Source organism: Trichomycterus rosablanca, chromosome 19 (genome assembly GCF_030014385.1).
Source record: "Trichomycterus rosablanca isolate fTriRos1 chromosome 19, fTriRos1.hap1, whole genome shotgun sequence".
Taxonomy (NCBI): Eukaryota; Metazoa; Chordata; class Actinopteri; order Siluriformes; family Trichomycteridae; genus Trichomycterus; species Trichomycterus rosablanca.
The window spans coordinates 14,525,905-14,647,800 of NC_086006.1; the positions used below are offsets into that span (position 1 = coordinate 14,525,905).

Sequence of the window (121,896 nt, forward strand, 5' to 3'; positions counted from 1 at the left end):
CCAGCTAGTTATTTTGGAAACGGCTCCAAACGCTGTTTATTTGTCCAGGTCCACGGGAAGTGGTACATAATAGAGCTGATTGCACGTCACTTACTGATTTGCAGCTAAACACAACTTCAGACCTCATAAACACCAGCGAGGGTCTCAAGTCTAACTCAGGAAACCACATGATCTTATTTTGTCAGAGGACATTACTAGTGGAAGGAGGAAGGGAGGGAAAAGGTGAAGGACAGCAAAGTGGAGCAAGGACAAGAAAAACCTAGAATAAGCAGGTAGGAGGAGCGAGTAATAACGTTCACCTGCAGTGTACCTGTAGGTGAGCTCCTGCCCCCTGCTGTTTTACACTGTATATATCTTTCATATTTAAGGTGGCTTATTCATTCAAAACATTCATTCATTGATGTTTTAATATAATTTTATCCTTAAATAAATGCAATATTTAGATTTCTACCCAGTTCCATTCAGTTATAGGTTATCTGAACCTAATATATTCTTTCATTTAACCTATTCAGATTCGCAGTGTGTCCGATTCACTTGGCAAAGCGTCGAAAATTCCCTGGACATCACAGTACATTCATTTAAATAAAAGTGAAAAAGGTTTTTGAGCCATTGTTAGCATTTTCTTGTGCATTAAATGATGTAATAAATGTATTTTAACATTCCATGCTTAAATATGTTTAAGGCGACAAGGTGGCTCAGTGGGTAGCACTGTCACCTCACAGCAAGAAGGTCCTGGGTTCGATCCCTAGGTGGGACAGTCTGGGTCCTTTCTGTGTGGAGTTTGCATGTTCTCCTCGTGTCTGTGTGGGTTTTCTCCGGGAGCTCTGGTTTCCTCCCACAGTTCAAAAACATGCAAGTGAGGTGAATTGGAGATACAAAAATGTCCATGACAATGTTTGACATTAAACTTGTGAACTGATGAATCTTGTGTAATGAGTAACTACAGTTTCTGTAATGAATGTAACCTGACGTTAAAATCCTAATAAATAAATAAAATAAATATGTTTAATATATAGGTGAAACCAAATGGCATCCCATTAGCATCATAGAAGATTATACAGAAGGCATCTGTTGTTTTCTATGATAGAAGTATGTGCTACGTAGCCACAATAGCAGTGGTGATCCTTTGTTCCAAAAAGACTGGTGACCTTCACTATTTAAAGCTGTAATCTTCTAGTCATCACCTGCTCATTACAACCAAAAGCATTGTATATAGAACCTGAATGAACCAAACCTCTTATGTACATATTAGAAGACATGGCGCAACCGGTGTCTCATTAGATTACTGATGTGAGTGCACAAACAGAATCAGATTAAATCAATACTTACTGTATACTGTACAGAAGCATAAAATGTAGCAGTTTTCCTTTATAAGTGCATTTATTTTAGATAATTAAACAAAACGGGGCTGTCTGAAAACCTAGTGAGATCTCTACATAGACAGCAATTCTAAGCATTTTTCTGACTGAATAATGAGGGAGCATCCAATGCTTCCTTAGCGGTGAAGGCTTAACTTTTCACACAAAAAATTACAAACAGGTAGACGAATGCAGAGCAGCGAACATACTTTATTTAAACTGTAAATAAACTCTCAGTGATTTTTAATTTGTATATTAGACAGTATATTGTACAGTGACAATTTAACCATTTTTGGTAATGCTAGCTGACATGCTAGCGGATTGTGTCACCTCAGCCCACAGGTTTGAATGGTCAGAGGCTAACTGCTAACTTAGTGAGCAAAAACTGTGATGACATCTAAATATGATCTGCCTTATGAGTTTGACGTTTTATTAGAATCTTCTCTACTTAGGCAGCTGCCTAGGTAGGCAGCTCACTAGGTTTTTAGGCAGACCCAATGAAGAGTTACATTAGTTACAGTTAACTTACAACTGTAACGATTTTCTACTTATCAACAACATAGTCACAAAAGACAGTGTATGCTGAATGAACAGTAGTCTTTGTGTCCTGAATTGTAATAATCTCTACAGATAGCAGATGTCAAACAGCAAACATGCTTATCATTTCACTCAATTTCATTCCTTACTTCAAGAAGCCTATCCCTCTGGGGCACTGTTTAGATTGGATTAGTTTTACATACAAAGGTAGGGTAATGTAATTAGTTGATGTAGTGTCTATATGCCTTTAATTCAGGTCTGATTACATCATGTCAGTAGAACAATGCATTCCGGTATATGAAAATATTTTTCCATATGTAATACCTGCCAAGCCCACATTTGCCTGCGAGTAGGAGGGTGGAGACAATCTATTCTGAGTCCTTCTTAATGCTGTGGCTTATAATTTGGTTTTGTTGTATTAATTGCTTGAGTTTTATTATTTTATTTATTAAGTCATTAGTTTCCAGTCCTTTGGTTAATAGTCAAGTCTTAGGCATTTGTGTTCATTACTTATTATGTCAGGTGCAGGGTTACATCTGGCACCTTCGTGCTGAGGGGGTCACAACATGTTTTACTGTTTTTACCAGTAAAATGAGTTATATAATTAAGTCTAGGTTATCTATGTTATATGCAAATTGGCATGGTGGTGAATGTAAAACATTCTCCCATTCAAACTGACCATAAAGTTTAAAATGAAATCATTTACAACTGTTTTATCCCAGTCAGGGTCACAGTGGGTCCAGCAGCACCCAGAATGCACCAACACATTCTCAATTAAAAGCAGATAATTGTCCTTCTGCATGTTTTTTAGAGTTGGGAGAAATACAGAAGTTTCTGAGACAGTATTGTAAGAAAATGATCGAACCCAGGTCCTCAGGACCCACTTTCTTGAGTGACATCCTCTCTTAAAGTAGCACCTATATGCTGCCTGATAACGCTGGGATGTAAGGTGTCACTTTTGTCTAACAGTATGATGTAATGACACTAACATTACTCATGAGACCTCTTGGTGTAACTTCGCCTACATGTTGCATTTCTGTAATTAAATGCATTGAAAGGTTGAGGGTTTGGATCCTAACTCCACCCTGCAGCCACTGTTGTAACTGTGAGCAAGGCCTCTAACACTCTCGGCACCAACAACTAACAAGAAAGGAATGTGTTTTATTAACTTTTCACAGGTGATGCTATCATGACTGGTTATAGAGATGAGATGGACCGACACAAAGTAGAAATGCTGCATGAGAACAGCTTTCAGATTGATTTTGGAGATAATGGACATTGTGTTCTCCAGGCCAAAGAGGAAAAGAATCATCCTGATTATCACAGACAGAAAGTGCAAAAGTCAGCAATTCTCATGGTATGAAGGTGTGTTAGTGCCAGTGACCTAGGTAACCTGCATATTTGTAACAAGACAATGGCAAGTAAAATTTTGTACAACCCCAAACAGGAGGTGATGTTAACAGGTGATTGTAATCATGGTTTGGTACAAAAGCAGCATCCAGGAAAGGCTTTGATGGAGGATCTCCAGTTTGTCAACAAATGTGTGAGAAAATGATTGAAATGTTTAAATAATGTACCTTAAAGAAAGATTGGAAAGGATTTGCATATTTCTCCCTCTACAGTGCATAATATGGGCACAAACTTAAGCTGAATGCCCGTGATCTTCGATCCCTCAGACGGCACTGCATCAAGAACCACCACTCAACAATAACTGATATAACCACATGGGCAAGGGATTACTTTGGCAAACCTTTGTCAAGCACTACAATACAGAGTTACATGCACAAATGCCACTTCACACTTTACTGTGCAAAAAAGAAGCCTTATGTCGACTTCTCTGGGCTCGGAGGCATCTAGGATAGACCATCACACAGTGGAAACGTGGTCAGATGAATCAGCATTGCAGGTCTTTTTTGGAAAAAATGGACGCCGTGTGCTTCGAACCAAAGACGAAAAGGACCATCCAGACTGTTATCAGCAACAAGTCCGAAATCCAGGGGCTGTCATGGTATGGTGCTGTGTCAGTGCCCTTGGTAAAGGTACTTTAAGCTTCTGTGATGGCAACATTAATGCAGAAAAGTACATCATCTTTTCCAGGGACGTCCATGCATTTTTCAATAAGACAATGCAAAACCACATGCTGCACACATTACAAAAGGCATGGCTGTGGAAGAAGAGGGTACGGGTACTAGCCTTCCTGCAGTCCTGACCTGTCCCCAATAGAGAATGTGTGGAGAATTTTGAAACGGAAAATGTGACAACGACGACCCCGTACTGTAACGGGACAAAATAAAAGCTGAAACACTAAATCACTTGGTATCCTCGGTGCCAAAACGTCTTTCAAGTGTGGTAAAAAGGAATGGCAACATTACAAAGTGGTAAATGCTTTACTGTCCCTTTTTTTGGGATGTGTTGCATGCCTGAAATGCAGGAATGGATGTTTATTAATAAATGAAATGAAGTTGAGCAGATAAAACATGAAATATCTCAGGTTCATCCTGTCTGCAATCAAATAAAAGTCAAAGTAAACTTTAAGTAAGAAACTTTGTGTTTTTATTTTACTTGCATTTTCCATACTGTCCCATTTTTTTCTGATTTGGGGTTGTAGATGTGTCCTCTAAGGTAAAGTAGGAAATTGTTACCTGCATGAAGTTTAAATGCCAGGGTCTGTCAAGGAATCGGGGTGTATTATTGCCCATAACATGATAAACCATGAGAGCCCCAATAATTGTAAATATATAAAATATATTAAATATGATCTAGATTATCGTACTTATAACCATATGTGCTTATTTAATAAATGAAGACACATTCATGTGTTTAAGATAAAAGATTAGAAATTAATAATGTGGTCCGTTATAAAGCACAAAATGTGAGAGTGAAGACAAAACATAAGACAAAACATTTGTATCATTTTTAACCTGTAGCCCCACACCTGCAAAAATTGAAAATAAACATACAGGATGCTTAACCAAGATAGAACAATACTGTGGTTAAAAACCCACCATCAAAGAAGGTGAAGGGAAAATAAAAGCAGCTTGACAACAGGGGAGCTGGCAAATCTGAGAAGAAGAAACCATGATAAATAGAAACACTCATACCTGGTGTGAATTAACCCTTAATGAGGTGCAGGTCACTCTCAGTTAACAGGACACGTCAATCATCTGTGCTTCCATGCAATATGCATCTGTCTGCCATATTTAGCAAGGCAGAAGGACATAATTCTGTAATCAAACCACAATGCCAATCATCATGGTAGGGTTAACTGTATTTATTGTTTCTTTTCTCTTCAGAATTGAGATTTTTTTAAATAACAGAAACAAACATGGTTACATTTAATACTTTATTACTTGAATACAGCCTTATTTAAGTTTTAGTTATCCATATATGCTGTTTACACTTAAGTAAATAAATAACAGCCTAAATGCAACAATTATCAGATTATTTGTGCACATGTATAAACATTCAGTAAGCATTAAATATAATTGCACTCTAAGCCCAAAGGTTAAAGTGATACAGAAAAACCTCCAATACAGAACTGCTGAACCTTAAAAGAATGTGGTCAATTACTTTATTGGGTAATTTTGTTAAATTATGGCCCTGAAGTGCATTTAGAATCAACAGAGGTTAACCAGATAGATAACTGACATCTCAGCCAAATGCTGTGATTATAAAACTTAACCTTAAACCAAGTAGTCACAAGACACTAAAAGCTAGGAAACAAAAGGGAAGCTAAATCATATTGACATATAGCACATATATTAATAAGAACTCCACTTTTCTTATAAACAAATTATTAGCTGGAACAATATTCTGCTTAGATTTGTACCTACATGCTGCATGTTGAATAATTTCAGCTTATAGTTTGAAAAAGTATATAGTTTAAAAAAAAAATTATATGGGCGTCTATTTTCTCATTAGACTGACGCAGTAACATGGGCATTAAAAAATCTTATAGAAGATGTGGACACTGAAGAAAAAGTGTGTTTTTGTGTGCAACTGGGTGTGCTGTCTCCAAAACAGCTTCCAACACCCCCGTCTGTGCGTGCATTCCACATTCCAAGCCAGCCCCAGAACAATAAAAGACAAGGCACTGAGAAAAGGGGCTTGTGGTAGGGGATTTTGGTAGGGGGTAGTGGGTGTTGTACTTTCATCTGGAACACAAACCAGTTCAGGTCAGGAGATACTATGTCTAGGTCAGCAGCCACTACTGCAGAGACCAACACAGCAGGAAGGGCAGTTTCATATCATTATAATTATAATCATTACCACCACACCCTTAACATACACAATCACACACACACACACACATATATATAAATTAAATTATGATCTGTTAAAAAGAGTAAATCATTCCAAATCAAACCCATGACCAGCATATTGAAATACTTCTGTGTGTTAAAAACTGTTTAATTTAAAGATAAACATGTCCTCAGTCCTTTAATTTAATCATATAATTAAACTGTGTTAACACACACATATGCCAGGTTTTTATGATGTAAACAGTGAGACCAATATGAATCTTTTCAGAACATTTTCCATTCTTATCTGTACAATTCAACTGAAAAATAAAAGACTTACAACAATATGGTTGCATAAATATGCACAATCTTAAACTAATATTTTGTTAAAGCACATTTATGACAGCATTCAGTGTTTTTGTGTAGGCATCTATCAGCATGGTACATCTTGATTTGTACATAGCCCTCCTCAGATCACCCCACCGATTTTTACTTGGATTCAGGTCTGGGCTTTGGCTGGGCCATTCCAAAACTTTGATCTTCTTCTGGTAAAGCCATTCTTTTGTTGATGTTTGGGTATTCTTTGGGCTGTTGTCATGCTGGAAGTTGAAATTCTTCTTTAGGTTTTTACCAGAGACCTAAAGGTTTTGTTCCAAGACTGATATTTGGAACTGTTCAAAATTCCCTCCACTTGGACTAAAGCCAGCTAAGCACTTTGACATTTCCAGCTAACAGCCCCAAAGTACAATGTTAACAGCACCTTGTTTCTCTGTCGGTGATGTTCTTTGAACCAAACATAACTTTTAGAATAATGGCCAAAAGCTCAACCTTGTTCTCATCAGACCATGACACATTTTCCCCACATGCTTTTGGTAGCATTAATGTAGGTTTCTTGCTAAATGTAGCCAAGCTTGGATGTTGTTCTTTGTTTGACAAGGTTACCTTTTGCCACCCTAATGCACATTTTATGAGAAGTGAAAAAAAAAAAAACATGATATTGTTGTCTTGTAGTACACAAGCAGTCCTTGTCTAAAATTCCTGCAGCATCTTTAATGTAACTATACACGTCTTGGTAGCCTTTTCTTTTTCTCTTCATGTATAGGCAATATAAACAAGAAGAACATTGGGAAAAGTAAAAGTGTCCCAGTGTAAGTGATTAAATGAGGAAGGAGTTAAAGTGCCTGAATAAACTGTGTAAAGTGATTAAGTCAGGTGACTTTAGTGGAATCCTTTACAACATAAACAAGACATAAGGGAAAGTTAATGTAATCAAGTGTACTGTGTTAAGTGAATAAGTTAGTGTCCAAACGGTTAAGTGATTAACTTTAGTGTAGTCCTATGCATATGCTAGCTATGTAAGTCTGTGTATTTGTGTGCACTCACAGAAGGTTTACTATAAGCATTTTTGTACGCTTCTCCTGACTGAGACTTTCAACAATCAGGGGCCTTTGATAAGTTGCATAATCATAAATTTGATAATTAGTTAATATATGATGCATCCACATGCATCCACATTTATTAAGTATAAAATCATAATGTCCCATGTGTTTAATTAGTAAAAATCGACTAAAAAAGGTAAAAACTCTTTTTTAGACCATTTTTACTTCTTTAGACCATTTTTACTAATTCAACACATGGGACATTATGATTTTATACTTATATATTATATTTATACCCTGAGCTCAACTTGTTCAAGATGAATTAGAACATCAGTTCAACATCAGCGACTGGGCTCAAATTCTTACAGACACACTTTAAAATCTTATTAAATGCCTTTGCAAAAGAGAAAACACTACTGTACAAGGAATCTTCAAAAAGTTTCCACACAAAACAGAATTTTGTTGGGAACGATGAGGGTGGGAGGATAAGTAATTGGCCGTGTCTGAGAGATTAAGAAAGAGCTTATAGTCCGTATTTAGCGCCATCTGATTTCCACCTTTTTGGACCGCTCAAAGATGCTTTAAGGGGAAGAAAATTTTCATGTGATGATGATGTGAAAGCAGCGGTGCATCAGTGGCTACACGCTCAACCAAAAAAATTTTTTGCTGATGGCATTAAAAAGTTGGTACGACGCTGGAAAAATGCATCGGAAGGTGACTATGTAGAAAAGTGATGTCATTTGTTTTAGAAATTCTTAATAAATAGAGTTTAAAAAGTTCAAAAACTGTTTGAAGAACACTCAGAGCTACAAGAGCTGAGCCAATTCCATTTTAATATCCATCATTTTAAATGGGTTGACTAACAAGCTCATGGTTTGGCGTCCACATACTTTTGCCACATACTTTATCTATAGTGTGAGTGTGTAAACAACCATTGCTTAGTCAGACTTTAGCTATAACTCTCTAAAGTGAAAGATAGATGATACATTGCTCTCACACTTTCCATTTACTTTCATACACCTGTGCCACCCTCCACAAACACATGAGATATTTCTCTGACCAGGGCCACATCAAGGAAAAACAGAGGTGGGAGAGGTCAGGAGGGTTGCCAGATCAAAGCCTTTGCTTCCAGTTGGAAAAATCTGTATGCAAAGCATGTCGCTGGACTCTGACTAAGCTATTGTCACCCAAGTTTTTTCAGTTTTCTCACATGACTCACACTTTTTGAAACCATGTTGTGGGAATAAAGTTCTTGATCAGTTTACCAGAAAAAGTTTGATTAAAAACACTTTTGTAAATTAGCAGTAGTTGGGAAACTTAGTAGGGAATTCTTTTAAAGGAATTCATGCAGAAGTGTTAGTCATGCCATGTGGTGCCCACTGTAAAGCATTGCTGCTCTGTTGCGCTCTTCCAAAGCACACCACCAGTATAGCTTTTAGCGCTTATGGAGTGAAAAGAAGACGTTCAAGACTGGAATGCTATAGTCCCAGTAAATGTCACAGACATTACTCTGCCACAAAGGCAGCCAAATAAAGGATGGTCAAACTCTCACTCACACAAACTGCCTTCTACAGACACGCAAACACCAAAACACATACAGTATTCTTCCTTCACTTTAGCACCCAGCGTGGGAGGCTTAGTGAGGGTCTCTGGCATGAAAACAGAGACTCTTTTCTTCTAGCAACCTTTTTTCACTAATCTGTCTTTCCTCTCCTCCCCTCACCCAATTGTGAGGGGCTTTAACTCGGGGCACTAAACATCATAAATTAGCCAATGTGTCTCTGCCCAGCTGGATAAGTGGCTATGTTGTGAAATGTGGTGTGTAATGTTCATGGGGGTCAATGGAAGAAAAGGGAGAATGCAATAAAGAAGGCCTCTTGACCAGGAAGGAGAATGCGCTCTGGGGAATATATAGGCAAGCCCAGATCACAATAGACATGTCAGCTTCACACCAACGAATAGTGAACGTGCATTCATCTATTTATTTATTAATTCATTTATCTATACTCAAAAGCTGCTTTATCCTGATAAAGGTCATGATGGGCGGAGGTGGATAGGCTCTCAAAAATCAAAGTGCCTTCTTGTCACTGGGGTGGTTCCCTCAAGGGTACATGTTTTGTACTTAGTTTTATATGTTCACATGGGAAAGTGCATAAAAGTAATTTAATATAGCACAGTGTATTATTTACATTAAAGGTGAATAAGGTACAAAACGTATTGAGTCAGTGGTTTCCAAAGTCAGGGCCATATTTAGTTGTTGGTTTTAAGAAATGTTACTCAGTTTAAAGAAATACAAAGTGCATGCACCCTCCATCAATACAATCTCAAAACAAAACTCTATTTAAAACAGGTTAACCCAAACACAGTTATTTTTTAGCCATTAGCTTTCTCATATATTGCTTCACATGGAGTTAGAATTCTACATGCCTCACACTGGTGTGTTGGATCTGCAGGAAAATGTCAGCAAACATAGCATTTCATGTCTTTTCACTCCACAAAACTCTTTTAATGCTCTGCAGGTTGCGTTGTATAAGCACAAACTAGTTTTAAATGCAAAGAAAACTAAGTTCATGCTGTTTTCCAGATCTTCTAATACTCATTGTTACACTGTAAATATTACTACCCTGGCAGGATCCAACATTGAAAGAGTCTCAGAATATAAATACCTTGGTATTTGGCTGGACGATAAACTCACTTTTAAAACGCACATAAACAAATTGATCAATAAATGTAGACAGAAGCTTGGTTATTTATATAGAAATAAATCCTGTTTCCCTATGTACGCTAGGAAAAGAATTGTTGAAGCAACCTTACTTTCAGTGCTGGACTACGGTGACGTTATTTATAAATATGCCTCTTCCAGTTCCCTCAAATTATTGGACCCAGTGTACCATTCTGCACTGAGGTTCATCACTGGCGACCCTTATAAAACTCATCACTGTGAGCTATATTAAAAAGTTGGCTGGCCATCATTAGCAGCAAGAAGGGAAACACACTGGCTCATCTCCGGCCATATGCCACAATATATCACTTCTCTGATGAACATAATTAGTAGTAATTATCAGACACGCTCTAGTGGTTGGATCAGCTGCCAGGTACCTAGAGTTTTTACAGAATTGGGAAAATCTGCTTTTAGTTACAGTGCAGCGGCGAGCTGGAATTCACTACAGGAAACTCTAAAACTCAGCTCGCTGGTATCACTAAATCATTTTAAACTTTTAATTTCTAACCACCTTCAGACAGCCTGTAACTGTTTTACTAGATCTTAATTACTTTACTTTTTAGTTTTTGGCTGACTTAAGATTACTAAATTTTGACTTGGTTTTTATTTTTATTTCTTCATTTTTTGTATATTGTAAATTCTCGGCTGCATTGAAAATGAGGGTCACCCTCAATGTATTTCCGAGTTAAAATAAAGGTTAATAAATAAATAAATAAATGTAGTGCTTAGGTGGCACAGCAGTCTATTATGCTGGCCCACCACCACTGAGATCCGAAATCAAATCTTAGAGGTGCTATTAACCGACCAGCGTCTACACAGACATGACTAGACATGTCTGACCCGCTTGTTGCCTTGTCTATTTCTGCCTTTCATAAATGAATTATTTCCCAAAAAATGTTGGGTCGTTTTCGTGCCAAACTTCAGGAGATAATTGCCAGTCAGTTTAAAAAGAACACAAGATTCCAAATAATTTAGTCTTTCACCATCTACAGTTCATAATATTGTTAAAAGATTAAGGGAATCTGGAGAGATTTCAGTCCTTGTGGTGCACAGCTGGAAACCACTATATAATGTGCATGACCTTTGAGCTTTCAGACCGCAATGCTACTGTGATAAATATAGTCACATGGGCTCAAGAGTACTTCAGAAAACTGTTGTTACTATAACACAGTCCGCCGCTGCATCAAGAAATGCAAACTGAAACTCTATTACACATAGAAATGCATTCATCAATTTTATGTAAACATGCTGGGTCAGAAAGATAGTGGAAATGTGTGCCGTAGTCTGATGAGTCCATGGTTCAGCTTGTTCTTAGGAAAAATGGACATCATGTTCTCTGTGACAAAGATGAAAAGGACCATCTAGACTGTAATCGGACAAATGCGCAAAAGCCAAAATCTGTCATGGAATGGGGGTAAATCAGAGCCCATGGCATGGGTGACTTACATATGTCAATTTTTTGTATAGTCAAATATGTGAAGGGACCATTGATATGGAGGCATTTATTGCCATTTTTGAGAGACACATGCTGCCATCAAGGCAACGTCTTTTTCTAGGAACTCCATAGCTATTTCAGCAAGACAAAGAAAGGCATCTGTATGTGCTACAACAGTGTAGCTTTATAGACATAGAATGCATGTTCTTGACTGGCCTGCCTGCAGTCCAGATCTGTTCTCTATTGAAAATGTATGTTGCAGCATGAAGAAGAGAATCAGACGATGGCAACCACAGACTGTTGTGCAGGTGAGGTCTCATATCAAGCAAAAATGGACTAAAAATTCACTTGCAAAATTGCAACAAATAGTGTCCTCATTTCCCAAACCATTAAAAAAGTTTAATTAATAGGGAAAGTCATGAAACACAAAGGTAAACACACCTGTCCCAACTTTTTGGAGTGTGTTGCAGGCATTAAATTCTAAATTTGTTTATATTTACAAAAATACAATAAAGTTGATCAGTAAACAGATTACAGATTCTTCTTTTTATTGCATTTTATAAAACATCCCAACTTGAATGGTTTTTCAAAGGGGCTGAGAACTACAGCGCACCCTGACCATGACAACTTGTGAAACCCCACCTTACCCTGGTGTCTTGTGACAAACACACCCTCATATTTCATCCTGTCTTTAACTACTAGGAAGTGGAATGTTGTATGTAGGATTCAGACCCATAGCTCACGTCAGTGGCACTGTAATGAGAATCAGCCCACCCCTATATCCTCACTTAACAATCGTTTTTGGTCACTATTCTCACGCTCATATGTGTGATGTAAGTAATGACTGGATACTGCATGTCTGTTTTGGCTCTATCCTCTCAGCTTAGAGGAATGTAGTACACACCTGCTGTTTGTTTTACCAGGTGGCAAGACATCTGCCTACCTCTGACTGCTATCACCCACATCATCTGTATCGGCACGTACTGTTTTTGTATCTGGTCAGATGTCCAATTCTAGGAACACAAACAACTGGTTGCACAAGATTGTCATCACAATTAAAGGAAAAGTGGAACAGTAGTGGGTATGTGATTATGATCTTGTGATAGTGAAGTAAGAAAACTAGAAGTGAAAGAAGTAAGAAATTAAGCTCCCTAACAATCAACCTCTTACCTCATATCAAGATTTAATTTTAAAATGTAAGTGTGAGAAATGGGTCTGAAGTATTTACATATTAAATCTTTTCACTCTGGTATATAGGGTAGGTATTCCAATAGGGTGAACTTAATTCTGCTCAACATTTATTGTTTATCTTTATAAAAAAAGCAGTAAATTGTACAGTTCTGATAAGCTGTTACTGTTAAGGGTAGATGTTACAATCAGGCGATGAAAATTAGAAGCAGAAAGAGTAAAAACATTAACATTATAACACTATTTATGGCCCGGATGTGGCCTGCAGGCCAGAAATACCCAGGTGTGCTCAATAACCTTTGGTTTGGATCTTTGTGGAGAAGCATTCACACTGCAACAGGATAATGACCCAAATCACACATCAAAGCTTTACGACAACTATCTAAACCCCAATCAAGACCTAAACTCCATCAAGCATTCATGGGCCACTTAAACACTTTTCACTTAAATTGTTATGATAATTATATGATTTGTAAAACATGTAGACCATACAGATAACTTTACTGTTATACAATTACTGACTGTAACCCATATGTTACTCTGTACATTTTATCACCCCTGTGTACCCCATTCATAAAGTCAAAAACACCCCCAACTGACCAGTTGATGCAAATACCCAATTCTCAGTCCTGCAATGACAGTACAGTTAGAGACTAGATTTATCTATTTTATTTTAATTTTGGTGAAAGAAAAGACAAAGAACCCAGAAACAAAGTCACACTGAAACAAAAGAACATAAAAAACTCTTAACAGGCAGTAACCAGTGGCAGTACCGAACACAGGTCCACAGTTACAATGTTTCCAAGTTTGTATTTATTTTAAATAAAAAAAGAACTAAAGGACTTAATCATAATTATTTTTGCTGCTTTTGGAAGGAAGAAGAAAGGACATTTCATTTAGTAGACAATTTTATTCAAAGCAACTACCAATTGTGAACATGATCCAAGAAATTAATGGCCCAACAGTAGAAACCTGGTTGCAGTAAGGTTTAAACTACCAAGCCCAGTACCTTAACAACTAAGCTACCATAACAGTCTGCATTACCCTAATTTGCTTAATTAACGGGTTTGGCTTTTTACCAATAACAACGTTATGGCTCTTTTTACTGAAGGGCTGGAAAACATGCCACACAGACAGTAACAGTGGGGGAGCATCGAGTGACCAGAACCCTGGAGCTGTGCTGCACTAACACTAATAGTGCTGTGCCACCAAGTCATGTTTACACTTACTCCATCTCATTTTAATAAATGCCTGGCTCTGCTTCTAATGTTGAGTTTGTCAGGCCTTGGCAGACCCAGATTTTAGACAAAACTTAGTGTGCAAAATTACTTTAATATCAACAGAATTTTGCAATGATAGATGATTTTGCATCGCCACATTCTAGTGCACATAAAATATCAGCATAAAACCTTATTAAAAATATTATTGCAATGTACTGCAAATTTTGAAAAATGAAAATTTGCAGTACATTGCAATAATATTTTTAATAAGGTTTTATGCTGATATTTTATGTGCACTAGAATGTGGCAATGCAAAATCATCTATCATTGCAAAATTCTGTTGATATTAAAGTAATTAAACTTTTAAAGTATTAAAGTATTAAACTTTTCTACTTCACATTAGTAAACAGTTGATCCAAAATGGTGGAAGTGCTTTTATTGCAGTGTACTGGCTGACATTTAATAAAATATGTAGTAAAAATGGTTCAAAGTCAGTGAGAAGGCAGATGGATTACACTGCATGAATGTGTTTTATGGTTGTTTTTACATGTTTTATAGGGGTTAAGTTAGCTTAACTTTCCCACAGCAACCTAGACAGGCAAGCCATCGACAAAGACACTCAACTTTGTGTGCATTTAGGACCTGATTTTGTCAAATGAATTTACAGGATGTTTAAGTTACTTTAATTTACGAGGCTTGAAAAACCAGAATGAAGTTGAATGAATGCTGGATTTTTATCCTAAATCTATCAGTTTCTGCCTGACTGCTTCCAATTTACAAAGCCCAAGTTTCTTATGTAAGATACTACAGTGCCCAACCCCTTTCGACTCAATTTGCTTTTTTTAATAGGAAAAAAGGAAAAAGGACACAAAAGGAACTGTATTCTGTATTTCCCGTAGTACAAAATGAACAACCCGGTTTTAATCAAGGGTCAACTGTAAACACTTTAAATTGGCAGCTCACAATGAGTTCAGTATTAAACAGTAACAGCTGCCTTACAGAAGTCAAATTTACTTCAGTGGAAGCTGAACCTGACAGGTCATCCTTCTCTCTCACACAAAGGACACAGTCTTTAGCATTGTTGAAACTGCTGAAAGAGCATCCAAGGCCAAATGATCCCTGCCAGCTAATAAAAGTCTAAAGCTTGTAGTAAAAAAAAGTAAAAGTGTTACTGTCTTCTGGCTCCATACTGTATGCCACTCCCAGGTCTATACCAGCCAGGTGGTTCGGTAATGTGCTGTGACACTTTATTTCTGTGTCAACTTTGCGGGTAGCTACCTTATCTGTGAGGCATGATTCGATAAGCGAGTGGAAAGCAAACAGACTTCATCCCACACTGATGTGGGTTTATGGTGTTATGATGTGTTTAGCTTATCCTGTTTCTCAACTGATGACATTAGTCACGTCAGCTTGATGCAAACAGGTTGGCAGAAGTGCTGTTGCTCATAGGTAGTCATGTCTAAAACTGTCTGGCAAATTAGACAGTACAGGCGTTGAGACTTTTGCCACTGAGACAGGGAAGAGAAATCTAGAAATGACTTCATTCCTGATCTCGAGTTAATTTTTAAAATAAGTGTACTAGTGTGACTAAGAAAAGCAGTAATGACATGAGGTTGGGTGAACAGGGCTGTACAGAAACACATTACTCAGGTAACAGCATTTAAACTGAATTATATAATTTTAGACAATGTAGAAGAAATGTAACTGCAGATAAGTTGAGAGAGAACAATGGTTGCCATTGGTTACACTGGTTATGTTTAAAATGCTAGCAAAAAGTTAATCTTTTATTTAACTGATAAAAAAACCTAATTGTATTTTCTAAATATTAAAAAATAGAATATGACGCCTCCAACCAAAAAGGTTATACAAGTAACAGTGTTCTGGAAGGTTCCAAAATTAGTAGTATACCTGGTAACAGGTGAGGTAATCAAAACTGAGTATAAAAAAGCATCCACTAAAAACAATGTTTGTCAGAGCAATATTGCAAGATTTTAGTTTTTACCATCTACAGTTTATAATATGAAAAGAATTAGAGAATCAGTGGAAATCTTGGTGCGTGAAGGCCAAGGGCAGAAACTGCTACTGAATGTGTGTGACCATCGAGCCCTCAGGTGGTACTGTTTGAGAAAATGTTAAGATACCGTAATGGATAGCCACAATGGCTTGTCCGCCACTGCCACCTGAAACTGTATTGTGAATACTGTGTTGTGTATTATGGAAACGTGTTCTGTGGGCTAGCTTGAGCCAAAGATGAAAAAGACTATCCAAATTGCTACCAAAAGCATCTGTGATGGCATGGGGGTGCATAAGTCCCCACGGCAAGGGTGATCTGCATATATGTGAAAGTACATTATTGGATGGATGGATGGATGTAGGATTTTAAGGATTTTAAGGAGTAAACTCATGTTAACCATAAAGCTGTATAATATCACAGCTTAAATGGTAATTTAAACTGCAAAACAACACCTAGATCCATGCCTTAATATTTTATATATTATTTATAATATTAAGGAATAAAAATGTTTAAGTTGAGTGCAATGTCAGTTTGGTAAATGAAGTCACAAAGTCTAATTGTTAAAATGAGTGTTTTAGCATAATGTCAGGGTAAATATTCTAATATAAATAATAAGAATACAGTGTTTTATAGTAAATACACAAAGACTATTATTCTAATTAATAGGAGAAAAGGTATTAATAAAAAAAACATTAATAAAAACATATAAAAACAGTTGTACATATGTGTGAAGAAAAACTTGTGAATTGTCATGTGAAAATGGTTTCCAGGTGAAGCCCCAAATCCTTTAATCTACAGGTACATGAAAGCTACTTAGGTTTGCTTTCATCATTGAGATGAAACTGAAGTAAAGGAATGGACAATAAAGGACACACCCATATCTGAACTACTCAAAACTAACAATGATATCATTCAGTACTTAAAACAAACAACCTCAGCATCAATCCAACATCAATTTCCAACAACACAAATGACTTTTATTTAGTATTTATACAGCCATTTTACTGTTTCATTATTTATTTTCCAAAAATGTCAATCAGTATTCCTGTAATTAAGTAACTGAATTCTGTCAGTACTTAACATTAAATAACTTTAATAATAGCAGTTTCTCTTTCTTGTGTTACTTTTAAAAAATAATATAATGCAACATTATCATTTCATATACACCTTATTAAAGCTACATTGTGTAAATTCTTGTAATTTGGTGATTTGGAGCTCCTTATGGCAAAATTATATTACTGCTAGCAACTTTCAGTAGAGAAAGGTAAATGTTGTACTCAGCTAATCAAATAAAATCTGTTTTGTAGTATTTTTCTTCTTTTTTTCATAGTATTTTATAAGTCTAAGTTTAAAATATACACAGCACTGACCTGAATGTTAACTAGCAGACTTCTTATAGAATGTCTTAAAAGAGCATTGGAAATAACTCAACATGCATGTTGTATGTGCTACTGGTTTTACTTCTACTTCCACCATCATATAAATTCAGAAAAGTTCATGTTAAGCTTTAAATATAGCATTACATAAAATGTAAAGCTAATAATGTTATTTCCAATTAATACCATAACATGGTTTTGGTAAATACTTAACTAAATTAATTGTCTTAACTATTATTCAAAGTTGAGAGACTATTTTCTTGATATTTCTAAATAAAGATAGACAAACCAATAGAAAGCTCTTCAATGAGGAGCAAGCACTTTTGCATGAAACTCTTTTTGTTCACCCTTCCAGCTCCCAAATTCCTCTCTCGGCCCTTCCTGTCTCACAGAACAAACACATTCCACCAGACAGGATGACCGAAAACATCCCCCCTACCTCCTGACCCCCACCCATCACCCACATTCATTGTTCCCACTTAATGCAGTTTCATTGCTATTTACACGACTTATACTGAGGCCAAGTTTTTAAAGTCAACCCACTACTGATAAGGTGGTAGTAAGGTTCCTTAATACTGTCTGAGTTTCTGTTTTCAACCTAATACATTCTGACCAATTGTTGCAGTGGAACCCTGCTAATGCAGGATATTAACTCACCCCCTAAGTACCCAGCAGAGGGAAAACAGCTACTGGAATGCATGAATGATCAACTAAGCATATGTGTGTGTGTGTTGCTGTTGAAGCATTGTGAGACCACCAGGCATTCTGTCCCTTCATGTTTTGTACCGTTTATCCACACTAATCGTTCATTTGTTTAATGGTACAAGCATCTATAATTCCTTACAGGTACGCCAGACCCCCATTCTATTCAACTCCCAACATCTGGATTGCTTTCTTTTATTCTAATGGTTACCAGAGAGCCATTGCCACACCAGGGGCAGGTCTCAACCTGAATAAGAACATAGATCTTAATCAAGGTGTGTTATACTTGGGAAATTTCGACCAACCACGAATTTCATGCTATTTCTCAATCTACAAACCCCATCTCCGAAAACATTGGGACATCTTTCAAAACAATAAAAACAAACATCTCTGATTTACTGGTTCTCTGGAATCTTTATTTAACTGACATTTCCAAAAGGTTTTTAAGGTTTATTTTTACAAAATGAACTGTAATATGGAAAAAAAAAAAAAAGAATATATCTGCAACACACTCAAAACAAGTTGGGACAGAGGCATGTTTACCACTGTATTACTTCACTGTACTAATAAACTTTTTCATTGTTTGGGAACTGAAAATACTTATTGTTCCAATTTTATAAATAAAATTTTTGCCCATTCTTGGTGTATACAAGACTTCAGCTGCTTAAAAGTCTGTGAGCACCCCCTACCATGAAAAACGTTGGCTTTTGACCTTTTCGCTGATAATAGTCTGCATGGTCCTATTTGTTTTTGACACGGCAAACTCAATGTCTGTTTTTCCCAAAAACAAGCTAAAACAGAACACATTTCCACAGTCTTTTGGTCCACCAGAGATGAATTTGTGCTCAGGAAACTTGGCACTGTTCCTGCATAAACTTTTCACTGTTTTTATGTCCCTGTCCCAGCTTTGTTTAAGGGAACTGCATGCCTAAAATAAAATATGTGTGTTGTTCTTTTGTCAAATAAAGGTTTAAGATCATTTACAAATACAAATTATTGGGTTTTTTTTTATGTATTTAAAAAAATACCCCAACTACTCTGGAAATAGGGTTTTTGGAATACTAAGAAGTAAGTGGGTAAACAAATGAAGAAAGAAGTTTAATTTTAATTTATTAATAGAAATAATCTCTTAACAAAACAAAATTATATGAAATAAATATTTCACAATTAGTTCTTTTTGTACTTTATTGTAAAATAAAACTAAAATAATTAGAAGGGATTACAAATTGATTTTTTAATACATTGATGGGCTGGGATTATTTATATTTGTTATAAATATTTGCTTTTTAAAAGATCTAAGAAACTGTATATTAAGTTTCTCTTTTTTCTGAAACATAAACTTTAAAGTTTTATGTGTGTTTTGACTGTTTTTTGACTAGCTCTTTTTAGTTTCTTTTTCTTTTTAGTTTCTTTTTGATTAAAATACATTAACAAAGTATTTGGAAAAGTTCATTCTTTTTTCAAAGTCTATTTTAGATTACTAAATTTAAATGTATGGACACAGATGTATTTAAAATAATGATTAAAGGATGGGAAAAAATTAGCCCAGTGAAACTGCACTTCATTCACCAAAACCACAACCCGACCTGGAGCAATCAGATTGGTCCGAGGGAGGAGAATGTGGGCGGGACTGGAGACTAGAGCTCTTTATAAGCTGGAGGTCTCCCTCCCTACTGGACTGTGCACTCATCTGGCTGCCTCGCTTCTCTCTGTCTATTCATCGTTCTCACTCACACTACAACCACCATGAGCGTCAATATGAGCTACTCTGTTCGTTCCTCCCAGGGGCCCATCCAGCGTAGCTCAGTAATGCCTGCTTACCGTGCTGCCAGCATCTATGGTGGGGCCGGTGGCCAGGGCACCCGCATCTCATCAGCCTCCTATTCCAGCCTGCAGAGTGGTCTGGGAGGCCCAGCCTCATCCCTGTCCAGCTCCTTCCAGGTGACAGGGGCCACTGGAGAGATCATGGGTAACGAGAAGATGGCCATGCAGAACCTCAACGACCGCCTGGCCTCTTACCTGGACAAGGTGAGGTCCCTGGAGAAGGCCAACAGCAAGTTGGAGATTCAGATCCGTGAGGCTCTGGAGAAACGAGGCCCTGATGTACGTGACTACAGCCGCTACCAGGCTATCCTTGATGACCTGCGCAAGAAGGTAAGTGATGTTGTAATTCTTGAACTGTCTGTTCTTCTGTTATGGCTACATTAGACCAAACAAGACTCATGGGGGACAGGTCAGTTATAGCTATAACACAGCAAAGTCTTTGTTTTTTTTTTTATCTATGTTTATTTTAACAACACCAAACTCTTTAACATTTCGACCTCTATTTCTTCTAGCCTGTTTTTTATCTTTATAAATAAAAAAAAGGCTAATAAAATGATATTATGATTAAGTTTTTAATGAATTAAATAATTAATGAAAATATTTTTTATGAATACATAAGAAGGACATGCAGAGAACATTTCAGTTAGTTGGGGTGGGCAGAATGCAAGGAAAGCTGATTATTCACCCTGAGGACATCCTGGTTGCTTTCCAACTGGATTAAAACTATAAAGACTGGGTCTAATTGTTAGAGAACTAAAATAGAAACCAAGAATTGAGGGGTAGCTTGGAAATGACTGTTGTTGGCCTGAGTGGGACCCATAATTTTCCATCAAGGTCTGCATACCACTGAATAAGTATTTCCATCCTGTGTTTACTTAGTGTCACGCATGGGTGCATTTCTGTAATTTCCGGCAGATATAAAGTGCAGGACTTGGGGATAATATTAGACAGACATGAGACTGGAAAAGTTGAGACAGTCTACAGGTTCAACTGGTGCAGATTTTATAACTGACATGTGAATGTTTAATCATAGGCCTCAGATTCACAGAAAGTATTTTATATGGTGGTAAATAAAAACCTTTAGTAGTAAATTTAGTATCACTTTAGGTGTTGATTCAAAGAAACCGTCACATGGTTTGGAAAGTTGCCAAATTAAAAAGGACTTTGTCTTTTCATTCTTCTTAAAGGCACAAATACATACATACATACATACATACATACATACTTCATCTAATTTTAATGTTACTAGGATATGGAGGATATGGTTTGCGTTCTACCATACAAACCTTTTGCAAAACAGCCTTCCAGGCTAGGAAAAGCAGAAAACCTGAACTAGTCTCCACCCTGCCACCTTTACAAGCATACTGTGTGCTTCAAATGCTTGGTTGTTTGTTAATGATTATCTTATGATCTTTGGTACATGCCATTTCCAGCTCTTATCCTAGCAAACTAAACCCACTGAGCAGAAAGAACAGGGCATGAGAAACATGATTATAGATGGCAATTCAACTTTGGACAGTTGTTTTTTATTGACATACTGGGCATTATTCATAAATATTTACCATGGTTACAATTTAGTTAAGCAAATACTGTTCATTAAAAAAAAAAAAAACTACTGTGCTTATGAGTTTCCAAAGTAGCCTAATTATTAAGACACAAAAGAAGCAGTTCACTAACCTCTGATTTTGTGGTTGTAGGTGTTTGATGCTACTGTGAATAACGCCCGCCTCGTGCTCCAGATTGACAATGCCCGTCTGGCAGCTGATGACTTCAGAGTAAAGTAAGTACAAGTTTTACCCTAGCAACTAATATTTTAAAATACCCTTTAGGATCCTCCATGACACTGAAAGCAACAAAGGTCTCACAGAAAAACCTTCCTTTTCTTAAAGGTATGAGTCTGAGCTGTCAATCCGCCAGTCAGTGGAGGCTGATATTGTTGGTTTGAGGAAGGTCATTGATGATACCAATATCAGTCGATTGAACCTGGAGAGTGAGATCGAGGCCCTCAAGGAAGAGCTCATCTACCTCAAGAAGAACCATGACAACGTAAGTGCAAGTCCAGGATCATCTGATATTTATTATCCTGATTATCCAGGATAATAAAGATAGCCTTGATCATTGACATCCAATGAAAATCTGATTTTGACCTTTTTGTTACTTTTCGTCTTATCAGGATGTAATGGACCTGCACAACCAGATTGCACAGTCAGGAGTGCAGGTGGATGTGGACGCTCCTAAGGGACAGGACCTGGCTCAGATCATGGCAGAGATTAGAGCCAAGTATGAGAAAATTGCACAGAAGAACGCAGAGGATCTCAAAGCCTGGCATGAAACACAGGTAAAATTTAATAAGATCTGTGAATACACCAGTGTTCAAATGCTCTAGCTCAGTAGTGTTCATTCTTACATGTGTCATACTATAGTGTATATGTAGTTATATATATTTTATTTATATTTACTTTACAGATCCAGGAAGTTCAGGTACAAGTCACACAGAACACAGAAGCCCTTCAGGGTGCCAGAACAGAAGTCAACGACCTCCGCAGACAGCTCCAAACTCTAGAGATTGAGCTTGAGTCACAGAAGAGTCTGGTAAATATCTTTCCTGGTCTTCATTTATAGTCTAATTTCTGCATCATATACATAATCCAGTACTAGAACATCACTTTATTCTTGTTTTTTATTGTGTTTTGCAGAAAGCTTCACTGGAAGGCACACTGCGTGACACAGAGATGCACTACAACATGGAGATCGAGAACCTCAATGGCATCATTGTGCAGCTGGAGGCTGAGCTGATGCAGCTCCGCAACAACATCCAGCAGCAGAGCCAGGAGTACGAAGCTCTCCTTAACATTAAGATGAAGTTGGAGGCCGAGATCGCCACCTACAGAAGACTCCTGGATGGCGAAGACTTCAAGTGAGTTCTATTTCAAATCTTTTAATCTTTGTAAAATGTCTTATTGTTTAAAATGTCTTGTCTTGAGGGTTCTTGGCTAATAAGCAGTGTTTTTTTTTAGGCTCGAGGATGCTGTTGATGAGCAGAAAAAGGTGAAAGTAATGACCGTCACGCAGACACTGGTGGATGGAAAGGTAGTCTCCTCAACTACAGAGACCAAGGAAAGGAAGGTTTAATCTACCATGCAGCATTACCAGCACAACACAAACTACCCACAGTCTAATACTGTAAACCATCTACTCAGTGGTTGGTGCAAAAATGTATTTATTGCCCCCAGAGTGCCTTACTTCATAAAATTCATTTGTGTTAACAGGCATTTTACATTTGAATTATGCAATTAATTTAATTGTCAGCATTGCTTAAACAACGATAACTTAAGCCAATCTTTGTTAAGTAACAGCTATTTATTGAAATGTTTGTGGTTGTGTTGTTTCCATCCTGTCTGGTCAACTGGTTTCAATAAACTCAATGTACCAAATATCTCTGTTGTGAAATCTGCTTTTATTTTTTGTTTTTCATACCTTAAAGTTTCTGTGCATGTTTTCTATAAGAGAGAGCACTTTAGTCTGTTATTCTCTGTAAGCAAGAGGGACCCTTTTTACATCAATAAGACCTTATGTCTGTGTTTCATTACTAACTGAACATGTCTAAAAGTACCATTAAATCAACCAAACTTTAAGAAGTAGGAATAGTGGCATATAGTAAATTATTGTTTATTCTCTTCTTTATTAAGAAAGATCACTAGCATAAACATTAGCACAACAAAAGCTTTTATTGTGATTTTTTAAATTAGAGGCTATTGTTTGTATTATCCCCAGCAGTAATTTCCAATCATACATCTATAAGGTACTATTGTCCCGCTTACAATTATTGGCACCTCTGGTAAAGATGAGTAAAATGGTCATAGAAAAATTAGGTAAATCAAACCTTTAATTAAAGTACAAGGGAACATCAAAAAGTTTCTGCACTTTTATATTTTGGTTGGAAACAGTGAGGGTGGGAGGAGTAGTAATTGGTCATGTCTGAGAGACTGAGAAAAAGATTATAGTCTGGATTTAGCGCCATCTGATTTCCACCTTTTTGGACCGCTCAAAGAGGCTTTAAGGGGAAGAAGATTTTCATGTGATGATGATGTGAAAGCAGTGGTGCATCAGTGGCTACACGCTCAACCAAAAACATTTTTTGCTGATGGCATTAAAAAGTTGATATGACGCTGGAAAAAATGCATCGGAAGGTATCTATGTAGAAAAGTGATGTCATTTGTTTTTGAAATTCTGAAATTTACTCATAGAAAAAAATTCTCAATATATATTTTTTACATTTTTAATAAAATCATATGTGCTACGATGAATGAAACCACATGTACAACCCCCTTTTGTCAAACAAAGCTGTACAACGGCATTTCTTTTCCTGTAAGTATTTTTCTACAACATTATATAGGGTTGGATAATACAGAGCAGGGAATTTGAGATCAAGACTATTTATAGAATCTCTTCTGTTCGCCCAGGGTGCCAGGTCCTCATCCTGGCAAGTTTGTCACAATTCCAGCTGACAAGCTTTTTAATTATTGTCAATATGGGCATTTTTATGCAGGTACAGTATCTATCTTTATAGCTATTTCCTGACTTATAAAGGTCAACACACTTTTCTTTGTTTAATTTATGTATTCTCTTGTCTTTCCCATGTTGAAGAATGATAAAGAAAATATGACATCTGTGTCAGCTCATATATATACACCCCCAAGAAGTCATAAACTACTGCTTAAAATCTGAAGGCTGCATGCGCAACATAGAGCACAAAACAATAGCCTCCATATTCTATATAGTTTACTATATAGTAAACCAATGTAATCAATAAGAAATTATTTTTATTTATTTATGTTGACCCTGTCTGCTAGTTTCTAGCTGTAGCAATCACTAGTTACCCTGAAATTTAGCTACTCTTGCTTTAAAAAATTTTTTTTTTAGATTCAATAAACTTAGAAAGTAAAGTAAACTTTAAAAAATCAGTACAGAGTTTTTACTGCACAGTCACAATATTATGACCACCAGCTAATATCCAGAGTAACCACCATGTGCAGCACAGACAGCAGCTAGACGGGCTGGGAGTGACTCAGTAAGGGCTTGGTAGGTTGTCGCTGGTATCTGGAGCCATGCTGACTGCAGTGCATCCCACAACTGCTGGAGGGTGCATGGAAGACAATCAAGGTGGTCCCACAGATGCTCAATTGAGTTCAAGTCTGGGAAATTAGGGGGCAGGGTAGTACTTGGAATGCTCTTCTAATCAATGTCGGACATTTTTAGCCATGTGATATGTCGCATTGTCTTGCTGGAAGATCCCATTTGCCATCTGACAATTTTACCCATGGTACTTTTACCCATGACAGCAACAAGGGATATATGTGCAGACAGCCTATCGCACACCTTATATACCTACCAGGTCAGCTCACGAACGTGACTTTCTTCATGAGCTACGCGCTGCCGCCATCGAATGTGGGAAGTGGTCATAATAATGTGTCGAATGTCATCGACTGTGTAGTAAGAAGTGATTAGCTCTCCATATTAAAAGTTGGGACTTTCTGGAATAGCTTACTGGGGATAGCTGTCACTCTGTTAATGGTGGGATGAGTAGTAAAAAAGTCTGTGCCCACTGTGTGCCCACAAGGCTTGTACAATTGCAGAATTGCTGCCCTCTGGATGTTTTTTGCCATATGTTGTACATATTGTATAATCCCAGAATATGTCTTAAACAGTTAAGGTGACTCAGATCACATTTTCCCATTTTGATGATTGTAAACATTAACTAATGGTCTTTACTTTTGGCTTTAGCAGAAAACACTGTCAGACACAAGAGCTGTCAGATTCAAATTTTACTCAAAAGAAGCTCTGGTATTAGAATGGCAGTTTGGACAACACTGCTACCACAAAGTGAAATTGTGAAATTGTTTGTGTCAGTGAATACACAAACACATGTTGAAACAGCTTTCTGTTAATTACACATGCACCTACACCATTATGGTGTAACATAATGGTTTGAATACCATGTGCACTTTATGTCAAATTAAATCATTTTAGGATTTAGCCCCAAAACATTTAACTGAAAGAACAAAGCTGAGGAAAGAGTTATTTATTTACATATTTACTTAAAAATACCTCAAGTTAAAATGACACTTCTAAGTACAATTAGTCTAAAAGGTTATGTAAATGTGTTGTAAAAGGAGTTGTGTAAATGTGGTGTAAAACTACCCACTTCTAATAACAGTGATCTAAGTTTTGATTAGAGCTTCAGAATGTTTCTTGTGGTCTGTGTTTTTATAACAATAGAAAAATACTATCAAACATTCACAAATTTGTTACAAACAGCAATGCATAATTCAAGATGTTTTGTTTCATAATGTTAATTAAGTGCTATTGTTTGATCTTATTGTACAACCAAAGTTCCATCCAAACTGTTATCAGCCAAAAGCCAGGGTCTGTCATGTTATGGGGTTGTGTCAGTGCCCTTGGCAAAGGTCATTAAACTTCTGTGATGGCAGCATCAATGGAGAAAAGTACACTGAGATCTTGGAGCAACATATGCTGCCTTCAAGATGTCATCTTTTCCAGGGACGTCCATGCATTTTTCAACAAGACACACATTACAAAGACATGGCTGCGGAAGAAGAGGGTACGGGTACTGGACTGGCCTGCCTGCAGTCCTGACCTGTCCCGAATAAAGAATGTGTGGAGAATTTTAAAACAAAAAATGCAACAACGACCCCGTACTGCTGCACATCTTAAGACGTGTTTGCAGGAAGAATGGGACAAAATAAAACCTGAAACACTAAGTCACTTGGTATCCTCTGTGCCAAAATGTCTTTTAAATTTTGGCCTGTCCCAACTTTTTCTGATTTGGGGTTGTAATAAATGAAGTTTTTTTAATTTCTTAGCTAAGCAAGTGTCATCTTGATATTTCTTAAATTTTAAAACAATCAACATCATTCTCTAATTCTCAGATAATCATAGGGCGGTTCCAGCCTAGTGGTTAAGGAATTGGACAAGTAATCAAAAGACCGCTGGTTCAAGCCCCACTACTACCAGGTTGCTGCTGTTGGGCCCTTAAGCAAGGCCCTTAACCCTCAATTGCTCAAACTGTATACTGTCACAATACTGTAATTCGCTTAAAGGCTAAATGCCGAAAATGTAAATGTAAGAGGAGCAGTCTAGACTTTTTTCATATACAAGCTAACCACTTTGAGCCTCCACTAAATATTAAAAAAGCCCTCTGCAGCAGTGTATCTCAATTTCTATCTCACAACAGGTCAAACAGTGGCCAAAACCAGTCATGCAGGCTACACACGTTTTAAAATATTGACATATTAGATGTATAAACAAATTGCAAGCAGCCTGTAGATTGAAAATCCATGACCCACAGTCACAGCAAAGTAAGTCTTCTGGGTCACTTACTATCCAGAGCTGCTAAAGCTATTTGCATGAAAATTTACAAAGCAAAATTTGTTCTAACACGTAGTTCAATCACACATGGATTCATTTCATTCCTATAAACTTTGCATTTGATCAACTGTCACTTTTCCACTGCTATAAATAAAACAATGAAGGAGATCTTTTGTTTTAAAATGTTAAATATAATGCTACTGTATACAGAAAAACAAATGCATATTACCAACCATTATCCTTGGAAGAATGTTAGCTTCTTTCTTTAAGCATCTTTTTTACTGTGCATGAGACAAATTGCACTTTGGCCATTGGGTTCTTATATTTAGAATATAGAATGCCTTTATTTGTCATACATACAGGGGTTGGACAATGAAACTGAAACACCTGTCATTTTAGTGTGGGAGGTTTCATGGCTAAATTGGACCAGTCTGGTGGCCAATCTTCATTAATTGCACATTGCACCAGTAAGAGCAGAGTGTGAAGGTTCAATTAGCAGGGTAAGACCACAGTTTTGCTCAAAATATTGCAATGCACACAACATTATGGGTGACATACCAGAGTTCAAAAGAGGACAAATTGTTGGTGCACGTCTTGCTGGCGCATCTGTGACCAAGACAGCAAGTCTTTGTGATGTATCAAGAGCCACGGTATCCAGGGTAATGTCAGCATACCACCAAGAAGGACAAACCACATCCAACAGGATTAACTGTGGACGCAAGAGGAAGCTGTCTGAAAGGGATGTTCGGGTGCTAACCCGGATTGTATCCAAAAAACATAAAACCACGGCTGCCCAAATCACGGCAGAATTAAATGTGCACCTCAACTCTCCTGTTTCCACCAGAACTGTCCGTCGGGAGCTCCACAGGGTCAATATACACGGCCGGGCTGCTATAGCCAAACCTTTGGTCACTCGTGCCAATGCCAAACGTCGGTTTCAATGGTGCAAGGAGCGCAAATCTTGGGCTGTGGACAATGTGAAACATGTATTGTTCTCTGATGAGTCCACCTTTACTGTTTTCCCCACATCCGGGAGAGTTACGGTGTGGAGAAGCCCCAAAGAAGCGTACCACCCAGACTGTTGCATGCCCAGAGTGAAGCATGGGGGTGGATCAGTAATGGTTTGGGCTGCCATATCATGGCATTCCCTTGGCCCAATACTTGTGCTAGATGGGAGCGTCACTGCCAAGGACTACCGAACCATTCTGGAGGACCATGTGCATCCAATGGCGGTGCCGTGTATCAGGATGACAATGCACCGATACACACAGCAAGACTGGTGAAAGATTGGTTTGATGAACATGAAAGTGAAGTTGAACATCTCCCATGGCCTGCACAGTCACCAGATCTAAATATTATTGAGCCACTTTGGGGTGTTTTGGAGAAGCGAGTCAGGAAACGTTTTCCTCCACCAGCATCACGTAGTGACCTGGCCACTATCCTGCAAGAAGAATGGCTTAAAATCCCTCTGACCACTGTGCAGGACTTGTATATGTCATTTCCAAGACGAATTGACGCTGTATTGGCCGCAAAAGGAGGCCCTACACCATACTAATAAATTATTGTGGTCTAAAACCAGGTGTTTCAGTTATTTTGTCCAACCCCTGTACATACATCTTTGGAAGCTGGGGTCAGTGCGCAGGGTCAGCCATTGTATGGCGCCCCTGGAGCGGGTGGAGAGGGTTAAGGGCCTTGCTCAAGGGCCCAGCAGTGGCTTCATGGCAGAGCTGGAATTCGAACTTCAACTTTTTAGTTGATAGTTCAAAGCCCTACCCATTAGGCTACCACTGTCCCTATTACATATTATTTATACCCCAGTAAAGTTTATATATGGTAAGAGACCCTAATTTTGTTTAAGAACAACTTGAATTGTTTGAGATTTTGCCCATGTATATTTATGTTTATATACATACATACATGGATATAAGTGTGTGTAAAATTTGGGTTAGTGTCGGTCAGGGACAGTGGTAGGTAACTTAGTGGGTAAAGCTTTGAGCTATTAACTAAAAGGTTGAGAGTTCGAATCCTAGCTCTGTCATTCAGCCACTGTTGGGCCCTTGAGTGAGGCCCTTAACCCTCTCCGCCCCAATGGCTGACCCTGCGCTCTGACCCCAGCTTCCAAACGAGCTGGGATATGCTAAAAAAAAGAATTTTATGGTACTGTACACCTGTATATGTATATATGACAACTAAAGACATTCTGTTCTTGCCATGTTGCCATGAAGATTGAAATGCTTGCTGGTATTTCTTTGCAATGAACACTAACAAAGTTGAAAGTTAATGGTGCATAATGGATAAACATTAACCCAGAATAAAACTGCTGACAGCAGTTTGGAAACAGTTTAACAACACTGTGCCAATATAGGACTTGTCTTTCAAGTCTTATCCCAAAAAAGTCGTCTTTAAAAATTTTTGTTTTAATTATATTTAACTGTATTACAATCACGCTGTATACATATTTGGCACTTTAACCATAAGGTGGGTTCTTAGTCACTACAAAATGAATAAACTTGAAGAGAAAATGTATGAAAGTCTCACATCATGTGGTTACATTGTGTCTACTAAGTTACAAAAAGGACAGTTTTTTACTAAGTTAATGTTTGTCCATTACAGCCCTTCGTATTTTCCAATCATTTTTAACTATGTTAGACTTATAGTAATTAATGTGATACACTGAGTTACAAGTAAAAGATTTTCCACTAATTGTAGTGGGATACAAGTAATATAATGCCCTTCACACTTAACAAAAATTGAATATTTAATGCACTATATTAGCTCTGAGCAATATTAATATGCATAATATAAAAATTAACTGTTTTTGAAAAAACTAAATTAAGGAAAGGGAGAAGTGCAGAGAAAGAACCCAGTAACAACTCATATACAAAACTGACAAATCCTTTTTATGCAATTTATATTTAACCCCATGCTGAAAAATCACTGTATGTTTTGAAATATTCATGAATTTAACATTATTCTTCAGATTTAACACACATTTACAAAAAAGTTGGGGCAGTGTGGATAATGCAAATAAAATACAAATGCAGTGTTCTTTACATTTACTTTGACTTTTATTTGATTGCAGACAGTTTAAATCCAAGATATTACATGTGTTGTCTGCTCAACTTCATTTCATTTATTAATATAGCTTCATTCCTGCATTTCAGGACTGCAACACATTCCAAAAAAACTTTACTGTGCAAAAAAGAAGCCTTATGTTAATCATGTCCAGAAGCGGCGTCGATTTCTCTGGGCTCGGAGGCATCTAGGATGGGCCATCACACAGTGGAAACGTATTGTGCTCAGGTGAATCAGAATTCCAAGTTGTTGTTTTTTTTTAAATAGACACTGTGTGCTCCGAACCAAAGAAGAAAAGGACTGTCTGCAATGAAATAAAAGTCAATGTAAGTAAATATAAGAAACTCTTTTTTTTATTATTCGCATTTTCCGTGCTGTCCTAGCTTTTTTTGATTTGGGGTTGTAATTGCATTAATAAATTTTGTTGAATGTATGGGTTTATAGATGGATAGATGGACGAACGGACGGACGGACGAACAGACAGACAGACAGACAGACAAATAGATAGATACTTTATTGATCCCAGTGGAAATTAATGAGTTTATTTAGTACACATAAATACATGTATGTGTTAATAATGTAATTTTTTCACTTTTAAAAATCACTTCATTCTGATCAGTTATGAGTTACGGTGGGTTTTATGTTTTTAATAAATCAATAGATGCAAGCTGTTAACATACTGTCGAGGAAGCAAAGTTAATCCAGGACCTTCTTCATTATACATTTTAACAAAATATCAAAATTGCATTTTAAAATCCATCAGTGATCTTAAACCACGTGGTAATGATCTAGCACCACACTTGTAGCGGAAAGTATATAAATAGTATAGAAATAAATCAACCTAAATCAGAGTTAACTGCATAGCTTTTTGTCAATAGGTAATTGTCTGGTCCTTTTCCTTACTGGTGTTAGTTGTTTCCCAACAGCCAGTACCACAAATTCCAGCTTTAGAAACTCAGGACAGCTTGTTTGTTAAGACTGAACCATGAAGGCATTCAGTTCTTTGCCATTTTTGCAGCTGTAGTTGTCAGTGTTTAGCAACTATGTCCATTAAATGTGTGTAATGGTGAGTCTAAACTTCTGACCCCAGTGTTTCCCTAACAGTGTAAAAGATGTGTGTTTTGTACATGTTTGGCTTATTAACTTTCAGACAGTTAGCATGTATTTGTTTCTTGTATTTTGTTTCTGAATAAGACACTAAGCATCAAACGCTTTTTTCCTATATAAATATTGAGCACATGGCTTCTTTATAACCATGGTAGTTTTGTCATTTTACGACATAACTTGTATAGCTTTGTGTAATAACTGTTATAACTCTTTTGATAGTTGTCACGCACTAGTAAATGACATTCAGTCATTGTGGTTTTTGTAATGGTTCTTTTGTTACTTCAAAAGTACACTTTCATGTGGTCTCCCGCATATACGCATTAACAGTGAAGTGAAAAAGTATTTTTCATTCCTGACTTTTTTGCATTGCATATGTATCACTTCCTAATTGTTTCAAGTAGGTTAAATGGTCTTAACAAGCAGAACACTACATCATAATCAACAGAGGTTTAGAAAAAAACAAGAACATTAGTAAAATATATAATGCTTGAAATGCAGTATTAAAGAAACAAACAGATAAGCGCAGATAATCCTCCTATCGTTTCCGGGGCACGTTGTGCGCTTGTTTGGCTGCCACTCCCGACATGGACTGTTTGTTTTGTTTTCGTTTTTCTCTGTTTCATCCGTTTCATCCCGAGGATTTTTATGGACTTAAGAACTAATGTGTGCTTGGTGACGACAATTATATTTTTCACTTCTTGAATCCTCGAACTGCTATGAACTATAACTGCCTTAGCGACTGTGTTTACTGTGGTCTGCTTTGCTTTGGGAGCCATGCGCTGCCGGTGTGTCTGCCTAAGCTAGCCTCGAGCCTTCTTCACTGTTCTAGACGCTGTGCCTTCAGCCCGATGGGTGAGTAAACGCTCTTTCATTTTGCTGTCTGCTATCAGGCCAGTTTTAGTCTCAACTAATACTGACTCTTGGTTCCGTGGCATCTGGTTTTAGTGTCGGCTAACGTAGCATTTTAGCGTTTGGCTTCTGGGTGCTGTGTCGCCACCTGTTGCATACCAGCCATGGTCCTAAAGCTGGCTTTTCACCACTTTTTACCACTTTCGCTTTGCTGGGCTTATCTAATTGTTCGTTTTTTTGGAATAATGGCTGCTACTGGTGTCTATTCTGCCTTCGCAAACTTTTCCTGTATTGCCTATTCTACTGCTGAGTTGCGTCTCCTCCGCTTATCCTACCCTTTGGACACTTCTGTCTCCACCCTGTGCTACAACTATGGCATTCTACGACGTCATTATTTACATCGTGGTCGCAAAAAGGTTGCATCTTCTTCTCCAGCTTTGAACATTTCTATACCTACAATCTGGACACCTGTTCGCCGACCCAGACAATTCTTGAAGGCTCGCCGTGGTATAGACTCTTCTGTGCTTCGTGAAATTCCTCGTTCCAATTCATTACCCACTTCAAATCCTGCTCATCGTCATGCATCTACACTGGCCCTGTTTAACTGTCGTTCATTATCTGACAAGGCAGTCCTGATCAATGACTTAATTTTTCAACATCAGATTGACATACTCTGCTTGACTGAAACATGGCAACCCCCGGGCGATCATTTTTATTTAAATGCTGCCACCCCAACTGGCTTTAATTACCTTTCTCGCCCCAGGCTTACTGGTCGTGGGGGGAAGTCTGGCTGTTTTCTTCAGTAATAACTTAAAAGTGTCTGAACTTGGTTTTAGTAATGCTGCTACTTTTGAATATATGGTGCTAAAAGTTCACTCAGACTGTCTGTTTATCATCCTGTTAGTTTATCGACCACCAAAGCATTCCATTCCAGATTTTCTTACTGAGTTCTCTGAAATACTCACATCTGTCAGTTCAATTTCATCTTTATTAATTGTTCTTGGTGATTTCAATATTCACATTGACACTCCATCTACCTCAACTGCTGATTTTCTCGCACTATTAAACTGTTTTGACTTGCTTCAGCATGTCACTTTTCCCACCCATAATCGTGGTCACACTTTGGATTTAATCTGTTCTACTCCCAATCTCATTAGTAATACCTTCACACCTTCTCTCACACCTATCTCTGATCATAAGCTCATTATCTCATCTCTTTCTCTTCCGGTCCCTAAGCCTATGTCTAAAACTTGCTTAACTTATCGCCGAACCTCATCTATTGATCCATCGTCTTTCTCTGCTTCCCTAGAAACATCTCTGCCTAGTCTGCTTGAGCTCCGTTCCCTTGATGAAATAGTTACTTCTTACCATAAAACTGTGTCTGTTACTCTTGACTCCTTTGCACCTATTATAAATGTAGTAGTCCCCTCTACCCATTCCTCTCCTTGGTTTACCCCTGAACTTCGTTCTTTAAAGACTGTTGGGAGGCGTCTTGAACGCCTCTATAGAAAAACGAGATTACATGTTCATTTTCTAGCTTATTCTGACCACATTTCTAAATACAAAGCCGCTCTTAACACTGCTCGTACTTATTACTTTTCCTCTCGCATTCAAGCCTCTGGTCAAAATCATCGTCAGCTTTTTAACACTGTAAACAAGCTCTTGCGTCCCCCCTCTAAACAGACCTCTGACTCTTCTGAACTCTGTGATTCTTTTCTTCAATTTTTCATGGACAAAGTGTCCACAATCTATCATGAACTTTCTCATTCTTCTACTTCCTCCACCACACTGCCATCTCCATCCATCCCTAAGACTCTCCCCACCTGTTGCTTCTCTACTTTTTCTGCTGTCAATGTCAAATACATTGCTAAAATTATTTCTGGTCTTTCATCATCTACCTCTTCTCTCGATCCTGCACCTTCCTCCCTCGTTAAGTCATGTGCTCCGGTCCTCTCTCCTGTTATTTGCCATGTTGTTAATATTTCTCTGTCTTCTGGTTATGTACCCCCTGCCCTAAAGCTTGCCTCTGTGACGCCTGTCCTCAAAAAACATGATCTTGACAATACTATTCTTAGTCATTTCCGCCCCATCTCCAATCTGCCATTTTTTTTCCAAGATTCTTGAACGTGTCGTGGCCTCTCAGCTACTTGACTATCTTAATTTAAACAAGCTCTTAGAATCTTTCCAATCTGGTTTTCGCTCACAGCATAGCACTGAAACTGCACTTCTCTATGTTCTAAATGATCTTCTCACTGCTTCTGACCAGGGTCTTGCCTCTGCGCTTATTCTTCTTGATCTTTCTTCTGCTTTTGATACCATCAATCACAACGTTTTAATAACTCGTCTCTCTGAAATAGGTCTTTCTGGTTTAGTCTTAGCCTGGTTTAAATCATACTTAACTGATAGATTGCACTTTGTACGTATTGGTAAATCAACATCTGCCACTGCTAAAATTGAACATGGTGTCCCTCAGGGCTCTGTTCTTGGTCCACTCCTCTTTATCCTGTATATCTTACCACTTGGTTCTATCATACAACACTATGGACTCAGTTTTCATTTCTATGCTGATGACACTCAACTCTACCTAAATTACAAACCTTCCTCTTCTTTCCCCCCTGCTTCTCTTACTAGCTGTCTTCACCATATCAATTCTTGGCTGCATTCTAACTTTCTAAAGCTAAATCCCCACAAAACGGAATTCCTGCTCCTTGGCACTAAATCTGTGGTTTCCTCTCTTTCTCCCTCCTCTCTCTCTATTGCTGGTGTTTCTATTTCCCCATCCCTCACTGTGCGTAACCTTGGTGTGCTGTTTGATCCTTTATTGTCCTTTCTTCCCCAAATAAGATCAATCTCTAAGTCTGCCTTCTTTCACCTACGAAACATTGCTCGTCTGCGTCCCTTTCTTTCCTCTGTGGCTGCTGAAACCCTTGTTCATGCTTTTATTTCCTCCAGACTTGATTACTGTAACTCTCTGCTCTTTGGTCTTCCTGCTAAATCTATCCACCTTCTTCAATGTGTTCAAAATTCTGCTGCTAGGATGCTCACTCGCTCCAAAAAAACGGATCACATTACACCTGTCCTTGCCCAACTTCACTGGTTACCCATCTCCAAACGTATTCAATACAAAGTCCTTATACTTACTTTCAAAGCACTTTATGGTCTTGGTCCAATATACTTACAAAACCTGATACATCGGTACACCCCCTCACGCTCTTTACGGTCTACTGATGCTGGTCTCCTGATTGTCCCCAGCTTCAGGCTCTCTACCATGGGTGGAAGATCCTTTTCTGTCTCTGCTCCCCTACTTTGGAATTCTCTCCCTCTTTCCCTGCGTTCTACTTCTTCTTTTACAGAATTCAAATCCCTACTCAAAACTCATCTATTTACCAAACATTTCTCTACTGTTTCATAAGCTTCATTAACTTATGTAAATCTACATTTATTATATTATTATTGTGTCCTATCATTTATGTATTCATGCGTCTCTCATGTGTCTGTCTCTAATATTGTATCTTGATGTATTTTTCTATTTTGTAAAGCGTCCTTGGGTATTGTGAAAGGCGCTATATAAGTCCAACTTATTATTATTATTATTATTATTATTAAAGAAGCCCCATATTTAACGGCATTAACAAACTGATCAAACACAAATGTCAGTGTCCAGGTTTATAGATCATTTGTACCATAACTCAGACTACAACCTAAATACATTGTTTTTAGAAACCCAGTAAGCTTGAAGTTCAGCAAGAAGAACACAGTGAAGTGAAATAAACTGCACAGTGGTAATGTACAATACTTAAGTATAAAAATTCCACTGTGGTTTGTTCTGAAAGGAGCGTTTGTGGCAGCATGATGCAGAGTTTCCAGTCAAATCCTGCCTTCTCTTTCACGGCTGCCTGAAAAACCGCATAGTCATATAAGATCTGGGGTCATTTGGTGCATGGCTAGAATACACCCTACAAAGGACATATTCCCTACAGCCAGACAGGAATTGACAGGCACAAGATAGACGTTAAATGGCTAAAAAGTAAAGAAACGTAAATAATGACAGCATTAAATGATCATATGCTACTCTCCGACAAAAAAGAAAAAGCATATAATAATGGCAGGGCTGCTATTTAGAAATATTTTGTAGTTTGGGCTATCTCAGAAATAATTTAGTTCAGTCGTTGTTTTGCATGGTTATAAAACAGCCAATAAATATAATGCAATTTAAAAGCTCATATTATTGGTGGTTATGCCCCAAAGCATGCTGCCAACAATATTTAAGGATGGTCCAATGAATACTAGTAAAAAGTATTTTAATGCTTTCTGAATCACCACAGTATCAAGTAGATGTTTACGTTTTCATCCTCAAGAACACACACACACACACACACACACACACACACATATATATATATATATATATATATATATATATATATATATATATATATATATATATATATATATATACACTGATCAGCCATAACATTAAAACCACCTCTTTGTTTCTACACTCACTGTACATTTTATCAGCTCCACCTACTATATAGAAGCACTTTAAAGTTCTACAATTACTGACTGGTTCTACAATGCTAATGGAGTTTTTAAACACCTCACTGTCACTGCTGGACTGAGAATAGTCCACCAACCAAAAATATCCAGCCAACATGGCCCCATGGGCAGCATTCTATGACCACTGATGAAGGTCTAGAAGATGACCAACTCAAACAGCAGCAATAGTTGAGCGATCATCACTGACCTTACATCTACAAGGTGGACCAACTAGGTAGGAGTGTCTAATAGAGTGAACAGTATTAGAGTGGATACAGTATTTAAAACCTCCAGCAGTGCTGCTGTGTCTGATCCACTCATACCAGCACAACACACACTAACACACCACCACCATGTCATTGTCACTGCAATGTTGAGAATGATCCACCTGAATAACACCTGCTGTGTGGTGGTCCTGTGGGGGTCCTGACCATTAAAGAACATGGTGAAAGCAGTTTAAAAAAGTATGTAGAGAAATAGATGGACTACAGTCCGTAATTGTAGAACTACAAAGTGCTCCTATATGGTAAGTGGAGCTGATAAAATGGACAGCGAGTGTAGAAACAAGGAGGTGGTTTTAATGTTATGGCTGATCAGTGTATATATAAATCCAATTGCCCAAGGAGGGATCCATTACAATGCTGTAAAGTGTTAAGGAGCCAAGTAGGTGAGGAAGTGAACTCAATTTGGAAAAGCACAGAGAACTAAATTGGCTTGCTGAATTTAAAGAACAACAGTTTTACATGTGGAAAGTTTTACATGTCAAAATTGGTCTGGTAAATCAGTTTTTACATGATGTAACTCTCTTTGAGACTTAACCGAGGTAAGATTGGTGGGGGCGCATAATAGTCTAATACTAGTCTAACTTGAGCAGCTGGAAAATAAAGAATGTTAAAATTATTATAATTATTTTTCAAATTCATTTTTTCTTTTTTTTAATGTGTGTTATTTCAGTGCAAACAAAAAATGTAAATACCAAAACAAACTAACTAAAGCTTTGAATTGAGTGCACTAGGAGGAGCTGTGACTGAGGTCGACACATAAGCTACTCTGTCCACCAATGTGCCAATATATGATCAGAGGCAGATGCCTCTCCCTCGAGTCCTGGCTATAAAGAGTTATAAAAGACGGGAAGCTCACTGGCATAGATAAATAGCACTAATAATTATGTTAGCCCCTGGGGCATTTATTGTATTTAGAACTACTGCGTTTTGATCTGCACTTCCTACCAATGGTGGAAGTGGTGGTAACAGTCCAACCTATTACAGGTAGATTTTCTTCTTAAAGAATACTGAAACCTCTCATTCATTCAGGACTCCATGAAGAATTACAGATGTTCTGGAAGCTGGAATGGTTGTCCAGCTCTTTTTAGATCATAGAATTGTTACAGATGAGTTTTAAATATTTGGTCCACTGTATATATAACTGTATGGATACACTCTATGTACTCTGTATGTATTATACAATGTATTATTTAGTCCTAGTTTTGGTTGGGATTGTGTTTGTACATGTTTTCTTTTCTATCCTCTGTATAGAATCTCCACTACCACAACTCTAAATAATCAGACATAGTCACATACTATTTCCATGCTCTTGGCTATGTTTTATTAGTCTGGCACATAATGGTCTAGTTTGTCATTTTGTACTTCCTTCATTCCTTTCCTCCCACACATTTTATTTAAGTCACATGCCATAAACACTATCCCTAGTGCTCGCTGTAGCCATGGCTTTTTGGCGGTTGTGAGAAATAGCACATGGTATGTCATATCAGCATTCTACTACAGCGTATAATTTGTTGTTCATCTTAATTTTAATCTATTTTTAGCAGCCAGATAGCAGCAAATAAACAGTTACTAAAACAGCATAATGTTTTAGTCAACTTAAAAACTTTTTAGTCAATGGATAGTGTTGCATGTTAAAATTGGACCTGTACATTACAGTTTTTAGAGATAGATATTTTGTGGGGCGGCATGGTGGCTCGGTGGGTAGCACTGTCGCTTCACAGCAAAAAGGTCCTGGGTTTAATCCCCAGGTGAGGCGGTCTAGATCTTTTCTGTGCAGAGTTTGCATGTTCTCCCCGTGTCTGTGTGGGTTTCCTCCAGGAGCTCCAGTTTCCTCCCACAGTCTAAAATCATGCAGTCAGGTTTATTAGTGACACTGAATTGCCCTATAGGTGAATGGGTGTGTATGTGTGTGGCTGGCGCCCCGTCCAGGGTGTTACTGTGTGCCTTGCACCCACTGAAAAGCTTCAGTGCACATACACACAACCCTAATTGGATAAGCGGTTAAGAAAATGAGTGAGTGAGATATTTTCTGACCCATAATCTCACTCAGCAACCCACTCAAATGCAGATTGCTTCAGACCTGTTTTTAACTCACCAAACATGAGTCTCTTTAAGACTCAGTTGAGGTCAGGTTGGTGCGGGCACATGATGGTCTAATACTAATCTGAAAGAACTTGAGCATTTGGCAAAGAAAGAGTGTTCCAAAATGATTTGTATTAGTTTTTTTTAAGTGTGTTATTCTAGTGCAAACAAATATGTGACTACAATAGCCCTTGTTATTGAAATAATTTCCGTGCATTTTCTGAAAGCAGAGCAGGGGTGCCAGTATTTTTGGCCTTGACTGTACCAAATACTAAACAATTCTAAACTCTACATTTTTCACGTTTTGTCACGAATCAAGCCTCTTTGTGCTCCTGGAGCCATGTTTATGTGCCACACCCCTCTCTGCAGGAGCACATATTACAGATGGTTTGTTTAGGCGGTCAAGTCAACGCCCCCCTAACATGATTGGTCCACAGCCAATTATCCACAGCTACACCTTGTTTTAGGTATATTGCTCATAGGATTTAAGGAAGCAGCTGTGGATTAGTCATTGGAGGCTATTTTGACTTTATTTTGTCATGCTCTTGTTAGTCCATGCTCTTGATCATGCTTAGTGTTAGTCTTGTTTAGTGTTGTTCATGTCGTGTGTTAATCTAAGATCATGTTTAGCCTTAGCTCTGGGTCTAGTATAGTTTAGTCAGATTTCTTGTGTGTTTAGATTAGCGTTATCTGTTAGTGTAGCATAGTTTAGCTTTAGCATTGTTCATGTGTTTTGATTAGTGTTAGCATTAGCATTTAGCTTAAGTCATGTTTGTCTCTGGTTTTGTCTTGTGTACCCTTGTCTAGTCTTTTGTGATTATTAAATATCTTGAAAAAATCTGTGTGTCTCTTGTCATGTCTTGGCCTATTTGTTACAGTTTTTATTTTTATCAACCACTTCATCATGGTCATGGTAGCGGCAATTCTGGTTTCACCAGGAAACACTGGGCACAAAAAGCAAAATAGAAGCCTTTTGTGGAGGGCAGAAAAGAGGAGAAATTTAATTTATAAAAGAAAATGCAATTTGGAAGAGTAATGTAAACAAAACTTATGTTTTTCTTTTTTTGTACATCATTTTGTATAAGGATCTACTAATTTACAAAGAATTTTGTCATTTGTCAACAAATGTCATGGTTACTCCTGCCACAAATACATGGGTAAACAAAACATTAGTCAAAACAAAAGTCTAGTCTTGTAATAAATGCAATGAAAGTGAAGTATTTCTAGAATATAATTTTATTTCTTTATTCATGCAGTAATATTAATAAATTACACACGAGAATTGTTAAACATAAGAATCAGGTGCTTGGGGATGCTTGGGTGGGGCAACAGTAAAACACACTAGCACACCAATGCTGACATTTCAAGAACGGTGGAGAGGCAATAAGCTTATATGGCTGTTTTTGAGCTGGGCGTTTTAGTTCCAGGAAAGAGAAAACCTAATTCTACATCATAAAGTGAGGTTTCTACAAACTTGTCTGAGCACAACAATGACCCCATTTACAAACTTTGATCCTTAAATACATTATTTGAAGAGTTTGGTGTGGATGAACTTGACTGATATGCACAGAAACTTCTAAACTCAACCCCATACAGCACCAGAAACTGCAGTGGCAATTGTTACTCCACTAATGCTCTTGTAGCCTAATGAAAGCAGTGCTTCAAAATCTCGTAGAGGCTCATCCTCCACTCAGAGCAGGTGTTTGGGCCAGGTAGAGGTCAGACATCAGAGAGTCCTTTCCAAATCCTGGTTAACCCTCTCAATCTTCCCAATGGATTGAGGGTGAAAACTGGAAGACCGTCCATAAACTTCCTTCCAGTGCTTCCAGGAGTATATCACTGGAAGACGGTGGGGGTATATTTTATTAATATTTTATTCTATTTTATATTTTTGCACATGTAACTGTTTTGTATATATTTGTTCTTTCTTATTGTTATTTTTATTATTTCTCTATAACTTGCTTTGGCAATACGAATGTCCTTATTTGTCATGCCAATAAAGCTTCTTTTGAGTTTGAGTATTCATTATCTAGTACTATTGGTGGCCTGATAGGGTCTTCAATTCATGCCACTGCCTAATTCTGACCAGGTTGCAGGCACTCTGCAGGCCCAGCTTTGTAAACATGGAGGCTTGCTGCAGCGATTCAAACACTGAGTTCATCAGAGGCAAGGAATAGTGGTCCTTGATGGTGATTCAGTTCAGCCTCTGTAGTCAATCCAGGAACGTAGGGACCCATCATTTTTTGCCATGAAGAAAAATCCCATTTAATCTTGTGACGCTGACAGACAAATAAACCCTTGGGCAAGAGTCTCTTGAATATACTCATCCAGCTTGGGCCCTACATTGGCTAAGGACTTATTGGAGGTCATGGTACTCTGGGGGAACCATCTTCATAACAATCATTTCTTTGGGTGCCTCAGACAGCTGAGTGATGTTCGATTCTCCTTTGAAGCAGGTCTTTCGACACAGTAGAGAGCGATCTAAGACACCAATCAATCTTGGAGTTGTGCTGTTGCAATCAGCTTTTTAATTGAAACCAGAATGAGACCACTCTACGTTTGTATGTGAGTGGTCCTGGCCAGACAGAAAAGGCAAGGCTAGGGCAGGTGATCTTGAGGGATTCTTTTCCAAACCTGATTGCCAAGAGGCAAATGGAAGAGGGTGGATCTCTGGTAGCCAATTTTTCCTTAAACTTCTCTGACAGCCCCTCCTGTAAAGCCACGATTAGTGTCTCAGAGTTCCACCCACTTTCTGCAGCAAGGATATGGAACTCAATGGTATAATCAACAACAGAGCTGGCTTCCTGACGAATATGGAGGAGGCGTGAGGACTCCTTTCCTCCTACTAAGCAGCCAAAGGTCTGCTGAAGCTTGGTGATGAAGCAATGAACAGTTGCACACAGGTCTGGCCTTGTCCGCCAAATGGTGGTTACCCATGTAAGAGCTTGACATGATAAGAAGGCTGTAATGTGGGTGACCTTTGACCGTTCGGTGGGAAAAAGCAATGGCTGAAGCTTAAACATCAGTGAACACTGCAGCAGAAACCTCTTACAGTGACCTGGTTCCTCATCATAGCAATTAGTATGGCAGACGTGGCTCGCGATAGTTAAAATTAGCTGTGCACACTGATGGGGGGTGGTCAGGTGCTGGAGCTGGTTGGGGCTGGTTTATAACCTCCAGCTGGTTCATAACCTGTTTGAGGACCTGAGCATGTTGGAGCAAAATAGTCCCTTGCTGCTCAAAAGCATTCTCGACCCTCTTCATATCTCCTGGGTCCATGGGTGGCTGAGTCTTTCTGTAAGGACTAAGGTGGTGGAAACTTAGTAAGACTATTTCATGACAGCAGGATTAGGACTCAAGTCCAAAAGTAAGACCCCCTAAGTGGGTATCTAAGGAGCATAGTAGCCCAATGTAAGGGAATTTAGTCTATTTAAAACTACAGTGCGTCATCTAGCGTTTCCTGTTTCCCACAGAAGCGGTAGAAATTACCCAATTACACTCCTTAAATTGTAATTGTCAAACATTTTATTTACTGGATAAGATAAATACATATCAAATGAAATGGAGACAGTGATTCACTGAAAGGAAATGCTTAAATCTATGTTTTCGTATCAATTTAACCACAGAGCAACTGTTCAAAGACTACAAAAGAAGTTTTTGCTTCCTGATGTTTATTCCCTTTGGGTCTCTGACTAATTTTGTAAAACAAATGAGTCACTTCCATTTTACAATTCATCTGAGCAAATTAATTACCACGGACAGAACTTTTTAAAATAAAAAAGCGGGAAAAGGAAGGATGAAAAAAGACAGAATGGAGCAGAGGAGTAGAAGACGGGAACGCCAGAGGCTGACCGTTATATATTTACTCTAGCATCTGTTAGTCATCGTTGTGTGGTGTGTGGCACACAGCCTTACTGTTATGGCTTCTTCCATTTTCAGTTTGGGAAAACCCATGGAACGTTAAGAGGAGTTGCCATGGAAGCCTGCAATAAAAGTTCCTAAATCTGGCTTTTTCCATGGAAACCAGACATTTAGTTCAACCTTTGGGGATAAGCAATACCATATGCTAAAGCTGGAACAGCTTAGTCATTTTTCATACCAGTACACGGTCTATGCCATGTTCCTAAGAAAGTACTTTTAACTAAATGTAAGGCTGTCATGATAGCTTCAATTACAAGTAATAAATGTGTCCCCTACAGAAATAAAAGCATAAAAATATTAGATTGGGTTTAATCCTTGCCTAGTAGAAGATTACTGTGGAGTTTCACTGTGTCCATGTGGGTTTCCAATGTTTAATCTGGGTTCGCTCCCAGTTTCCAAAAAGCTGCCAGTAAGCTCTTTGGCTAATTTAATTTGAGTTCGAGTGAATATGTAAAACAGTGATTCCCTTTGACGATTTATACCTAGTTTTTCAGCTTTAGACTCCAGGCTCACGCGACTCTAATCAAGATAAAGCCATACAAAAATAAATGACTTAACATGTGACATGAATGAAAAAACAAGAATCATGTGCCAAACCAATGCTGAAGTGACTCATAGGCTTTCAACATCACTTTTTGTAAGTCACTATAATTTTCTCTTATAATTTACTTATAATATGAATGTTTAACTTTCTGTTATTAGAGTTTTTCCCAGTTTCTTTAATAAATGTAAATAACCAGAGTATGTCAAGCTTCTGTTTGTGCTATGACATCTGTGTGGTTATGACCAAATATTTAGACAAGGAGTAATCAGAGCACCCACTGTCCAGGATGTATTACCATCCTGCACCCAGAAGTTCTAGTAGGATCTAGACGCATCTCTAATTAAGGTGTGGTTACTGTAAATGTTAATGATTCATACTTCCATGATATGATTAATCAGCTTTGAACTTTCTACAGTACTCATGGCTGGAAATGACCTCTCAGGGCTGAAAAACTCACTCTGGTCAATTACCAGTGCTCAATTTTTTTCAAACCACCCCTGATCCAACCAAAACCACCAGTACCATTTATAGAAGAACACACATGCCACACACTTATATAAAGTAGGCTTATATTTGTACTTAGAATTTTAGTGAATTATGTAATACTTTTTTTGTTTTTATACGTTTTGCACATGGTTCTAATTATTTATGTGTCAGTAAAAGAAAATCTTAAAACATAAAAAAATGTGTTATACTATTATGAAGCTGTTGACAGTAAATTCTAATGTTGCACGACCAGACATTCCTTTCATTTTCAACATACAGTAGATGACTGATTTATTAGAGGTCATTCTCTAATTAGTAAAGGAAACCCACATTATTACTGGGCACAACCATCCAACATGATCTTAAGTGGGACATGCATGGTACTGCAATTATAAGGAAGGCCCAGCAGCGCTTGTATTTCCTGAGACAGCTCAATAAATTTAGGCTGCCTCAAGCACTGCTGGTTCAATTCTACACTGTTATAATCGAGTCCGTAATCACATCTTCTATTACCGTCTGGTTCGGCTTGGCATCTCTGCACACCAAGCGTAAGCTACAGCGTACAGTGCAATGTGCAGAGAAAATCATCGGCTGTCGTCTTTCCACCCTTGAAGACCTATACTCCTCTAGGATGAGAAAGAGGGCAGGGAAGATTATGACAGACTCTTCACACCCTGGTCACTCAGTTTTTCCAGAGGTTCTCATCACAGCAGAGACCTAGAGTGAGAGCATTAAAGACTCGAACCAACTGCCACTTCCACAGCTTCTTTCCTCAGGCCATCAGCATGCTAAACAAGGACTACTCCCACATCCCTCTGTTTGGTTTTTCACACGTGCTTCTTTTTGCAATGCACATATGCACATATACACCTTACCTACTTGTAAATAATCTCTATTGCACAATAAAAAATAAAAAAAAACTTTAAGTCTGTCAGTGTAGTGTACTGTACACATTCATTGCACACTTTGATGCTGTACTGTTCATGTGGCTGCTATATTGTTTATTTTATTCTATGTTTATATATAATATACCTTTTTCTATTTTTTACTTAGTCTGTCAGTGTACTGTACTGAACACCCTCATTGCACACTTTGCCTGATGCTGTACTGTTCATGTCGCTGCTATATTGTTTGTTCTATGTTTAAATATAGTGTTCCTTTTCTATTATTTAACTTAATGTATGCATGTTGACACCTGCACCAGGAGATATTCATTGTATATGTGGTACTTGGCGAATAATAAAGATTCTGATTCTGAGATTCTGATTCTGATTAATAATTAGTATTTTAGTCCCTACTGCACCACATGGGGGGCTTCAATTAAATATATGTAATATTTATATATTTATATTATAACACTAACATATTATGACAGCTGCACACATGAATGCTGCCAAAAGTACAAGAAAGCTGCCATGCCTACCTCTGAGGTCCCGGAAACCAGAACAAAAAACACTAGTGAAAGGACTACCTGACTATTTTTACCTATAATGTAAAAAACCTAATGTAAAAATACTCTTCCAGTACACAGAAACCAGAATAGCATGGTTTTAGTTCTTGAGAACAGTCCAAAGACCACTGTTCCCAGATCTTGGTCTTGTGTTTGTGTTAACCAAAATGATACCTTTCTTAGAATATACCAAGGTAAAGATAATGTACGAATTGGCATCTATCCAATGAGGAAAAGTTGCAAAGTAATCGATCTACAATTACTGATTCTAGTTAATCTAATGTTCTGTTTGACACCCCCACTAACCATATGTTATTTAAGTGGATCATTCTCAGGCAGCAATGACACTAACATGAGAATAGCATGGTTACTTTTTAAGTGTACCAATGCAGCAGTGTTTTGGGGATTTTTAAACACCTTAGTGTCAAAGCTGGGAGGAGAATAGTGCTCCAACCAAAAACAGTGGTGTATAAAGTACCGGAAGGCCATACGTACAAGTATCTTACCAGAAATTTACTTTGATAGAAGTAAAAGTCACCTTTTAGAATATTACTTGAGTAAAAGTCTAAAAGTATCTGATGTTTAATGTACTTCATTATCAGTATCAAAAGTAATTTGATATTAAATGTACTTAAGTATTAAAAGTAGAAGTAAAAGTAAATGCTGTTAGTATAAATGGAAGCGGTAATTTTAAATATAAAGATTGTTCTTTTAAGCCTGTAAACCACCTTAACAATTAACCTGTTTTCTTCCTTTCATCTGAACATGATTTGTGCCAATTCATGATCATAATCAACTGTTGACATCACCTGTTTGAAATCATGACATTATTTAGTTGTTTTTTTAACTTATTACTAGCCCTAAATGTTCCTGTTCCAACGTTTTTAGAATGTGAGTCGATGTAAATGTAAGAAACACTGCATCTGTTTTATTTGCATTTCCTATACTGTCCCATTTTTTTATTTGGGTAATATATTTCAATAACAAAAAATAATTTTGGCATAATTAATTTTAAGCAAAACTCAGGAGAGTTTAACAAAACGTGTGGCACTTTTATCCCTTTAATGATCTGTTCAACCATTAATTTAAATCAGAATATGTGAGTAAACTAAGCTGTATTTAAATAATCTTTTTGGGCTGTATCTACTCACTGAATGGCATGTGTTAAACTAAAAAAATATTGGTATTCTTATTTTAAGAAAACACCATTTCTAACTTGAAGCCAACAGCTGAAAAATCATTAATAATAAGTTGGATAAGTTGAGTTCTTGTTGAGAGCATTAAAGGGTTAAAGACGTGCTGCATGTTCCTCAGCACCATGAATCTCTCCTCTGCCGGTCTAATACAGAAGTTATCTGAGGAAATATCTGTCTGTAGGTGAGTTTTAAAAAATAATGGACGCGTCTTCATGAGTTTTGCAGTCAATGAATTCCAAACAAATTCAATGATTTATGAAACGTTTTATTTGTGGTTCAAATGTAATCGGTAAAAATGGTAGGTAGATATCTGAACAATGTTAATGCTAATAATATTTAAAAAAACGCTGATGCTGCAGCTTTATTTTGTTAATCATTGTTAACTTACATCAGAGTGTTGGAGCTTCTGAAATGTCCATATTTGCGTGTCTTTGGGTGAACGACGCACTTTTAGAAAACTCCGATAGCTTTTAGAGAACGTTTGCACATGCGCATTAATGTGTTTAACCACCGTCTAACTCACAAGCGCAGATTCACCAAACCAGCGTGCAGTACGTCACACATCTCACATTATTTACCTTTCATTCTGTAGTAACGAGTAACGAATTTACATACAGCGAATGTAACGGAGTAAAAGTACACAATTTCTTTAGAAAATGTAGTGGAGTAAAAGTGAAAGTTGCCGAAAATTTTTATACTCCAGTAAAGTACAAATACTTCAAAAAACTACTTAAGTACTGTAACGAAGTATTATTACTTCGTTACTATACACCACTGACCAAAAATATACTCAACTCCTCCTGTGGTAAGAGTCAACTGTTCAAAAACTAGAGAAAGATTACCAGACGTAGCTACAGTCTATAATTACAGACCTGCAAAAAGTGTGAAAAGGTTATTTAAAAATACCAGCAACACTGATGTACCTGATACACTCATACCAGAACAACACATACTGCTATGTCATTACCTTGTCATTGCAGTTCAGAGACCAATATCTGGTCAGTATGGGCCATATGGGGGTCCCTTCTGGTTAAAATGTGAAGGAATGTACAGAAGAGTAATAAAGTGTACAGAGCAACAAACGGGCTAGTCAGTAATTGTACAACCACAAAGTTCATCTGTATGGAATGGACTTAAGCAAGGGCTTGGGGAGTGTACACTGTTTCTTTACACTGTGAAATATTGTATAGTGCAGAGATCTGCAAGATTGTTTTTGCATTATTTTATCATAATAAAATGTGGTCTTATCTTCATCCAGGTGATAATGGATAAATACATGATGTCTATACTAATAACACAAAAACACACAATGGTGCTTCACCACATTATTCATTGAATAATCAATGTATCTAAAAGGTATCAAAATTCTTCCATATCACTGCTAGTGGAATCTCTTTGGGCAGCAAAAACATTTCCTGTAGCTACCGTTTAGACCAGTCAATTGCAGGATTTCCTGCATCTCCTTTTGGTTTAAGCTTTGGGTGAACATATTGTTGACTTATCCAAATTAAGCCTCAGGTGAGGAACATTTTTCTGACATTTTTTATAAAAATTCCTTGATACAATTTTAAATTAACTGTTTCCTCAGTGATTGCTGTCCAGACCTTAAGACGTCAATACAACTTCACCATGCTTCACAGTTGAGATAAACTTTGAATGTGCAGCAGTGCTTTTCTTTGTGTTATAATTTCATTCAAACCATCTTAACACCTGAACAATTAAAACCTACTCTGTGAGTATGTGTGCTTTGTTTGTGTGGTTGTTTGGTATGCACCTTGAAACAGCACTTTTTCAGGGTCTTTTCTACTAACAATAGCACTTAGAGCTTCCTGAGTGCTGACTAAAGCTGACTAATTAGTATCCTGTTTACAGTCCGTCATGCTAAAGTGTATTAAAAGGCCACAGCTAAAAATGTCTCACACACATTTAACACAGCTATATCTAAGTTTTGAATTTGAATCAGACTAGCAGCAGGTTAATGCTAATGAGTTTAGAAGGGTTTTTTTGAATCACATATTAACAGTAAGACTTAAAACTTTAGATGTCTCCCTTCAACAACATTATTTGTGGGTTTAAGCCAAAAGAAGTGTAATTAGCTTTTATAGAGCTTTTAAGGTTTTTTTTATTTGATTAAATAATTAAAACAAACTACATACCTTCCTTTTCAAAACGCACGTTAAGAAATTTTGCAAACACATTATTGTATTAGCGCAAAGCCCACAAGCAGAGAATGCTAAATCTGAGGAACAAAGAAAATGTCATTCAAGAAGAGAGGATGAGTGAATCTAGGCAATTTTAACCTAGAATTAGTGATGACAGACTGTTGCTCTGTTTGGACAGGATTAAGGGAAATCAATCATTTTGTCAGTCATTTTGACAAGCTGCATGTTCTAATGTCTGAAAACACGCTTTGCGTTCAAATAAGTTAGTACAGTGTATAACATGCAAATAAAACAGAAAGCAACTGACCTGTAAACTGTTATTATAGGCACTGAACTGAAAACAGGACAAAGAACATGTATGTAATGTAGACATTAAGTGCTTTTTTGACTCCTGCAGCACATTCCAAAAATGTTGTGATGAGGAATTGTAAGACTGAAGTTTGTGGAATTGCCAAAAAAACATCTGTTTTATTTTCCTTTGGAACATTCCATAGGTAAATGAGTAAATAGCTAAAATGTGATGGTATGATTATTGGTTAAGAAGCACATATCAAAGGCATACACATTTACAAGCAAGTAGAGATTGAGATTTGCTACTTTGCCAAAATAAGAACAGCATGAGTAAATACTCCAACGTTTCTCAAGCCATAAAAGATTTTTTAGGGAATTTACCACTTACAGTCTATGACATTATTGAAAGATATATAGAATTATCAGAAATCTTTGTGCACAAATGGCAGGGCCAAAATACTACAACCTCAAATCAGAAAAAGTTGGGACAACATGGAAAATGCAAATACTTAAAAAAACAGAGAGTTTCTTACATTTACTTTGACTTTTATTTGATTGCGGACAGGATGAACCTGAGATATTTCATGTTTTATCTGGTCAACTTCATTTCATTTATTAATAAACATCCATTCCTGCATTTCAGGCCTGCAACACATTCCAAAAAAAGTTGGGACAGTAAAACATTTACCACTTTGTAATGTTGCTATTTCTTTTCACCACATTTAAAAGATCTTTTGGCACCGGGTATACCAAGCGATTTAGTGTTTCAGCTTTTATTTTGTCCCATTCTTCCTGCAAACACGTCTTAAGATGTGCAACAGTACGGGGTCGTCGTTGTTGCATTTATTTGTTTCAAAATTCTCCACACATTCTCTATTCGGGACAGGTCATGGCTGCAGGAAGGCCAGTCTAGTACCTGTACCCTCTTCTTCCGCAGCCATGGCTTTGTAATGTGTGCAGCATGTGGTTTTGCATTGTCTTGTTGGAAAATGCATGGACGTCCCTGAAAAAGTTGACGTCTTGAAGGCAGCATGTGTTGCATCAGAACCAGCATCAGAACCTAAAGAACTAGATCAGGCAACTCAAAACCTAGAAACCGTACTGCGCACGACCTTAGATAACGTAGCCCCACTCAAAACTAAACTGATTAGGGAGAAAAAACTTGCTCCTTGGTACAATGACCACACTTGCGCACTTAAACAAGCAGCACGGAAATTAGAACTCAAGTGGCGTCACACTACACTGGAGGTGTATAAGATTGCTTGGAAAGATGCTCTAACTGAGTATAAACATGCACTTATAAAAGCTAAATCTTTATATTATTCGTCCCTAATAGAGAAAAATAAAAACAATCCCAGATTCCTTTTCCAGACTGTCCAAATTAACTAAAAACGTCAATGAAACTGAATCTAATATACCGCCTGACTGTACCAGCGATGATTTTTTTAAATTCTTTAATGACAAGATAGAAAAAATACGACTTCAGAGTCAAAGTGTGTCACTTGCCAATGTTAAGTATGGACTCACTCCGAGCAGCATTGGTGATAATAGTAACGAGTTAATCCAACTAAATTCCTTTAATCCAATCTCCCAAAATGAACTAACTATGTTGATTAAATCATCGAAGTCATCATCGTGTATACTCGATCCTGTTCCAACTCGTTTACTTAAAGATTTACTCCCAGCTATTGTAGAGCCCCTGCTCACATTAATCAATGCATCCCTTAGCCTTGGGTATTTACCTAAATTGTTTAAAAGTGCCGTTATTAAACCCCTGATTAAAAAACCTAATCTTGATCCACATGTACTAGCTAATTATAGGCCAATTTCAAACCTTCCTTTTGTCTCTAAAATATTAGAAAAAGTCGTTTCCAAACAGTTATGCTCTTATTTGAATGAAAATTGTATTCATGAAAAATTTCAATCAGGATTTAGACCCAATCATAGTACCGAAACCGCATTAATTAGAGTAGTTAACGAGTTGTTAATGTCTTCTGATAATGGATGTGTCTCTTTTCTTGTTCTATTAGATCTTAGTGCACCGTTTGATACGGTCGATCATAACATTTTACTGGAGAGGCTAGAAAATACAGTAGGTGTTAAAAGACTCGCACTCTCTTGGTTTCAATCACATCTGACTGACCGCTCGCAATTTGTTTATGTAAATAACTACAAAAGTAAAGTGTGGTGTTCCACAGGGGTCGGTACTTGGACCGCTATTATTTACACTCTATATGCTTCCACTAGGTGAAATTATTCATAAACATGGCATAAAATTTCACTGCTATGCAGATGACACACAGCTGTGTATATCAGCCAAACCAAATGATACTGACACAATCAGTAAGATAGAAGATTGTGTAATTTTCTTTTACTTAATTCAGATAAAACTGAGGTTTTACTTGTTGGCTCTAAAGCTGCAAGAGACAAGTTGTCTAACCTGGTGCTAAACCTAAACACTTTCTCTGTTACTCCCAGCCCAGATGTAAAAAACTTGGGTGTCACAATAGATTCAGATCTTTCCTTTGATACACACATTAATAATATTACTAGAGTTGCTTTCTATCATTTGCGTAATATCTCTAAAATAAGAAATATACTATCTGTTAATGACGCTGAAAAACTGATCCATGCGTTCTTCTAACTGGATGCTCTGGTAGATCCATAAACAAACTCCAGTTAGTTCAAAATGCAGCAGCTCGAGTGCTAACTAGAACTAAAAAATTTGATCATATCAGTCCTGTTCTATCATCTCTACACTGGCTGCCAGTTAAATTCCGCATTGATTACAAAATACTTTTACTAACCTATAAAGCGCTACATGGTCTGGCTCCACAGTATCTGAGTGAACTTATTAATCACTACAATCCAGCGCGTCCACTTCGTTCACAAGATGCAGGGTTACTTATAGTTCCTAAAAACTGAAAGCCTTCATGACCTTGTTACCTGCTCGCTCTCCCTTTTAGTTATGCTGTAATAATTAGGGCTGCCGGAGTCTAAAACTCTCTGTAAAACTGTTTTACTCAACTAGCATTGTACATTATTAACTACATTCTTTGTTGTTTTACTCCAAAGGCGTTCTGATGGAAACCTGTTTACCTGCCGAGGTTAAGGATTAAAGTCGAGACTGCCTTGACAACTATGCTGCTCCTGCCGGATGTGACTGGTCTGGAGTAATTGCACCAAGAATGACAAGAAATCACTACAGACATTATTGAAGACTACAGCGAAGAACAACTCTATTATTATTTATCTATTTATTACCAGTTATAACTTTTAGATCATTTAATTCTGTGTTCGTATGCTCTGTGTAAATCGTGTATTTATTTAAAGTATCCTCCTGGCCACCCAAGAAGGATGGGCCCTGCTGAGTCTGGTTCCTCTCAAGGTTTCTTCCTGTAATTTTCAGGGAGTTTTTCCTTGCCACAGTCGCCCTCAGCTTGCTCAACAGGGGTTTTTTGTATCTGTTGGTCCTGGATTTTGTAAAGTTGCTTTGAGACAATGTCTATTGTAAAAAGCGCTATATAAATAAAGTTGACTTGACTTCACTTGACTTGTTGCTCTAAGATCTGAATGTACTTTTCTGCATTAATGCTGCCATCACAGAAGTGTAAATCATTTTTGCCAAGGGCACTGACACAACCTCAGACCATGACAGACCCTGGCTTTTAGATTTGTTGCTGATAACAGTCTGGATGGTCCTTTTTGTCTTTGGTCCAAAGCACACAGCATCCATTTTTTCCACAAAAAATCTGGAATGCTGATTCATTCGACCACAATACACGTTTCCACTGTGTGATGGTCCATCCTAGATGCCTCCAAGCCCAGAGAAGTCAACGTCGCTTCTAGACTTGGTTATTTGGTGGTTTATTTTTTTATTTTTTTTATTTTCCATACTGTCCCAACTTTTCTGATTTAGGGTTGTATAATAGTGCTGCTGTGCTGCAGTTCACCAGCCAAGGTGTTATATCGAGAAAGTAAAAATATACCCCTGTCCCAAATTTTTTGAAAGTGTTCAATATAAGAATTTAAAAAGTATATAGGTACAAAATTAATATAGCTAACTAGATTTAATGTCTTTGTTATGTTTTCTATTAAAACAGGTAAAACATTATTTGAACATCATTGATGTCTGTTTACTACTTTCCCAACATTTTTGAATGAGGATGGTAAAAATGGAGTATAAAGGCCACCATATACTGCTACAAATACTGTGAATAATTAGGCATAAGTAGACGTAAGCCATACAATCAGTAGTCATAATACAGCATTTGGGATTTCAGCAACTGGATGACTGTGGTCATTTTTTTTAATAAGTGCTTTTGTCTAAAATGTTAGTATTAGGTGGTGCAATAATACATGTTGTGCAGACATTTTTGTCTTTGTTATTTACATATTTCAGAATCTCTCATCCCGTTTATATAATAATTACATGCCTTTAGTTATGAATTACCAGGAATATCTCTGAGAAACTGTCTAAATAAATGGCTGGAAAATCTCAGGTTAATAGGACTGCTAAACTTATCAGCAAAAAGTCAACTCCTTGCACTCACTAAAATAAAAGAGCCTTCATCTTAATATTCTGCTTGGCCCAAAGGTCAGTTTTATCAGCAAAAAATGCCTTGCAAGGTCTTTTAGAATTCCTTAGATAATCACTCACTGATATCCACAACTATCTATTTTCACACAATGGCCTGTTTCTAGCATCAAAGAAGACAGCATCAAAAGGAAGACACCTGGATGTTTAATAAAAAAAACTGTTTTAATACAAACCATATTTCCAAAAAAGGTTTGGACATTTTGTAAAATGCAATAAATAGAATAATCTGTTATTTGTTCATTCTCAATTACTTTTATTTAACTGACAAACTACAAGGAAAATATTTCCAATGTTTTCACTGAACAACTTAATGCTAATTTGTTAATATACACTGACTAGGCATAACATTATGACCACCTTCCTAATATTGTGTTGGTCCCCATTTTGCTGCCAAAACAGCCCTGCAACTGTGATGCACTGTGTATTCTGACACCTTTTTATCAGAACCAGCATTAACTTCTTCATGAAATTTGAGCTATAGTAGCTCGTCTGTTGGATCAGACCACACAGGCCAGCCTTCGCTCCCCACTTGCATCAATGAGTCTTGGCCGCCCATTACCCTGTTGCCGGTTTACCAATGTTCCTTTCTTGGACCACTTTCGATAGATACTGACCACCGTGGGGTGTCCCACAGGGCTTGCCCGATTTTTCTTGCTTCTAACACATCAACTTTGAGGATACAATGTTCATTTGCTACATATATCCAACCCACTAACCGGTGCTGTGATGAAGAGATAATCAGTGTTATTCACTTCACCTATCAGTGGTCATAATGTTATGCCTTGTCGGTGAATACACTTTTCACAAAAGTTAGGTCAGAGGCATGTTTACCACTGTGTTACATCACTTTTCCTGTTGTATGGGGCCAGGGCACACCTTGGCACTGAAGCACAAGGGGTACCCGATACTTGCAAGACTTAAAGAATGAACCCAACATGCAGGATTCTTAACTAAAGTACAATAATACCAGGGTGGTCCATGTAAGTTTATTTAATAGGGGCCTGGGTCATCTTGATAAGGCTGACTGCAGTTTGGAAAAAATAAGTTTGTAGTGAGATGTTTTGCTTAGAATAGTCCTCAGCCTCTTACTGGTAGAAAATGTTTTGAAAAGATCATGTCCAGGTTGTGATAATTTGGTCTTGATCTTACCTGCATGCCCCAGAGTCTGTGAGGCGTGCAAGTCCTGAAGGGAGGGTTGGTTGCAGCCAGTCGCCCTTTCAGCAAAGTAAATGACTGCAGTCTGCAGTAGCATTAGTGTGCCAGATAATGATGGCGTAGGTCAGGGTGTAGAAGGGCACCATCAACAACTTTGGCAGGTTGAAGTTGGTGATGGAGCTAAGTTTCTGCTCCCGCTTGGGGTCTTGGGCGATGATGGTGCAGAGGAAGTGAAAAGATTTTAGTGTCAACTGTGAAATCACAAAGGGTGATGGGGATGGGTGGGGCTGCATGTTTTCTAAAGTCTACAACCATCTCCACTGTCTTTAGAGCATTGAGCTTTAGGTTGTTTTGACTGCACCAGGAGATCAGATGATCTCCCACCTGTATGCAGACTTGTCCCCATCAGAGATAAGCCCAGTGAGGGTGGTTTAATGATGATAAGCCCAATTCAGGGGTTTGTCTGACTCATGGCTGGAGGCACAGCTGTTTGTGTACAAGGAGAAGAATAGGGGAGAAAAAACACAGCATTGTAGTCAGTCTGTGCTGATGGTCCGGGAGTCAGAGACATGTTTCTCCAGCTTCACGTGCTGCTACTTGTCAGTTAGGAAGTTGGCGATCCACCTACAGGTGAAGCCAGTATTAAAAGTGGAGCTGAAGTCGATAAAGACTATTCTGGCATAGGTTCCTGAAGAGTCCAGAGGACCTTGTTTACTGCATCATCCACAGATATGTTGGCTCTGTAGGCATCCCTCAAAGGGTCTAGAAATATGTCGGTAATGGTTTTGAGGTGGGCCAGCATGAGGCGATCAAAGCACTTCATGACCAGAGGTCAGGGTGACAGGTCTGTCAGGGCAGGTCTGAGTTCTCTGGGCCTTGTTTTATTGGGGACCACAATGATTGTTGATGATTTGAAGCAGGCTGGTACATGGCATGTCTCCAGGGAAGTGTAAAAAATGTCTGTAATCAACAAAGATAGCTGGTCAGCAGAATGAAGGGAGACAACATCCCTCTCAAGCATGGTTGGGGGGGAGGAGGGGGGTTTCCAAAATGACCAGGTGAGTGGCTGCCCAGCCCCACCCCCTAAGGTGGTTGAGCCGGAGACCGGAGCTGGGGTTAGGAGGGGATGTGTCAAGACTGACCTTTTATCTTTCAAATTGACAGATAACTAATTTAGTTCAGAAGCTAGGCGTAAACCGTTTGTGGGGTCGGGGGCTTTTGGTTTGAAGTTAGCGTTCCGTCTGAAACCCTTCCAGACATAGGCTGAGTTTTTGTCTTGAAAATTGCTGTTGCGGTTTCTCAGAGTACAGTCGTTTAGCATTTCTCACTTCTTTGCTAAACCTGTATTTAGCCGCTTTAAACGGTGTCTACAAAGCCAGTGTGTGTGCAGAGGCCAGACTTTGTCTAGCTGAAATAAAAATAGACTTTAATGACAGCATTTGACACTTATTATCCCAATTAACACAACTGCATCAATGGTACCTTCACATATATGCAAGTCATAAATGTTGTAGGCACTGATGCATCTCTTTACCATGACAGAAGCCATCTGAAGGCTCAAAGTCACGTTCAGCAGTGGTTTACGGCCTTGCCCTAAACAGACTGAGATCTCCCCAGGATTTATAATGTTTTGTACAGTAGATTTTTACTCTTATTTTTGCCCCTGGCCCCAACTTTTGATTTAAAAGTGTTGCTGGCATCAAATTCAATAAAGTCAAAATACAATTACAATAAGTGGTGGTATTTTGACAAGTTTAAGAAGACATAACCAAGGAGTTAGCCAAGCTTGATGTGAAAGAATATTATCTGTTAGTAGAACACCATTAACACCACTAACACCCTGGACTATACACTGTATCTTTTATTTATTATCATTTGCACCTGCACTTTACACACACTGTCTACCTCATACATATACACTATATTGCCAAAAGTGTTCGCTCCTCTGCCTTCACACGCATATGAACTTGAGTGGCATCCCATTCTTAATCCATAGGGTTTAATATGATGTCGGCCCACCCTTTGCAGCTATAACAGCTTCAACTCTTCTGGGAAGGCTTTCCACTAGGTTTAAGAGTGTTATGGGAATTTTTGACCATTCTTTCAGAAGTACATTTGTGAGATCAGACACTGATGTTGGACAAGAAGGCCTGGCTCACAGTCTCCGCTCTAATTCATCCCAAAGGTGTTCTATCGGGTCGAGGTCAGGACTCTCCACACCAAACTCGCTCATCCATGTCTTTATGGACCTTGCTTTGTGCACTGGTGCGCAGTCATGTTGGAACAGGAAGGGGCCATCCCCAAACTGTTCCCACAAAGTTGGGAGCATGAAATTGTCCAAAATCTCTTGGTATGCTGAAGCATTAAGAGTTCCTTTCACTGGAATTAAGGGGCCAAGCCCAATCCCTAAAAAACAACCCCACACCACAATCCTCTCTCATCCAAACTTTACACTTGGCACAATGCAGTCAGACAAGTACCGTCTCCTGGCAACCGCTAAACCCAGACTTGTCCATCGGATTGCCAGACAGAGTAGCATGATTCATCACTCCAGAGGACACGTCTCTACTGTGTGAGTCCAGTGGCGGCGTGCTTTACACCACTACATCCGATGCTTTGCATTGCGCTTGGTGATGTAAGACTTAGATGCAGCTGCTCGGCCATGGAAACCCATTCCATGAAGCTCTCTACACACTGTTCTTGAGCTAATCTGAAGGCAACATGAAGTTTGGAGGTCTGTAGTGATTGACTCTGCAGAAAGTTGGCAACCTCTGCGCACTATGCGCCTCAGCATCCGCTGACCCCGCTCTGTCATTTTACGTGACCTACCACTTCATGGCTGAGTTGCTGTCGTTCCCAAACACTTCCACTTTGTTATAATACCACTGACAGTTGACTGTGGAATATTTAGTAGCTAGGAAATTTCACGACTTGTTACACAGGTGGCATCCTATCACGGTACCATGCTGGAATTCACTGAGCTGACATTCTTTCACAAATGTTTGTAGAAGCAGTCTGCATGCCTAGGTGCTTGGTTTTATACACCTGTGGCCATGGAAGTGATTGGAACACCTGAATTCAATGATTTGGATGGGTGAATGAATACTTTTGGCAATATAGTGTATGTGCTATTATATACTTATTATGACCTTATGTATAGTAATTAATTTTACATATTATTACTATTATTGTTATTATTATTCTGTCTATCTATCTATCCATCTATCTATCTGTCTGTCTACCTACCTATCTGTCTGTCTGTCTGTCTACCTACCTATATATCTGTCTGTCTGTCTACCTATCTATCTATCTATCTATCTATCCATCCATCCATCCATCCATCCGTCTGTCTGTCTGTCTGTCTGTCTGTCTGTCTATCTATCTATCTATCTATCTATCTATCTATCTATCTATCTATCTATCTATCTATCTATCTATTTATCTAGAAACACAAAGACACTGACTGTGCTGTACTTTAGTCTGAAAGCCATGTTAAGGTGTTTAAAAAGATAGAAGCCTTCAACAATATTCACATTGTTAAAAACTGCTTTCATGCAACTTCACAGGCAAGAACATTAATCCATGCTAGAAAATGAGAAACTGTCTTTTATAACTCAACAGGGGTCATTCTGTTTGCTTCAATGAAATGTGGACTGCTTGCCAAATTACACAGCAAAAGGTTCAGGGGTTACAGTGCAATATTGGCCCTGGATGACGAACAACATGCTTTTCTTTTTGTTTGCAGACTGATCTGACCAAAAAAGGGATTTTTAGAGCTACTGAGAAACGGTCTCCCTCCAGTCAGGGACATAACTGAGTTGTTATGCAGGACAAGGAAAGAATTTTGCAAACATGGCATGGTATTAGCTTTAATCCCGTGAGGAAAGAACGCCAAATCTCAAAGGAACAAGAGTGCAAAATCCAGAAAGAGAGGACTGCAGAGACTATTACTGTTTTACAGTATACTGTAGAAAGAATGGTTCAGCAGAAATTGCTGACTTTAATGACTGGGCCGGCTAGGAGGGTGGCCGTGGCAAGTGGAAGGCAAGTTGGATCTAGTCCTAATGTTATCAGCAGTTTCTAAAGGTAAATATTATTTACACATGGGTGTGCCAACAGACATCTATGTAAGCATATGTTATGCTTTATTTACCATGGATAAACCTACTGACTATAGTATTTACCGTCCAGCTCCAGCTGTCCTTTAAAATGCAATCCATTAAAACTTCATTTACTGTCATTGTTCAATTAAAGGAAGAAAATGTGACAAAAAGTAACTGAGCTACTGTTAATCCCCCTGTAAAAGTTGTAATAATAATTCATTAAGCTTTGGGCACTTAGTTCAACTTGTTAGCTAGCAAAATTAAAGCAAATCTAGTTTTGAGCTTGTAAGCTAGCAAACAGTACAGCACACACTTTGCATACAGAAAACTAGCTGGCTATTTTTAGAAATCAATCCTAAAGCCAGGGTGAGGCTTAGAAGGTGTTTTTACGTTTACAAGCAAACTCTGGTTCTTGAACTGGTTCCGTTCAGTTTTCTTCGAACCTTGATGTTTTTTAGAGAACTGGCCCACATTTCCACCAGATGTTGGAAGCCAAGCATGCATCATCAACGGTGGGCATTGCACGACGAAAGTAAAGAGTAAAAACTTGATGGCGAAGCATGTAGACTACCTGTGAGCATTTTAATGGAGGTGACTCCATTCCTCATTTTTGTCACCATTGTTGCTTTCTTTAGTGCATTTATGTGAGAATCGTTTTGCGTTTCACTCTCACCTAGACGCAAATAGCCGCTTTGCTCAGCGCTTGGTTTGACCTGTGCGGAAGAAATTTACCAGTGTTTCATGACCTGAACAGTCTAAAAGCGTCCATATACACTGATCAGCCATAACATTAAAACCACCTCCTTGTTTCTACACTCACTGTCCATTTCATCAGCTCCACTTACCATATAGAAGCACTTTGTGGTTCTACAATTACTGACTGTAGTCCACCTGTTTCTCTGCATGCTTTGTTAGCCCCCTTTCATGCTGTTCTTCAATGGTCAGGACTCTCCCAGGACACTACAGAGTAGGTATTATTTAGGTGGTGGATCATTCTCAGCACTGCAGTGACACTGACATGGTGGTGGTGTGTTAGTGTGTGTTATGCTGGTATGAGTGAATAAGACACAGCAATGTTGATGGAGTTTTTAAACACCTCACTGTCACTGCTGGACTGAGAATAGTCCACCAACCAAAAATATCCAGCCAACAGCGCTCCATGGGCAGTGTCCTGTAACCACTGATGAAGGTGTATAAGATGACCAGTTCAAACAGCAGCAATAGATGAGCGATCGTCTCTGACTTTACATCTACAAGGTGGACCAACTAGGTAGGAGTGTCTAATAGAGTGGACCATGAGTGGACACGGTATATAAAAACTCCAGCAGTGCTGATTCACTCATACAAGTACAACACACACTAACACACCACCACCATGTCAGTGTCACTGCAGTGCTGAGAATTCCACCACCTAAATAATACCTGCTCTGTAGTGGTCCTGTGGGGGGTCCTGACCATTGAAGAACAGCATGAAAGCAGGCTAAAAAGTATGTAGAGAAACAGATGGACTACAGTCAGTAATTGTAGAACTACAAAGTGCTTCTATACGGTAAGTGGAGCTGATAACATGGACAATATGTGTAGAAACAAGGAGGTGGTTTTAATGTTATGGCTGATCAGTGTACTGTATATTTGTGTTTAGCTGTATTTACTTCATTGTGTGCTGGTTTTACTTTTAAACTTGTATTATGCAGCTCGGGGTGCTAAGAATCAGTTTCTCGGGAGAGTCAAAAAAGCTTAATATAAAGAAGCTTAAGATGGCTCAAAAGTATAGTATACATAGAAACACTAAATGTACTGTTGAAATTTATTGGTTGTTGTTTTAGTAAAACAAGCCATGTTAAGCTTTATTTTTTACATTAAGTGTTGTTCGTACTGTCTGGGTTACTTTTACCATGTCATATCAACAGTTAGTCCAATTGGAGGCGCTTTGAAAATATCAGCGACAAACTGGCAAATCAGGTGAACTTTAAAAAATGGAGGGGCAGCGTCAAGCTCTATAGTTAACAATGGCACAGCACACAGATATGCTTGATCTTGGAATACAGTGCACAAAGTGTAAGGTGACACTGTACTAAAACAACGAGCGAGGAATTTCTTTAGTGGAGAGAACTTATGAGCAGTGAAAATTAAGAGACGTTTAGTGTTCCTGTGTCGTTTTTTTAATACATTAAGTCACATTAAGCTTTTTTTATGATAAGCATTTTAGATTCTCTCAGAAAAGCTGATTCTTACAATTTTTCAGAATGCTGAGCTATAACACAAGTTTAAAAGTGAAACAGGAGGAAAATCCAGCTAAACACGGATACATGTGGATGCTTTTAGAGTGGATTTGATGGTTATTCCACACAAATGCAGATTCGTCTCATTCACACTGATGACGTTTTATGTTTTATGAGTTTAAGCGTACAAGGGTGTTGAGTTTTAAAGATTTTAAGTTCAGGCCACATCGAGTTACACGGTACCACCAAATTAAATATGCACTTTAGGTTAATCTTTTAATATCAGGTGAGTGGGTTCCACCTGGCTCCTCTCTAACAAGGTGTGACCCACCCTTTTACACAAAGGAATCAGAACAGATTAATTGTTTTCAGCAAGACATTGTTAGCCACAATTCACTCATATATGCTGCAGTATTACCGAGCTACACAAGGTCTCACAATGCAACACAAAAAAAAGTAGTTTTTTAACAGCAGGTATTATTATGTTATCATGACTGGTTATAGACAAAACACTAACAACAGATTTAATCATGCACAAGCAAGGATGATTCAAGGTTTGTCACATTGTAATAAAAACTGTGCACGAATAGTCCAACGGTTAGAGAAAAATATGTTTCAATACACAGTTGCAAGGGGAAATCTCTGTACATGCATTAAACTATGCTTCTTAGCAACCCACTTCTCTGGTTTTGCCCCCGGCTGAGCATAGTGCACCTGAATACTAGCACCATTAAAATCATCATTGTGTCATTATCATGCTTCAAAGGAGCCGCCATACCTCAGTGCCTTGCGTTTCTTAGAGTTTCAAGTCTGATTATAGTCCTGATTATAGGTAGTATTAGATTTATATTTTACACATGTGAAACTGATTGGTTTGGAGCACATGCTGTATAACCAACTGCAGAAAATATCCTTGTTCAGCAACAGAAGACTGAAATTGTTTAGAAGTTGGCAGACTTCTCAAACAACTAATCACAAACCAACCAAATCCATATAATCAGTTAAGGTGCGTAGATTTCATGTTTTTCCACCACCGTCTATGCCAGTGGTCCCCAACCACTGGGCCACGGACCATCATTTATGGGCCGCACAGAAAGAATAAATATTTTTTTGTTTTTTTGACAATCACACTCTGAAAGAAGTTTTATTTTGAAAAAACTGATTCTCCATTAATAACATCTGTCTGTTCCTCTTGACATGTTTGACACATACCTATTTCAGTCACGTGATACCAATAAATTAAGCTAGCTAAAATGAGCAAAAAACAAATGCCCACAGATTTTTTATAATTGGTGATTAGTAGGGCAGTCGTAGCCTAGCAATTAAGATACTGGACTAATAATCAAAACGTCACTAGATCAAGTCCCACCACTGTCAGGTTGCTACTGTTGGGCCCTTGAGAAAGGCCCTTAACCTTTAATTGCTTAGATAATACACTGTGACGGTACTGTAAGTTAAGTTTTGACCATCACACAGAAGGCAGGGAATCCAGTAAGTAATTGCTAAACTTGTACCAAGGTCAGACAACCATGGCTTTTTTCACACCCTGTCGGCTCAAAGTGGAAGGAATGAGCAAACTCTTATTACAGCCTATTGGGAAGGCCTCTGTTCAGAAGTATAAATGGAGCTGGCCTACCAGGGTGACTCATTTCCGTTGGACACAGTGACTTCCCCTTTCTATCAGGTTAACTAACCTACTAAGAACCTGATGTCATGTTCCTGTTTCAGTGTCCCCTGCTTTCAGCCCAATCCCTAGCTGAGTAGAATAATGGATTATATCTGTAGTGTGGTAAAACAGGTCATTGAAGCCTTTCCAAGAAATGTACCCTATTGCCTAGTACACAAAGAACTCTCTCCAAGCTGAATGAATGAGCTGGCTTTTAAGGAGTGGTATTATTGACTGGAAGGGGCTCTATACCCATTCCCGGAGTATCCAGATCACAAAAACATTGAATATTTTTAAAAGAGGCCAATGCCTATCTCTTTGCCACTTGTTTTCATTTCACAATTACCTACAGGCCATGTGACCATGTGACGTACCCACTGAGGGGGTGTTTGTTCTATTTATATGAGGTAAGCTCATTTCCTGAGCACATACATTTTAAGCCACCCTGGATTTATGCACAAAGGGTGACTACTCGCTGGAAATATTAGTGACATAATCTTAATGCAGATGTTCAAAGATATGTTTCTTCTTGTGATGTTTGTGCTCAGTCCAAAACCCCCAGTTTACTCCCTCAGGCAACCTGGAAACTGTACCCACAATTAGTTGGTTGCATCAATAGAATAACTTCTACCGCCACCTAAGTATAATATGATTCCCTCATTCCATGTTACTCTCCTCAGGTCTGTAGTTCCTGGCCTTCTGCAATAAACAATCCTGGAAGACACCCCTTCATCTACCCTTATAGTAGATGGAGCCCTGCCTGGAGCCCCTGCCTATGCTGTGAAATCTCTTGAATTGCAATGCTTGTTGTCTAGACTAGTACTTTATCAATACGTAATAATCAAGCTCTGAGAGTGGCTGCAATGAAAATAAAGCAGGTAAGTGTTGGATAAAATTCAAAGTGGATGACTGGATTATAGGTTGCAGTATCATGTAACTTGATAAATGATAGCTGGTTTCTGTATGGGTGTAGGACATGTCAGAGCTTTGAAGTTTAAGATGGGCGGTGGGTGTCTGACACTTCGTCATATTAAAGTCATATTTGAGTCACATGATAATTGGCTTGTGTGGGTTTTGCCACTACATGACATTTTATCCAAGCACAGCTAACTTTCCTCATTTTTTTCTTGTTTGTGGTAATCACCTGATTGCGTCAGATTGAATGTGCAAATAAGCCTGTTTGCCTTTGTATTGTGCGTAGCAGGTGGTTTTGCATCGTCTTGTTGAAAAATGCATGGACGTCCCTGGAAAAGGCAGCATATGTTGCTCTAAGATCTCAATGTACTTTTCTGCATTAATGCTGCCATCACAGAAGTGTAAATTACCTTTGCCAGGGGCACAGACACAGCCCCATACCATGACAGACCCTGGCTTTTGGACTTGTTGCTGATAACAGTCTGGATGGTCCTTTTCGTTTTTGGTCCGGAGCACACGGCCTCCATTTTTTCCAAAAAAGATCTGGAATGCTGATTCATCTGACCACAATACACATTTCCACTGTGTGATGGTCTATCCTAGATGCCTCAGAGCCCAGAGAAGTCGACACCGCTTCTGGACATGGTTAACATAAGGCTTCGTTTTTGCACAGTAAAGATATTTCATGTTTTGTCTGGTCAACTTCATTTCATTTGTTAATATACGTCCATTTCTGAATTTCAGACCTGCAACACTGCAAAAAATGGGTTAAGGGCAATTAAGGGCTAGTAATGAGGTTAAAAAACTAAATAATTATGTGATATCAAACAGGTGATGTCAACAAGTGATTGTAATTGGAACAAAAGCAGTATCCATTTCTGAGAGTCTTTGAGGAGCAATTGAAATGTTTAAAAACAGTGTTCTTCAAAGAATGATTTGTGTGAGAAAAAGTCAAGGTGTCTGAATACTTGCTAAATTCAATTGTGCAAATGTCCCTGAAACTGCTGTACACAAGATAGTCTATCAAGGTCTTTGTGCCAGCAGTCTTGACAAAACATGCACAGCACTTGGCTTGTTTCAATATTTTCATTCTTGTCTACTATCTTCCCCAGCCTTATTACATCAACAATGTTGCCACAACAGGCATGAAAAACAACCATAATAAGCCAAGTTTTGTCAACTGAATGCAACATGAAGAAATGTGAGGACAATTTTAAGTGCCCATAAAATATAGCTCCATTAAAAAGCCTACTAGAACAACCTTTATCTGTAAATGGGAGAAGGGGAAGGTATGCAGTTCAAAAGCTACAAATTCTTGCTAGCACCATGTAATCAACAACACAGTCGGTAAATCCCAGGGCTGAAGATGAACAATTAATTAAATGTTAATGTAAATGTTATTCACAATTAATGTTGCTTCTTTTAATAGTCAAATACAATTTGCTGGCATAAAATGAGCCGCTTTTTATCACATGGCAGCATTAACAAAATATTCTGCTGTAGTCAGGGGCGGTTCGTTCCTTAGGGCGATCGGGCACCACCAAAGGACGAAAGGGAAGAAATTTTTCTATCACAGCTGTGACTGTTCTGGACATTCTGTCTTGCCTCGGAATATCGTAGTCCAATCAGCGTCGAGTTGTGTTCCGTACAGTACCGCCCCTTTTGGGGCGACTTCATTCTAACTGACAATCGCCCCAGATTGCTCTCACAGACTCTCATGTTAAGGCTGTTTTTTCCGAACTGCAGGCGCTGCAATACAATCTGAATGGGTTCCGGGAGGGCCATTGTGCATTAAATGACATGCATTAATTCATATTATTAGATTATGATTTTGTTTTGATACTCTTTATATATATGTATATGCAGTTGCAATCAGAAATATTCAGCCACTGAAGAAAAATGTAAAAAGGTTTTCTAAGCTAAGCTAGCTTTTGTTCAAAAAAGTCTTTATCTGTTTAATTATACATCAAATTACCAAAAAAAGAAGAAAGATATACTGTAGTCAGTGGCGGCTCCTGCCAAATCTCTCGGGGAGGGGGGGCAATTGTTGCGATGATGGCCAAGGTGACCCGTTCAATGGGTACATTTAAGCTTAAATAATTAACATCTTATCATCTGTCAGTGTGCCCTCACAAATAACTTTGAACATGGAGACAGACCAGCTTTACCATTAATCATAAAATTAAGTAAAGCCTTCACACTAACAATTTAATTCAGTCTTCATCAGATAGCATTTTATTTTAGGTGCAGCAGATCCATAATAAAGATTGGCATCGGGGCTGATGTGCAATGAATAAAGAAGTACAATTAAACAATTGGGGAAATACAATAAGTGCAATCACAATTCACAATTTAAAAATTACATTACTTACTTGTAATTTACTTGTAACTTATATGATTTCCCCCCCTTTGTAGATACTTGATGCTTAAATTTGGTCTGGGTGGCCCTATTTCTATAGTTGCTAATTTATCCTGATTACACGATGGAGTTGCTCCGAACTGAGGTAATGGTAGTCATGGTGACGAGATCGCAACACCAGGTTACGTGTGACGCAAGCACGTAAGTGCGAGCCCTCCTGGAACCCATACAGATTGTATTGCAGCGCCTGCAGTTCGGAAAAAAGTGCCTTAACATGAGAGTCTGTGAGAGCAATCTGGGGCGATTTTCAGTTAGAGTGAAGTTGCCCCAAAAGGGGTGGTACTGGAACTTGACGCTGATTGGACTACGATATTCCGAAGCAAGACAGACGGTGGGGCAAGGTGGGGCAGTCTGGGTCATTTTTGTGTAGAGTTTGCATGTTCTCCCCGTGTCTGCTTGGGCTAACTTGGGGGTACTTCAGAAAACACAGCCCATCGCTACATCAAGAAATGCAACCTGAAACTTAATTAACCAATGGGGAAGAAACTAACCAAATTTGAAAGGCCTGAGCTCATCTCAGATTGACCAAAAGACAGTGGAAATGTGTGCTGTGGTCAGAAGAATCCATGTTTCAGCCAAAAAACAGCATCCAGACTGGTGCAAAAGCCAACATCTATAATAGTATGGGGGTGCATCAGTGCCCATGGCAAGGGTTACTTGCATATGTGTGAAAGTACCAGTGACAAAGAAGCATATTGGGACTTTAGTGACACATGCAGTATGCTGCTATCAAGGCGACTCGGGAAGTCCATGGTTATTTATTTCAGCAAGACAAAACAATGCCTGGTCTCATCCTGCTCACTCTACAACAGCATGTTCTTTGTGAACACAGCATTTCCTATTGGGAATGTATGGTGCATTATGAAGAGGAGAATAAGAAAACAGCAACCATGGACTGTTCATCAGCTTGTCTTGTATCAAGCAAGAATGGTCAAAAATTCCACTTGCAAACAGCAATTAATATTATTCTCAATTCTCAAATGATTAAAAAGTGTCATGTATATATAAGAAGTGCATCCATCCATCTGGTTCACTTCCAACAGTAAATGTACTTAAAATATACAACATAACGCAGCACATTTTTGTATTTTATTTATTTAAAAAAACTAGCTAAAACAATCAATCAATTTCAGTAGCTTAGCTAAAATTCCAGCTCTTTACTATATATGAACTCATTTATTGTGCCAAACTATATGTTTCTAAAAATCCACTAGGGTTAATGTGTAGTCTGACATTAGCTTTTAAATGTAGACTATATAATGTATACAATATAATGTACAGTATAGGGCACCACAGTGGTTCGGTGGGTAGCACCTCACAGCAAAAAGGTCCTGTGTTCATTTCCTATGTGGAGCAGTACAGGTCCTTTCTGGGTGGAGTTTGCATTTGCTCCCCGAGTCTGCATGGGTTTCCTCTAGGAGTTCCAGATTTCTTGTGTGTGTTTGCCCTGTGATGAACTGGCAACCTGTCTAGGGTGTTTCCTAACTTTTGCCAAGTGAATCGTAGCCATCGTGACCCTAAACAGGATAAAGCAGTGGTAAAACAGACATTATAAAACGGATAGTTCCGGTCCTAAAATCTGATTGGCTGAGCCGCGTTCGAAGCCGTTGTAAAATCCCCGATAAACGCACACCTAGGACCACCTCACATCATTCCATATTAATACGCCACTGAATAGAAAAAGTTAATGTTATTTTCGTCCTCATGTTGCCTAGCAACACTGTTAATCGAACTATTTTGCGTCGCGGAAGAATGCTTTATTGTAAGTTTATACACAATAAATACATTTATGAATTAAACATTGTTGTATTTATTATATTTTATGTTGACCGCCGTTTTATAAAAGCAATAAGCCACTCGAGACCGTGCATTACTGTTATGATTTTAGCACGGGGAAAGAAAAACGTCATCCCCGTGCTAAAATCACAGTAATGCACGGCCTCTCGTGGCTTATTGCTTTAATGAATGCATATATAATGTATAATCTAAAGGAAACTGGTGTTTCACTCATACATTGAACATTTAACATGATGTTAAAATCCTAATAAAATAAACAAATAAAAAGATACTTTGTTTGTGACATTGTGATTAATAATCTTGATTACACATTTTGCTTTTATCATGCAGCCTTTGCCTGTCTCATCCATCATATAAACATTTTACATATCAATAATGTCATCATGTAATTCGCTTTTTGAAACCACTGAAGGAATACACTGAATGGTAAATATGCCACTGTCATCATGTCATGTTAAGAAGGTGTAAACAAAAATTAGTAGACATAATGTACCTTGGTTGTCCTTGTAGTGTATTATACATTATACTACCTATACATATTTGTACAAGAGTGCAGTAAATCCTATGGTATTTAATTCTAGAATCAAGCTGTCATGTGAAGCCATAGAAAAAATGCCCAGATGGTTGAGATAAGCTTTGTTTATTGTTTACTAGGATCTGCATGCCCACTTGTCTGAGCAATCACAAAGACATGAGTCAAAAGTCTCAGGAAGGAATTGCCTATCGTGGGAGAGAAAGCTGAAGCTGGGAGGATTCCACTGTGTAATTAGCATTATACGCTGACCCTCCCTTCCACACACTAAAACTGTGCAACCATAATGGCAAACGTATCACTTATCACACTCTGTTTACGGCAGGACAATTACTAAGATAAAAGAGATATGAATGTTCCCAGGCTGGCATGACTACATGGTTAAATGTTTGGGGAAATCCAACACCTAAACCTTACATCCCAAACTATGGACGTTAATACAAAGCCAAACCTACTGCAGTAAAAGACTCCTTTGGGAAAGCTTTCTACTTGATGATTAAAATTGACTTGTATTCAAATCTTTTCGTGTTATTAGTTAATAAAGTTTAATTATAAGGCCTGGTTTACATGCCAATCACAGATGTATTATAAGAACTTAAGTGAGTGGTTAGCATTGGACTTTTTTCATTTAAGATTGGCTACTTAAACACGGTTGAGAATGGTTGAGTTTGCGAATGGTTTAAGATCTTACATATATAGCAAAATGTAACTTTTTCCTGCAGAGGAACTTTTCAAGTCAAGTCAAATTTATTTGCAACTTCACAGAATCCAGGACCGACAGACCAAAAACCCCTGTTGAGCAAGCCAAGGGTGACAGTGGCAAGGGAAACCTCCCTTAAAATTAAAGGAAGAAACCTTGAGAAGAACCAGACTCAGCAGGATACTTACACTACTAATCCTTGTTTCTACACTCACTGTCCATTTTATCAGCTCCACTTACCATAGAGAAGCACTTTGTAGTTCTACAATTACTGACTGTAGTCCATCTGTTTCTCTACATACTTTTTTAACCTGCTTTCATCTTGTTCTTCAGTGGTCAGGACCCCCACAGGACCACCACAGAGTAGGTATTATTTGGGTGGTGGATCATTCTCAGCACTGCAGTGACACTGACATGGTGGTGGTGTGTTAGTGTGTGTTGTGCTGGTATAAGTGGATCAGACGCAGCAGCAGCTGGAGTTTTTAAATACCGTGTCCACTCACTGTCCACTCTATTAGACACGCCTACTTAGTTGGTCCACCTTGTAGATGTAAAGTCAGAGACGATCGCTCATTTATTGCTGCTGTTTGAGTTGGTCATCCTCTAGACCTTCATCAGTGCTCACAGGACGCTGCCCACGGGGTGCTGTGGGCTGGATATTTTTGGTTGGTGGACTATTCTCAGTCCAGCAGTGATGGTGAGGTATTTAAAAACTCCATCAGCATTGCTGTGTCTTATCCACTCATACCAGCACAACACACACTAACACACCACCACCATGTCAGTGTCACTACAGTGCTGAGAATGATCCAACACCAAAGTAATACCCTCTCTGTAGTGGACCATGAAGAACAGCATGAAAGGAGCTAACAAAGCATGCAGAGAAACTACAGTCAGTAATTGTAGAACTACAAAGTGCTTCTATATGGTAAGTGGAGCTGATAAAATGGACAGTGCGTGTAGAAACAAGCAGGTGGTTTTAATGTTATGGCTGATCAGTGTTTGTATCGATAGATTAAATAACTTATCTAGGTGACTATGTGACCAGTGTGAGACATTAATTATCAGTTAGACACTATTGCAAACTGTTTAGCTATTCACATAACTTCATTTACAGCCTCTGAAGCTGATCACACTGTCACCTCACAGCAAGAAGGTCCTGGGTTCAGTCCTAGGTGGAGCACTCCGGGTCCTTTCTGTGTAGAGTTTGCATGCTCCTGTTTTCTCCCAGTCTTAGGTGTGTGTGTGTGTGTGTGTGTTGGCCCTGTGATAAAGTGGTGACCTGTCCAGGGTGTTTTCTACCCTTTGCCCAGTGAATTGGACCCACCATGACCCTAAATTGGATAAAGCGGAAGTAAAACAGACAATGAATGAATGAATGAATGAATAAATGAATTAGTTGATCACATTAACACAGTCTCTTTTCCACCCAAGCTCATATTTTTGTTTTCTGGTGGATCAGATTTCTGTACCCAAAACTGCAAGCTTTAACACATACCCAAACGTACTGGACTGAAAATAGATATATGTACTGAACAAAAGCTCTACTTTAAAAAGTCTGTAAGGAAGCATGCTTTTGGTGCCATGCTGGATTTTAGAGCTCTGTCCTGGCAAGCCAAGTTCTTTCACATTAAACCCGGCCTACAGTTTCTTTATGGTCTTTGTGCACACTCATAAATTCCTTCAAGCTCATGAACCATTTACTGTAGGTGCCAACGGTCTTTATATAAAACCCACAGTGGGATCCGGTATCTCACATGAGTATGCCAAATTAAAGAAAGACCAAAAAATGCTGATACCGCTGGAACCTGTCAGACTGAGATGAATAATGCACCGTTTAAATGCATAGGGGCTTTGGACTAAACAAACTAAAGATGCTATCTTTGCTGACAATCTTTCTCATTTTATGTATTCAGATAATGATCACACCAAACTAAACACACATGGACATGCACAAACACATTTAAAATAAACACATGTAACATCTCCCTTTAAAACAACATGCACACACTGCACAACAAACACTGAGAAAGTGTCAGGTTCTCACATAATTATCATTTTTACAATCACATTTTGCAAGTAGGTGCTTTATCATGCAATGATATTTTCGCATGACTAAAAAACATGTGATGTGGTACAGCAGGTAGTAGGTGGTGTAGGTAGGTTTTCTTGAATTACTGTTTGTAGAGAGCATTCTAACTAAGTAAGGTGGACTAACAGGTCCTGTGTTTTACGTTTTCTGTTGACTCTGGACCCACCACAAAATAAATGAGTGAATTAATAAATGATGTTAAATGTGTATGTGTTGAGTACTTGGTGTGCTTTGACTGGTCAGAGTGTTTAGTTTCATCCCTTCTTTTTAATTAGCAGCTGATGATATGAATGAAAAGAGCACTAAGAGAGCAGGTGAAACAAATACACACGCACGCACACACACACACACACACACACACACACACACACACACACACAAAGAGAAAGAGAGCTCTTCAATGTGGCATTTCAGGACTTAAGTCCAGGACTTGGTTTAAAAACTAGCAATTTGATTAAATTGTTTACGAAATTCTGTTCCGAAACTACTCACAATTATTATATTTACAATCAATTTACTTACCCATTTTCAGGGATGCAACCTGGACATGGCACCATTACAATCACACACTCACACATGTATACAATTATTTACACCCAGGGACAATTTAAAGTAGCCACTCTACAACCCCCATTTCTGGAAAAGTTGGGAAATATCTGGAAAATACAATGAAAACAAGAACCCATGATGTTTTTTTAACCTAAAAAAGTACAAGATAAGATTTCCATTGCTTTTACTGAGCAGCTTAATTGTATTTTGTAAATGTACGCAATTTTAGAATTTGATGGATGCAACAGACTCAAAAAAGTTGGGACAGAGGCGTGTTTACCACTCTTACACCATACCCTTTCCTGTTAATTAAACAGGATTACATTTTTTTTAACGGTTTGAGAACTAGGGACACTAATTGTAGCAGATTCTCAAGTGGCATTTTACTTACTACAAGACTTCATCTTCTCAACAAACTGTGGTATCTGTTGTCTGATTTTCCTTTTAATGATGCGCCATTAATTAAAATTTTTTTAAGGAGACAGATCTGGACTGCAGGCAGGCCAGTTAAGCACACACCCAAGTGAAAGCCTGACGAGACCGGTATTTTAAAGGGCTTTCCCAGCTGTTACTGTTGATGAGACATAGAGACGGTCTGATTAAAGAGAATGCCACAGACAGTCATCTATGCCTCCAATAGTGCTACACATCAGGGCAGCTGGCCATTAGTGAAGGGCAAATGGGCATCATTCTGTGATCCAAGCTCCCTGTTGATCTTCATGGCAGGTTGGCCTGTTACATATTTTGCCCTGTCCCAACTTTGTCAGTTGTGTTGCAGCCATTAAGTTCAATATTTACAAAAAAACAATTAAATCAATCAGCCAAAACATTAAAATGTCATTTATTTGGACTTTTGTCAGCTAAATAAATGTTCAAGATAAATAACAAATGTAAAATTTATATTCTCATTGTATTTTACAATATGTCACAACTTTACAGTAAATTGGGTTGTACCTTATGCATCAGTTTGAGAGAATAAACACACACAAACATAGCAAGAACAAGTAAAACTGTATATACAACCCCTGGCAAAAATTATGGAATCACCAGTCTCTGAGGATGTTCCTTCAGTTGTTTAATTTTGTAGAAAAAAAGCAGATCACAGATATGACAAAAAACTAAAGGCATTTCAAATGGCAACTTTCTGGCTTTAAGAAACACTAAAAGAAATCAAGAAAAAAACAAGGTTACAATGGGCTAAGGAAAGGCAATCGTGGACTGTGGATGACTGGATGAAAGTCATATTCAGTGATGAATCTCGAATCTGCATTGGGCAAGGTGATGATGCTGGAACTTTTGTTTGGTGCCGTTCCAATGAGATTTATGCAGACGACTGTCTGAAGAAAACATGCAAATTTCCACAGTCATTGATGATATGGGGCTGCATGTCAGGTAAAGGCACTGGGGAGATGGCTGTCATTACATCTTCAATAAATGCACAGGTTTACATTGACATTTTGGACACTTTTCTTATCCCATCTATCGAAAGGATGTTTGGGGATGATGAAATCATTTTTCAAGATGATAATGCATCTTGCCATAGAGCAAAATCTGTGAAAACATTCCTTGAAGAAAGACACATATGGTCAATGTCATGGTCTGCAAACAGTCCGGATCTCAATCCAATTGAAAATCTGTGGTGGAAGTTAAAGAAAATGGTCCATGACAAGGCTCCAACCTGCAAAGCTGATCTGGCAACAGCAATGAGAGAAAGCTGGAGCCAGATTGATGAAGAGTACTGTTTGTCACTCATTAAGTCAATGCCTCAGAGACTGCAAGCAGTTATAAAAGCCAGAGGTGGTGCAACAAAGTACTAGTGATGTGTTGGAGTGTTATTTTGTCATGATTCCATAATTTTTTCCTCAGAATTGAGTGATTCCATAATTTATTCCCTGTGCTTGTTCTAAAAATCTAACTGTTACTGGCTACCACAATTATTTTTCTTGATTTCTTTTAGTGTTTCTTAAAGCCAGAAAGTTGCCATTTGAAATGCCTTTAGTTTTTTGTCATGTCTGTGATCTGCTTTTTTTCTACAAAATTAAACAACTGAAGGAACATCCTCAGAGACTGGTGATTCCATAATTTTTGCCAGGGGTTGTAGATGCTGGATCGAACCCAGAGACCAGGTTGCTATGGGGCTCCCACTTTGCCAACCATTACACCCAATAGTTTAGTTTCTTAAATGTTAAAAGTCATTAAATGTTCTATCAGACATACAATATATATACAAAAGTATTGGGACACCCTAATACTTTTAAATTCATGAGTTTTAGCCACTAGAATTGATAAAAGATGTATAAAATCAATTATATAACAAACATTATTTGCTTACTACTTTGCAGAAACATTTTAGGCAAGGCCTTTTTTTGTTGCAGCATTACCATACCCCTGTGCACAAAGGCATGAAGAAAAGCTTGGTTTAAAGAAAAGGCCTGCAAAGAGCCCTGACCTCAGCCCCACTGAACAGCTTTGAAATAAACTAGAACATCAATTGAGGCTTTCTTGATCAACATCAGTGCCCAGCCGTACAATTGCTCTTTTGACTGAATGGGGACAAATTCCTAAACTTCAAAAGGTCTTGTGAGAAGCCGCATTAGAAGAGTGGCTGTTGTTATAGCTGTAAAAATCACAAAGAAGTCACTGAATTTTAATACCTTTCGTTTCTGAAATAGGGTGTCCAGCAAGCTCATGGTCAGATGTCCAAATACTTTTGGTCATGTGTATTATAAATTTGAAATAGTCAAATCATTGTTGTTAAATGTACAATAAGGGTTTGATTAATAAAAAAGTATATTTTTACTTGATGTGTTTTCAAAGCATTACAATGACAATTTTTATTACCTTAATGAAAAACTGCATCACACATCAGTGACAGGTAGAAATTTGTGTTGTTTGTCATCATAATAAGCTCTGTCATCAACCATTCCGCTCTCACAGGACCAGCCTCTCTATTGCCGTCATCAGCGCTGTTCAAAAGCAAACATTTTGCTGACTAGCCAGTCAGGAACCTGGCAACCGTTGAACAGGTCTATGACCAAACAGTGCTACACATCAGGGTTCAATTTAATGAGAGTCTTTGGAGAGGGCTAAACAAAGCTGTGTTGAGATTTCCATTATTCAGCAACATCTAAATTAAACCTAGGATGTGTTTGGTCTCAGTGAATAATGTGCTTAATTTCATGGACCTTGTTTTTAAAGACGAAAATACTTGTCCGCGTTTTGACCCCCCGCCGCTTTGCGTCTACATAATAAGTTGTGAGTTTTCCAAACTCAGTTACCCGAGTCGTGTTTTTAGCTGCTTTATACTTTAACATCTTGGACATTTTGTCTAACAGATTGCTAGTGTAACCAGCGTCTTTAAAGTTTGCTGAGTTTATAAAGAAAGAAATAACCTGTACATAGACAAACTATCCAGAGCATAATACTTTACTGGCTTGTTCTTTTGAGGCGCAGCACAGACTACAAAGAGATGATCACGTGTATAGAGAAGCAAACTTTTACATTGACTATGGAATCCCCAAATGGACAAAATGCACTCAATACATAAACACATACATCAAACATTGTCAGCACACTACACCACAGAAAACTTAATTGCCATATGATTGCTTGGATCGCCATTTTGCATATTGAGTCTCATATTTCATATGCTACGCAAATAAAAATGTTAAATCGCTAAACACAAACCTTAAATTTGTGTTTATTGCATGGGAAAAGACTCATTTCACAGTCCATAACACCATTTTTACAGCCATGAATTAGGTAGGGGGTTTGCTTCAGATGGAGAAGCAAACCCCCTTCTCCATCTGCATTTATAACAGTCTACACTCTTTTGAGACACCTCACAGTGAAAAGCAATAAAACTGTGCCTTGATTAAAATTTCACAGTCGATTGTATACAGTTCTGGCACAAGTTCGGCATTTTTAATGCAAATCCTCATGTATTATTTTAAAGTAAGGTTTATATTTTGGTAAGTATTTTGCATGTTACTATGGAAAAGCAATGACATTTCAAAGCATTTCACATTTTTCCACTGTAGTGACTGCATTTCAATTTGGCATTATTTCCTCTCCATACAGTAATAGCACAGATGCTATTGCAATGAAGTATTGCAGTAAAATTATTCCAAAACTGATCTACACATTAAAACAAAATGCAACTGAAACTCTCAAGGTTTTAAGAAAAATCCCCTTTCTGAGAAATAGAAAGGCTAATGTTAGCTACTGTTTGGAACGCAATAGTAGATATGTTGTCAAAACAAAGATTGAGCTAACTGGCAGTTAACAGACCTTTGGTCTGGCCATGAGGAGAGGGAATGCATTGGGGGAGAAGTTGCTGGCCCCTTTATGGTTCTTTCGCGCTGATTTGTGGAACATTTGGATGCCTCCCAGTCTTCCCACGCACTCCGGCCTTGCCTAACAGAAGCTTATCGGATAGGCAGAGGCTGTTTCTATAGCAACCCTATTCAGATTCGGGTGAAAACAGAAAGCCAAAAAAGGGGAAGTTTTAAGGAGTTACTCACACACGCAGGAAAACGAGAACACCCAGTGAATCCGGTGGGAGGAAATAAAATAAGGGGGAGTCACCAGTGAATAGGTCTTAAAATTATTTTCACCTTAAGATAGAACCAACAAAATAGATGGGACTTGGGTACAAAGATATGTTACAGGAATAACAAAAAGCCTTTCTTTGACCAGGAAGTCAAAGTAGCCTCCAGGTCTCATGTCCATGTTGTCTGGGTTATTTTTTCTTCTCTCTTTGTAAATGAATGACTAGCAGAGCAGTTCTGCACAGTTACTGCACTTTTTACTGAAACCAAAAACTCTGTAGTTCTGTAGTAAACATGATACAAGGAAAGAGTTATACTTTAGTTGTTTTCAGCTGATAAAAAGAGGATTTGGTTTAAGACTTTCACCAATCACATTGTTTACACGCACCATTTCTCAGCCATTTAGTAACTGAAAGAATCTACCTGGCACCACGTATATTATCTAATATCTTATCAGAAACAGAATCAGTTGTTGGCTTGTAACCATGGCACATTCGTTAGTGACAAAGTTTAAGCTCAGCGGCATCAGGCTGTCCTTGGTTCCCCAATTGTCAGACACTACTGCCACCTAGTGAACCCTCCATAAAACTGCAGTTTATTGTTGCAACACTGTGCTTGCTCCTCTGTACAATCAGTTAACAATGTACCAAGACCGTAGACGTGAAGTGAACAAGAGAGGCGGGGATCCCAACATTATGCTAAGCTAACAAGTGGAATATGTTTATTTACCATTGTACCTCAGTATATTGGGGGGAAAATTCTGAGCATATCTCAGACATCCCAAGTTGCAAAAACTCATTTCAGGGAGGTACCCCCGGACCCGGACCTCGACCCCGACCCCCCAAGCCCAAAAAAAACCTCTCGCACACACCAAAGGATATGGGTGATAACAGAACTTTTAGTAGCTGCTAACTGAGCTACTAAGCTAACTGTTCACGTCACAAACACATTACTGTGTCTTACACAGTGCACTAGATAGTGTGAAAGATAATAGATTTATGTTCCCTACATAGTGCACTAGATTGTATATTAGAAAAGAATGTATGTTCCTTACTTAGTGCACTAGATAGTGTACTAGATAATAGACTTATGTTTCTTACATAATGCTGTAGGTAGCATTTTAGTTAACGAATTTAGGTTCCCTACATAGTGCACTAAATTGTATATCAGATCACGGATTTATGTTCCCTACATAGTGCACTAGATAGTGTATTAGATAACGCATTCATGTTCACTACATAATGCACTAGAAAGTATAACTAGATGATTTGTGTTCCTTACATAGTGCACTAGATAGTGTATTACATAATTAATTATGTTCCTTATATAGTGCACTAAATTGTATATTAGATAACGAATTTATGTTCCCTACATAGTGCACTAGACAGTATATTAGACAATTGATTTATGTTCCCTACACAGTGCACTAGATTGTATATCAGATAACGGATTTAATACGTGATCGGGGAAAAAAGTCTTGGCCGCTTGTTCTAGATTCCGGGAGATCTTATCTGACTTGCGGGCATCAGGGAGCCGCTATGTATATGCGGGAGACTCCCGCAACTTCCGGGAGACTTGAGATGTCTGATATCTGAATATTAGGGTGGACATGACTCCCCAAAATATATTGCGATTACAGCCTTGTAATATACACAACATTTTTCAAATACCGCCATACAAATCAAATAATATTGTTCGCCGCTAAAAGTGCGAGCGCAGCAACAATCAACATAGGCAAGGACACAATTCCTCTATATAAAATCAAGAAATATTAAATGAACAATAAAAACTGTATTTATTGAAACTGTTTCACGCGTACTGATTCCATCATATATTTGCCAAGCAAACCATGTGGCAAGCAAACCTTATAGTGCCCAAAACCTTCATTATATACATGGTGAAATTAAAACTTTTTATATTCTATGTACTTATGACAGTTAGAATAAGCTGCAGACATATAAAAAGTCCCAGTCATACCAAAAAAAAAACATACCATGATATACTGTGAACTGTCAGAATCTTAAAAAATACAGCGATACAAATTTTTGGTCAAACCGCCCAGCCCCACAATGTCTATAGAAAATCTTAATACCACTTTACAATAGTCAATTTTGTCTTATAGCATGTAAACAAACTCACACACCAAACTCAATATCTTTCTCCAACCTTATTAACACATTTTGCTTTACAACATTTAGGTAATGAGAAAAAGAAAACTGTTCTGAATAAAACAAAACTAAAATAACAGGGTTAGAAAAGTGATGTCCCCTGATTTAGTACTTTGCAGAGCCACCTTTTGCTTTAATACAGACATTGGTCAGTTTGGATGTGTCCCTACTAGCTTTGCGCACCTAGATTGTGGCCATTCTTTGTCATAAAATTGCTCAAGTTCATAACATGGCCACTAAATGACATTCACTTTTCTTTCACATTCTTAAGCGACTGCTTTGTTTTTGGTGTTGTGTTTAGGGTCTTTATTGTGATAGAAGGTGACCCTCTGGCCCATGTTTAGCTGACTTGCAGAGGTTGCATGATTTCTTCAAAAATGTAAATGTACTTTGCAGCATCCATTTTCCCATCAGTCCTGACCAACTGCTCTGTTCCTGCTGAAGGAATGCCTTCCAATAACATATTGTTGCCACCACAGTGTTTCATGGTATATATGGTGCATTTTTGGTGGTGTACTGTGTTTGGTTTTCTCCAAACATATCACTTGGGAGTTCAGTCCAAAAAGTTAAATTGTGTTATTTGGCCATAAACCTTTTGCCACACAGCATTAGAATCTTTCAAGTCTTTCCAGGAGGGACTTTCTTGCCACTTTGCCATACAAGCTTATGAGGTTTTTGTTATTTGCACATACGGACCAATCTCAGCCCTACAGCCGTACAAGTCAATTAAGGTTGCCATTGGCATCTTGGTAGCTTTCCTAATTGCTCAGTCATCCAGTATGAGGGGACAGTATGATATTGCCTATTTATACACTCAAACTTGGCATTTTTAAGAGGTGGGGAAGGGAAGGCCCAAACTTTTTACAAACAGTGGCCAGAGGCTAGGTTTAGACCTGACAGGGCTAAGAGTGGAGTAGTAAATCAAAACTAAAGCCACAAAAAATTATAAGCAAGGTTAAAATAAAGAAGCAGATGTAAGTTTATGTTTTTGCTTTTCTTCACAACATTTTAATGACTTGAGTTCCAGTTAGTCTGGACAATGACAGCTGCAGCTGAAGACAACTGTCTGGGGTGTAATTATACATTTATGTTTTAAAAAACAAAAACTTTAAATATTTCACAACAAAAAACTGTATTTTTAACAAATAGTCCATTTATTTATTTAGAGTTCGTCTAACCATGTCAATAACATCATAAAATCCTTTCCATGAGGTGGAAAGTGGAGATATAGTACTTTCAGCACTGGCAGTTGAAAAACTGCCTGAAGCAATATTAGACTATCAAATTTCTTTCCTTTAGTTGTTGTTACCTTAGATGTCCATGGTAAGGCTATGAAGTGTGTCAGAAATAAGATATCTGTCACCATGTGTTGCTTTGAAGTTCATCAAAATGTTCAATGGCCAAGAATTCTGTACTTTGAACATTTGACTATAAATTACAACACTGCTGCCCAGTTTTTGTCTAGTGTTGCAGTCGGTTACAAGAAGATTTAAATCTTGAACCGTTAATATTTCATTTACATGTTTTATGACTTGTAACTGATTACTGGTCTATCTCTTAAAGAGAATAACACACTGGATAATAATATTATTATTAATAATAATAAGTTGTATTTAAATCACATCTATCTCACAACAACAATCTAACAACAACAGAAAAAATAATAAATAATAGTAATAATAACTCGATGGGTAGCACTGTGGCTTCACAGCGAGAAGATCCTGAGTTTGATTACCAGGTGAAGCGGTCTGGGTATTTTCTCTGTGTGAAGTTTGCATGTTTTCCCCTTTGCATGTTCTATCCCCTGCGTGGGTTTCCTCTGGGTGCTCCGGTTTCCTTCCACAGTCCAAAGACATGATTAATTGGAGATACAATATTGCCCTAGCTGTATGTGTGTGTGCCCTGTGATAAACGACCTGTCATCCATGATGTTTCCTGCCTTTCGCCCAGTGAATTGGACCCACCGCGACCCTGAATAGAATAAATTGGTAATAAAACAGACAATGAATGCATAATAATAATAGTAATAATAATTTGTATTTTATTCACAACAATGACAACAATAATATTACGTATTATTATTATAATCTAAGTACGTACACCATGACAGTAATCACGTGACGATGTCTCACCAGGAGCACGTGATACAGACTGGTTCTTCATCATGGCGGCGTCAGGTGAGTATTATAAGGAGTCTATATTGGGCCGGGTTATAAAGTAATGACCTAAAGTGTGTTTTGTGCAGAGTTGCAATAAACAGTAACAATGATGGTGCTGTGGTAATGCGAGGACTTTATCAGCGATTGTTAAAAGCTTTCATGTTGAGTTTGTGCAGGAAGTGTAGCATGTAGAGTTGTGCTAGCAGTACTTTATACACAAGCTAACCGACTTATTTCCACTCATATTTCTCATTCATTCACTGCCTTTTAACTGTTAACAGTGCACCATAGTGCTGGAATATTGCGGCTTAAATAATGAGTGATCGGTTAAAATGTCACTTTGTTCTGAATCGGAGTCTCCAGTTGCTTGTCAGAAACAGTTTTGCTTCTGCATGGCATGTGTAGAGAGTAAAATATGTAAACAGTCACTGATCGCATGTATAGTAAGTCAAATCTGTAAGAAGTTAGTCACTGATCGCATGTATAGTAAGTAAAATCTGAGTAAAATCTGTAAATAGTCACTGATCGCATGTATTATAGAGAGTTACATCTGTAAACAGTCACTGATCGCATGTATTATAGATCGCATTTATAGAGTTAAATCTGTAAAGTCACTGATCGCATGTATTATAGATCGCATTTATAGAGTTAATTCTGTAAAGTTACTGATCGCATGTATTATAGATCGCATTTATAGAGTTAAATCTGTAAAGTCACTGATCGCATGTATTATAGATCGCATTTATAGAGTTAAATCTGTAAAGTTACTGATCGCATGTATTATAGATCGCATTTATAGAGTTAAATCTGTAAACAGTCACTGATCGCATGTATTATAGATCGCATTTATAGAGTTAAATCTATAGTCACTGATCGCATGTATTATAGATCGCATTTATAGAGAGTTAAATCTGTAAACAGTCACTGATCGCATGTATTATAGATCGCATTTATAGAGAGTTAAATCTGTAAACAGTCACAGATCGCATGTATTATAGATCGCATTTATAGAGAGTTAAATCTGTAAACAGTCACAGATCGCATGTATTGTAGATTGCATGTATTGAAAGTAAAATCTGTAAGCGATTCGTCACTGATCGCATGTATTGTAGATCGCATGTATTGTAGAGCGCATGTATTGAAAGTAAAATCTGTAAGCCGTTCCTCACTGATCTCGTGTTGTAGGTTGCATGTATAGAAAGTAAAATCTGTAAACAGTTAGTCACTGATCTCGTGTTGTAGATTGCATGTATAGAAAGTAAAATCTGTAAACAGTTAGTCACTGATCTCGTGTTGTAGATGGCATGTATACAGAGTAAAATCTGTAAGCAGTTCCTCACTGATTGCATGTACTGAGAGTAAAATCTGTAAGCAGTTCCTCACTGATTGCATGTACTGAGAGTAAAATCTGTAAGCAGTTCCTCACTGATGTGAGGAACTGCTCACATGTATTGTAGATGGCATTCAGATGGGGTGTAAGCACGATCTAAGGGAGGGGCTCATGACGGAGGGGCTCACTGTTTAATACACAAACTTGCCACGTGGTACACACACACAGGGCTCAAGTGTTCTAGAGCCAGGCTTAAAGCAAATCTCACTAACGGACTAGCATGGCAATCTGTCACATAGACAGATCGATTATAAAGCAGTTTAAATGTAACGTGGCATGATGGTATTTTGTACAGTTCCTCAACACTTAGTGTCCCATAAATTATACTAAATTACTGAATGTTACATAAGCGGAAAACTAAAACAAACACCAATTTGTGTTTACCATGTTTAAGACGTGAGTTAAAGTACTTTTACCCATGTCATGTTTATCCATCCATCCATCCAGCTTTCCATCCATCCATCTTTTGGCACAGCTACACATTATATCTACAGGAGATTTTATGACATCCCATTCTAAATAAATAGGCAGTAAAATGGAGTTGCCCCCAACCTTTGTAGTTATAACAGCTATAACTTACATTTTCCAGGAAGGCTTTTCAGAAGATTCTGAAGTGTGTTTGTGCGAGTCGTTGGCCATTTATCCAGTAGAGCATTTGTGAGGTCAGACACTGATAATGGACAAGAGGGCCTGGCTTGCAGTCTCCGTTCTAGTTCTTACCAAAGGTGGTTGATCAGGTTGAGCTCTGTGCAGGCCAGTCAAGTTCTTCCTCACCAAACTCACTCAACCATGCCTTTATGGACGTTGCTTTGCCTTTATGACCATTGTCATGATGGAATAGAAAAGGGCCTCCCCAAACAGTTCCCTCAAAGTTGGAAGAATACAATTGTCCAAAATGTCTTGATAAGCTGAAGAATTAATATTTATCTTTACTCTTTACTGGAGGGACCTAGGCCAACCCCTGAAAAACAACCCCATGTCATTATAACCCTTCCACTACATCTTACAGTTAGCATGATGCAGTCAGACAAGTAATGTTCTCCTGGCATTTACCAAACCCTGATTGTCAGCTGTCTGTATTATTTAAGTGTTGTCACTTTTAGGGTCTTTTGCCCCTAATGAAATTTAGAAGCCTTTGTTAATGACCTGGTTAAACATGCACTGGTCAGTATTTTAATGTTCTCACTGTTAAAGGGTGGCTAAGTGGGTAGCACTGTCGCCTTACAGCAAGAAGGTCCTGGGTTCGATCCCCAGGTGGGGCGGTCCGTTCAGTGGTAGTCTAGCTTTGGGCTATCAATCTGGAGGTTGAGAGTTTGAAAACTTGCCTCTGCCATTCTGCCACTGTTGGGCTCTTGATCAAGGCCTCTAACCCTCTCTGCTCCAGAGGCGCCATACAATGGCTGACCCTGCACTCTGACCCTAGCTTCCAATTTCCAAACAAGCTGGGATACGTGAAGAAAGAATTTTGTTGTACTGTACACCTGTATATGTATATATGACAAATAAAGGCATTTTTTCTTTCTTCTTCTTACGATATAGCCTTGTGAAATGATGAATCTTGTGTAACAAGATAACTCACAGAGAATTCACAGTTTTGATAAACATAAGCAATGTTTTACCAAGCAGGCAGATCCAGTTTTTGAGTACAGATTGTGTTGCTACCTATGTAGGTGAACCTTACCTGTACCTACCAAACCTACTATTCAGGGCTAGGCTATCACAGAGAAGAAATAGTTTTTTCACTTTGAGGCGGGTAGTGTTTTTGTAGCACAGACAGACAGAAATACTTTCACTTTCTGATTATGTCTGCTGTCTGTATTATATAGAGTTTTCTATGCTTTCACTATGTCTTAAGTAGGGATGAAACGATACACTCTACCCACGATGCAATGCGATTCACGATACTGGGTTCACGATACGATTTTTTCCAATTTTTTAAACTGAAAAAATCTTTTTGCCTCTAATAAAATTTAAAAGCCTTTGTTAATGACCTGGTTAAACGTGCATTGGTCAGTGTTTTAATGTTCTCACTGATAAAAAATAGAATAGGAGGAACGAAGGTCATTTAAGTTAATACATTTGTAGTTATGTCTCCCCTGTTGTAGATATTGCCTAACCAAATACCAAAAAAATTCTGAAATTTTTGTAAATTCTGCAAAGGGTAGGTCAGCGGTTAAGGTACAGGACTAGTAATCAGAAAGTCCCTGGTTTAAGCCCCACATCTGCCACTGTTGTGCTTTTGAGCAAGGTCCCTTAACCCCTTAATTGCTTGCAATGTATACTGTCTCAATTGTAAATGCAAATATAAATGATAAAAAACGTAAATGTAAATTTTTTTTTTCGCTGATTATATTATCTGTAAAAACATATTTGCATTTCAAGAAAAATGCAAAATAGCCTTCTTAGTAACCAAATTGGCAGCTCTAATATTTTATACATTTACATTTGTGTGAGTGTTTAGTCTGTGTATAATCCAGATAATGTAAAGGTTTAGACTTAATTTTTCAGTCATTCATTTATTTGTCAAAAAATAAAAAGCACACTTGAATTTTTATTTAATAGAGACTGTTTGGCGGGGGGGGGGGGGGGGGGTAGTATTTATAAGAAGGTCTTCAAATTAAAACAGACAATTACTCTTTTGTTGGGAGATGTAAAGATTAGTTGGAGCATAATGTGTTTTATGATTGAAGACATATCATCCTATGGATGCTTTCGAAGAGGCATTTCCAAACTTTGAAATGGCTTGTGAGGTACTTTAAAAATAAAATTAAAGTTGGCCCGCTATTAAGCGTTTTTTTTTTTTACTGCTTGAACTGTTAGAACTCTGGGTGTCGCTGTCACAAAAAAAACAAATGTAAAGAACTCCCCATCTCTTCTCCCCCAACACAAAACATTAACGTTACACCTACATTAATATTCCCATGTTTTTGGATAAACACGGCTTTATTCTTGAAATAATTTCGACTTTATTCTCATAATCATTTTGACTTTATTCTCATAATCATTTCGACTTTATTCTTGAAATAATTTTGACTTTATTCTCGAAATAATTTCGACTTTATTCTCATGATCACTTCGACTTCATTTTCGAAATAATTTAGACTTTATTTTCATGATCACCTCGACTTTATTCTTGAAATAATTTAGACTTTATTCTCAATCATTTCGACTTTATCAAATGCAGAAGATTTCAGGTGCGCTGGAAAAATTTATATTTTTTCACTAAGTTCAGAGGGAAGTGTGTACATTTAACTTAAACGTGTGCAACATAAAAACATAAATAGGATTATTGATTGGTGAGTGAAATTAACAAAATCTTAGTTTACACAACACTGTCAAAGATAGATAATAAGTCACTTATATAAAAAGAAAGCGTAATTGTTATTAATCAAGTGGATCTGTATTTTTTTATAATGTTTTATTACAAAAGAATCTGTGGCCAGTGTTTGCATATTGTTTTACTATCTGGCCCCCAATAAGAAGTTTGGACACCACTGCTTTAAAACCATACCTGACAGTGTAAAATGAAAAAAAGGTTTTCTTTCTGGAAAGTACTGTCTACTGTACTGCTGTGTTGAAGTACCACACATTGTTCTGGCCAGGATTCCAGTTGGCTATGCAAAAGAAATAACATGCCAGATCAGACCAAAAGCTGTATGATCTCAACTGCCTAGTGAAATCAATTAAAATAAGCATTAACATGTGTAAGCTTTATGTAGACAAAATGCAAGTAAATACAACTTAAAACTTAGAAAACAACATCCCTCCTTTTTAAGCAACACCCAGGGAGCAAACTGGCACATGTATGCTCACAGCAGCATGCTAATCTCACAAGAGCTTCAGAAGTTCCACCACGAAAGCTCACAAATAGAGCTTTCTTCCAACAACTGCTATATGTATCAGCCTGTGGTTAAACAAAGACCACTCTTATTGATGCAGTACAATAAAATTATTCTCTTTAGCATGTTCCAGCTGGTTTGGCAGCACAGGGTCAGTCATAACCAGTGAGCTGCCACTGGCTTCCATTTCTCTGTATTGGTGTAATTTCCAAGTAATACTGATTTGATCATAAACTCACAAAACCCCACACCTTAAATCTGGCTTCTACACAAAAGGGGCGGCACGGTGGCTAAGTGCGTAGCACTGTCGCCTCACAGCAAGAAGGATCTGGGTTCGATCCCCAGGTGGGGCGGTCCGGGTTCTTTCTGTGTGGAGTTTGCATGTTCTCCCCGTGCCTGCGTGGGTTTACTCCGGGTGCTCCGGTTTCCTCCCACAGTCCAAAAACATGCAAGTGAGGTGAATTGGAGATACTAAATTGTCCATGACTGTGTTCAATATAACCTTGTGAACTGAAGAACCTTGTGTGAAGATAAACTACCGTTTCCTGTCATGTATGTAACCAAAAGTGTAAAACGTGACGTTAAAATCCTAATAAACAAATCTACACAAAAGGGTCGTTATGCTCTGTGCACCAACATCTATGTATGCATAGAGCATGGGGTTCCCAGCACTGGGATTAAGATCCACAGCTCAGTATCGGGAACAATGACTCAGATGCCCAGCAGTGGAATGTCCTGACTGTGCTGTTTTATACAAAGGCACCTAGTGGTATTTTGGCTGCAGGAAAGCCTGACACAGCAACATTATTATTTCTGTGAGCCAAACTCTTTTTCACAATAACACTTTTATACATACAGTGTTTACTGATAGTTTACTGGAAGGAGTAAAAACATACCATTTTTATTAAATCTGGGGTACACTGACACGCCATACCACTGGGACGAGACCTATGTTGTTAAGACTTAAATGTGAACAAACCCTGACATACATAGCTGTGTTCCAGTATGACCTTTTTGACCTGTCAACTAATATAGTAGCTTCACCATATTGAGAGAGACAACTCTGATGGACCTACACAGAAATAGTGTTCACTTTGTTTTTGTTTACTGACAAGGGTTTTTCCAAGTGGCTGTATTCATTATAAAAGCAAGTTAGTTTTTAGTTTTAGGGAATGAAGGTCTTTTTTGTTGATTATTGTTTTTTTGTTTTTTTTCAGCTAAAAAGAAAGGCAAGAAGGGGAAGACCCTTACCCTAACCGACTTCTTGGCAGAGGACAGCAGTGGCGGCTCAGCCCCAAGTTATGCGCCCACCAAGCCTACCAGCTGGGCAGACGAGACTGATGACCTGGAAGGAGACGGTAGGTCTTCTAATTTGTTTTTATTCGTTAGTTAGTTGATTGAACAACTGAATAGGTATTATGTCCATTTCTTATCATTTGTGACAGAAAATGTAAAGCAGCAAAGTCTTTTGTTAAACGTAAAACTCATAGTATGCTAGATATCAAGCCGACTTACATGTTAAGAGGATATTTAGCTAAACATTTTAGCCTGATAGTGATAAAACTTCTACATATTTACATATATTGATCAAAAACAATTTAATTAAAAAGCTTTCATGAATTACTATTACATTATTGATCTTACAGTTTTTACTACTGACAGTGAGAAGCATTAGACATGGATATACAAAACCTACTTTAATTTACCTGCTGTGTTTTTGTTGGGAAGTGGGAGGAGACTGGTTTGCCTTTAAAAAGCACACAAACTCTCCACAGACAGTAACAGACTATAAAGACCATTTCCATAAAACTTTGGACATTTTGCAGAATGCAATAAAAACAAGAACCTGTGATTTTATCAATTCTTTAGAACATTTATTTCTCTGACAAAAGTACAAATAAATGACTTTTAATATTTTGGCTGACCAACTTAATTGTTTTTTTTTGTAATTATAAACAAATTTGGAATTTGATGCCTGCAACACACCCAAAAAAAGTTGGTACAGGGCCAAAATATGTGTGAAAGGTTTATGGAATATTCAAGTTATCTGGGAGACCCATGGTTATTTTAGCAAAACAATGCCCGGCCTCATTCTGCACATGCTACAGCAATGTAGCATCAAAGAGACACATGCTTAAATCTGTGTGCTAGACTGGCCTGCAAGCAGTGCAGATCTATATTATATTTAAAATGTATGGTAAAAGGAAGAACTATACAAAAATCATTAATATCAAACTTCAACCAATGGACACCACATCCTGAATGAATGCCCAAAATATAAAAGGAAAAGGAAAAGACTACATATGCCCACAACATTTAAAGAAACTCTCACCCAAGATCCTCAAATTCCTCAATAAAATAAGACTGAAAGCATACATATAATACAAGACCTCTTAAACAAGCACAAAACAAATGTAAAAAGAAGGCATTACAAAAACAACCAAACAAACAAAATGTATGGTGCATTATAATGAGAAAAATCCAACAATGGCGAAAATGCTGTATTGAGCAGCTGAAGTTTTGTATCAAACAAGAATGGACAAAATGTTTACTTGCTAAACTGCAGCAGTTATAATCATCAGTTCCCAAATAATTACAAAGTATAATTAATAGATAAGGAGACTTGTCCCTAATAGAGTTGTAAACATTCCTTTGTCCCAACTTTTTGAGTGTGATGCAGGCATTGAATTCAAAATGTTATAATGTTTCCAAAAATACACAATACTTTCAGTTAATTAAAAGTTCAAGACAATCACAGATTCTTCTTCTCATTGCATTTTACCAAATGTCCCAGCTTTTCCAGAACTGTAGTTTGTAGTTTATTTAAATAATTGTTCTTCTGACTAAATGACAAGAAATACATAAGCTAATGGTGTAAATGTATATACTGTACATCAAGATACAGTGTAGAGTTTATCAGCACGACTTCTCGGTTTATTACTATTTACTATTACAACAACACAAGGAAGAACCTGTATCCTCTTTGTCTTTTATTAGTTCCGCGGTGACTTTACTTTTAATGTCATTGTAATAGATTTCAGTTGGTCTTTTGGCCTCCTGTTTTGTGACTTCTTTAGCTATTTGCGTATTATGCAACTATGTAATTATTTGTTTAATTAATATGTAAGACTGTAATTAGTGCATGTAGATTTTGAACATGTTTAAAAATGACTTTTTCTTTTTTTGACAGTTACCACAACGTGGCACACTGAGGACGATGTGTACCGTGCACCACCCATTGATCGTTCCATCCTTCCTACGGCACCTCGTGCTGCCCGTGAGCCCAATGTCGATCGCTCACGTCTGCCGCGGTGCCCACCCTACACAGCCTTTCTAGGTAACTTGCCCTACGATGTAACCGAGGACTCTATCAAGAACTTCTTCCGAGGACTCAGTGTAAGTTGTTTAAAAAAAAAAAAAACTTTACCCAGTTGTACCAATGTCTAGTTTCCCCACTGCACGGTTCCCACTCCCTAATCTTTCCCAAAGCTAGTGTTTGCTAATATAATAACATTTTTCCCCAAGTCCCAAAAATGTTATTCTCTTATGTTGTGGTAGTGTTTAACACTATATCCGTGGCAACCAGCTCTGTTAACATGTACATTGTGCTGTTATGAATTTTTTCATTTAGTCTTACATTTTCTTGTAACTGGGACAGTTTGGATAATGTTATTTTGCTTACACTACATCTACTTGCCAGATGCTCAGGTTTTGTTCATTGCTTAACAATGTAACAAATTTAATGATAAAAATAGGCCTATTAACTGGCTTTTACATGTTGGTTTTGATAGTAACAAATCAACTTTATAATGCTGCCGCCAGGTTGCTTTCATTTTAACACTGTAGCCTAGAAACAAACAAATAATTATTAATAATTATCATTAATACTTAAATTGTAACATTAACATTAGTCTAACAGAAAGGATGGACACATAACAGAGAACATTTAATGCATTTTGATTGCATCATTTGAGTTGAGGTGTGGCATTTAATGATAACGCCAGTTCATTGTCTATAAGATAATCTTAGTGTGTTTGTTTTTCAGTGTGTGGGCTGTTTGTGGTTTTCCAGGCTCATGAATAAGATGTATTTGCCTATTAAATCCTTATTTGCTGCCTTTCATTTCTCTTTGAGTTTTGTGTTTTCCAAACAAATTTTAAAATGAGGATTTATTTGATTTAGGTGTGTAGCACAGGAGCAAAATGTACGTAGATTTGGATTCAATATTGTTTATTGTTATTGTGTTATTGCTAAAGCTTTTGACTGAATTTACTTTAGAGCTGTCCTATTATAAGGTATTAATATGCTCCTGCCAACCAATAAGAAACAATGCATTTCTATGATCATGGTATAAGTGGTATTTACCTGATGCAACATGTTAGTAGGGTTTGACAAATAATGAATTGTGTTTCAGGTTAGTAAACCAGGAGAGTTACATTAGCACAATCAATGAGTAAACTATGATGTTTATGATCATTTTGACTGTTTCTGTAGATTAGCGCTGTACGGCTCCCAAGAGAATCCAGTAACCCAGAACGGCTGAAAGGCTTTGGTTATGCAGAGTTTGATGATGTGGAATCTCTTCTGCAGGCACTTAATCTAAATGAGGAGGTAAAGCTTTTTAAGTTTCTCATCAACAGGGAATTGCTCAAACTAACAAGTGTATTCAGTGCACAACATGCAGCTGCCTGTAACCAAATTAACAAATCAACCAAATCTATTTAGGTAGTTGTAGCTTAGCGGTTAAGGTACAGGACTGGTAATCAGAAGGTCACTGGTTCAAGCCCCACCACTGCCAGGTTGCTGCTGCCTTAACCCTCAACTGCTTAGATAATATACTGTCACAGTGCTGTAAGTTGCTTTGGATAAAAGTGTCTGCTAAATCCTGTAAATGTAATGTAAATATCTATTAGTCTATCAAAATAAACATAACTTCAGCATTTCTTAATTTATGCCCACCAGGTGATGTTTTGGGGTCATTTTTAAATTTTTATGTGGTATTTAAGATGCTCTTAATTTCACAACTGTCCCATAACCTGCTTTGATTTTCTTTAGAACTTGGGAAATCGCCGCATCCGTGTGGACATTGCAGATCAGTCCAATGAAAAAGGTGTGTGTCATCTTATAATATAATCACCTTATATCGCACAAGCATGTGCACTCAGCTCATTATCTTTGCAATTTCATTTAAGAATATAGACACATGTTCTATCATTTTAAACTTTAACATTTAAAGGCAACAAACATGACTTTGTGATTGCTGATCTTTATTTGCATCTGGTTCAGAGCGAGAAGACCGTTCCACATCAGGTAGAGACCGTAATCGTGGTGGTGACATGGGGCCGGACAAAACAGACTTTGATTGGCGAGCGAGGCGAAGTAGTGACATGGATGATGGACCACGTAGAGATGATGATTATGGAGAACGTAAGCACCTTTTTTTTCTTCAAACTTTGGATTTTGTTTTACAGTCACTGCCAAAAGAGCAATTAGCAATAGTTATACTCTTGTGAGTCCTACATTAGCAGTTCACAACTGTCAGAAATGTTTAACCTTTACTCATTGTAACTTTATTTGGTCCCTTGAGGTTTTAAATGTGACAAAGTAAGATATCAGTTTTTTTAAACATATCACACTGATAAGGTTCCCTTACCAAGACAAAGATAAATTAATATGCACATTTTTTATTTCAATGTTTGATTAATATATTTTTTCTCTTTTATTTTTTCACTGTTATGTTATGCAGCAACAAGTAACAACATGATCAATGTATTACTGTCCTTGTATTTCAGGATCCCGAGATCGCTATGAATCAGACCGGTACCGAGATGGTCCACGACGGGACAGTGATCGCTATGACAATGGCGGAGACAGATACCGTGATCGACATGATGATCGGGAACGCAGAGACTATGATAGAGGTGTTGAAACAACTTTCTAATATTTATTGACTCATTTACACATTTTGTACAAGTGGAGCGTCTGATTTGTTCACTTATATACAATGAGTTATTTATTAAACATATAGCACATTACACGCCCAATGCTATAACGCATTTATTTTCTGCATCACAGAAGTTATTGTAAAATCACACTGTTGCAATCAATTTATGAGGAATTTTGTTTCATGTAGGTAATGTAATTACGCTTCTTTGCCACTAGATGGCAGTGTTATTGCAAGTCTGCTAAGTGGGCACTGTTCGTTAAACCGAATGGTATGGAAATATTTGGACACATTAAGTTAATGTATTAGTAACCGTTTTTATTTTTCTAAGAATAGTTTGTGTTTAAAAGCTTTATATGCTAAGGTGGGAAATTTTGTAAAATGCAGAGGATAAAGAGGATAATATAATGTGTTAATTCTCTTAAACCTTCATTTACTGACAGCAAGCAAAGATTGAAAGAGCATTTAATTGAACTTAAATATTAAATATTAACAAATTTGGAATTTAATGCCTGCAACAAATTTTTAAGTTTGGACAGAGGCACTTTTACTGCTGTTACACCACCTTGCCTATTGGAAACTGTGGATATTAATTACGCAAATTTGATACAAAACTTCAGCTGCTCTTCTTTTTTTATGTGCCACACATTTGTGGGAGACAGATCTAGACTGCAGGCAGTGCAGTCAAGCACACACACTCTAACTGTTTTGTTAAAACAACCCTTAAAAAACATTGCCTTGATGGCAGCATATATCTCTATAGAATCCCAATATATGCCTCAGCCCATGTGGCTACAACCCCAAATAAGAAAAAGTTGGGACATTACAGAAAATGCAAAAAAAATAAAATAAATAACACTGTTTCTTACATCTACGTTGACTTTTATTTCATTGCAGACAGTATGAATCCAAGATATTTTATGTTTTGTGTGGTCAACTTCATTTCATTTGTCATTGATATACATCCATTCCTGCATTTCAAGTTGGGACAGTAAAGCATAATGTTTGCAATTTTAGCAATGTTTTTTTGAACTGATTGACAATTCTCTCATGTAGTCTGGCACAACATGGCAAACCACAACCCATCCTCATGTTATACCAAGTCATTATTCCCTCACCTGTTACCAATTCACCTGCTTATTGTGGAATTAACTTTCTTATAAACTCTTATTTTAACTTTGTCCCAACTCTTTCGAGTTTGTTGGCAGCATCAAATTAAAATTTTGTTTATATTTACAAAATACAATCAGGAGAGTTTATTCCTTTCGTCTTAGTTAAATTAAGCTTTTTATAAATGACATTCTTGTTTTTATTTCATTTTATAGCTTTTTACAGAAATTGGATTTGTACAATTAATCAAGAATCAAGAAAGGTGCTCAGAATATTTGTGTGGTAATTCTTAAGTAATTTTTGTGTGTGTGTGTGTGTGTGTGTGTTAGGCTACGACTCTCGTGGCGGAGGGCGGCGTGCTTTTGGAAGTGGATTCCGGCGTGACTATGATGACCGCCGGGATGACTTCCGCAGCAGTGGAGATCGGTATGGTGATCGCCCTAGCGACCGTGAAGATAGATACGAAAGACGTGATGAGAGACGAGAGGACAGAGGTAGGTCATTACATCTGAACTCGGTGATGTGTGTGGTTTGCACAGTTAATCTGCATGTTTTTTGTGCTATGTTGTATGTGTTATCCAAATACTGCCATGGTGATTACTGTGTACCGATACTGTTTTTTTCATAGTATTGTGCTGCAGTTTTTATATACATAAAAGTATATAGACCTTACTTGCTTAGGTCCTCCTCCAAGGCCCAAGCTGAATCTGAAGCCTCGCAGCGTTCCGAAAGAGGAAAACCAGGGCAACGCACCTTCAGCCCCATCCAGTCGATCAGCCTCCATCTTTGGAGGAGCCAAACCAGTGGATACAGCTTCTAAAGAGAGGGAGGTAGAAGAGAGACTGAAGAAAGAACAGGAGCGGCTGCAAAGACAGCTGGAAGAAGACAAGGGGAGAGGACCAGAACGCAAAACCAGAGAGAGGTAGACATTAAAAAACAAGTACAAATGACATTTAATTGGCATGCCAGGAAAAGAACAATAACAGTGTGGGTGTGTCTGAAAGCCTAGTGAGCTGCCTTGCTGCCTACTCCCTACCTAGGCAGCTGCCTACGATTCCAATAAGACATCAAACTTATAAAGCAGATTATTTAGATGCACTACTTAGACAGAGATTACGGCTATTATGCACCTCAATTATCGCTTACTTAGCTAATACAGTTAGCCTCAGGTATGGAGCTAATTTAGTGCCAAAACTTTGCAAACAAACTGAACATATTCTGTAAATATGATTCGATTTGCAAACAAACACAACACGATCTACAAATAAAAAACACTATTTGCAAACAAACACAACACGATCTACAAATAAAAAACACGACTATCTAACGCACACAGTGTGATTTACAAATACAAAACACCACTGTTGCAAATGCATATGTGACTTTCAAATAAATGCACAGCTGTTTTCTAACATACTGCACTTTACAAACAAATAGAACACGTTTTACAAATACAAACGCTGTTCCGCAAATGCCGTTTGTGAATCACGTGACTTTTGGCACTGTTCTGGCGCGTGTCATTTAGTGTCAGATTTTCTCACAAATGCATCCCGACTCCTACAAATGCGTCGCACCTGAGCAGTAGGGGCCGCTGTGGTACACTTTTCAGCATTTACTGGAGCGGTCAAGCAAGCCTCCACTTCAAAATGCTCAATCAAATCAGCCCCCACATTGTTTGTGAAGATGTGCGCATACTAAACATTACGGTAAAGGCAAGGCAGGTTTATTTGTATAGCACTTTTCATACACAGTGGCAATTCAAAGTGTTGTACATAAGGAAAAAAAATAAAAGCATTAAAACATTCCTCAGATCTAGAACCTCAGAAAGACTTCTAAGAGCGTCTGGCGATACTGGTTAAAAAAAAGCACGACGTGAACATGACTATAATAGTATCGGTATAAATATATCAGTTAAAATAATGTACATATATCAGTTAAAATAATATATAAATATATCAATTATAATAATATATAAATATATCAGTTAAAAAATGAATATATTAATAAACCCATATCTTCCTGCAAATTGTATTTGGGATACAACTTCAGACTTTGAAAAAAAGGGTTGGTAATAACTGCATATAATGATTTTACTTTAAATGTAAAGTCAACTAAAATGTCATCTAAGCTCTTCCGTTTTAATTTAGATTATTATTAGTTATTAAATGGAATAATCTTGATAACATAAAGTGTTATTGTCATTAAAAGGAATTCCACATTATAATGATAGTACACCACCTGTAATTTACACTCAGTATCAGACCATTCTGATGTATCATTTCTAAATAAAGACTTTTTTGTCACATTTCTATTATTTTCACTCTAAACTGTTATTAAAATTCTCTCATTATTATTAGAGATTATATGCGCACATCTTCACAAACAATGTGGGGGCTGATTTGATTGAGCATTTTGAAGTGGAGGCTTGCTTGACCGCTCCAGTAAATGCTGAAAAGTGTACCACAGCGGCCCCTACTGCTCAGGTGCGACGCATTTGTAGGAGTCGGGATGCATTTGTGAGAAAATCTGACACTAAATGACACGCGCCAGAACAGTGCCAAAAGTCACGTGATTCACAAACGGCATTTGCGGAACAGCGTTTGTATTTGTCAAACGTGTTCTATTTGTTTGTGAAGTGCAGTATGTTAGAAAACAGCTGTGCATTTATTTGAAAGTCACATATGCATTTGCAACAGTGGTGTTTTGTATTTGTAAATCACACTGTGTGCGCGTTAGATAGTCGTGTTTTTTATTTGTAGATCGTGTTGTGTTTGTTTGCAAATAGTGTTTTTTATTTGTAGATCGTGTTGTGTTTGTTTGCAAATCGAATCTTATTTACAGAATTCTTTCTGTTTGTTTGCGAAGTTTTGGCACTAAATTAGCTCCATACTCAGGCCATTCAGACCAATGGGCTGAGGTGGCACAACCTGCTAGCATACCAGCTAACACCTTCCTCCATGTACCAAACACAGTTAAATTGTCACTTACAAGCCTGAATTTGCAAATAACACTTGTACATCTTTATACAAATTAAAAATCTATTAGAATTTTTTAACAATTGAAAAGAACTTTGTTTACTGCCCTGCATTCGTCGAATTACCTAAGAATTTATACAGCCTTCTTCTCTGCAGCCTTTTTGAACGTCTAGAATGATGTAAAATGCTATCTATGTAGAGAGCTTACTTATACTAACTTATGGTCAAAATATGGTTATAGGCCTTGCCTTGTGCTCAGGGTCACGGTGCATTCACATGAGAAGCATTTTGCGCTTTGCTCATCGTGAGCCTCGTGATCCGCTGGCATTTGCCAAACCCAGACTCGTCCATCAGACTGCCAGATAGAGAAGTGTGATTCAGTACATCACAGATCACATTCCACTGCTCCAGAGTCCTGTGGCAATATGCTTTACACCACTCTGATGCTTGGTTGTGTGCTTGGTGATTTAAGGCTTGCAAGCAGCTGCTTGGCCGTGCCATGAAGCTCCTGACACAGTTTTTGTGTTGATGTTAATGCCAGAGAAGGTTTGGAACTTATTGAGTCATTGAGTTATTGAGTCAGCAGAGCTTTGGTGACTTACGTGCACTTATATGCACTCAGCACTGTAACTTTATAAGTTGCTGTGGTTCCTAAATTCTTCCAATTTTCAATAATACCACTCATGGCTGATCGTGGAATATCTAGAAGGGAAGAAATTTGCAACAGTGGCATCCTATAACAATACCATGCTCAGTGAGCTCTTTGAGACTAAATGACAATGAGACAATGAGACTAAATGAAACACCTGAATTCAATGATAAAGAGGTGTGTCCCAATATATTTTTTTCATATAGTGTACGTCATGTGCCATACCAGTGAAAATACATGAGATTTAAGCACAGTGAACAAGTAAAACATAGATATGACAAACCCCTTTTAGACTGAGCAAAAGAAACATCTGGAGCCGGTACTTTGAGGTTTATCTTAATTGATTGTTTTAAACTCTATGTAAATATTGCATCCATTTCAGTTACATAACATGTTTCTGCTAGTTTGTAATTAGCTTTACCGCTCTGAGAGATCTGTAATTGTAATGACCTACTTTGCTTACATTTAAAGTCTTGAGTACTATATGATGGGGATCAGTGTTTGCTGAGTCAGATTTTTTTGTACTGTTTTGTACCTTTTTTGCATCGTTTCATATTATCCCCCAAGGTTTACAATACCCACGCTTGCCGAGAAGGGTTAATGGCTAGCACACTCCTTCTCCTACCAATGTGAAACCGCTGAACACATTTTTTACATTGGCAAGGGACATATTTCTGCCCTGAGCATTGTTTGTAGCTGTTAGGTGATGATTCCTTTTCTGACTTTACCTCTCTCAGACATAGTCAATTGGGTCTGTTGAGCACATGACCTGGCCAGCCACTAGAATCTGCTCACAGTGGTGGTGGGATAGTATGTTAGATTGCAGCACCGCCAAAAAGACAACCCAAAGCATTAGGTTTGTTTAATTGGGGAGCTGGCATCAGTTCATTGGTGGTATAGAGGTGCTCCAAATCGCCTACAGATATTGGAAGCTAATTAGTGATGGCAGCTTCTACTTACAATCTACTGACCATCAACTGACAATTTCACATCCATGAAAACTATTATAACAATTATATGATGCTGTACCAACTTGCTGTGCAGGATTTATTGATTTTGGGTATAAGCCTTATTAAGGACTGGCATACAACATTCAGCCCTGCTTACTTGCTATTTGTGTAAATAAGCCTGTTCCCCACCTCCATCTGCACATATGGAACTTTTAAACAAGTGCCCATTCATAAATAGGTATGATTTCACTGCAACACCCAATACGTTTTTTTTTTTTTTTTTTATTCCAAAACCTTTATTTGAGCATCAGGCTCAAAAATATTTAAATTTCTGTGTCATAGCTGAAACCTTGAAACCTTTAAAACCTTTAAAAGCTTGCTGCAGCTAAATTTTACGTGTGAAATTGGCATCAATAGAAATAACCTGGTTGTCTTTGTACGTCATCCCATCTATCTAGATGGCAGTGGGGGTCAGATATTTCACTAGATGATGTGTTAGGAAAAAACAACAAATACTAACTAAATTAAAAAGTATTTTGGCTTTCTGTAATTAAGCAATTTTTTTCTTCCCCTCTTTAGACATCCCAGTTGGAGAAGTGAGGACCATCCAACAGAGCGATCACGAACAGGAAGCGAGTCATCGCAACCAGGCAACACAAGCAGAGGTTCCTCTTGACTATTTTCAGTAGTATTATAATAACATCAATATTCTAGTGTAATCTAATACATTAGAATTCATATTACATTCAAAAAGTATTTAAACCCCTTGACTTTTTGCACATTTTATTGTGTTGTGATTTTTACCCATCAATCTACACTTTGTCTTTCAGAGTGAAGAAAACATGTTTTAGAGGGTTTTTCAATAAATTCACAACAAAATAAACTGTCGGAGGATCTAAATAGGGAAGTCAGGGGGTCTAAATACTTTCTGATTCCACTGTATATTACATCATGCTACATATGTTACTTTATTAATGCTCCCAGACTACTCCAGTCATGTCTTATCTCTTACCTCATACTTGGTCATGTCTACCTTCACTTTAAAAATATTGCAAGGCCTGTTGGGTAAAGATTTTACTGGTGCTTCAAAGTAGGAACAGCAGTTAAAGTAGGAACAGTTTCTAAACTATTACATGTATTTACCTGAAAATAGCGAACAAAAAAAATATTTAATGTTTTACCTTGTCAACTTTATTTGTATAAATAAATAGTCATTCCTAATTTGATGCCTACAACACATTCCAAAAACATTAGGACAGTGGCAAATTAATACCAGGATTGTTGTTAAATAAATATGTAGAACAGATAATGCTGTCATTGTTGGAATATAAAATGAGCTTAATGTAAAGACTAAATTGACGAGCAAGGATATGTCAAGGTTTAGGGAAAAACTGCCTAAAAATAAACCAACAGTTTACAACAATATTATTGCCAGCTGCAAAGAAATAAAAAAAAATTAAAAAGGTCTTTTAATGCCTGCATTTCAAAACATGAATTCACTATTCATAAAATGCCATCCCTCAGACAACACTGTGCTAAAATACTACATGCTTCTGAAATGAATATAACCACATAGACTTGACTGCAACACTTACACTGCCTTCCAGTTCCTGCTTGTTTCACCAAGACAGGGCCAATACACATTATGCATGTGTTTATAGTAAGAGAGTGCAGGTGCTAGACTGACCTGTCTCCAGTCCATCCCTGTCTCATATGTTGAAGTGTTATATCATGCAGTAAAAAAAAAGTAAAAAAATAAATAAATAAAAAAGTCCTGTAAACTACTAAGGTGATGTAACAGTGTAGGGGATGTAGCCATTTAATTTAGAATGGATTGAGTGCATATAAACCAATTAAATAGTAAATCCTATTTATTTAAAGTATCCTACAGGACACCCAAGAAGGATGGGTCCCTGCTGAGTCTGGTTCCTCTCAAGGTTTCTTCCTGTAATTTTAAGGGAGTTTTTCCTTGCCACTGTCGCCCTCGGCTTGCTCAACAGGGGTTTTTGGGCTGTTGGTCCTGGATTCTGTAAAGTTGCTTTGAGACAATGTCTATTGTAAAAAGCACTATATACATTTGACTTGACGACTTAAAAATGCTTTCCATTACTTTTTGGAAATCACTGCTGTCTGATTTTATTTAAATGTTTTCTACTAGCCGCTCAGGTGGCGCAGCGGTAAAAAGACACGCGCTGCAACCAGGGCTGGATTTCGAAGGAGCGTCGTTTCGAATCCAGCTCTGCCTTCACGGTCGAGGCTGGGCGGCTATGGACAACGATTGGCCTGTTGTCCGGGTGGGGGGCGGGACTTGAGACCGTAGGGGATGCTCTCTCAGGAACGGGGCGGTTGCGCCCTCTGCTGGCTGGTTGGTGGCGCCTGTATGGAGACGGGAGGGGGTGCGGCGGAGTGTGTGATCCTCCGTGCACAGTACTCTGCCACGCTACACTCGTCAAATGTGGGTGATAAGACGGTCGATTGGCTGTGCACGTTTCGGAGGAGGCGTGGAACGGCTTCTTCAGCCCCAATCAGGAGCAGGAATCCGCACTAATGAGAGGATGATAGATGGGATGAAATTGGACGCGCTAAATAAAAAATAAAAAATAAAAAAAAATGTTTTCTACTGTCCCAACAGTTTTTGGAATTGGGATTGTATGATTAACACATCCTGTCATGATTTGGAAAGTGGAAAAAACCGGAATACCTTGTTTGGGGCAGACTTACGGAAAGCATGCCAGACTTCTCACAGAAATAAAGACTCCTAGAATCCTAGAGCTGTGCAGTACCAATACTATCTTCTGCATTATCACAGTAAAGGCAAAACCACTCATCTGACAATAATACATTTCTTTCTGTCACCTACAGTACAGTGATAAAAGAATGTAACCCTGTCATAGTCGAGTGGAGTCGAGTAAAGGTTGTTTTTGGTCAGCTCTGCTTTATATGTTTGGGACATGCAGTTCCCACTGTACAGTCCTTTATTAAACACTTGCAGTAATTCCGGCCTTTCTTTATTAGCCACAGACTATTAAATGCAGCAGTAAGATCTAGCCTTGAGCAATGACTTTCAGCTGCATTATCCCTGATTTTTTTAGATGTGAACCATTGGTTACAGACCTGTTTCAATGTCTGTGACACACAAGCATACTTTTCATACCTTTTTCTTCAAATTCAGCCCATCACTTGATAACTTGACAATTTATGGTCAACATTTATTCTACACTTAACAATAAGGCACTGTCATTTTTTAGACTACCTATTGTCCAGGATGCTTAGTCAAAAGTATTATTTAAAATAGAACTCTTAACTTTTTTTCAATCCAGGCTCACGGCGTCGGGACAGTGATCGTTCTACAGATAACGAGGTTTTCAGTGGACGTAGTGAGGAGCCACCTTCTCCTGGAAGCTATACCCCGTCATCCAAGCAGGAGGGGCCTTCCCTTAAGGTGGTCCCAGCTCCACCTCCTAAAGAAAATGCCTGGGCAAAGAGAAGTTCCATCGGCATGAGCTCCAGCACAAGTGATGCAAAACCTCCTGCTACCAGAAGGTCAGGGTCCAAACACACCAATTACCTTCCAAACCAAAAAACATTCCAAACCGTGTCCAGCATAACATTGCCAGGTGCTTATTTTACTTATATCAGCATAGTGCATATTTTGCATAAAACCATACTAGATAGATAAATAATTTCCAGCATGATATATTGGTCATTTTGTTTTTGTTAGTTTACTATTTTTAATATATTTACGTAAAGAATTTAAAGTAACTGAAAGTAAATTACCTTTTTACTATGTTTTTAAAACAAATACAGTGGATTTAAAAAGTATTTGTGCCTCTTGGTGTCTCCTACCTTGTGGTTTTAATTTTAAATGTACATATACAGTTTCAATTGGAACTATTTAACCCCCAAAGAAAATAAGGATTTACAGGGTTTTTTTCCTGCAAAGCTACATTTTGCTTTAAATGAAGTCAGTTGAATGAAACAGCAATGTACTTACATCTACTGCTAGTCTATATGACCTAAAGTTGGGTTACAACATGATTTATCAATTGTGAACTCAATATCTACACTTTATTTGCCTAAGCCACGATGTGTAATATAAACACCATTCAAAGATTCAAGTGCTGAAGGTGTCTAACAACCATGGTGAAAACTAAGGAGCTATCACAAAAGTTGAAAGAGGAGATCACTTCATTGCACTAAAAGGGCAATGGGTATAGGATGTTTTTCAAGGCTTTGAACTTTCCTAGAGACACCATTGGGAGTATTGTCTGGAAATTTTAAACATATTGCACATCAGCATACCTACCTGGCCCTGGGGAAAAGTCTAAAAGTTCATTTAGAGTCCTAAGCAATTAGGACAACAAAGAAAAACCTCTGAGCTACTCTCTTATTGCTCTTATTCATAAAATGATTTAGAACATTTGCTATGGCACTCCAAACTGTGGTCAAGTGCAACTAATTTGCTTTAATTATCCTTAACATGTCTAAAACTCAAATGGAATTTACCTGTTGCAATTCGAATGAACTGAAAATAGTTTGAAAGGGCATTAATCTGGGTCGGGGCGGCACAGTGGCTAGCACTGTCACCTCACAGCAGGTCCTGGGTTTGATTCCCAGGTGGAACAGTCCGGGTCCTTTCTGTGTGGTGTTTGCATGTTCTTCCCGTGTCTGCGTGGGTTTCCCACAGGAAAAAGACATGCAAGTGAGGTAAATTGGAGATACAAAATTGTCCATGACTGTGTTTGACATTAAAAACTTGAACTGATGAATCTTGTGTAACGAGTAACTACCTGTTCTGTCATGAATGGAACCAAAGTGTGTATAATGACATTAAAATCCTAATAAAATAAATAACATAAACCTGGGTCTATAAGGGCCCATAGTTTAGAATGCATTGTCAGGATAAAAATCAAGCCATTAAGCTCAAGGGACTGTCTGTAGATCTTTACAAATTATTTTTGGCAAGGCATAGTTTAGGGCAGGGATATAAAAGAATATCTAAAGCTTTGAGTGTTCCTAGGACCGCAGTGGTCTTGATGATTGAAAATGAATCATTCAACAGTTGGCCATCTGGGCAAGAAATAAAGAAACATTGGATGGGGGAGTTAATTCACCAGGACATTGACCCAAAGCATAGAGCCAAAACATCACTCAAGTTGGCACTCCTTGAGTGGCACAGACAAAGTCCATACTTAAAACCCCTCAAACATCTGTGGAGAGAACTGAAGGTGGCAGTTTATAGCTGTTTACTGTCCAATTTGACTTAGCTGTAAAGGATGTGCTCTGAAGGATGGGATAAACTGCCTAAATCCAGATGTGTTATGTATTATATTTATTTATTAAGATTTTAACGTCATGTTTTTTCACACTTTTGTTACATTCATGACAGGACAGGTAACTACTGGTTACACAAGACAACATGCAAAGGACAAACACTGAAAGGACCCAGACCACTCCACCTGGGAATCAAACCCAGGACCTTCTTGCAAAATCCAGATGTGCAAAGCTTGTAGAGATGTATGCACGAAGACTTGCAATTGTATTTACTGCCAAAAGGGCTCCCACAAAGTGTCTGAATACTTCTGTGAACAAGTGATTTTTTAAATTTTTGAATATTTTTAGAAAAAGTCTAAAACATGTTTTTGTCATTTTGAGTAATTAAGTGTAGATTAATAAGTAAAAATGCTGATTATATGCATTAAAATTAGAACCCACAACACTTCATAATGTGCAAAAAGTCAAGGGGTTTGAACACTTTTTATTCTACACACACCTACACTGGTGAAATGTCTTCATGGACAAAAAAGTCATATAAAACTTTTAAAACTTTAAAGTGTTAACATAGCACCACAAGCATCTAATTAACAAATTACTTTTGTATAAATGTTTCCTTTAATTTTTTTAGGTTTAGGCGAAGGCATTGTTTCGTTTGGTTGTGTGTTTGATGTTGCCTCTCCGCAGACTTTCCCCCTGACAATCTGCTTTTTGGAATTCTGTTTGGTTTTAGTTCTTCAAGCTCAGCTGACCAGAAAATTCCCCAGAGAAGCAAAGGTAAGTTATATAAAAACATGCTGGTGTAATCAAACATTAAAGTGTACTAGGGATGTCCCTATTCCATGTATTATTATCTTGATTTTTTATTGTTTAGATTTAAGTATTGATTAATAGCAGTACTGATCTTGAACTGACTTCTACAAGCAAGCAGAGTACAACTGTGTATAATGTTCACATACATGATCTTTGTTTTATTACAAAGTATCACACACTGCCTATGTGATATGTCAGTAGATTAGCAGGGAAAATGTATAAAGTCTGATTTAATACTAATCTTTGAATTGATTTTCAGCTTTTTAGGCCAGTATTGGCCCCAATACCTACACTCATTAATGAATTAGACCTTCCCTGAAAAGCACAGTTGTGGTTGGCACTTTCCATGGAGCTTATTTACAATTAAATAACTTTACACACATTTACATTACATTTTCAGCATTTAGCAGACGCCTTTATCCAAAGCGACTTACACAATGAGCTGAACACGATGAGCAATTGAGGGTTAAGGGCCTTGCTCAGGGGCCCAACAGTGGCAACTTGGTGGTGGTGGTGGTGAGGCTTGAACCGGCAACCTTCTGTTTACTAGTCCAGTACCTTAACCACTGAGCTATCACTGGCCCATCTTGTAACTCAAGAAAGGCTACATTATTTGTAGTATTTTAGAGAAACAGACTCTCCATGTGCAATTAAAGTTCAGTCTGACCAAATAAGCTTTTATAGAACCCCAAATTCTGAACCTACCATCTGCATGTCACATCAGAAAGCAAGATTTTTCAGACCAGGCAGATGTTCATCTCTAGTATCAGTAAGCTTGTGCCCACTGTAGACCACAAATTCGATTGTTGGCAGAATTTTTTCCTTGCTGTTGTAGCCTGCCTTAACATTTGCTGCATTTTTGCTCATCGCGGTTATTTGACTTGCTGTAGCCTTTCAATCACCTACTGGCTGTTTTTGTACATTTGTTTACCTTTTGTACACAAGCAAATGTATACTAGTTATCCAAAAAAAAGTAATCAGTTTCTAACTTAAACTGTCCACCACCAACAGCCACAAAAAGTCACTTCTTTTCTCAGATTTAATTTTTTTCACCACAAATGTTTCATAATAGATGCTAATAAGTCATACAATGGATGTTTTTGTTTAAAATCCAGCTTTTCAAATTGTTTAGATGACAATTAGATGGACTACTGTATGGACAAATGTATTGGGTCACATCTCCTAATCATTGAGTTTCACCAAGTCAGAATAGGTCATTCTAAAGAGCTCAGTGAATCCAGCTGTGGTACTTTAATAGGATGTCACAATTACAAGTCAGTTCACAAAATTTCTTCCCTTCTATATATTCCATGATCAACTGAGTGGTATTATTAAAAAAGCGGAAGCATTTAAGAACCACAGCAACTTAGCCACAAAACGGCAGACCTCGTAAAGTTACAGAGTAGGGTTGCTGAGTGCTGAGGCGCAAAGTGCAAACATTGCTAATGCTGACTCAATAAGTGCAGAATTCCAAACCTCCTGTAGCATTAACAGCAGCACATCAGCATTATCCCTTCATGCAATGGGTTTCCATGGCCAAGCAGCTGCACGCAAGTCTTGTATCATCTAGCATAATTATATATATATATATATTATACATACTCAGACAGACACACACAGTGGATTCACTACATTTTTAGACCCCTTGACTTCTTGTTGTGAAATTGATTTTGAATACGTACATATAATCACCATTTTACCTGTCAATCCGGTGGCTAAGTGGGTAGCACTGTCACCTCACAGCAAGAAGGTCCTGTGTTCGAACCCCAGGTGGGGCGGTCCGGGTCCTTTCTGTGTGGAGTTTGCATGTTCTCCCCGTGTCCGCATGGGTTTCCTCCGGGGGCTCCGGTTTCCTCCCACAGTCCAAAGACATGCAAGTGAGGTGAATTGGAGATACAAAATTGTCCATGACTGTGTTCGATATAACCTTGTGAACTGATAAACTTTGTGTAATGAGTGGCTACCGTTTCTGTCATGAATGTGACCAAAGTGTGTGAAACATGACGTTAAAATCCTAATGTAGGTGCCAAAATGCCCCTAGATAATTTAAAAATTTAACTTTTTTATGTTTAGGTTATATTCATATGTGGATATTGTTTGTATTGGAATAATTTTGTTATTGCTGAATTTGGAAGTCCATATTTGTTTATATTAATCTCTGTTATTTTCTCATGTTTAAGTGATAGCTGTCACTTTAAGAGCTACTGTCATATTTGCTATGCTGGGTGCTAGCGCGCAGGTTGATTTATGATGATTTAGGATGGAGCCAAACGGTTTTCTGACCGTGTCTGGTAATTTAGATTAATTCGTTGTAATAATTAGACGCTGTAGCTGAAGTACGTGCATTTTTAAGTTATTTTATATGTTTATAGTTAAATAAAATTCAACATATAAAGAAAAGTGCAGTCTTTTTTGCTTTTTTTGGGGATCGAGTGGACTAGATATTAGGGAACACGCGTCAGCCAGAGGTCTCCGCATCATCTTAAAACTTTTACGAACTTTGGATCAACATTTTAGTCAGAAAACCTGAACCGCTCCGTGCGGAGGACTTGGACGACAGGAAATCAAGGTTGGGATTAACGAGGATTCTTTCTGAAGTTACGGAGGACAGCGTTACTGAGTGAGTTCCCGGCTAACACAGAACGTTCCCGTAACGTTAGATTTTGGTTCCCCTATGGTTATTTTTAGGGAACCATCCCATAACGTTATGGGAACGTTCTATTTTCGTTAAAAAAATTAGCGCTGTTCCCGGAACGTTCCGGGAACTATGAAACCTAACGTTCTCTCATGGTTTTATGAAAACTAACAGAGAACGTTATCTAAAAGTTGCCTTAAGATTTTCTTTCTTATGTGTTTAAAGTAACGTTCCAGTAACGTTCCCGGAAGGTTTTCTTATGATCTTCAAAGTTTTTTGGTAGGAACTTACCAAAAAAACAGCCTTTTGCTTGAGACGGTCCATGTAGATCAACCTTTACTTACAAGTACCAACTATAAAACTATGAAACCTAACGTTCTCTCATGGTTTTATGAGAACTAACAGAGAACGTTAGTTAAAGCTTGTATAAGGTTTTATTTCTTATGTGTATAAAGTATCGTTCCAGTAACGTTTCCGGAAGGTTTCTAAATTAACCCAGCTAGCACAATCATCTGGCCCAGTTCCCACTTTTCTATCGGCACAGTCGGCCGAGTGTCAGAATCGGCCAGAATCAATGTAGCCAGATCCGGCCCAGTTGTTACCACAGCTGGGTTTGGCTGGTGCTCGTAGAAACGCGTGCGCGCCGACGCTGGTTGTCCGGCTGTGGCCCAGCGTCCAGTCTCTGATTCAGCGGCGGCAGAACGAGCGTCACCATAGCAACAGTGCGACGCGAGCCGTTGAAGAAGAGGACTCGTTCGTTCGTGTGAGGTAAATAAACATTTAATCTCAACAACTTTTTACTTAGTAAAATGTAAGCAGAAAGTATATTAATGAGTTTTGGATTAAGATAGAGAACAATTTGGAAATGGAAACTGTTTATGGTAATGTTATCTAGTGAGTTTCAGGTTAACTGGTAGTCTGAACTGAAACACTTCAGGTAACGTTAGCTAAAAGGCTAACAGTTTCTAGCATTAGACAACAGCTGCTAAATAATTCAAGTTCATTGAATACTGTGGATAACGTAAACTTAAAAGCTACAATAAGCAACAAGAACAACAACAACAATAATAGTAATACAATAATAAGCAACAGACGACCTACCATCTCTGACTACATCCACAAGGTGGACCAACAAAGCAGGTGTGTATAATTTAAGAGTGGATAGTGAGTGGACACGGTATTTGAAAACTCCAGCAGCGATGCTGTGTCTGATCCAGTCATATAAGCACAACACACAGTAACACACCACCAACCACGTCAGTGTCACTGAAGTGCTGAGAATGATCCACCACCTAAATAATACCTGCTCTGAGGTGGTCATGTGGAGGTCCTGACTATTGAAGAATAAGGTAAAAGGGGGCTAACAAAGTATGCAGAGTAACTGATGGACGACAGTGGAACTGTAGACCTACAAAGTGCACCTATAGATAGATAACTTTATTAATCCCATAGGGAAAGTAAATCAGTAAATGGTTAGTAAACTATATGGTTAGTGGAGCTGATAGAAAAAGAGTATACATACAAAGAGGTGGTTTTAATGTTATGGCTGATCGTATATAATTTTATAACCCAAAGATTGTCCCTTGTATTTTTTGTAGATATTGAAGTGTCCACTACCATCACTGAGCCACATTTGCTTATTCACCTCTCATACATGAGTAAAAACTATGAACACTACTCTGCAGCATCTAACAGCCGGTGTAGATCATCAGCCAAGGTCACAAGATCCAGCAAGAAGGTTCTGGGTTCGATCCCCAGGTGGGGCGGTCTGGGTCATTTCTGTGTTGTTTGCATGTTCTCCCCATGTCCGCGTAGGTTTCATCCGGGTGCTCTGGTTTCCTCCCACAGTCCAAAGACATGCAAGTGAGGTGAATTGATGACACTAAATTGTTCATGTGTTTGATATAACCTTGAGAACTGATGAATCTTGTGTTATGAGTAACTACCGTTCCTGTCATGAATGTAACCAAAGTGTAAAACATGAGGTTAAAATCCTAATAAACAAACAAACAGTACTTCTTTATATTGTATATATATATATATAATTTACTTTTATAATTATTATTCTTATATGCAATTATATGTTATTTTCTATGTATAGTATTCATAAAGCTGTCATTTTGGTTCACTTTTGTAATTGGTCTTATTTATAATATTCTGATTATTATTATTATACTACTTGCTGCAATTATCTTAATAAAATACTTTCTACTGCACAATCTGTATTTAATCTGTAGCATCTGTAGTTAATCTGTAGCATAAATCTACTATTTTATCTATGAGGATGTGAAAGGAGAAGAAAACGGTAAATAAATGGTATCGTAGTGTTTCGGGGGCTATTCCGGCCCAGTTATGGGAGAGTCGGCGGAGATCTGGCATCCGGATTTGGGCCAGTGTATTTGGCCCGATTCTGGGCAGTCATTCAAAAAGAGTCAGAGCCGACACGGGCTGCCGGTGTTACCGGAGTGTTATTGCAAGGTTGTCTAAAGTTTTCAATAATTTAAAGGTTAGTACAAGGTTCCCTTAAGGTTTCAATAATTTTAAGGTTACGGGAACGTTAGGGAAACGTTCCCACAACTATAATGCACAACCAAACGGGAACGTTCTATTTCCGTAAAGAAAACTTTCCTGGGGAACCAAAGGGCAACCAAAATGATCCGTTCCCAGAACGTTCTGGGAACCAAAAATTGTTAGCTGGGTTCACCCCAACTCATTTATTAATACGCTAAATTAGCCTAACGTGGAATTAGCATAATCGCTGTGTGGAGTTAACGGAGGGAAAGGACAATACTGTAAACATAAAGGCGTGTTAAAGATACGTAACAAAATGGACAATACGGTTCCGGATTGTAAAAGGAAATCAATAATGACAGAAAAGGCGCTTGATGAGAAAGTGTACCGACTAAAGCAGTTAAGGAAAGCTAAGTTGGGACATCTAACGAACCAAGCCAAGGAGTTAGAGCGCCTAATGGATGATTATGCAAACGTAAACTCCATCAAGCAAACACGTTTTGTAGTGTACCAAGACACTTATAGAGAACTGTGCAATTTGAACACCGAATTGACGCAAACATTGCCTCAAAATGAGTTTGATGATGATCAAGTACGTTTTGCAGAGAAAGTGCATAAGATTCAAGGGTTCATGCACAAAGTGGAAATGTGGATTAAGCACGCTGATGAGCAGTGCGAACAAGACATGCCGTTTCAAACAGCATCAAACCATGCTGATAACGCCTCACTGGTGTCAGCTGCTTCTAGTAAGAGGAGTATGTTAAGTAGAAGGTCAGGGTCTGACTTGGGGAGCTCCTCGTCTTCATCTGCTCGCCTTAAGGCTGAAATGGAAAAGGCGGAATTGCAAGCAAAGGTCGTTGCACTGAAGCAAAGGCAAGAAATTGAAAGGCAAGAAAATGAGTTAAGGGCAAAAAAAGAACAACTAGAGCTACAGACTGCAATTGCTGCAACAGATGCAAAGCTGAAGGTACTGGATGAATTCGAGAATTATTCACTTGTGAGTTCTCAGCATGGTATGGACATTAAACCGACCCATGCAAATTCAGTGAAACATGAGCATGGTGCTGACCAGGTAGATGATCACAAATCAGTTAAAACACCACCTGCACGTGCATTAAGTGAGCTAATAGTGAAGCATCAAAAAATGTCTATGTTGCCTCCATTAGACATTCCCATCTTTAATGGTGATTCCCTTGACTACCATTTATTTGTCAGAGCATTTGAGCATGGAGTTGAGGCGCGTACTGATAGCTCTAAAGACCGTTTGTATTACTTAGAGCAGTTTACACGTGGACAGCCGAGAGAGTTAGTTAAAAGCTGCATTCGCATGAATCCAGATGCAGGTTTTCGCAAAGCAAAAGAACTGCTCAAGGAACATTTCGGCAATGATTACAAGATTTCTGTGGCTTACATGGACAAGGCATTGAGCTGGGCCCCTATTAAGGCAGAAGATGGAGATTCCTTATATGCCTTTTCACTGTTTTTAACTGCATGCTGTAACACAATGTCAGATGTGAATTATATGGAAGAAATGGATAATGCAGCCAATCTTAAAGCCATTGTAGCAAAGCTTCCATACAAGCTACGTGAAAAATGGAGGAATAATGCATGTAGTATTCAGGATCGGTACAGCAGAAGAGTGAAATTTAAGGATTTAGTAGATTTCATTAATAAACAAGTAAAGATCACCATGCACCCTGTCTTTGGTGACATAAAGGATAGCCCAATAACAAAGGCTCAAACAGATCAAAGGACACAGAAAAAAGGCATAATAAACAAGTGCAAAACCCTTGCATGATGAACAGAAAGACAGTGTAAACAGCACTGAAGCACCAGTGAAGACATGCCTGTTTTGTAAAGAAGAGCACAGCATCAACTCATGCAAAAACTTAAAGATTAAGCCACACAAAGAAAAAATACAATTCCTACAGAGCAAAGGGTTGTGTTTTGGATGCTTAAAGCATGGTCATTTAAGTAAGGACTGTAAGAACAAGTTGAGCTGTCAAGTGTGCTCATTAACACATCCTACTGTGCTGCATATTAATAAGAAAGACGCAGTAAATGACCCACAACAAAAAACTGACCATGACGAGAAGCAAACAGTTACTAGTCTATTTGTCAGTGCTGACCCTGAAAGCAAAAGAGGGCTTAATGGGGCCGGTGAAGATTAGTGCATGCTCACAATTGTTCCTGTACGTGTCAAATCAAAGAAAGGTGACAAAATTGTGGAAACCTATGCGTTTCTGGATGCAGGAAGTTCCTCATCCTTTTGCACTGAGGAACTGATGAAAGAGCTGAGGCTCAGTGGAAGAAAGACTGACATACTACTGAAAACCATGAATGATGAGAAGCCTGTGAGCACATATGTGGTGTCCGGTCTAGAAGTTGGTAGTTTGACAGATAATCAGTTTATCAGGCTTCCAGATGTATTCACACAAAGAGTGATACCTGTAGGTAAAGAGAACATACCACAAAAGAAGGATTTAGAAAGGTGGGCTTATCTAAGAGGGGTCTATCTCCCACAAATAGAAGCGAATGTTGGGCTGCTTATTGGAGCAAATGTACCCACGGCGATGGAGCCATGGGAAGTTATAAGCAGTATTAATGGTGGGCCATTTGCCGTACGAACAAAACTTGGATGGACCGTCAATGGACCACTTAAGGAAAATAGCGGCAAACAAAATAAGGCAATGGTAAATCGTATAACTGTGACTAGGTTAGAAGATTTGTGGCTTCAGCAGTTTAAGATTGATTTCCCTGAGAGTGAGAAATACGAACAAGTAGAGATGTCCAGGGAGGACCATTAGTTTATGGACATGGTTATGGAATCAGCCAAGCTCATTGATGGACATTATAAAATTTGCCTACCTCTGAAGAACAACAAGGTAAACATGCCAAACAACCGTAAAATTGCTGAACAACGAGCTCTCAGTTTGCAGAGAAAATTTCAAAGAAACTCGAACTTCCAGCAAGAATACACTGCCTTTATGAATGACTTAATTGTAAAAGGTTATGCAGTGCAGCTGTCTGACAAAGAACTGGAACGCAACGATGGACGGATATGGTATATTCCTCACCATGGCGTATATCATCCAGTAAAACAGAAGTTGAGAGTTGTGTTTGACTGTGCTGCCTCCTATCAGGGCATATCACTGAATGAGCAGTTATTGCAGGGTCCGGACTTAACCAGCAGCCTTATTGGCGTGATCACAAGGTTCAGACAAGATTCTGTGGCTGTCATGGCAGATGTGGAGGCCATGTTCCACCAGGTCAAAGTACATGAAGATGACTCTGATCTCCTTAGATTTATCTGGTGGGCAGGAGGTGACTGTAGCAAGAGTTTGACTGAACACAAAATGACTGTACATCTATTTGGTGCTGCATCTTCCCCGAGTTGTGCCAGCTTTGCATTGAGAAAGTGTGCCGAGGATCACTGTGAACAGTTTAAGAGTGAAGTGACTGAGATGGTGTTATGCAATTTTTACGTAGATGACTGCCTCAAGTCCATGCCATCAGAGGAAGCTGCCATATCACTTTGTCAAGATTTAATGGATCTCTGTGCTAAAGGAGGTTTCCATCTCACCAAATGGGTGAGCAATAGTCGAAAGGTGCTTGATTCCCTCCCACAGTGTGAACTGGCAAGTGAGATAAAGAATCTTGATCTAGATCAGGATAAGTTACCTACAGAGAGAGCTTTAGGAGTAAACTGGTGCGTTGAATCAGACACTTTCATGTTTAAGATTACAGTTAGGGAACGTCCGCTCACAAAAAGAGGATTGTTGTCGGTCACTAGTTCAGTTTATGACCCATTAGGAATATTGTCACCTGTGGTCCTGCAAGCAAAAATGGTTTTGCAAGACATCTGTAGGTTAAAGATTGGATGGGATGACGAACTGCCAGAAAACATTAAACAGAGGTGGTCTAAATGGCTTGATGGACTTTCTCAGTTAGAGAATTTTAATATGGAAAGATGCATTAAACCAAAGGGGTTTGGACAGCATACATTTGCTCAGTTGCATCATTTTGCAGATGCTAGCGAATATGCTTATGGCACTGTTAGCTATCTTCTTCTGCGAAACAAGGACAATCAAGTGCATTGTGCCTTTATGATGGGAAAATCCAGGGTGGCACCTTTACGACAGCCAACCATACCACGAATGGAGTTGACTGCTGCTACAGTCATGGTCAAAATGGACAGTTTGCTGAAAAGAGAGCTGCAACTGAATCTCACTGACTCAATCTTCTGGACAGATAGTACCGTTGTACTCAAGTATCTTGAAAGCGAGAAAGCACGTTTTAAAACTTTTGTGGCCAATCGAGTTTCGACCATTCTAAAAGACTCCAAGGTGGAACAGTGGAGATATGTTGGCACCAACGAGAATCCATCTGACTGCGCCTCCAGAGGGCTGGAAAACCTGGATTTCTGGTCCCAATTTTCTCTATGGCCCATTGGAACACTGGCCACAAAAACCAGATAGCAATGAAGAACCCATGCTTGACCATCTGGAGATCAGGAGAGTGGCAGTGAATTATACACATTTGGTGGAAAATGAAATAGGTGTCAAGCAGCTAATCAACCACTACTCTTCATGGTCAAAATTAAAAAGAGTTACAGCATGGTTCCTAAAGCTGAGATCACTGCTAATAACTCTGTGTCGGAAAAGAAAAGAATTGTTCACTGTTTCCAAAGCAAACAACTTGAATGAAGTCCAACAGGCTCAGTGTGTAAAAGGTGAGATGGATAATTTCAAATCAAGCTTTAAAATGACATGCCTTTCAGTGGAAGAGCTTAAAGAAGCAGAGACTGAGATCATCAAACATTGCCAGAAAGAGAAGTTCTCTGATGAGATTTCAACTCTTAGCAAGGGTCAGTACGTGAATCGTAGGAGCCATCTATACAAGCTCAACCCTGTGCTTCAAGATGGAGTATTACGTGTTGGTGGAAGACTTAGTCGTGCATCAATGCCGGAGGAACATAAGCACCCTGTGATTTTGCCTAAGGGCTTGCATATTGTCAGTCTGATAATCAGAAAGATTCATGAAGATATCGGACATGGAGGAAGAAATCACATCCTCTCCATATTGAGACAGAAATACTGGGTTCCCAGTGCTATTACAGCCATTAGAAAGGTTCTCAGCAAATGTGTGATCTGTCGTCGTCTGCATGGAGCCATAGGTAAACAGAATATGGCAGATCTTCCCCTAGATAGAGTGGTCTCAGATGATCCACCTTTCTCCAAAGTCGGAATTGATTATTTTGGACCATTTGAGGTGAAACGTGGAAGAAGTCTGGTTAAAAGATATGGTGTACTTTTTACTTGTATGACCATTCGTGCAGTACACATCGAAGTTGCGTCATCATTAGACACAGATTCATGTATTAACGCCATCCGCTGTTTCATAGCACGAAGAGGACAAGTGAAGGAATTTCGTTCTGACAATGGGACAAACTTCATAGGAGCAGAGCGGGAACTAAAGAAAGCCATTGCTGAATGGAACATTGCAAAGATTAATCATCACTGCATGCAACGTGGAATTAAGTGGACATTCAACCCTCCTACAGGTTCACATCATGGTGGGGTCTGGGAGCGTTTAATTAGATCTGTAAGGAAGGTGCTAAATTCAACTGTGCAAGAACAAGTTCTTGATGAAGAAAATCTCCATACATTCTTCTGTGAAGCAGAATCTATCCTTAACAGTCGGCCCATCACAAAGGCTTCTAGTGACCTAAATGACCTTGAGGCACTAACTCCTAATCACCTTCTACTCATGAAGACCAAGCCGTTGCTGCCACCAGGACTATTTGACAAGGATGATTGTTACTCACGTCGTAGATGGAAGCAGCTCCAATATACAGTATGTCCAATCTGTTTTGGAAAAGATGGACTAAAGAATATTTACCTCAACTTCAGGAACGACAAAAGTGGTCTACCATAACAAGGAACTTTGTAGAGGGAGATATTGTTCTTCTTGTGGACGATTGTGCACCTAGAAACTCTTGGATTATGGGGAAAGTGATTAAGGTGATTTCTGACAAGAAAGGTCTTGTGAGGCGAGTGCACATCAAGACAAAAACTAACATCTTAGACAGGCCTATTACAAAGGTCTGCCTTCTTCTGGAAGCAGAATGAGCCAGTGCTGAGGACTGAGCTCCAACGATGAGCCATGTACTGGTGACCTCTGGCTCTAATTTGTTTTTTGTTTTTTTTGTTTCTTAGTTCCAACTGCAAAGAACTGAAAGTGCACTTAGCACTCCCATTCTGTGACTTTGAGATTTATAAACAATTTACACTTTGTGAATTATTGTTAGTTGTGGAATAGTAAAAAGTTGGTAATTGTTCTCATTTAGCCTAGAGAACAATTAGGGGCCGGTAATGTAGGTGCCAAAATGCCCCTAGATAATTTAATAATTTAACTTTTTTATGTTTAGGTTATATTCATATGTGGATATTGTTTGTATTGGAATAATTTTGTTATTGCTGAATTTGGAAGTCCATATTTGTTTATATTAATCTCTGTTATTTTCTCATGTTTAAGTGATAGCTGTCACTTTAAGAGCTACTGTCATATTTGCTATGCTGGGTGCTAGCGCGCAGGTTGATTTATGATGATTTATGATGGAGCCAAACGGTTTTCTGACCGTGTCTGGTAATTTAGATTAATTCGTTGTAATAATTAGACGCTGTAGCTGAAGTACGTGCATTTTTAAGTTATTTTATATGTTTATAGTTAAATAAAATTCAACATATAAAGAAAAGTGCAGTCTTTTTTGCTTTTTTTGGGGATCGAGTGGACTAGATATTAGGGAACACGCGTCAGCCAGAGGTCTCCGCATCATCTTAAAACTTTTACGAACTTTGGATCAACACCTAATAAACAAACAAACAAACCCGTTAATCTACACTTAATCACTCACAATAACAAAGTCAAAAACGCTAATTAAAAATCTAATCTCTTATTAACAAGATTATTCAAAGCATTTATTTAGTGCTTTGTAGAAGCCGCTCCGCAATAATTATAGTTGCAGATGTTCTTGAATACATCTGTACCAGCCTGGATTTGAGCAGTTAGAATTGCAGTTGGATGGCATCTTTGAACTGTGGAATCCCCCCCTCTTGCTTGATATAACACGTCAATTGCTCAACAATCCAGGGTCTTAGTTTTTGTATATTACTCTTTATAGAATGTTTCTAGACTGGCCAGTCAAGCACCTCCACTCTTGTACTACAAAACAATACCCATAAGCATTACTGAAGCCTTCACAGATGTCCAAGTTAACACTACACCATACCATGACAGACGCTGGCTTTCGAACATTGTGCTGTTAACTACTGGGATAGTCCGTTTTTTCTTTGGTCCAGAGAATACAACATCCATTATTGCCAAAATGTTTTGTAATGGGCCTTGTATTTTTCAGCAGTAGCATTATTAGAGTTAACAGATTTGTATAGCATTCCTTTGTATTAATTACTAGGGAAGAAATGGAAAACATTTAATTAAAGTCTGTGATTATGTTCTCTTGTTTCAGATGAAAACAAGACTGATGGGGGACGCCGCGGTCGAGGAGGAGCCTCTGCTCCTGGAGCAGAAAAGGACAGGCGCAAGGAGACAGACAGGTTAGTCTCTCTGAATAACCATTAGGAGTTCCAGTTCATTTAATTATATAAAACATTAGCAGAGGACTAGAATTTTTTTCATCACAAGTTGCTTATGAAATCAATACTTTTTAGTTCCTATTGGCTCCATACTAAATATGTTAGAGGAAATTTTGCCCCATTGAAAAAAATCGAAATCTTTGTCTTTAAGCTAAAAAAGGCAAGAGTTCTTAGTATTACTTGGTGGGGAAAAAAGGAAAAACTAGAATAACGGTGTTTTAAAAAATTACCAGCCCCCTAATCTGAAACTTTTAATTAAATTAAATTGCGACAAGACGTACAGTGGATATACAGTGTATCACAAAAGTGAGTACACCCCTCACATTTCTGCAAATATTTTATTATATCTTTTCATGGGACAACACTATAGACATGAAACTTGGATATAACTTAGAGTAGTCAGTGTACAACTTGTATAGCAGTGTAGATTTACAGTTTTCGAAGGGAGGGGATCATGCTCTGTTTCAGAATGTCACAGTACATGTTGGAATTCATGTTTCCCTCAATGAACTGCAGCTCCCCAGTGCCAGCAACACTCATGCAGCCCAAGACCATGATGCTACCACCACCATGCTTGACTGTAGGCAAGATACAGTTGTCTTGGTACTTCTCACCAGGGCGCCGCCACACATGCTGGACACCATCTGAGCCAAACAAGTTTATCTTGGTCTCGTCAGACCACAGGGCATTCCCGTAATCCATGTTCTTGGACTGCTTGTCTTCAGCAAACTGTTTGCGGGCTTTCTTGTGCGTCAGCTTCCTTCTGGGATGATGACCATGCAGACCGAGTTGATGCAGTGAGCGGCGTATGGTCTGAGCACTGACAGGCTGACCTCCCACGTCTTCAACCTCTGCAGCAATGCTGGCAGCACTCATGTGTCTATTTTTTAAAGCCAACCTCTGGATATGACGCCGAACACGTGGACTCAACTTCTTTGGTCGACCCTGGCGAAGCCTGTTCCGAGTGGAACCTGTCCTGGAAAACTGCTGTATGACCTTGGCCACCATGCTGTAGCTCAGTTTCAGGGTGTTAGCAATCTTCTTATAGCCCAGGCCATCTTTGTGGAGAGCAACAATTCTATTTCTCACATCCTCAGAGAGTTCTTTGCCATGAGGTGCCATGTTGAATATCCAGTGGCCAGTATGAGAGAATTGTACCCAAAACACCAAATTTAACAGCCCTGCTCCGGAGGGACAACGACACATTTGGGCACAATTTGGACATGTTCACTGTGGGGTGTACTCACTTATGTTGCCAGCTATTTAGACATTAATGGCTGTGTGTTGAGTTATTTTCAGAAGACAGTAAATCTACACTGCTATACAAGCTGTACACTGACTACTCTAAGTTATATCCAAGTTTCATGTCTATAGTGTTGTCCCATGAAAAGATATAATGAAATATTTGCAGAAATGTGAGGGGTGTACTCACTTTTGTGATACACTGTAAAAAGCTACACACCATTGTTAAATCACCAGTTTTTTGATGCAAAAAATTGAAACCAAGATAAATAATTTCAGAACCTTTTTACCTTTGGTGTGACCTGTACTCTGTACTATTTAATAAAAAAACAAACTGAAATCATATAGGGCGGAAACAAAAATAAAATACTTACTATAAAGTGGTTGCATAAATATGAACACTCTTAAACTAACTATTTTGTTGAAGCACCTTTTAAATTTATGAACTGTTTAAAATTGCCTTCACCTTGACTAAAGTCCCAGTTCCAGCCAAAGAAAAACAAACCCAAAGCATAATGCTGCACAGTATTGTATTTGCGGCAAACATACCTTTTGGAATTATGGCCAGAAAGTTCCACCTTGGTCTCATCGGACTAGAACACATTTTTCCCCACATGCTTTTGGAGGACTTGATGTAGGTTTATGCAAAATAAATAAATAGCTGGGGTTGAATGTTTTTCTCACCACCCTACCCTACAGCCCAGACAAATGAAGAATGCTAGAGATTGTTGTCACATGTAGGACACAAACAGCACTTGAAAGAAATTCCTGCAGGTTCTTTATGTTACTGTAGGCCTGTGCAGCCTCCTGAATTAGCTTTTAGTCTTTCCATCAGTTTTGGAGGGACCACCAGTTATTGGTAATGTGCTATATTTTATTTACTAGATGACCTTTTTGAGCTTTTTGAGGATCATATTTTTATTATAAGATGCAACTAAATAAATGTATAGGCAGCTAAATGTAATGTAGATGCAACCAAATGAATACAATCCTACTAGAACAGCTGAACTAGATATCTGGTTAAGCAGAGTTACTTTAATTGATGGCAGGTGTTACTGACTACTATTTAACAAGTGTTTGAATGTGATTGGTTAATTCTGAACAGAGCCACATTCCCAATTATAAGAGGGTGTGCACACTTGTGATTATAGGTCACATTAAGGGTGGAAATAAATCTAAAACAATTAATCTTAATCCCATTTTAAAAGTGGTGTGTAGACTAAATTACTAAATTTGGCACTCTGGTCAAATTTGGCATCTGGACAGAAACGGTCCTGGTCAGAGAGGTAAGAAAGAACCCTCTGGTCACTCTAAAAGGGCTCCAGTGCAGAGATTGTGGAACCAGTTGGATTGTCAACTATCTCGGCATCACTCCATATGAGGAGCTGACAAATAAGTTCATATTTTTAGGTAAGCAAAATCCAGCCCCTCTTAACATGGCTATTCAGACCAAACCAACCATTTCAATTTAAAGCTATGTATCAAACTTTTTTTCATTGATTTGACAAAATTCTGCTACAGTAGAGTGCATTCAGACCCCTTGACTTTGTGTTGTGGATATAATTGCTTTTTTCCCTATCACTAAGAGTGAGATTATGTTTTAAAAGTGTAGCTTAAAACGGCTTTTTTTAATTCATTAAAATCAAAAACTGAAATCTCTTATTTTCAATAGTACTTACAGCCTTTGTTGTGCCACTTCAAATTGTGGTTACTTGCATCATGTTTGCTTCAATCAAGATCTGGCGCCTGAATTAATTTGAATTGACTGACAGTTTGGAAAACACACACAGGACAAAAAACAAGACATGAAGTTTGGGGAACTCTCTGTGCTTCTCTGTGATCCATTTGTGGCAGGGATTTCAAACAATATCCAAGATTCAGAGTGTTTCCAGACCCACGGTGGTGGAGAGATGGGAGAACCTATGGGACAAACATGACTGCATGATCAAAGTCACTGTTGAGTAAAAGGCATATGACAGGCCTCTTGGAGTTTGTTAAACAGAATGCAAAGGACTCTTGCAACATGAGTTTTTTTCAAACATTTAAACATAACTGTTAGACATTTTCCCAAATTTAGTTTTTATTCAGTAGTATTTTCTGAACATGACATGGTCATTGATAGCTATTACCATGGTTCCTTTTTTACAGTTTGTTTTTGAACACTATTTATGCATATTGCTCCTAACACCTATCTAGATGCAACATCTGGTTGAATGCAAAATTAAATCTGTATATACATTTTGATAAAAATCTGTATTTTGGCACCTAGTAAATCAGGGCATAAGTGTAGGCCAAAATTTTTGCCAAAGATTGTTACCTACAGTGCTTTTTGTCTGTTATACGTTGCTTGTAGAAAGGACGTCAGAAAAGACAGAGAACTTAGACCAGCATCAGAGCCAAAGAAATATGAGGAACCTCCCAGTCCTGTGAGTGAGCTAAGACTTTTTTTTAGGTGTGACTCTCTGCCCCATTACTTACCTATAAGTTTAAACCTGTCTTTGTCCCAATATTTTTAAAAGGATAAAGTCTGAATACAGTTCTTCTGCATTTTGTTTATTCAGATAGTTTAAATACTAATATACTGTATAGTTTGTCATTTTAATTTATATTTTCTTTTAAAATTAGTACACAGTATTGAATGGCCCTGATCTTGGATTCCTCAGATGACAATGCATTAAAAACTTACATGCTTGAGTGCTATCACATGCACTGCAAATACTTCATGGATTCCATACATGAACAACATTCAGAAACACTGCAGCAATCTCCAGAGTGCGCAGTGAGCTCTGGACTCAGCTCATGTAAGATGAGGGAATAACGTGCTGTGGTCCACCCTGGAATTAAGAAATGATGTGTGTTTTTGGCAGAAATAGAAAATCCCAATTGTTACCAACACAAAGTATTAAAAAAAAGAGTCTGAAATGACATTTGTTAGTGCCAAAGGCATGAGCAACTTGCAGATCCTATTATTAATATCTTATCTTAAACTTGCAAATAATATTATATATATTATTAATAATAATAATAATTCTATCATTATTTAATCCATTAATAGTGTTTATGAGAATGCTATTATTGGTTATAACTAATCTTCTCTTTTTTTCTGGCAGAAATTCAACTCAGTAAGTAAATACGCAGCTTTATTAATGGACGGCGAGCCAGAAGACAACGCTGAGGACAATAGAAAATAAGAGGCAAATAAGGTTTAAAATAAATTATGAATTATTTCTCCAGCTTGATTTCCATGCAAGAGCTTAGCTCTGCTCCCATAAAGCAAAACCTGGAGACGTTCAAGGAAACACCTACTTTTGGACTGACATGAATATAAACGTGAGAAAAGTACTTGACTCTTTTCGTTTTTAAAGTAATAGGGTAAATGGAAAGTTGGTTAAGATCATTATAACCAATAAAATGGGGTTTAAAATAAAAGAAAATCTGACCCCGATGTTGCAGCTGCTCCAGTTCATATTGCTCATGCGTTTCTAGTTCGATTTACTAAAAGCAGAGAGTGCTGTGAGGTAGGTTCCTATGAAAGGTAAGTGTCTGAATGCTTTTTAGGAACTGCACTTTGTTTTTAGATACATTTACAACATCTGCTTAATCAGATGCATTTTGACTCAGGATATTAACTCATTATTATGGGATGTATGTAAGGGCTAACCTAACAACTGAGAAGCAGAAAGTAAACACCACAGAAATCCAAGTATTTAAACCTCTGTCATGTCAGTGTTTGTTTGGAAGGTTTTCATTTTGCATACTTATACATAGACCTATGGTAAGGTTTATCAAGCACCATCAGAACAAACATTTTATATCAAAATTATGACCAGCTTAAAAAAAAAAACTCCCATTGCTAAGTGTCTTTTACAGTGCTGTAATCGATTGCTTTTTACATCAACTAGTAAAGTTTT

At 38.1% G+C, this 121,896-nt stretch overlaps 2 protein-coding genes and 2 long non-coding RNA genes across 6 annotated transcripts; 2 read left to right on the forward strand and 2 right to left on the reverse strand.

Annotated features, from left to right (window-relative positions):
- The first annotated feature begins 19,862 nt into the window (after positions 1 to 19,862).
- On the forward strand, positions 19,863 to 23,432 carry krt18a.1 (keratin 18a, tandem duplicate 1). The gene is made up of 7 exons (XM_063014873.1): positions 19,863 to 20,326; positions 21,694 to 21,776; positions 21,886 to 22,042; positions 22,170 to 22,334; positions 22,463 to 22,588; positions 22,693 to 22,913; positions 23,014 to 23,432. Exons 1-7 carry the CDS (start codon positions 19,919 to 19,921, stop codon positions 23,126 to 23,128), a joined length of 1,275 nt encoding a protein of 424 aa, XP_062870943.1. The 5' UTR covers positions 19,863 to 19,918; the 3' UTR covers positions 23,129 to 23,432.
- Positions 23,433 to 30,431: 6,999 nt separating this feature from the next.
- Positions 30,432 to 47,424, reverse strand: LOC134333704 (uncharacterized). Its single transcript, XR_010015402.1, has 2 exons — positions 47,307 to 47,424; positions 30,432 to 30,764 (listed from the first exon to the last, which is right to left on the reverse strand). It is a non-coding gene; the product is annotated as an uncharacterized LOC134333704 (long non-coding RNA).
- Positions 47,425 to 67,605: 20,181 nt separating this feature from the next.
- Positions 67,606 to 94,130, reverse strand: LOC134333236 (uncharacterized). Its single transcript, XR_010015362.1, has 3 exons — positions 93,955 to 94,130; positions 87,479 to 87,572; positions 67,606 to 67,968 (listed from the first exon to the last, which is right to left on the reverse strand). It is a non-coding gene; the product is annotated as an uncharacterized LOC134333236 (long non-coding RNA).
- eif4ba (eukaryotic translation initiation factor 4Ba) lies at positions 80,993 to 121,327 on the forward strand. Of its 3 annotated transcripts, XM_063015114.1 has the most exons (15): positions 80,993 to 81,016; positions 87,445 to 87,585; positions 89,418 to 89,623; positions 90,722 to 90,838; positions 91,283 to 91,337; positions 91,514 to 91,654; positions 92,020 to 92,148; positions 93,611 to 93,775; positions 93,963 to 94,203; positions 98,435 to 98,520; positions 101,176 to 101,398; positions 103,863 to 103,906; positions 116,617 to 116,704; positions 120,339 to 120,411; positions 121,096 to 121,327. In XM_063015114.1, the coding sequence occupies exons 1-15, from the start codon at positions 81,004 to 81,006 to the stop codon at positions 121,174 to 121,176; spliced, it is 1,803 nt and encodes a 600-aa protein (XP_062871184.1). In that variant the 5' UTR covers positions 80,993 to 81,003; the 3' UTR covers positions 121,177 to 121,327. The 3 variants fall into 3 exon arrangements, with proteins under 3 accessions (XP_062871184.1, XP_062871185.1, XP_062871186.1); XM_063015115.1 differs by lacking the exon at positions 120,339 to 120,411; XM_063015116.1 differs by lacking the exons at positions 116,617 to 116,704; positions 120,339 to 120,411; positions 121,096 to 121,327 and adding an exon at positions 104,004 to 104,075.
- The last annotated feature ends 569 nt before the right edge of the window (positions 121,328 to 121,896 follow it).

Excerpts from the sequence above, each read along its gene's own strand:
- krt18a.1 (XM_063014873.1), top strand. The coding sequence starts at position 19,919 with ATGAGCGTCAATATGAGCTACTCTGTTCGTTCCTCCCAGGGGCCCATC. Across the intron at positions 21,777-21,885 it reads GCTGATGACTTCAGAGTAAA|GTATGAGTCTGAGCTGTCAA; the intron begins GTAAGTACAAGT and ends CTTTTCTTAAAG. Across the intron at positions 22,335-22,462 it reads AAGCCTGGCATGAAACACAG|ATCCAGGAAGTTCAGGTACA; the intron begins GTAAAATTTAAT and ends TTTACTTTACAG.
- eif4ba (XM_063015114.1), top strand. Across the intron at positions 90,839-91,282 it reads CACTTAATCTAAATGAGGAG|AACTTGGGAAATCGCCGCAT; the intron begins GTAAAGCTTTTT and ends GATTTTCTTTAG. Across the intron at positions 120,412-121,095 it reads ATGAGGAACCTCCCAGTCCT|AAATTCAACTCAGTAAGTAA; the intron begins GTGAGTGAGCTA and ends TTTTTCTGGCAG.